This window comes from Rhea pennata, chromosome 10 (genome assembly GCF_028389875.1).
Source record: "Rhea pennata isolate bPtePen1 chromosome 10, bPtePen1.pri, whole genome shotgun sequence".
Classification (NCBI taxonomy): Eukaryota; Metazoa; Chordata; class Aves; order Rheiformes; family Rheidae; genus Rhea; species Rhea pennata.
Window position 1 is genome coordinate 1,599,868 of NC_084672.1, and position 129,396 is coordinate 1,729,263.

General features: G+C 46.9%; 4 protein-coding genes and 1 long non-coding RNA gene across 14 annotated transcripts; 1 reads left to right on the forward strand and 4 right to left on the reverse strand.

The window, feature by feature from the left end:
- Window positions 1-214: 214 nt before the first annotated feature.
- KIF23 (kinesin family member 23) lies at window positions 215-17,456 on the reverse strand. The gene is given in 24 exon segments (XM_062583732.1): window positions 215-654; window positions 2,358-2,428; window positions 2,545-2,626; window positions 2,930-3,012; window positions 4,017-4,295; window positions 6,310-6,615; window positions 6,973-7,152; window positions 7,869-8,042; window positions 8,305-8,462; window positions 8,687-8,845; window positions 9,432-9,591; window positions 10,127-10,246; window positions 10,328-10,407; window positions 10,747-10,849; window positions 11,426-11,547; window positions 11,693-11,805; window positions 12,239-12,280; window positions 13,244-13,414; window positions 13,971-14,080; window positions 14,661-14,797; window positions 15,551-15,656; window positions 17,047-17,175; window positions 17,267-17,336; window positions 17,446-17,456. Coding segments are annotated over 24 exon segments (2,982 nt in total). The 3' UTR covers window positions 215-638.
- A 2,664-nt stretch (window positions 17,457-20,120) lies between these two features.
- Window positions 20,121-30,130, reverse strand: PAQR5 (progestin and adipoQ receptor family member 5). Of its 3 annotated transcripts, XM_062583545.1 has the most exons (8): window positions 30,026-30,130; window positions 29,415-29,542; window positions 29,254-29,327; window positions 28,815-29,020; window positions 28,097-28,223; window positions 23,571-23,667; window positions 22,716-22,857; window positions 20,121-22,149 (listed from the first exon to the last, which is right to left on the reverse strand). In XM_062583545.1, the coding sequence occupies exons 4-8, from the start codon at window positions 28,879-28,881 to the stop codon at window positions 21,902-21,904; spliced, it is 681 nt and encodes a 226-aa protein (XP_062439529.1). In that variant the 5' UTR covers window positions 28,882-29,020; window positions 29,254-29,327; window positions 29,415-29,542; window positions 30,026-30,130; the 3' UTR covers window positions 20,121-21,901. The 3 variants fall into 3 exon arrangements, with proteins under 3 accessions (XP_062439529.1, XP_062439528.1, XP_062439527.1); XM_062583544.1 differs by lacking the exon at window positions 29,254-29,327 and having other exon boundaries at window positions 28,815-28,903; XM_062583543.1 differs by lacking the exon at window positions 29,254-29,327.
- Window positions 30,131-38,649: 8,519 nt separating this feature from the next.
- GLCE (glucuronic acid epimerase) lies at window positions 38,650-101,020 on the reverse strand. 8 transcript variants are annotated; one of them, XR_009959398.1, is made up of 5 exons: window positions 68,407-68,723; window positions 48,886-49,469; window positions 45,239-45,484; window positions 40,876-41,973; window positions 38,650-40,314 (listed from the first exon to the last, which is right to left on the reverse strand). XR_009959398.1 is itself a non-coding variant. In XM_062583462.1 (5 exons), exons 3-5 carry the CDS (start codon window positions 49,454-49,456, stop codon window positions 40,949-40,951), a joined length of 1,842 nt encoding a protein of 613 aa, XP_062439446.1. In that variant the 5' UTR covers window positions 49,457-49,469; window positions 80,145-80,244; window positions 100,934-101,020; the 3' UTR covers window positions 38,650-40,948. The 8 variants fall into 8 exon arrangements, 7 of the variants coding, with proteins under 7 accessions (XP_062439446.1, XP_062439443.1, XP_062439445.1 ...); XM_062583462.1 differs by lacking the exon at window positions 68,407-68,723 and adding exons at window positions 80,145-80,244; window positions 100,934-101,020 and having other exon boundaries at window positions 38,650-41,973; XM_062583459.1 differs by lacking the exon at window positions 68,407-68,723 and adding exons at window positions 80,145-80,244; window positions 99,549-99,611 and having other exon boundaries at window positions 38,650-41,973.
- On the forward strand, window positions 94,558-103,575 carry LOC134144501 (uncharacterized). The gene is made up of 2 exons (XR_009959399.1): window positions 94,558-98,579; window positions 103,260-103,575. It is a non-coding gene; the product is annotated as an uncharacterized LOC134144501 (long non-coding RNA).
- A 3,828-nt stretch (window positions 103,576-107,403) lies between these two features.
- Window positions 107,404-112,378, reverse strand: NOX5 (NADPH oxidase 5). Its single transcript, XM_062583997.1, has 15 exons — window positions 112,358-112,378; window positions 112,017-112,238; window positions 111,791-111,941; window positions 111,425-111,576; window positions 111,148-111,301; window positions 110,233-110,351; window positions 109,860-110,042; window positions 109,375-109,504; window positions 109,078-109,199; window positions 108,699-108,798; window positions 108,633-108,646; window positions 108,160-108,451; window positions 108,014-108,128; window positions 107,775-107,937; window positions 107,404-107,669 (listed from the first exon to the last, which is right to left on the reverse strand). The coding sequence occupies exons 1-15, from the start codon at window positions 112,376-112,378 to the stop codon at window positions 107,538-107,540; spliced, it is 2,070 nt and encodes a 689-aa protein (XP_062439981.1). The 3' UTR covers window positions 107,404-107,537.
- Between the last annotated feature and the right edge of the window lie 17,018 nt (window positions 112,379-129,396).

The following is a 129,396-nucleotide window of genomic DNA, read 5'->3' on the forward strand; positions in this document are numbered from 1 at the left end:
CTTATCATCTCTGTATTCTTGCTTTGTTACTATGAACATATGAAAATTGAAATTGTTTTCACAAGCTGATTTGCACGTTAAATAACACTGTCAGTTCAACAGTCATGACTAGGCAATTATTCCAAAATAATTCATATTACTGAGCAGTTGCTAGTTATAATAAAATTTGAAATGGCACAGAAACATTCCTAAAGTGCATTACTGCAACTAAATAAATAGCAGCATTTATGACTTTTCAAAACAAAAGACCTGAAAAAGAAGGGTTTGCGACCAGAATAGAAATATTTCGCACTTTAAAAAGAAAAAGCTGAAAAATACACAAAGCAGAAGCCTTGTATTATCAGCCTATAGAGATACAACTTAATAACAAGGGATTCATACCTATAAGACAGAAGGTGCTCTTCAGAAGTCCAAAGCACACAGTGGCAGAACCTCCCCAAGTCTATTGAAACTACACACACACATACTTTTTTGGGTTTGCAAGAACCGTCTCCCATTTAACCACTGCCTAGTATAGTCATTATAAGAATACAAGCCTGTAGTGATAACAAAGCAGTTACTTTATCAAGTTATTACTGGCAGTAGGTTACATCCCTTTGATACGATCAACAGGATTCCAATGCAGTATTACATTAAGCTCATGGTTTTCTTCGCCTAAAAGGAGAAAAAACAAAAAGAGTAGTCACAAACTGCTTCCAGTTTTTATACAGCAGCAATTTTCCATAACACCAGTCAATAGCCTTTTTTTTCTTAAAAAAAAGAAAAAACTATTCTGATGTATGCAAAGTTTCACATACTTCCTAAGCTAGAAAAGTATTGACATCAGCAAACTAGAGGTTATTCATCAAGAAACAGTTGGGTTTTGCCTAAAAAAAAAAAAAAAAAAAAAAAGCTATGAACTAAAACCGAAGTTTTATTTCAATTATTTAATAAGCTTGAATAAATACAAGCTCCACTTCAACACAAAAAGTAAAAGATTTTGTACTGTATTACAAGGCTGTAGCAAAGCTGCCAAGTAACAGTAGCAGCCATAAGCAGGTCCCAGGTTCTAGTGAGAGATGTAATAAAGCGTATGCTAAGTTGATGACAAACACACGTTTGCGACAGTGTGAAGCAGGGGTTATCCATTTCAAATACCCCTTGAAATACCTTTCCACTACAGCTGTCTACATGAGATCAAAGACAATAGCTATGGTACAAAAGTATGGTAGAAACTATTAGTTTCACTATTTGGATGCCAAATGCAATCAGTGAGATTGATTTTGGCTTCATAGAAGTCTCTTTACCTCTCCAGCCCTCTCCTGCCTGTAAACACGTCTTGTAAAACTGCAAATTTTCTTCCCTGAGTTGAATAGGTCACCTCCAGAGCACTGCCAGCACCTATCTGCAAGAGGCCAAATCTGGATATTGAATTCTGTTCTCCAACACTTAAGTTACCAAAGCTATCTTATCTGAAATATTTGTCAGCAAAGTGTTTCATCAGACACAGGGCTCAAATGTTGGGCACTGACTTTACAAACTGCAAGGTCATTTCGATATCCTTCTAGGAACTGTGACTTCTGACTTGATACGTTTAAATCTATGGGTGCAACCAACATTTTCATCTCATCAAGATAAAGAATGATAAGACAGACCTGAGAATTCAGGTTGCTGAATATTTGAACAAAAGGAAGGTTTTTCCAAACATGATGAGAGCCAATGCTTCCTTAACAAAGGCCTTTGGCAATTGCACAGCTGATAGCAGTTAGAATATTAGCTACATTCAAATTTACCATTAGGCATTATCCACCGTTGCCTCAGTTTACATCCCAATATTGTAAATAAGGGTATTTGAGACCTTATTTAATCTAAAGGTATATATGTATAAAAAAAGAATATTTCCTACTATATCAGCATCTGCTAAAGGCTAGGGGAGGGGAAGGAGCGCAATGCAGTTCATCAGTTTTAGCAGTTCAACCTACTACTTTTACCATCCCTAACTATTCCACTTTTAACATGCCAGGCATGTCATGGCTCCAGCCCACTTTTTACAGTCCATTTAGTCCACTCTGAATTGCTTTTAAAGGGTAAGAAGCTTGACATTCTGCTCACTGCACTGCAGGCCAGAATTTAAGTAGAACTATTAACATGTCTTCTGGGCAAAAATCTCCTACAAATGTATCATCAGCTCATTTCCAGCACTAATACTCTGGGATAGAATTGTTTAAAGGGTTATGCACCACAAACCTAAAGCTGTAAAGGCATTGTAGTCAAGTGGAGAAAAAAAGAAAAACATCTCATTTCGTGTCATCAGGCTTCATCCTGAAATATTAGAGCAAGAACCTAACAGCCCAGCTACAGATGAGAGATGCACTTACTTGGGCTGAGCATGATGCTGATATCCAGGTCCAAGAGTAGATCCTGCCCTCATCTCCACTGCCACAGAACACTGAGAAAACACAAAGTCAGTCTCTAGCACCCCAAAACCCTGCCAGCCTTACTCCACATTTTCATCCCAATCAAGCATGAGATGTCGTTCCCCCCCTCCCCCCCTTGGTAGCTTACTCTAGTTTCTACATCAGTCCATTCAGAGTCTGCAGCATCTTCTGGTGGGTTAGGATTAGAAGGTGACGATCTTCGCTTTCGACTGAAAAGGGAGGAGGGAGAAAAGTGTTACAGGAATGCCATGTACTTTGACAGATTCTTGAATACAACCAAATACATTTAAAGTAATTCTTTAGACAATATAAAAGAGCTTTGTTCCTAGTAGCAGAGCAGCCTTACCAGCAACTCCAACATCTATAAGAAGCTTTCCAGAAGTTACTTCTATACAATTTCAATTCAGGTACAAAAACTTTCTGTTCAATCACTTGAACCAAAATTAGTTACACATGTACTACTGGAAAAACAGGAGTCCCTGTCAGAATCTAAAATTAAGAACACAACTCACCCAGTTGGAGATTCTTGCTTTAGAGTCTCTATCTCTGTGAACTGGACAGCCTGTCCACCGCCTCTGGTTTTGAAAACATCACCCTGGAAGCCAAAAATCGGTTACCAAGTTGCAGTCATTAGGTCAGTATGATTGCTACCAGCACAAGTTTTCACATGAAAACTTAAGTGCTTACAGCCTTCCTTGCAGACTGGTAACCAGCAAAGATATGTGCCTGAATACATTTTCCCCCAGCCTCCTTGATTACACACAGGGAAATAAAGATGGATCATCACCTACTGTGACAATCATGCAAAATACCCAGGGAGCAGTCACTATTTTGACAAATTTCTGCACAATAGCAATGCCTAAGTATAACACAGACACAAACAATATCATTGACTCAGTGAAACTTCCATTCCACGGCATGAACAAGCGTATGGTCATCTAAAGCTTCACTTCTGGAAACATAGCTGAGACCTCTAAGGTTAGCTTAGTGAGGGTTGTTCGTTTTTTCAAAGTCTAAAGAAAATACTGGAAGGCCCATAACTACACAACAAGTGAACTCAAGTTCCAGAAACCAAGAGCTCCCAATTTGCCTTAAGTAATTATAGTCAGTATTTTGAGACACAAACATTTCAAGTGTTCAAAGCCTAGGTTATTGCAACAATTTGCTTGTCAGTTTAATCCTGGAAATTGTGTTCTGGAACATTCGGGTATCCATCACTGCAGCAAGCCTATGCATGCTGCTGCAGAAATCAAGTATCACTCCAGTAAGACTGATTCCATAAAAACATCAGCTGCAAACAGAAGCCCAAGCCCATTTGGGCTGCACTGGAGAGGGGGGTGAGGGGGGCACACAACACTTAATTGCTTTCAAGATAAATAAGCTTGGAATAATTTATAGAAAGTAGCGACAACGTTCAAGAAAAGCATTTTCAGACTTCAAAGCTCAAAATCAACTTTGCAAAATTTCCAAATCAAACCTCTAGGTACATTTAGTCAAATGTACCTTTTTGCAAGCCGGTAAGACTGTAGCACAAATACATTGTCAGAAATAGGAGTTGACAGGGTTATCACACATTTACCGTGAGGGTGTTTTCTTTACCTTAATTAGTTTTGTTTCAATCTCCCCATCAGAGGCTAGCTCCTGGTGCGTCAGCATATATTTGTCACACTTAGCTAGTGCTTTTTCACTTGCAGCCGCTACTGTGATGGCATGAGGGACATGCGGCTGCATGACTGTTTCAGTGGGCAGATTAGAAGGTGGCTTATGATCTACCCATCTCTCCCCAGCTGAGCGTGACCGTCTGTGTCTGAGACGAACTGGAGGTGCATTCTGATCAAAGTAGAAGAGAATCAGAAGAAATCAGCACACGGTAAATTTCTCAAAGGGTATCATTAGCAAAAGTGAGCTTTTCAGGTCTGGTTAAAACATATCTGTATGAAGATCAAAGACTTATGAATAAAGTACTTTCAGAATCCATCCTTGAAAGGCACCACTACTGAGCACCTTGCTTAAGATTATTAATGGATTTTTCTGTGCCAGTTTCTATTGTTTGTCAATTTTAGTTAAGCATTATTTAATCAGTTGCATTCCATATGCAATAAAGTTTTCTCAGGGAGGACATCTGTATCTTTTGAAGTGCTCCTCCAAATTTCCAAATCAGGATCGATTCCTATAGATGTATTAACCCACCTGAAAAGACAGATTTTGAAATGTTTCCAAGGGTGCATTCCTTGATCAAGTAAGTAGTTTTTGTGGTAGTAAAGGAAGCAGAGTAAGTATGGATTTTTAAACATCTTTAAAGGATGATGCGAGGCCTCATAGTACTTTTCAGTAAAAGGAGCAGAGCTAGAGAGAGTATCTCCTGTGCTAGTGCTACTGCTTCTCAATTCAGCTGTTGAGAATCCATAGGAGTGACTGAAGTTCATTTATTTTTATTGTGTTAATAAATATTGCTGTCAGATGCTTAGCAAAAATAGAAGACCCATAACCAGGAATAACTTGCTTAAAAAAAATGGATCCCTTTCAGTACTTTCCAAAGATCTGTAATACTGTTATACCAAGGATCAGTTCTACTCCCTTGCTTGAGACTTGTGGCCTTTTTGTCCATAAACAAGCAGAACTAGTAAGGCCATTGAAAGGCCCTTGAAGCATTATTGAGCTTTAGAAAGAATATTTGCAGGCTCTCTCCATTCCATTTACACACTAATTTTACAGACCTCTGAATCATAGTGAAGTTACGTAATTCAAATCTGTAAGTCCAAATCTATCTACTGTATTTTTAGGTGAGGAGCAATTATGATTTTTGGTAATAGATATACCCCTTACAAGTCTAAAGCATCTCTAAATAAAAGAGACCCCACAATAGAGACACACTGCTTTCAGCAAAAGTTTTCCATAAAAGAAAGATTTCCTCAATACTTCCCCCTGCACCCCCTTTTAGTGAGCAAGTACTGGTTTCTGTTGATGCTTTTTGAAAACAGCTTTGCCAAGCTGCCTTAGAAGTTATGCCCTAAGGGCATGCTACTACTGGTTACATTTTACTGTAAGAGAGACCACATCTTTCTTTGCTAAGAGTGGCTTATGTGTTAGTTAATTAGAATAGCACTAGCTTGAAAGCACATCCCTACTTCAAAGGGCTAGCAATTAGGAATTTTGGAAATATTACTAAAAATGAATCATACCATGAGAAAACTTGTCAAGAGAGCTTCTCAAGAGGAGAAAAGACTGATTTAGTTTCTTTTGTACAATTATTTAGATTTTCCTGAGCCACTATGACAGAGCTATAATGTGACACAGACAAGCTTCATGGATACAAACATCTGCATGCATCAATTTAATGGAGGAAGGAAGAGGAGGAGGAGAAGTGTCCCAACCGTAAACAAAGTCCCCCCGCTTTAACATACACGTGAAAATTTGGGAGGATTACTCTAAGAGCAAACTTAACATTCATACAAGTAAGATGCTTGTCCAAGCACTATTTCCAATAAACATTTGCACAAATGGCTCATAAGACCACCTTTTAAGCTGCCCAAACAGACTATGGTAAATTGCAGACTGCAAGATAGATCTGAGGAGACAGACAAATTGAAAAACAAGGAGATTCATAGACAGAGAAAAGGTCTAGCTAGTTCAGAATTCCTTACAAGAGCTATCTACATCCAAGCAGGAGACAGGTATACAGTTTTTAAAGAATTTTCAATTGTCAAATTAAGAAGTCAAATAGAATAAATAATGAAACTCAGCTTGGAAATAGTACTGTCCTATGAAAAATACATTATGGAATGAGCTCCGATCTGTTTTAGGTGTGCTCTATGTAAAATAGCAGTTAAAATGAGCTTCTGAGACAGACTAAGCAACACTATGTTTAGTTTTTGACAGGAGCAGCACTAACCCTGCAGCACTGGTCCTCTTCTATTTCTAGCTCATCTCTACGCCTGGGAACCTCAATGACTCCAGTCCAGCACATCCCTCGCCTTCTCTCTGAAGCATTATAGTTTCTACTTTGTTCTGGTTCTTGTAGTCTACTCCTTGCATTAGAAGTGCCACTGGTATGCTTGTGTGAAGGGATTTTCTGCTCCCATTCCGTAATACAGGATGCCACAGAAATGCTGCTACAAGAATTAGAACGTCTGTGCACCTGTGGGTTGCTCACAAGTCGCTGGCTGTTAGGGACCTGAGTAATGCAGTTACTAGAAGTCTAGAGAGAATAGGAAAGAAGTTAGTGAACATGCAGAACTGTCAACTTAAGCCAATAAAATGGTATCACACTGCACATTGTATTCAATTCAGATATTCAGCTTATGGTTTTGGACAGTTAGTGTGTTTCAGTGACAGCATTAAGAATCAGGTATTCTTCCAATACTAGGAGCACTAGAAGATAGCAGCACGAATAAAGAATACTGATAAATACAATTGGAGAAAAAGAACTCAGAGGTTAGTCATTCAAATTCTGTGCTTGAGGACCTTTTCTAGGCACTAAGACAAGTGACCTGCATTTTAGTTCATTCTTACAAAAATACTTGTTTCCATGTCAAGTGTTTCATAGGCAACTTACAGGTACTGGTGAAGGAGACACTGATCTCTGAACAGGCTTCTCTCTGTCTCTCTCCCGTGAAGGCCTCTCAGGTTTCTCATTCTTTGGTTCAGTAACAATGGCCTTTAGTTGCTTCAGTTTTTCATCTTTGACCCAAAGTTTGTTCTGCATTTCCAGCTGCTTTGCTGCTACACGACGTTCCTGGAAAGACAAGTGAGAAAGTGCAAAGTACGCTACACAAAAGCGTAAGCAAGTAATTGTACTGAAAATCAAAAGACAATCATATATTCCAGATTGAATGAAAGTTTTCCCTGTTAAGACATAAGGTATTGAAAATAACAGCAAATCAAGTAAAAAATAGACTTGCCAAATTCCAGAACAATACCATATTCAATGCCATAAATAATTTGCCTTTTGAATTAAGGCAAATGGGAGTGTGTTTAACAACAGTTCTATCAATGGTCCTGAAGCATGAACTTGCAGTATTAATCCCTCATATTTCCTTTCCTTATTGCATGTCAAGCACGAGTTGAGCAAGAGCGTATGCAACGAGAAAGAAGAAACTGATAGCAGGCTCCTGTTGGCAGCTGACAGAACAACGCGAGAATCACTCCTGAAATCAGAGAGCCAGAAATTCAGAAAACAAATTCTAGATATTGGAGTGAAATGAGGAATTGCTTGACCGCTGTTGTAGCTGCATCAAAAGTTCGAGAAGTATATCCAAACAGATCGTACTTAAAAGAGATTAAGCTGAAAATTTTTAAACTCCATATTTAAAGCCAAACATCTTTAATCTTAATACTACTTTAACTGTAAAGAAAAAAGAAAAAAATCCACAACCAAAACCACAATCCATCACACACACAACATAGAAAGGCATAAGGGAGCAATGTTAATAGATACAGCAGCATACTTACACACTCCTTTTCCCATTTCATGGTCGTTTCCGCCACCATGCCTTGCAACCGTGCCTCCAGTCTACGCTTGTCAGAAGCTTGACGCTGCAATTTCTGACTCTTGCTTTCTAGTTCTTGCTGGAGATTACGTTTATCTTCCTCATAAATTGTAGCAGTTTTCTCCAAAATCTCAATCTAGAGGAAGAAGAGAAGGACTCGGCTAGGCGTCTTACAAGAACAACCATCTAAGCTCAAGACTGCTAGTCATATTTCATTAAGTTAACAAGAGCAAGAATACATTAGCAGTTCATACACACACACACAAATTCCAGAAAGTTTTGGATATTTTGCAACTTTAAGTTGCACATCTCAAAGTATTGAGATGTGCCTCACCTAATAAAAAAGCCAAAAAGCTAAAAACTTTCAGTTGAAGTTTTCCCCAGAAAATACTCTATACCTTATATTCCAGAGTTTTAGTTTTCTTCTCCAGGCGTTCTAACTCCATTTTCTGTCCTGCTATTATTTTCTCTTTTTCAGACAGTTTTCCTTGAATATAGTTTTCCTTCGATACAACGCTGGAATCAAATTCTTGCAGCATAGTTTTAAACGCAAGCACTGCAAGAGAATCAACATATTTTAATCCTCTCACTCTATCCTCCAGATAGAGGACAGTTCTTCCACTCCCACCAGTTTAATGCTACCAGCTATTTCATTCCTCCAAGCAAAGAATTTCTAAACTATCAATTGAGACAAGGTATTTACTCTGTGGTGGTACAGAGGACGTCCCTGAAGAGTAGTGAGACAAAAGTCCAGTTCAACACTGATGTTCAAATTCTTACCATTCTTGGCAAATTCCTCTGACAACATTTGTCGTAGCTTATGGCGTTTTTCCAGGACTTCAATAAGCTTTGGAAGTGTTTGATCATCATTAACATCCAATAGTTCACAGGAAGGCAATGGAGGAAAGCTCTGCAAAAGCATTTCTGAAACAGATTGCTCTTCTGTTTCTGTAAGATTTAAAGCCAAGAAAGTCTGTCAACAATCTACAGATTGGAAAAAGTCCGTTTGACAATGCATAGCCATAGATCATTCATTCCATAATATTATGAAGTAGACAGAATAATTACTAAGAACTAGGAGTTTTCAGAAGAGTTGACAGTATTGAAGAAAGATTAAATGTGACATTTTTGATTCATTACTTTAGAATACCTCCAGGCAACTCCTGCTTTCTACAGTAAGCCTTAAGCATACAAAAACATCAAAGTATCAGCATCAGTATAACTATTTCCTTTCAGGAGCTGCAGTAACAGAACCATGAATTCAGCTCATCACCAATTACAAAGAACTACTCTGATGCTGTAGTATAAGCCCAGTTACTGTAAAAGTAGTACTGCAGTATAAAAAAAGCAACTCAAATATATATAATACAGAATAAGCTCACAACTAATGCATAAATGAAGTTTCTTTTGCACTTTCAATGTCTGGATCTTTAAGGACTTTTAAGGTCTTTGTTTTTTTAAATAGCATTCATCTGCAACAAACAGAAAAGCCTGTGCTGTAATCACCTAGCATTTTAGCATTTACCTCCATTTATTGGGCCACCTCGCATCTCCAATTTCCGTGAAAGTTCTTCTCTAAAGGCCTGATTCCTAAAGCGCCGCCCTGGTGTTAAGCCACAGAGTGGTTTATCAACAGGTCTTGCAACTTCAACTTCCTGTGTCATTTCTGCAAATCGCATCACTTGCTACAAAAGAACAAAAGCAAGCTTAACAATGAATCTAAATAGAGCAAGTCCAAAATGAATTGGGAAGTAATATTTTAGGCCAATAAGAGCTTTAGAGGAGACATTATCAAGCTGTAATATCAGGTAGCTCCCAGCAACACAGCTTGCAATTTTAAAGTGGAGCATCTGAAAAATCTTTCTAGTAACATTCTCCCCACCCCCAACCTCCACCCCAAAAGAGCCAGGGAACTGACTGTGCAAACACCCGACTGAAGTTCTTGCAGGTACTTCCACAGTGGAAATTAAGCACTTGCACATTGCAGTGGGTTTGGACTTTTGTAAATAAGATGACTTCTCCTAATTTGCGTACAATGTAGTTGTAATTTTTAAGAAAAATGAGACTTAAAGGGCACATCTACCTAATGGTAGCATATTTGATTACATGAGGAGTCCAAGCAAAGATTACCATTCCTATACCCTGCTAAACAAGTGCAGTAATTTGATGATAAACATGAACGAGGGAAAGAGGAGAAGAGAGGGAAGATCTACAAGTTACCAAGCTTTCCTCGTAGTCTTCAGCTTTGGGATTAACGCACACAATCATACGCACTTTTCCTTCTCCATCAAAATAGTTCTTGAAAAGATGAGTCAGTTTGGAATCTCTGTATGGAACCATCTTAGAACACACACAAAGATCTAGTAAGCTTTCATTAAACCAGATCTTCATCAAAAGATAATTAGATGATCAGTTGCATACCTTATTTGTTCCATACATCTGGTTTTCCCGTAAAACTTCAATACATGTTCTTAATGTCATTAGTGACTGATTAATATTACCTAAAAATAAATAAAAAAAATGCTCCTTAAGCAGCCATTTAGATCATGTTCCCAAATTATTTAGTAGTTTACTTAAGAATAAACTGCCTGGACTCTTAAGTAAGATGCATCACAGATAACTGCTCTAATTAGTCTGAAGTATCCATGAATTTAGTACTACAAAAGAAAACTTCTAATTTCTAAACTTGAGGATTTAAGACCATCAGATCAGATAACTGGACATCAGAACAGTACACTCCCCCCCACCCCCGCTTTTTTCCTCCTTTTTGCTAGGAGGCAGACTAGTACTTGAATATGAGCATATATACAACAAATGAACTGTCTAAATATGGTGCATACCTGCTTCACGCAACCTGTTCCCTTCAGCTTTTGTTCTGTTAGTTCTTTCACTTCCAGCTAGATCAACCAAAGACAGCTGGCTTAAAGTGATCTGTTCTTTCTCCTATTACAGGAAAGAAAATTATGTTAGGCTAATGATTAGCACTGTGTTGCCTCCTGTCTAAGTGTGGGGTTAAAGGGGGGGACACCCTCAAAATCCAGAGCCAACATACAAACTTAAAAGATCCCATGTTGCAACTTTAGGAAGAGTCTGAGAGAGTTATTATAATCCTTAATGCAAGAAAGTGTCCACCACCAGCTTTCTAGTATATAATTTTTCAAATATGTTCTGGTTTGGACCACAAGATAGATGCAGCAAGTGCACTCATTCAAAGCCTCTCAGTTTTATACTCTTAACAGTTTTAGCTTAAGAGGAACAGAGGTAAATAATAATAATAATAAAATAAAGGAACGAGCAGTTTTATTCCCCATTTTAATGCTCTACTTTTATTATAGAGAGGAGATTCATTCTGACAGAGATCTCAGAAATTTAAAAAGTCTGATTTGCTTCACAATGAAATTGCTAACTAGCAAATGCATATGTTCAAGACAAGTTCACTATTTAGGTAGATCATGCTGCAAGGTTCTCTACTTCTTCCAACACACACAGAGTTTTTTAATAGTCTACTCATGAATTCACCTGTAGCACATTATCACCATCTGCATCCAGGGGTGCCTGAGCCAATTTTATTATAAAAACACTGTGAGAGCGACTAGATTCTCTATTCAGCTGAGTATTTGCAATACGCCTTTTCTTTTGACCTGTTTAAAGCAAAAAACAAAAAAGTAGCTGTGTTTTATTTAACAAACTTGTCACTTAGCAAAGTGAATTCTGTTTCCACCACGAGAGTGAGAAAGATTACATGTCTATACTGAATTTTAAAAGTTATATTTTAATATAATTTACCTCTCCAAAACACTTCAAAAGCTTCTTCTGTAGATTTCACCTCTACTTCGGTGCATCCTGTGACATACATGTTGTGATTCTGGTCCTCACGCAGTATTTTAGATTGTGGAGGTCTTAAGGAGGAAGACAAAAGAAAAAACCCAAAACTGAAGGGAGTTTTATATACGACTGTACATTTTATGTCATGCAAATTTGTTTGTTTAAATATAAAGTTAAGACTGAACGTGTCAATTATCCATACAGTAGATGGAAGAAGTACAAATACACGGACACACACTCAGCCAGGATTAGTTACACTTCAGCTACTGCTTTAATTTAGAAGCTACATTTAATTGCAATTCTTACTGGAAATCACAAGTTTAGATGGCAGCTATTATTTTTTTTTCTACATGCATATGCTCATACAGAAGCAAGATTGCTTCAGAAGTATTCTGCATTTGCTAGTAAAGCAAGAAAAGGTAGGGAGTCAGTCTGAGTTCATTTTCTGCTTCTACTACAAAGAAATTTCACTTTTCTATATGGTGAATAATATGCTTATGCACATACATAAAGTCACCGTTTCGCACAGGAGTGTTGCAATTGTTCCACCTACCAAAAAAACAGGGTTAAAAAAATATTAAATCATTCAGCTTTCGTCAAAAATGATTTTATATTTAATACACTGCAGTTTCCATAAAGGGAAATACTTTAAGATCCTTCCTAGGCTGACTTGGGGGTGATGAGCAAGATACTAAACCAAATACTTTAATCCTTCCTTAAAAAGCTTACAAAGCTTACATACACATTCAAACTCGTTTCAAAGCAGTACCCTAGAGCTAGCGCTTGATGCCTGAGTGCAATGTGCAATGAGTTGTTTTGCTCTAGTTAATCTTTACAAATTGGCCAACTCTAACTAGGATGTATGCCAATACATACGTACGGGGGGGGGGGAGGGTTAATGGGTTTAGAGTTAAAAATATATATTCAAAGTGTAACTTTCAGACTGTGCTTTTTCCAAAGATCTCAATATTCACCAGTTTTGGACATCAACCAGATACATGTCTTTCCACACAATAGCCAAAATTTCACTTAAGACACCATTCATCTCTTTCTATAGAGATGGTCAGCATCAAGAGAAATAATATGCAAGCTTGCATTAACAGTAATTAAGAACCAGAAGTGGCTTTTCCCCAATACACTTTGTTTCCAGGCGGAAAAAAAGCAGCTCTGAAACTGCTTACTCTAATTGCCATCATCTGCTACAAATACTACTTGCAGAATAGCATGAACATCCTTAGAATCTCAGTGGAATACAATAAGTTTTCCAACAAATCCCATATTTACTTATTGATCTGCCATTATACTAACGAAGAGAGTACTAAGTCTTAGAAGCAGCAACAGAAAGACCATCAGTACCTGACACACTTAAATGCTTTTGCCTAGACTCCTTGACCATCACCCTTCTCACATTATGGAGTTGAGCCAGACTTGCCAAAATTTCAGCTGAAGACATATCACAGCCCCCATAAAAGTGTAACTGAAGCCATCAACAAAGGTATTCATAAAACTTACTTTGGTTTTATGGGATCAAAGGGAGCTTCTTCTAACAGGTCATAAATGTAGTTATTGTAGATCTCAATATAAGAGACAAAGACACTATACACATTATCTTCATCAACTTCTTCCACTTTGCAGTGATCTTGGACATTGATCATATCAGCAAATTCTGGATCTATTTGTCGCCTGTTGAACACACAGAACAAGAAATTGTAATGGAGTATCCACAGCCAGCTAACATCTTATAGATAGTGACTGTAAAATTCAGAAGTCTATTGACAGATAGCATGATTCTTGCACTAAAAACTACAAACAAAACATCCAGTTTTTCAGAGTGCTTTTTAAAATTTTATTTGATTTAAAGGTTTAAATATATTAAGTTTTCAGCTGTCACTGCTGTACAGTTACAGTAAGAATTGCAGAATTCCTGGATAGTTTGCATTTGTATCATCTTCCATTCAGCAGTCTCACTTGTTTGGCCTCACAGTATCACTACTAAGTGAAATCATCACATTTTACTCATGGGAAGGTACAGCTACAAAGACAGAATTAAGTTGCCTGATTCTGTATCTTCTAATCTAAATTACACTTAATTACACAATTCCTCAAACCACAAGAAAGTTTATATATAAACTTTCACTAATACTTTTTTCTTCTTTAAGAGAGGAGTCAAGAGACAGTTAAGATCAGAATTTCAGAATAGTGACATTAATTCATTCTGCACGCTACAATAGTTACTTACTTTCCAGATGGAGTTTTTGGAACAGGCATGGCATCTCTTTTCTGTCGCTCTAATAGAGCATCTACTTCACACTGAACATCCACACCATTCTTGTCATCAAGCTTAAAAACCTGAGTACAGTGAATATACAACATTTAGCCAATATAACGACAAATAATAGAGAATACAAGGCTTTGGCCAGCAAAACACAAGTTATGTGATTAAGCTCTGGTAAAAAGCAAATACTGTGCCCCGTCCTAACACTCAATCTGCTGGCTTGGTTCAACAGAAGACAGATATTCCAGGATAAATATTTCACAAAAGCTTCCAAGTTAGCATTCTACTAAGGAAAAGACTTTAGCATTATTTCCAATATTTTCAGACATCAGAAAATCCAGAGACGTTTGACAACAAGGAAAGTTTCAAATCGTTTCCTACGTTAGTAGATACAGAATCAGATCAAGCCAGAGGAGGCCAATGCTCAGAAAGCTTTTCTTTTGTTTCTCATTCTTTAACTATCTTTTAAAAAACAATTACAAGGATAACCAGACCAGAGTATTTATTTTTACAAAGTGTCCCTCCTAGCTACTACATCTGCCTCCTTTGCCCTACGCTTCCAATTCTGTTGTTTAAACATTTCAAACAGTAATTTTTCTAGTATTTTAGGCTGCTGCAAGCAACAACTAAAGAATTTAGTGCAAAACTACACACAAATCGCTTGGCCTGGAACAGTCCTATGCTGTTGAAGATCATATCCAAGCACCGAGGAAGAAGTCCTCCATCACCAGGAGATCCTGTCATGGTATGTGTTTTTCCACTGCCCGTTACACCATATGTAAAAAGCAGGCCTAGGAGAGACAGAAAGGTAATGAAATGGCGCTGTCTGTCTTTAAAAAGCTCAGTTACAATCTCACTCATCATCTTTCTCAAGTCTTCCCAAGTATTTGGGAAAGCCAACGACTCCTTCTGAACAGTTAATAGTAAATTATTCCAGCCCCTCACAAAGCCGCTATTAATCAGTCAATACCAGTATTTGCATTGATACATACTGCAACTAGTAATGCTTATAATCCTGTTTTCAAAGGGTATATTTAGAAGGCAAAATGGAATAAATTTTTCCCAAGTCCGAGTTGCAGAGGACTGGTTTATCTTGACAGTTACTGGGGAGTCTGACATTAGCCAGATACTTCAAGGACCAACATAGTGATATCAAACTGTGCCCAGGACATCAAATCCTAGAAAGACATATTGATTTATTTTAAAAATCAGTCTTTAGGTAGTAAAGTCATCCCCTTCTGCAAGAGAGAAAAAAAAAAGAGTTTCTCTGGTTAATAATATACAAAAAACCTAGACCTTGACACAAGTAACATGCATGCCACAACACAGCTGACTAAGTTTAGAAGTAAGGAAAAGCAGGAAGAGCTTCCAAGAATGCTATATAAGAGACGAACCACAAATATTTTCATTGAAGTAGGAAAGTATTTATGATTTCTTCTTAGACAAACTAAAAAACCTTGACACAAGTGAAGTCACAGCAATAAGAAAAAAAAAAAATGGACAATAGGCATACAAAAAGTGGCAAAAACCAAGTCCCTGCTTACCATTTTTCCCACGAATGAGGTCTTCCACAAGAGGTTTAGCCACCACATCAAAAAGCTCCTTCTGAGCAACTAGGGTGCCAAATACTTCTTTAAATGAATACTGTGTCTGAAGAAAGAAAATATACTTCCGTAAACATTAAGTTCCTAGAAGTCTGTTGCTTCAAAATGTGTCATACCTTAGAACTGTTTTTCACCAGCTTACCAAAGAGATATAGATTCTATTTTAAGATCATACCAACATTAGAATACATAGTTGCTTCAGTGTAAGTATGCTGAGAATGAGCTCAGATCTGCATAATGAACAGCAATTTTTTCATCTTCATAGAACTTAAGTCCTATGAATAATAAATAAAGAAAATCATCACAAAGCCTGATGTCCTAGCAACCAGAGAATCTCACCATTTTCAGCTTCAAGCCCAAAACTTCTGCTCAAGCCCAACTATCCCAGCACTCAGCAATTAAATACCCACAATGGCTAGAGACAAGTTGTTCCAGCATTTAACCAACCTTAAGTTTGTGTCTTTTTCTAGACTAGTCCCAATTTCCAGTCCTAAAATTTCAACATACATACAAACATCTTTTTTTGAGTTTGAGTATGCACGTATGTTTGAGTTTTGATCACTCTTCATTAAGGCACTTGCCCATGTAAATATTTGCACTTTTAAGTTTTCCAACAAAGGTCTGGTTACCAAACTTCTATTTAACCTTTGGCTCTTTTTTAAGCCTTTAATAGTTGCTTTACATATCCTTAAGAATTTCCTATATTGAAATCAGTAACAGGTATTCCATATCTCAACTGGCATTCACTATTTTTCTTCTCAGCAACCTAAAGAACATGTCTTCTGAGTTACACTGCTGCACTGGGAACTTGCAGGCAACTGTTTTACTACCAAATTACGTTCAGTGCCACAGCCGTCCAGCTCCTTGTTCTGTACCTAAATCCTCCCTTCCTAGTCAATACACCTGCTAGGTTAAACACACATACTGGTCAAGTAGCAACATGAGCTGCTGGCTGTGAGTGACCTACTACTTGCTTTTCTTCATTTCATAACATTTCATCGCTTCCAAATAAGCAACAAGTTTTTCTGTCACAGAAAATGTAAAGAAGGGAACTTTGATTTTTGCCCAGTGTGAAGTTTGAGATAAAGCAACTCTTAATTCATTTAACACTGGTTTTGCCGTTTGTTTTCTTTTAAGTAGTCTTACATGGCAGAATCCTTAAATCTAAATATTAGTCAGCTCTATTTTTTCTTTTAATACTTTTAGTCCTTTCCTGGCTCCCCACAAATAAGCCTTAAGACCTGGAGGCTTTATCTGACGCCTTAGGAAAGCCTGCATTTTTGCTCTGGATGGTTTTTCCGAAAATTCACCTTTCTGAGAGCACCAACCGCATAGGCGCTGCTGACTTGCGCCACCACATGAGGATACCGGCAGCCAGCAGAAAATAAGGCCACCAGAGGCAGAGACCCCCGCCTGCAGCGCCGCGCGGCCATTACCTCCCGGTACTCCCCGTTGCGGGACACGCGGTAGCCGTCGGGCGGGTGGATCTGCACCGTGGTCTCGTTGATCACCTCGATGCAGCACTCCTGGTCCGGGCGGCTGAGCGGCCGCACCCTGCAGTACACCTGCGGGCACACAGCCCCGTTGTGGCGGCGGCGGCGGCGGCCCGAGCCCCCCCCCGACACCGCCGCCACCCCGCGGCGGCCCCGCACTCACCCCCACCGGATCCTTCAGGCTGGGGTTGGACGGCTTCTTCGGCGCCGGCCTCCGCGGCGTCTTGACCCTACTGGGAGAAGAAGCGAGGCGTCAGCGCGGGGGCGCCGGGCCGGGCCGGGCCCCGGGGCCCCCCGCGCCCCCTCCCCCCCGCGCCCCCTCCCCCCCCAGCCGCCACTTACGCCGCCTTCATGGCGCGGGCGGCGGACGGTGGCCGGGCGGCGGCGGACGGTGGCCGGGCGGGGCCGCGCGCCGGGGGTCCCGCGCGAGGCGGGCGCTGCCGGCGAGACCACTCGCGCTTTGAACTTCCCTCCGGCCCGCGCGCCCGCTGTTATTCAAATCTGGCCAATCGGCGCGCGCGGCGGCGTGCGCGTCACCGCGCAGCGCGTTGTTACGTATGGGGCGGGGCGCGGCGCCGAGCGCGTTGCCAGGGCGACGACCGCGGGCCGCAGGGGCCGGAGCGAGGCCCGAGGCCCCGGGCCGCGGCCTGCAGCCCCCCGAGGGGCCTCCTGTCCCGGCCGGCGGCCCCGGTGCCCTCCTCTCCCGGCCGGCGGCCCGTTGCCCTTGAGCGAGGAGCGAAAACAACGCGCCGCCGCCGGTGGGAGCGCGGGAGACCCCTGGGCAGCCGCCCGCGCTCGTCCTGGTCTCCTGTTTCCCTCTTCCTCTGCTTGGTTCAAACAAAGATTCAGGCCCGTGGAGACGGGTGTAGTCCAACGGGGTTGGTCTGCCAGCGCCTCTGCACCGTGCCGGCAGCCGAGCAGCTACCTGCCCCGAGGTAAATGGGTTAATTCCCAGCCCTTCAGGAAACGGCTAATGGCAGAAACCAAAACCTAAAGCGTGGAACTGAGACGCTGAGTGAGGGCGTGTTGAAATACCTGCATCCTGCAAAGGAACTGTGCTTTTAAATCTAACGGACAGACTGGGGTCAAGGCAATGGCGAGGGTGAAATAATTTGTTTTTTAATCGTGGTTAGCAGCTCAGAAAGCCTTCAGGGGGGTGAACTCCATCTCACCTAAACCACAGACTCTTGCCAGTTGTCAGCTTTGGTGCCAATTAACTAAATCAAGTTAGCCAATCCCATTTAAAAAACAGCAAAGGAAAAACAAAGAAACTCCACCAACCTGTCAGTTTTCTTCTGTGACAGACCACTATTGGAGCGACCCATTTAGTGCTCTGGGCAACCTTCGCTTCTTAGTGACTCTTTTAAAGTATATTGAAACAGACACATTTCTTCACACCCCTGCTCATAACACCCATCAACAGCACAAGCAAAATTAAACCTACACAGAAGTAGAACCAGAGCCCAAAGTGCATTTTTACCATCACAGTGTGCCTCACAAGGCAAGATGGGTCTTACACAGTACTGTAAAAACAGATGAGATGGGGTTGTTACCCTCAAAAGCAAACTAAATTGCAAAAGCCCTGGGAACTAACAGAGAAAGGTGCCTGAGGCTGCGCTCCTGACTCATAACAAAAACTTAGCTCTCACTCCTGCTGACTGCTGTTGCAGTGTCTCATGGTACTGCTTTGTACTGCTTCTTGTAGATCCCAGACTGTTTAGGACTTTGTAAGTTTAAACCAGTATATTTACTTCTGTCTGGGAAATGATACATGCATCATGGATGAGAGCACAATTTAAACTGATCACAGAGAGAAAGGTTGCTTAACGAACAAGCTAACAATTCATGTACCCGCTGCCATTTCCAATAGATTGAAGATACAGCCCCAATGGAATGTCAAATGCCAAGGTGATAAAGACATGCAAGGCAGTTAGAAGGTCTGTAACCGAGTATGTATTTGTTTTCAGTTAGGCACAAGCTCCTATCTCTCTGGAGATGGAAAAAAGGCCAAAATAGCTCTGTACTAGTTACCTGATCTAACAGCAGGAGCCAGGATTCTAATCAGCTGTACAGATCGTAAACCTCAGCAAGTAAAGGGAGCAACATAACCTCAGTCGCTAGGGAAGAAATAACTCCCCCACCACGCATGGTCATCTCAGCATCCCGAGAGCGCATTCCCAGGCAGCAGGTCCACATCCACGCCTTTATCCTCACCGGTGCTACAGGCTCTGTACTACCTCACACGGAGAGGTATTCCCGAAGATGTTCCCAATTCCCTCTGCAAATACACTTATACCCTGATTGCAAATTACTTGAATCTATTTTGTGCATTATACTGTTTTGGAAAAAAGACATGCATCTTTTGGATTAGGAGTTATTCAGAAACATTCAGATTCATGATTTACCTTAATCCAAAGGAACCTTTGTGTCCTGGTAAAACCAAAGAATCAGCCAACTGCCCTACCGTATAGGAAAGTCACAACTTCCAGTAACTTTTACCTGAGATGTAGAAGTTAGATCAGTGGCCTATGAGTATGATGCAGCCTATTTAGGCTACTATGGAATTACAGTGGTTGGTATAGAAGACTTTAGTTCAAGATAAATTAATGCTAAATTTAAGAGATCATGTTGTGTTACATAGCAAAGAGGCTCCAGATCTAGAAATGGAAGCAGCAAGACCCAGACAGGGATTCCAGACAAAATTCCATGCAAAACTTTACCCTGGGAGAGTTGCACCTTGTCCTTTGCACACCTACCTGGTTTGACCCTTCTCACGTTCCTGCCGTACCTGCCTAGTTCACCAGTGCAGTCAAATCCCACTGGCTGAAGAACAGAATAATGATACTTTTCTAGATTTGATCGTAAAGTTAATAGTTTTATCTGTAATTTGCTTTGGATTGGGATGAGATGACCAGATTATAATCTGCATAAGGGCCCTGTTGAGATGGTCTTCCTGGGTTAGAGGAAAGGGCACGGATACAATGAAACAACATGTTCAAACAAACAAATATCTTGCATTATTTACATGTAACAGTTTGACACAGAGGTTTTATTTCTTTATATGTGCATAAAACTTAGTACATAAAATAGCTTTTGGAAGGCATAGCTCCAACTGAAAAAGAAATCTGGCTTACTTATGGTGCTTCAAGATCAAACAACATTCAGTCATTTAGTCTGTAAGGTATCTATTAGAAAAAGTTCAATGCATAGCATTGCAGGATCTGTACGGATTGTAGCAGTGTATAAAATAGTGCTGTATGTTTTAGTGTAGTTTTCCTAAAAATAATGACATATTTAATAGATGTTGCAAATGGAGAAGACAAAAGGACTTCCCATATTCAAAAGTTAAACTACCAATAAAAATTATAATAAATTAATGTAAATTTTAGAAAATCTTAAATCATTTCTTGCACACAAAAGACAAATTCCTTTCCAGTTACACATGTACACAAGGCAAATAATTTGCAAGTATTAGCACTTATCTTAGAAGCAGTTGTTTTCACAGACAATATTCTTATAAATCATCCAAATCAGGTTAGCATATATCAGTGCCATAGTTATATTAGTTTTCCCTTTTAATGAAATAAAACTGTTGAATAAATAATTATGTTCCAGTGCTTACAAAGATTTATACAAATCTTGGTCAGCTTTCAAAAGAAAGCTTGTTTTCAAAAGAGTTGTTTGTCCTGTAATATATTTAAAGAGCTGTTGTATTGTCACTCAAAAGTGCATCTATTATACCTTAGTAGAGGTAATTATATAGAAAACAAATTATACACCTGTATGATTATCAAGAAGCTTGATAACATTCCACAGCAGTAATTTTTGCATTATATGTTGATGTGCCTACTACGTGTTATTAGGTAAGTCCAGTGTGACAATCTCATTGCAGGCATCCTCAAAGTCAAGGCTACACAAACAAATTCAGTGAAATTTGAAACATAGGCAAGCTCTAGTCTCTCTCAGTAACATATCTGTTAGGCACTTTGGTTTAATGTAAGGCTGTGGAAGACAAATATTTGAGTTTTTAATCTTCTAGATGATACTGCTGTTCAGGTTAAAACGTTAGTTAGGGGGCCCCTTAGGAGAGCTCTTTCTCATACTCTTTTGCAAAGGAGCCAGATCCGCTGACCTGACTAGCATCACACTGTTACATCCTGGCTAATGATCCAGCTAGCTGATGTCAAGTGATGCAGGGAATGGATCTAAAATTGCTCCACGCCACAGAAGTGTGCCCCTGCCTTAGCAAGCTGGGGCTCACACCCTCAATGAAAGCAGAATCTTTCAGAGGAAACCTGGAAAAGCATTGCAAGAGCTGGCTGCAGAGCAGCCTCCTCGGAGCTCACCCGTCAGGACTCGCCAGCCCTGTCTGCACTGAAGTCAGTAAAACAATTCACATTGATTTCCATACAGCTGAGTTTTTGCTTCCAGTCTAAATTAATAACAAGCACATTCATGTCATCCGATGATCACCAATTCTTCCATAAGGCAGAACCGATGAATGCCTATTGCTTTGGAAAATAATAGCATTTATCTCCCTTTTACATAAAAATCTAAGATTATTATAAACATTTTTTGTGGTAAACTATCAACTTGATTAAAAGCATTTCAGAATCTGTTTCAATCTTTAAAGCTATGTAAAGAAAAGTGCAATATAAAAATATTTCATTCTTGAGAAATTTTAAATAAACCTTTTCTTAAAGGGTGTACGTGAATAAATTCATCTTCATTCATACCATAGACACATGGTTTAGTTTCTCTCCCATGAAGCCATATAAATAGTATCTAAAACCGAAGCCTAATGCCCATGCAACTTCTCTGTCTGCAAAGGCTCAGGCATGAAGCTAAGAGACACTGAGCAGAGCCCAATGACAGCCAGGGAAATAGCTATGCAGATGCCCATCAGACCGAGAGTCTGAAGGGCCGAGGGAAGCGTCGAAGTGGCCAGGAGCCAGTCGTGGCGCTCAGTCATATCCATCCTGATGGCTTCCATCTGGAAGTGCGTGCCAATGATCCCGCACACGTGGAAAACCTGGTGGCTGTGCCCTGCAACAAAATCAAAAGCATTCAGTGCAAAATGCCCTGGGTTTCATTAAATTGTGTCATTTATTGTTGTGCCGCTAGATCCTCCTTTCCAAAACACGTTGAACCTCAGCCAGTTACAATTGACAGGAGAGACAGGCAGCGCTTTGCTGCAACCTGGCACGTGGCAGGTGAGCAGAGCTGCGCTTCTGCACGGCTGCGATGAGAGACCAAGGAAAACCCTTGGTGTTGTCAGGAGAAGGACTCTAATCCAGTCTCTCCTTGGTGACTGCTCTTGCAGTGCCCTGATGTGGCACTCTGAAGTGTCAGTGTGATAAATGTGATGTCTTTTGCATGAGAAATTAGTGCTTTTTGATCACAAAATGCCCTGTGAGACATTTTTGGTACAACAGGTTTCAGGAGCTGTTTCTGCTTTACTTAGGCAGAACTACTGTGTCTTGTATGTAAAACTGCACCTCGAATTGCCAGCAGGGACTGGATTATAACCTTGGAGAATCACTCCGGCATTAGTGTTCTTCCTCCCTGAAAACAGTGTGAAAATAACGCAAACTCACCCTTTGGGCACTTACCAATGTAGTCAAAGTGTCCTGGTGCAAGTCTCTCTGGCAGATGGCTAGCAAAAACGAAGCACGTGAGGAAGGCAAGCGCTGTGTGTTTGTAGTGGACCACGATCACGGCCTCTGTGCAGCTCTCCACCGCACACAGGTAGAACTGCAGAAGTAAAGAAATGGCCGCGTGAGGGAACCATGCAACGGAGAGAGAGGGAACAACCAAAGGTATCTTCCAGCCTCTGTGCTCCAAGGGTCACCTTAGGGCCTACGGGAGTCCCAGCCCAGCCCTCCACGGCCTGCGCCAGCCCCGCTTGGCTCCGGGACGAGGATGGGGCTTGGCAGGCCCTGCATGTGTCAAGGCTTTCCCCGAGGCTGGTTTCTGAAGGAGCATGCAATCTCCTGAGCGCCTCCATCACCTCTGACTGCTCCTCGTCTAGGAACAGGGCACGTGGGAGGCTGGCAGCGGCAGGCGGGAGCTGGAGCTCTGCTTGCAGGACCCACGACTCGCTACGAGAGCAAGAGCTGTTGCCTCTGTTTTATGCAAATCTCAGACTTCAACCTCTTGTCCTTAGATCTCACCACAGGAAAATTCCCACCCAGCTCATGTTTAGGAACGAAGCACAGCTTCCAAAGACAGCAAGTTTCCAGCAAGGTCTGAATGCCCTGCTTTGAAGTGAGAACAATCTGTGTATCAATAGGCACAGGAAAAAATAACCAAATCTCTTTTCCTGCTGGAGTTAGTTTTCTATTAAAAAAATAAAAGTGGATATATTTTCCAAAGTATTTTTCAGACTGAGATTAAGCAGCTGATATTTCCAACCCTGCAGGAAGCGAATGTCTTGGTGCTGTGAATACTGGCTCTTCAAGGCATACCCTGTAGAAGAGAGGAATGCTATCAAACAGGTATGGGTACGCAAAGGCCAGGGTGCGGGAAGCTTTGCTGAGCCGGGGCCGCTCCACCTCCAGAAACCTGGATGAAGACAGAGAAAGTATTTCACGTTACAGAGGCATGGCTGAGGAGGCTGATTGAAGTGTTGGATTCTGTTTTTCATCAGTTTTCTGGGCTGTGCCTTGCAACATGCAGACTGGGCATACTCTTTCCCACGGAGATCCACGAATTTCAGCCGGTACAGCGCTGTATCCTGACAATATTAAAGCTGCCAGTTCAGGCGGCTGATCCTTTCCTGGCCGAATCCCGAGGTGGGGAGGCAGGGTGAGAGGGGCACCCCTCTTCGTATTACCTGCAGAAGAGCCTCACGCTGAATCTGGGCAAAGCACCTTCTCCGCCAGCCGTGCAGGCGTGGGAATAGAGCCGCCCCGAGGAGCCCCCCAGGACTCAGCCAGAGCAAATTTGACCGCAAGCTGTGCTGAAAACGCCCCCATTTAATCCAACAGCATGCTGCTCTTTGCTCTCTCTTTACCTCTTCTCCTATTTCCTCCGCCTCCCTCACATCCTTCTCCCACCCCTTTGCTTTCCAGTTTGCCGACTGCTTTTAAATCAAATCTGCCTCCATAGCCCCTGCCCCTTCCCCTCCAGGCCAGCTCTGTGCGACGCCTCCGAGCCCCGCGGGTGCCCTTTCCTGCCGCACACCCGCGAGCCGTGCCCAAGCACGACGCCGTCTCGCGGGCGCGACGCCGTCCACCCCCGGACCGACCCAGCAGCCAGGTCTGCGCTGCTCCCTCCGCCGTCCTCCCTGCCCCAGGGCGGATGTGCCGGCGCAGCGAGGGCCCTCTAGCTATTTCCCTGGTTAGTGAATCACACCTGATTTATGGCTCAGTTCACGATGCTCTTATCCTTATTAAAAAAAAAAAAAAAAAAAAAAAAAAAAAAAAAAAAACACAGCCCAGAAGGAAATCAGATACTAAAAGCAGCTTTGAAAATGTGCAGTCTTTTTTACTCCATCTTGGCATGGCTGATTTTGCTTTTTTGTACCATTGCTCATTAACGATTACATACCAGCAGCTGGGAGCAGAGCTAGTCTTTAAACAGCTGCTGCCCCTGCAGTTGTTTTTCACTGAGTTTTTACTCTCATAGTTTCGAATTCAAGCTTTCTGAGCGCAGCAATCCCAAGGAGAGTACATCTGCGTTCCTTTAGAAGGCTTGGTAGGGAATACAACATGCAGGCTGCAATTGTCAATGTTTGTTAATTAAGCTGTATTGCAGCTTGTGTTCAAAATGCAAGAAATGTCCCCGCATACTTCTCTTTTACAGCCTGCCAAGACTCTGCAGTTGCCAGTGTAGAGAATGCAGGGAGACAGACACTAAAATCAAAAAATAAATTAGTTTGACGAGTTACCTTTTCATGACGTCACCAGTGTAACGACACCAAGCCCATTGGCTCTAACGATACCGCGTACGAGGAGGAAAGTGTATGTCTGGGTGGGGAGCAGTAGTTTGTGTTTCCCCCGACGCGGACGGCCGAGCTGCCGCAGAGGAGCCGGGTGCTTTCTCCCGCGCGCCGGCCAGAAGCGCAGCGTCCGGCTGGGCGGTCGGTCCAGCTGGGAGGACCCCACCCCACCCCACCTCCGGGCTCACCGCACGGGACTCCAGGGCCGGAGTGAAGCAGAGAGCAAACCAAAGACCTCTCCCTTTGACATCTCCTCTTCGGGGTGAGGCAGAACAAGACCGAGCTTAATAGTTTTTCAGCCCAGCGAGGAAACAAGGAGATTAACCGAACTTGAACAGAATTACAACAGATCTGCTTGCAAAGCAGAAGGGCTCCACTAATGAGATAACACCAAATACGTGTTGAAAACACAAAGAGAAGTTATGCTCAAGAGTTACACCTGCCTAAGGAGCTTCACCTTGTTCCTGCTCAGTTTGGCCCTTTCCATCAGCTCTTTCAGGAGACCTTGCTGTGAAACACCACGGTGACGGTGAATGTGCCTCCTTCTGCATTTTTTCCTGTCTTTCTACAGTATTCCCACAGTAGAAATCTGGTATTTCTACTGTATGTCCCTACTGTGGTGTCCCCTGCCAGGTGCTGCACCCCACTTCTGCGCGCAGATCGCTCAGCCGTTGCTACGTGGTGCTGTGCTAACCCTTGCCTTGCATCTTCCCACTCCCACGGCCAAGTGCAAATCTAACCTGAACACTTCTGTTTCCAAAATTTTGCCACAATATTGTAGCGTGGGCCTATGGCCAGGCACACAGCAACCCCTGGGACAGTGCCCTATTCACAGGGGACTGCGTGAGACTTCACAGAGTTCAAGCATGCTCTGCTCTCGCCGTGAAAAGCTCATACAGGTTTTTCTACTTTCAGGTAGAAGTCCGCAGGGAGTTGCCAAATTCTCAAGCATGAAAGAACATCTTTGTTCAACTGCTCATCCTGCGGGTGGGGAACACGGTCAGACGCCCTCCGCAACAACGCTGCAGGGCTACATAGCACAGCAGAAAAGATAAACACGCTTATTTACATCTATCTGCATACGCTTCCCTGCCTGGCAATTCGATCTTCCTAGGGCAAAGCATGTAAAACACACAAAAAAAGAAAAAAAAAACCTTCTGATGGAATAACTCCTAATTAACCAGCTATACAGGATTGGAAATTTTTCCTGAGAAGTTGAAAAAATTTGGTGCAGTAGGCTTAGCAAAAGCCTTTGCATGTGCTTCAGGTGCCCCGCCGAAAGCGAGTAGCTGTATCTTCAACAGCACCGAAGCGCAATCCCACCGAGCGCGGCGCGGGCCGGGGGCTGGACGGGGCGGGTCTGCCCGGCGGGACGCCCCGCGCGGGGGGACGGGGCAGCGCGGGGCCCTGCGCTGGGCACTTCTGCTCACCCGGGGACCTTCTGTCGGCTTTTCTAAGGTGACGCTCGGTGGGTTTGCCGCCTGCGCGCTTTGCAACGAGAAATGCAGAAACAAAGCGATTGTTGCTCTCTCTCGCAGGGATAGCCGCGTAGTTACGTGTTTTTTTTCACATAACTGCACATACAGTTGTGTAGCAGAAACGCTGACATTTAGATAGGCAGATCAAGAATTTAGAAGGTTCCCAGTTAATCCTGAACTGATCGCAAGCCAGTGAAATGGCTCAAGTGCTGTCTTCAGGCAGTGAGTACTAGGGCTGACGCACGGTCAGGGAGCCTCGCTTGCTAGCCCATCTAGCAAGACAACAGAGCGACGCAGAAGACAAAAGTAAGAGGGAGAAAGAAGGAAAAAGAAATGAGGAGTATAAGGAAAAAATGCCAAATCCTTACTGGCATCATTTGCAAAGACGATCTAGGAGCGATCCTGGATGCTGCAACCCCATACAGTAATACTAACGATGGGTCCAGATCTTCTGCCCCGGGGACTCTACTCCGGTCAGTAATCCTCAGTCCAAAAGACAAGTAAATCTCTTCATTTTCAACAGATACTAGAATAAGCCAAAATTTCAGGATCCATCAAAAAATATCAAGAGCTTTGTACCCTCCCTCTCTGTAAAACGCCGACGCTCAACCGCATCTCGCCCTGAGCAGCCGGTCTCCTGCGGCGAAACCGGCCGAGGAGCTTTGTTTCGGGGGCTGTCGCTGCTGAGCTCATTTCTCGCTGTCGAGGCGGCAGCAGTCGAAACACAGCGAGGTGCTGGCGACGGCACCGGGGCAGAAGCGCCCCCGGGCCGGGGCGGCGGGGGCGATGGGGCCCCCAGCGCGGAGCCGGGCGAAGAGCCCGAAACGAAAGGACCGAAGAGCGCCAAACTGGTCACCCACCTTCAGAGCACAGACGTCGCGTTTTCTGCAGAGCAAACTGCGTGATACCCTAACGGCAGATACAGCCTTGGAGAAAGTATCCACCATGAATTAGATTAAAAAAAAAAATCCTGCTAGAGTTCTGGCAAAGAACATATAGCTAGAAAGCAGCTAAGTACTTTAGACATTTTTAAGAGAGTTATTCAAAACCAACAGGCTAATTCCATTTGGGAACACAACGCCACACATCATGCTATTTATGCTTTAAAAATAATGCAATCAGCTGTGGGAATATTAGGGTTTCTCCTCTGCAGATCTGTAACACACACACGCACATAGAGCTTAGGCTGGTAAGTACTTTTTGCAGTTAAAATTGAGCACATGCTTAAATGTTTGCGGCATAGGAGCCTGCAGTCTTTACGGGGTATTAGAAACACTACGGACGGAACAAGGCGCTTGAGGCGACCGTCTTCCCCACAGCCACTCGATACAAAATTACCTTTTGAATTTTCCAAAATTAAAACTTCTCCAACTGCTTTGCAGTTTTGTTTGTCAGGCTATCCTAGTATCAGCGTGCAGCACGTTTCTCAAACTAAAACATCCTCTTCCTCCCCTTCCTGCCCATAAGGCACAAACTGTTACAAAACAGTCTGCAGTTATGAAATTTTATTAGTGGCAATAATTAATGATTATACTTTATCAGTGACAGCAGATAAAGCAAAAGGTAACTATACCTGGAATAGCAGGAGAGGCTGATGCTAACAACAGCGTTAAACACAGCGACGGGAACATAACAACAGTGGAAAGTGCCGTTGACCCATTCTTTGGGGAAAATGTACGCTGAATACGCCAGCGCAGAGCCTGGAGGTGAGGAAGGGCCGCGGTTAGTCACAGCCGCTGTTGGCATCCTCGGCAGCCTCGCGGGCACGGCCGCGGCCTCCACGGTCTCAACGTGAGTCCGTTTCTCCCGGGGCTGCTCCGGCAGACAGGTCAGGGACGGGAGCCGCTCGGGGCCGGAGCCGCTCGCCGGGGCCGGGGCGGCTGGACGGCCGGGGGCTGCGGCGCGGCTCGGCCGCCCGGGGCCGCCCGGGGCCGGAGCCGCTCGCCGGGGCCGGGGCGGCTGGACGGCCGGGGGCTGCGGCGCGGCTCGGCCGCCCGGGGCCGGAGCCGCTCACCGGGGGCCGGGGCGGCTGGACGGCCGGGGGCTGCGGCGCGGCTCGGCCGCCCGGGGCCGCCCGGGGCCGGAGCCGCTCGCCGGGGCCGGGGCGGCTGGACGGCCGGGGGCTGCGGCGCGGCTCGGCCGCCCGGGGCCGCTCGGGGCCGGAGCCGCTCGCCGGGGGCCGGGGCGGCTGGACGGCCGGGGGCTGCGGCGCGTCCGCCAGCTCCAGGTCCGGCGGCGGGCAGCAGCCCGCGCGGCACCGTTTCACCCGGGCGCCCTTCGCGCGTCCTTACCTAAGCTGTACGTGCCGAGGGCGGCGTAGTCGAAGAAGTAGCAGATGTGCCGGGCCCGGCTGGACATGGTGCTGAAGGTGTGGGCGCAGCTGGAGGCGAAGGGGTAGAGGCAGCAGGAGAGCAGGTAGGCGAGGAAGGGCCAGGCCCGGGCGCCCGCCTGGCCGTCGCGCGGGTGCAGCGAGCCCAGCAGGTGCCACAAGAAGTACCTGCAAGGCACGGGCGCGCTCGCGACACCCCGCCGGGCTGCCGGCCGGCCGCCTCCCCGCGGCAGCCCCCGGCCGGCCGCGCCGCGCCGAGCCCCCCATCCTTTGAGAGCTACTTTATTTTTCGACGGCTGCAAACGAGGGCTGGATTGCAGCCTCATTAATCCCGTAAATTGTCTGAAGAGTCAATGCTTCAGCTCGTGCTGCATAAATTCTTACTTATCTTTTGCTTGTACCTCTTTGCCGTTGGTGCTGCCAGACGGATTCGCCAGAAACCAAACCCTTCTCCTCCTGCCTTTGCAAAGACCCTCTGCAAAAACCCAGCCGTGTACCCCTGCGGATTTGCAACCTCTCAAATGCACAATATTAGATTAAAAAGGCAAAATAGGTTCTGTACCAGGTAGGCACAAAGTGCGTCCAGATATTGAGGGTTTCGTTGGTCATCTGGAAGACGCTGAGCAGACAGTCCGTTGCAGAGCTCCTCGGGTGGCGATACCCAAACAGGATTCCCAGCTCCTGGTACCCCTGCAAAGACAGGAGGGGAAAGAGCTGCCCGGCAAGCTTTGGCCCTGGCGTCGTGCCCGGGACTGCGTGCGGCGGGCCAGCCGCCCAGTCCCGCAAGAGGCACCAGCTGCAAATCATCGGAGAAGGGTAAGCAGCTCCCAAGGAGAGGAGAAGGACACGCGCTTCGGGGTGCAGGAACCTGCTGCGGAAGAACCTTCTCCCGTGACACATTCGGGGCGTTTGGTTAGCTAAATAAGAAACTTTTCTTGGTAGCATGAAAACATTCCTTTCAAGCTTGCTTTTGACGAAAAGCAAACAAGAACAAAGTCCGAGGTATTTCCACCTCCCTTTTTAAACCTTGGCACGTTACAGGCAGAGCAGACCACCGCAAAGCTCATCCCCGCTCTCAGAGCCCCTCGCCCTAGCCGGAAGCCTGAGAGTCGCGTTAGGACGCTCTCTCCGGGCGCTCGGGACAGGGCCGGCGCCGGGCAGCTCCGCACTCACCTGGGGCACCTGGCTGCTGCTGAGCAGCCGGGGCAGCTTGAGGCTCAGCATCGCGCGGCCGCCGGCGCTGCGGCTCCGCAGGGCGCCTCGCGGCTCGGCCGCCGCCGCGGCTCACGCGCCGCCCGGCCGCATCTCCGCCGCGCGCCTCGGGGCGCCGCGCTGCCTCCCTCTTATCTGCAAAGCGAAGGTGAAAGGAAGGAGTTTGCGCCAGGAGCCGGGCCGGGAGCGATCAGCTATAAATAAACGATCGCAAAGTTATTCCTCATATAAATAAACTCGCTAAAACAAGCATCCCGTCACCCGCGTGCCAGCAAAACGAGATATTACAACGCGGCGCGGTGTTTTGGGAGCCTCAGCCGTCGCACAGCTTCGCACCCTGCCCCGGGGGCCAGGCTCCTCCGGAGTGACCCGTTCGCGCCTGCTTGGCAGCCGTCCCGCGCCGGCCGGCAGGTTATCCGCCGCCACCGCGGCCCCGCGAGGCCGTTTTAACCCGGAGGAGAAAAATTAACGAGGCGAAAGAAAGCGATAAAGCCGGCGCAGAGCGGAGCCGGGAGCGCCTTCGGCAGCGGGGCGCGCTCAACCCGGGCAGCCGCCCCGGCCCCGCTTGCTCCGGCGGGCGGGAGAGCCGGGTCTCGCCCCGCTCGCTGCACCCCCCCGGGAGGACGGAGCGGCCGGCGCGGAGGGCGGCCTCCTTCCCCATCGCAGGGCCCGCCCGCTCCGAGCGCCGGCGAGGGCGAGCGAAATTAATTCCCCCCGCGCCGGCGGGGGCGAAGGGGCCGTGCGGGGGCTCCGGCGCCTGCCGCTCGCCTCTGCCGCGCCGGCGTCGCGGCCGGAGCCGGAGCCCGGCGGTGCCTTTCTGCAGAAGGAGCAGAGTCGAGCTGTTAATTATTGACTTTTACGGCTTGCTCATGGCGGTGCAGCGGAGAGGCCGGTTAAACCTCCAAGCTGGGGCTCCGTGGAGTAACCGTCCCCCGAGCTGGCAGCACAGGACGCGGTGCCGAGCCGCTCCGGCAGGCACGTGCGGAGCAGCGTCGTTATTTATCACAGCAGCTATTAGTTGCTCCAGCGCCGGGACGAGCAGGCAATTTCCAGCACGCGTGCATGTCTAAAGCTTTCCAAAATCAGGGCATCTCCAGCACGTGCCGGAGCGCTTTGCCAGATCCGGCCCGTTGAGCTGTCCTGCTCCGGGGGCGGCCGCGCGCCGGTCCTGCCTCTTTCTGCTTTTAAAACACCTCGGCTCGTAGACGCCCCGGGAGGGAAAGGTTACTGCAGCCACGCGGCGCCGCGGAAAACCCACCTCACCGCCGCTGTCGAAGCGACGTCCCTGCCGCCGCGACTCCCGCTCGCGCTCAGCCCTGCCCGCGCCGGGGCGGCGCGAGCCCCCGGCCGCCCCGTGCAGCGCGGCCCCTCCGCCCCAGCGCCCCTCGGGCCGGCGCCCGGCCGCGCCGGCGTCCGCCCGGCCCGCTGCTCGCCGGGGCTCGGAGCAAGGCGAAACGCTGGGTCGTGCTTCAGCGAAACGGGGAAAAAAAACCCAAAGCAAGCAAACCCGGAAACACCAAAGCACGTGTGACTACGTTCCGCCCGGAGCTCAGCGAGGCTTTAAGGAAGCAGGAAAAAATATTAACTCGCAGACTCCTCTGTGCAGCTCCGAGCGCCAGAGAGCACCGCGGACCCGCCTGACCGCCGGCACGGAGGCTGCAGAGCCGAAGGAGGAGCCGGCCGGAGGGGACCCGGGCCCTTCTCAGCGACCCGCGAGGCTCCGCGGAGCAGAGGACCCCGAGCGGGAGGGTGGCCCCGCGCAGAGCCCAGCGCAGAGCCCAGCGCCGTGCCCCGCGGTAAAGCCCCTGTTTTCGCTGCAGCTCCGGCAGCCGTCAGCAACGCATTTCACAATGTTTGAGTACAGCATCAGATTAACAACCTTGAATCATTGGGGAGTGGTGCAAGGTCATTACTCCCCTATCACCAAGCGCTTAAAAAACCCGCTGAATCTGGGCACAACGCGTTATTCGCAAATCAGGGGGAGAAGAAATAATGGTCACTTTAAATCAGGGCTCATGAATATGCAACAGCATCCCAGACCTTAATCACAAGGGAAAATATCTTGACATAAGTCTAAGCGTAAGCTCGTTAACCCTCCGCTGCCAGCACGGCTTCCCCTCGGGCGACAAACTCCCAGAACCCGCGTTGCCACTTTTTCACCCTTAAACCTCGGGCAAGGACCCACTAGCCCGTGGCGCCGCCGGGATTTCCCTCCTCGGCGCCGTTTCCACCGCCGGGACGCCGGTGGTGGCCAGCCCCCGGCGCGGGTCCAGCCCCGCGCCCGTCCGTCCGTCCGTCCGTCCTCAGGGCTGGACAAGCCCGGCGCAAAGCTGCCCCTGGGCCGATAAATCGCGCTGCTGAGTCACGCGGAAAAAATGCGGCCGCGCGGCAGGGGCAGCCGTCACCGGGTCTCGCCGCAGATGCGGAGCTGGACCGCGGCTCACGCGACGCCCGCGACTCGCTTCAGGCGCCCGCCACGCTTTCCCCCTCTGCCGGCAAACTGGCCCCAGAGCAGGGCGGCTCTGCACGCACGCATGGGGCGGGGGACGGGGGGCGAGGGCAGGCCGGGACCCCCGCGCACATCTGCGCCCAGCCGCGCTCCGGGGGGAAACGGTCCGGGGAGCAGGGCCTGGCCCCGCTCTGGGGCGCAGATCCCACGGATCCCAGCCCCGGGGCACAGATCCCAGCCCTGCTCTGGGGCACAGATCCCGTGAATCCTCGTCCTGGGGTGCAGACCCACAGATCCCGGTCCCAGGGTGCAGATCCCGCAGATCCTGGTTCTGGGGCACAGATCCCGCTGGTCCCGGACCTGCTCTGGGGCACAGATCCTGCAGGTCCCGGCCCCCCCCCCCGGGGTGCAGATCCCACAAATCCCGGTCCTGGGGCACAGGTCCCGCAGATCACAGTCCCAGGAAGCAGATCCCCCAGATCCCAGCTCCGGGGCGCAGCTCCCGTCCCGGCCAGGCGCACAGCAAACAGCAGGAAGACGCTGGCTCCCCGCCCGCTGCTGGCATTTTAAAGCACTTCCCGCGCTCCCGTCTGCATCCGGCCCCTTCCCGCTCCGGACGACCCCCGGGACGCCCCGGCACCCGTCCTGCCCCGCGCCACGTCCCGCCAGGCATCGCCCTCCGCCGGGATCCGAGCGCGGGTTTTCCCGCGGGTTCTCCGGGGTGGCGTCGCCTCCCCGCGACGGCCGACACGCAGGTCCAGTCCCCCCCCCCCGCCCGCCCGGGGCCCGAGCCTGCTGCCGCGCCGTAACAAACCGTCGGAAAACTTGCAGGTGACTCCGGTTATTTTTCCACGGGCGCTGGCACAAACCCGTCAAGGCGCCGAGCCCAGCGCCCCGCGCTCGTCCGCGCCGGCGGCAGCGGAGCCGCCGCTGTCCGAGCGCTCCCGCCGCGCCGAGGCCTCGGAGCCGCTCCCGGCTTCGGGACTTGATTTCTACCGAGCCTGCAGAAGTCTGCACGTAGCTGACCGCGATGCTCCGCGTTTGCAACCCGCCGTTTCCAGGAGCTCCAAGGCGCGCGGGAGCTCGGCGGAGCCGTGCCGGCCCGGGGAGCCTCCGGGGCCAGCAACCGGCACGACGAGTTTCCAACCGGCACGAACTCCGCGGCGCGGCGGCCCGGGGCGTCTGCGGAAGAGCAGCAAGCGCAAAGCCGCCACGAGCGGCTGCTGGCGCCGGTCCCCGGGGTGAAACCACTGGAAAACGGCGTTTCCACTGGGAATGCTGCGGCTTGCAGAGGCCGGGCGTCTCCCGGGAGCGCTGCCCTCGGGTCGGAGGCCCTTCGGCCACACACGGAGCGGCTCTGGGAACGGCCGCGTCGCTGAGCCGAGGGATCCCGGGGGCCGCAACTGCCCCCGCAGCGGGACCGCGAGCCCCGGCCGGGCGCAGGGGCGCGATCCGACGCGGTGCCCGGTGGCTCAGCGCGGGCAGCGCCGGGGGGACGCCCTCACCCCGCACCGGAGCCGCTGCATCCGGCTCTTGCTGAGGTCAGCGAAAAGCTGGAGAGGAGGAAAAATGAAAAATCAGTATCGAAGCACCGGCCGGGTGCTGCTCCCCTCGTCTGCCTTTGCTAGAGTAACGCACGCAAGGCCGGTGCGGGGATTCGGTGCAGCGAGTGCGTTGGGTCTCTGGAGGTCACCGCGACTTGCGACGCGCGGCCCCGTGCACGCTGCTGCACGCTCACGCGCACCGCTGGTGCCATCCCTGCAGATGTGCACCCCCCGCTCCCAGATGTGCACGGCCACCCCCAGACGGGCAGGCGCACAGCCCTGGGGACGCACGCAGCCCCCTCTGACGTGCGCGCTCCTCCCCTCGGGCTGTGCGCGTCCGCTCCTGGATGTGCATGTAAACAAACCCCTGCAGATGTTCGCATCCAGCCCCAGATGTGCACGCAAACAGCTCCCGGCAGATGTGCCCAGCCCGCAGGCCCTGGGCGGAGGCGAACGCCCACCGCTCGGCTGTGCTCCAGCACCCCCGGCCAGCGCACGCGTCGCCTCCCAGCTGTGCACGTAAGCAAAGCCTGCACGCGCGCACATCTGCACGCAGCTGCGCCCCAGCCCCGGGCTGCTCCGTCTCCCCTCTGCTCCTTCCCTCCATCCCACACCTTGTCCGCCTCGTATTTGCCAGCACAAGAGAGCCTGGTTTTATCGCTTTCTGTATTTTGCTTTACTTACCCCAGGATAGCGAAAGCATAAAGCGGGTTTCTACCTGCTGGTGGTAGCCCAGAAAAACATGTCATCAAAAAATGACTCAGACAGGAGACGCCAGGGCTCAGCCCAACGTCAGATGCGGACCGGGACGTAAACACCGACGAGCGTGGGTTAAAACCAGGCGAGGCTGCTTAAACGCAACCGCCGCAGCAAGCCTCGAGCGCCGGCAGCGGCGCGCAGCCGTCCGGGCAGCTCGGGGACAGAGCGCTCGGAGCGGGCAGAGCTGTCCTTAAATTTCACATTTGCAATTCGTGCCTGTAGCAGCAGGTACCGACTCCTGCAAACCACCCAGAGCGACCTAACCGGATTTTAAAGGAACCTACAGAAACAAGGTCACCCGAGACACTCTTTTCTTGCCTTTTCCTCGCAGTACTCTTTCCCTTGCCTCCCTTTTGCCTCAGGGCGCCTGAAAAGGTGAGAAAAAGAGTAACAAAAATTAAATGTTTATGGGCAAAGCCCTCAAGGAAGAGCGCGGGCAGCCGCGCTTGCAGGGGAGCGGCGGCTCCGGCCGGAGCTGCGCGTGGAGCCCCCGGAGCCGGACGCAGGCGCCGCACAGCCCGCGCGATGATCGCCGGCTCCGACCCACCTCGATTCGAACTTTCAGTTACAAAAGAAACAGGCGACAAGTCCTGCTTAGGGGACACCTGAGGCTGAGGAAGGGCCGGGGCAGGTGCTGCCGCCAGGTTTACGGAGGGGCGAGGGGGCCGCAGCCGCAAGCGCGGGCGGTGGTGCGGCTTCACCCGTGCTGGCTGCGGCAGCGCAGGGAGGGCGCGCGCCTCGCCGCGGGGCGACAAACCGCCCCGGCGCCCCGCGGGACGACAAACCGCCCCGGCCCCACGGGGCGACAAACCGCCCCGGCGCCTCCCGCTCCCTCTGCGCCCCGGCGCTCCCGCGGCTGCCCCCGCGGCCGGGGCCGGGCGCGCGGCGCTCCCGCGAGGCGCCGAGGCACAGCTGCCTCCTCGCTTGCGCTACGTAAATAAGGTTTAGTGCATTGAAGAGACCAATACAGAGTATTAATATTTAATCCGCCCTAAGCAGCTCCTCTCCCGACGAGGCGCAAGGCAGCCCGTGCCGAGGCCCCTGCGCGGCGGAAGGCGGCCGTTTACCACCAGCTGCCTCTGCTGACATTTGAGTGTTCAAACAAGGGTTTGCGGGGCCGGGCTGCTCGCGGCGATGCTCCCGCAGCCCCTGCGAACCGAAGAGGGCAGCGAGAACAGGCACTGCCACGGATCCTAGAGGAAGCAGGAGCGCTTGCTTCCCTGCACCCTTTGCGCTGCCCCAGCCGCGGGGCTCGCGCCCTGGGAGCGGGGCCGCGGCCGTCCCGGTCGCGCCGCGCTCCGCGCAGCTTCTGCTTTGCACGTCTCTGCGCAGACGTCTGCGTTTCGGGATGCGTTTTTCGTCGCGCTGAGCAGCCAGCCCTCCCGAAAAGCGCCGCTGGGACCCACGGCGGCCCCGAGCTCGCGGCTGCCCCATGGCGCGGGCGCTCGCTCCGCGGCCGCCCCGCGAGGGCTCCCGCTCTCCTGCGGGAGCGGCGCCTCCCCAAAGCTCCTCGCGAGGGTCGCGTCTCTCCTCTGCCTGGATTTAGCCCTCCCCGTGCTGCATACAGGCCCTTCACACATTTCCAATTTCCTGTTTGCAAAGATCTCCAACGATACCTTACCTTTTCGTGAAGGCCGGGGCGCTCTGTAAAAAGCCGAGCATGCAATAACACTGCAAATCGAATCCAAATCTCCAGGGACTTGAAGGGCGCCGCCGACTTCTGAGGGAACCGCTCGGCTAGGGCTTGTGCTGGGCCCGAGCGGCCTCAAAGCCTCTTTTCACACCCAAAATCATTTTGCTGAGATTTACTGGAAAGCACCATCACCGCCAGCCGCGGCGCGGGGTCCGCGCGCCGGTCCGCGGCCGGGACGCCGGACACCCGCCCGCGTCCCGCGCGCGAGAGCCGTTTCCTCAGCACGGAGGCGGAAAGCTACAAGCGACGAAGCCCCCGCGACGGCATCGGTCAGGCTCAGCCCGGCCGAGCCCAGGGACGGGCAGAAGCCCCCAGGACGGCGCTAGCGCCGGGAGCGGCCGCAGCCCCCCCGGGAGCCGCTGCGACGCTCTCACCGCTCTCGCCCGGCGTCCTGCTCGCCGGCACGGACACGGCTGCCGATCTTCGGTTAGCCGCGCCGAACGAGAGCAGTTCAGCAGGTTGCTTAGAGATACAACTTTAACAAGATGAGCTATTAAAATATTTACTGTCCTGAAGATTCAAGATTGCGAGCGCCAGGATGTTTTTCACATTTGCACTTCACCATAGCAAAACTCAATCTTGTTTAATATGCTAAAATGCTGAGCACTTGGCATTTAAATAGCTCCTTCCATTTTTGGAAAAAGATTAGTAAATTATAGAAGCAGCTATTTAACATTCAGGAAGGGTGCTGCATGCATGGGAGTTATCAATCACTCCAGGCAGATGGTAAATGTATCTCCTTTCACCACAAACTGAGCAGCAAACATTCAAATTCATCACCAAGACAACATAGTTAAATCCACTGCTATTTTCAATTCATACATTTTTAACAAACTGCTAAGTAATGAAAATCAATATTTTCATCCAAGGAGAAAGCACTGCGAGCTCTGCCCAGCGGTGGGAACATCTTCTACATACCTCAGTCGCACAAAGACCGGTCAGAAGTGACACGCTGTGCGCAGGTCATGGTTACAACTTTCCACGGACCAGGAAAGCATCTTCAGTGCAATTATTGCACTTATGTACCGAGGTGTGAAGTACCAGTCCAGCTCTGGGACAGAGAGGACCAAGGTGGCCTTACTTCCGTTTCTGTTGGAATTTGGCTAGGGAGAGTAGGACCAGCTTATTTTCAGCTGAAAATAGGAGTTAAGCGACTAATGCACTTCCTGCATGGATCACTACAGGCTCAACCGACTATCTGCGTTAGGATACTCATCTAGTGACTGATCAAGATCATTACTTCACAAAAACGATATAGACTCAAAATTAGATAGATTCCACAGAAATAACATTTGCAATACACTGCATGAATTTTACTTGAGAAGACAGAGAATATACATCCATGAAAACACAGGCATAAGATATCCAAAATCACCAAAGAAATATAATTTTTTACCTTATTTTGAAGCAACAATCTTCTACAGTTCTCTAAAAGGAGGTATTCCAAAAACCGTTAAGAGGAGCCCCAACCAGCTTGCACTTATCTGCAACCACATGTAGGCGAGAAGCTATCAACCAATATAATGAACACACCCCACACTGGTCTTAAGATAAAAAAAAATTTTTATTTTACAACTTTATAAAGCAGCTTTACATTAAGCACAAATGTTGATCCATTTACTTTGTATATAAACATAGTAGAACCTCTCCCTCTGCAAAAAGTCATGTCTTGCTGTATATAAAACTAACGTGCACATTGTGCTTAACTGCAAAGTCTGTACAGCTTTACAAAGGACTACCCTTTACAAGGGCATCCTGTAAACAATTTATTGCATATTTAACACATGGTGTATATCCCACATGTGAAAATGTAGAAAAAATAAAGTACAATTACACGGTGAATGAAAATAGCAGCTTTCAGTGAATGTCTTGCACAATGGCCAAGAAAAACAGCACTGCCACACTTTTACAGTTGTGCTTGTGTGTCACTGGTTTGCATATACCCATGCGCACTACGGTTCCCATGAATTCTATATGTACAGTAAAAGCCTCATGGAAAGATTACATGGATCTTAGTTGCCAAGATCTTTGTCAGTTTGAAGACTGAATAGCAAAGGAATAAAAAGATCAGTGAATTCAATGAAGTTATGGGCACCAATGTCCCCAAATCCTCTTCCACTGTACAATTCTTAAAAAAAAAAAAAAAAAAAAAAAAAAAAAAAAAAAAAAAAAAAAAAAAAAAAAAAAAAAAAAAAAAAAAAAAGAACACCACAACAGGAGAAAATCCACAAACTAATTCTCCTCATTTCCACAACCTCTGATGGTAGGTTGGTCTAATTTACGCATGTGCAAACAAAAATGCAAACAAGATATTAAGGATAAGATGGTCTGACATGAAATTCTCTGCTGGCGTTGCCAACTTCTGCTTCTGAACCAAGCTATCCACCAGCTATTGGGTTGACTCTAATGAAATACTGAAAGATCACTGTCGTTTCCAAGCTATTCTTAAAACAAGAGGAAATTGTGGCCTCACTAAGGCACTGATACTGTTTCTTAAGCAATACCAAAATATTTGCTGAATCAAAAACGGGCAAAAGATGGAGGAAACATGCAGAAGAAAAATATTTCTCTGATTGCAATAAGGACCAGTCATTTGTAAAGGAAGTACATGTGTGCGTGCATGTGTATTTAAAAAATAATAATAAAAAAAAAACTGCTAACTTTGGTATTGAAATTTCTCCTGTGGCATCCAGTTTTCATATGAATCGATACGATCATTTTGTGTGTTTGCAAAGATCAAGTAATTACAAAGCTTTTTCATGTATCTGTGAGGAAAAAAAAATGCAGTTAAAAAGAAAATCAAGATCTGCATTGTCCATGTGCCCAGTTTTTCTGTGGTTTGAACAGACTTTGTCCTCAGTATGAACATCTTAAGCTTAAACCATACCTAGAACATACAACATGTAATAGGATTAATGGGGGGAAAAAAGCTAATACACCTCCTTCCCACGTTGGTGAACGTTTGGAGCTGTAGAGTCTAGGACTCGGAGAACAAAGCTCAGCAGGCATCTACAGAGCTGCTAACCCAGTATTCCCTATGCTACCAGATTAAACAATACTGGTCTAATGACACAACTGATTGGTTTTATTTTTCTGGATCAACCAGGAATCTAAACGTTGAAAAGGCAGATTAATGCTTGGTGTAAAGAGTTTAGAGATATAGGGAAGAAACCTCGTGGTTTCTTTCACATTGCACCCTTACAGCGCAAGTGTCCGGGGTCGGAGGTGTTCGTTATTGCACAGATACCCTTGCTCGCCCGCCAGAGCCACGGGGACAAAACACACCGAGAAAACCAGCGTCGCGGGCAGAACAACCCTTAAGCAATGAGTCAGACTTCAGTCAGAGGCAAAACTTAATATTACAACATAAGCGGAGCTAGAAAGCCCTATGGGGTCATTTTAATTTTCAAAACGCTTGATATTTGTAAAGCAGGTTAAAAATGAAAATCACCATAGGAAAACATTAATTAACTTGAACGACATTTTCTATGCGCTACTCAGACTTAGCTCCGCGCCACATTCAGGATTTAATACAAGTCTCTGGGGGAACGAAGTTGCCAATGCTTGCAGAAACGTCTCCGATGCAACTGAAAATACAGCACAGAACACCCGGTTCCACACCTAGAGACTGCAGCGACGGGGGAGGCGGTGACACTAGCAAACCTCAGACAGGATTGGAAATTTGGCTTTCTAGACGGCGTGGCACGTTTGCAGGCTTTGTGCAGCCAGCGAGCCTCGCGGCGTTGTGCTTACCTAACATGACCGAGAAGCCTCCACGCTGACTATGTGGTTTCCGTTTACACAGCTTTAAAGAAAACATACAGTTTAAGTATCTCAATATATAGAATTAAAAAAATTGTGTATTTTTCACCTCGAGAAAAGAATCCATATAAAAAGAAACACCTTTAAAAAGATACACTGTCTACTATCCAGGCTACAAGTAAATACACATTTACTGCATTACACCACATGATTTGTTACGCTGTTCCCAACATATACACACACGTAACTCCATTTTAAAAGAGGCCACATACTAACTTTTCAGGCAAGTGCCAGACTTTAAAGACCTGTATGGCTTCTGTAAATATTTTCCTACAAAAGAGAAAAATAAAAACGTCCCCAGACTCAGGAGCACAAGCAGACGTTGCCTCGTGCGGCTCATTTCACTGTGGAACACACTAGGGGCGGGTGAGCAAGGGGAAGATACTAGCTTGTATTGGGTCTTGGATGGGACCCTGTTCCAAATCCCACCCAGCAGACCCAAATATTTCCGCTCTGGAATGCAATTGTTTCAGGAGATCAGTTTTAAGGATCACTTCATTGAAACAGTCCATAAAAATTTAGTATGCAACCTTTTAAAATGTACCTTTGTTTAGCTCTACGGAGTCCAATCCAATCCTTCCCGCAGACAGCAGAAACAGCGGTTTTGGTTGTAAGCTCTAGTTGTGCTTTGCCCTGCCGCCTCTCAGGTAGCTCTTCCACCTCTTGACGAACTCTTTGAAAATGGGGGACTCGTCTATGGTGCTGAGCAGCTGGAGCTGGTTTATGTGGGTGGTGTGATAGTCCCAGCGGGCCAAGTTGGGAGCGGTGCCGAGCATGAAGTGCCGAAGGTCGTAGATGGTTCCTGAGCCGGTGTCGTAGAGGGGGAGCATGGCCTTCAGCGACTCCATGCCCCGCTCGTAGAGAAGTCTTGCCTCCTTCCCCAGCTTCTCCCCTGCCGTTTCCTTCAAGTCGTAGAGCCCAATTAAAGAGTACATGAAGCCATTGAGAACGAAGGAGCTGGGAGAGGTGGGGTACTCCTCGTACCAGTCGTGCTTGTTCATGAACACTGCCTTCACCCCGTGCTGCTCCGACGGGAGCTTGTAAGGTGCTGTTGCCCGTAAAGCTGAACTGAGGAATACGTGGTCCTTCGTCAGCAGGTAAGCCCTGACGAGTGTGGAGATGGCTTGCCCTTGGGCCATGGCAGAATACCAGCCCGGGTCCAGCGATTTAAAGCCTTCCCCTAGTTTCCGTGTCACCATGATGGGCCAGCCCCCCTTCTCATCCTGGTTCCTCACCAGCCAACCGCTTGCAGCAAAAAAGGCTGCCATGTGGGCAGTGGCCGAGATAGTGACGTTGTCGATGAAGCCTTTCCCCTTCGCTACCAGCCTAACCACTTTCTTGGGCATTATTTTTGTCTGCTTTACAGCTTTTGTGTTTGAGAGACCAACACCCTTCCGCAGGTCAGTCACCAGGTCTCTTGTGACCGTACTCCAACTAGTCCTAGGCCCAATGCCATAGTAGACATCTCTGTCCTTAAAAGCTATCAGCTGAGTGTTTGAGACGTAGTGTACTGTGAAGAGCTGGTTTTTCTCTGTTGTCTCAAGAACCACAGAAATGCTTCCATTTGTTATGAATTTGAGATCAAAAGAAATAATAAAATCTCTGGTGTTCCCAAGCTGCAGAGATACTCCTTCAGTATTTTCTGGAAAACAAACAAACAAAAAACACCTTATAAAGTGGTAAAGCACTTGTTTTTTAAAAAAATGTGTTTAAGATACAGAGCATAGCTTCCAGAGCTATGGTAACCATGTCACCAGACAAAATCCAAGTCCTTCTAGGTTAGCCAGTCAAAAATTCAAACATCCTTTCTTTCCTCCATGCACTATTATATATTATCTAGCCATAAAACCAGATCGGTGAGTGAAGGCTGGCTCTTGTGGCACCAGAGGAATCCTTCTACACCTTGCACGGACACGCTGCTGCGCTTGCCTCGGGAGAGGACTCGCCGGGCATTTGGTGGAAGTGCTTTAGCAGAAACTTCTGCCAATAGACAACAGAGCACAACAGCTACCGGAGGGATCTGAGGGAGAGGAAAGCTGGCATGAGACAACGGGACCAAGATGCAAAAGAGGACAAATGATGCGTCACCATGAGCTTTGCATGTCTTTGGAAGCACTGAGCTAATCACGGCAGAGAAGAACCGGAGAGGCTGAGAGTGCCGGGGGTGCCCAGCCCGGGGGACCTCGCTGCTGCCCTCGGCTGCCTCCTGGGACGCGCAGGCAGAGCCAGGCTCTTCTCTTGGGGCTGTGGGGCACAGCACGCAAATTGCAAGAACGAAAACCCCGATGAGATACTAGGGGGAAAAATTCACAATAAGGGTGGTCAAACGTGGTGGCATCTCCAGCCTCAGAGGTGCTCAAAATTCAGCCAAGCAGGGCCCTGAGCAGCCAGCAATGAAGCTGGCCCAGCCCTGGGTGGAGGTGGCCCAGCCCTGCGTGGAGGTGGCCCAGCCCTGCGTGGAGGTGGCCCTCACCCCCCGCAGGTCCCCTCCAGCTTAAGGATTCTGCAGTTCAGTGCCAGCTACTCCCCTTCAATACAAATTGTTTTAAACTGTTCAGCAATAAAACTATCAACTATCAAATATCACTATTTTTACTGATAAACATGGCTAGCTTGGGTAGTTTATAATCTTCAGAAATATGGTCAGAAAAACATCTTAACATTTTGCTTGAGCTTTCCACAGAAGGACCGCAGGCCTGCCGGGACCCACGTTTCCACCGGCGAGGCACACGAGGGCAACCTGCGCGGTTTTCTTTTTCTGCGGTTCAAAATAGAAAACCACCGTCACCCTTTTGCTCCAAATCGAAAATAAAACTTGACAGAAAAAAAAAAAACCAACCCAACACAGTGCCACTTTAGCAGTCGCATTTCTAAATAAAGCTGCACTTTAAGCAAAAGAGCTAGGAGTGCTAAGAAACAAGTATTTAGAAAACCACTGGGAATAATATTTAAAACTATTACTTTCTACTTCCCAACCTGAAAATTGTAAAAAAAAAAAAAAAAAAAAAAAAAAAAACAAAAAAAAAAAAAACAAAAAAACCAAAACAAAAAAACCCACAGTTCACTGATTAGCTTAATGGGGGGGGGGGGACACACAAAGACTAACAAGTTGAAGTACGTATTAACCTCTCCATGGGCAAAACTCAGTTTGTTTAATTAAAAATAAATAAATAAATAAAGCTCCTAGGCAATACCACATAATGAAATCCAGTGTTCTCTCTCAGGCTAGATTTTAAAATGCGAAATCTACTCCTCCCTAAAAAGCCCTATACTAGAAGATCAAAGGGCTAATTAGTTTGTAAGGCTGTGTGCAAATCCTGTAGCTCTGAAGGCACAGAGGGATGATAAACATTTAAAGATAGTCATTTTAAATTAACTGCTTTTCACAGAACAAAATTCTCCTGTGTGAGGCAATTGTTTCCTTGCTGCTAGTTCTTGATGTGTGAAAAATCCCATACATATTTCTATATGCAACAGAAAAGTTACGGTCAGCTTTCCCCAAAAAGCAGAGGCTTTTCCCCATCTCCCAAACTAATCTATTATATTTTGCCTCAAGACCATTTCCACATTTTGCATTGTAGAAGTCTATTCTACTGTACCTATTATTTTGACTGAATGCCACGTGCTCAAATCTTTTAAAATAAAAGCTTCGACTCCTCCGAGCTTTGGAGATCAGGATCTGCTTCTGGAGAAGCAGCAGCGTGTTCTGCCGCACGGCACTTGCTTCTGTGAAAAGAGCACGCTCAAAATTCCTGTCCAGTAAGTTTTACGCTTTCTTGTAAATAAATACTTATATGATAACAAAGTGAATTACATTAGAGAAAAAGCTTTAAGAATGAGAAGAAAAACTAACGGTTGCCTGTTGTTTGCACTGCCTTAGGCACCTACAAATCCATTACTTAAGGCCATCTGAGATGAGTGGATGCATACTGCGGCCTTCAAGCTCAGAAGATTACTCTGCCATCAATAAAGGATGAGGAGAGACTACATAACAGATCTTTTAGCCTTTTCTCTCCCTGTATTTGTCTACTGCAAAGACACAAACATGTTCGACAATTTTTTCCCTAGAGACTCAGGCCGAAGGTGCCAACTGAAAATTACTTCATTGTCTTTTTAAGTAATGGACTCATTAATTCTAATGGGTATTGATTGAGGAAAAATACATTACGTCCTTATTAATGAGCCTGTCTTAGCACAAAGGAAACTCTTGCATGAAATAATGAATTTCTCAAAATAAACCTCTGGTAAGTATGAAACACAATATGGTAAATTAGAGACAGCAACAAAGCGTAGCTAACATCTCTACAAACGACGGGATGCAAGAGACAGCCCTCAGCCTTCAGCAGTACACTTGCAGTTGCTCCATGTTTAAGACAACCTGGGTTAACCAAAACTGAGATCTGCATAATTTGCAAAAATAGTTTCTTCCCAATAAAAAGAGACTGGGGGTCCAACCTAATAGTCATACATTTGCTCAAGGCTGGAAATGGCACTTACACATCATTTCTCAACACAGGCTTTTACCACATCAGTGGTATTTTCTAGACTTCAGAACTAGTTACCAATTTCTTTTTTTGCTTCTATTTTGAGATAAATGCTAAAAGGCTCAAGAAACACAACTGTAGCATCTCTGCTGAATTGCACTGTCCTCCACACATCTCTACATACATCTGCCTTTTCCATTCATGTAGTGATGTTTTAAAAACATAGTGATTGAGAGGAAACAGAAGGAAAGGAAAACTTCACAAGGATAGCAATTAGATGACATTCTCAGGTGAGATTCCAAGGATGAAAAGTCACTCAGGATAAATAAACACACATTCATCCCAGGAAGTTAAAGCTCCGCTGGTACCATCTGTACAAATTAACAAAAATGGCTTAGTGGCTGTGTATTTACAAAAACCCACCTGGAGCGACAAACTGTTTAACACTAGTGAACTTGGATTTATCATATACTGTTGCAACAGAACAGCCTTTTGGTACAGTCCAGTCCACGGACCTGCTGGTTTTGTCCTTGTCTTCAGCTGTTTCGTACACCTCTATGTGAGGCGGTTTTTCGGTCAGGTTTTTACTGTAGTGACTTAACCCATACTGTGCAATCTGGATTGGGTAGAAATAGCCTTGAGGTCCCCACTGTGTGGATAAAGGTACACCTATAAGAGAGGGGAGAGAGAAAAAAATAGTATTTCATCAGAACACTTAAAAAAAATTATATATATATGTGTATATACAGTGTTTGCAGCGCTTCCTCTTCTATACTCCAATCTCTGCTTTACTTCTGGCAAACTGCATTTATGTAGGCTTCACCATTAGTTAAACTCAAAGAAAGCCCTGTTCAAAGTGCGAATTGCTCCCATTTACTCTAAGATCTCTGACTAACCAAAAACTGAGCAGATGTGAATGGCAGACAGGTCCCTATCATGGTCTTCCATCCATACCCATTCAATTGTTTGCTGAAGCATCATACTTATTTTCAAATACATTTTAAATGCCTTAATCGATTTCCACCCCCTACCCTGGAGACCACTAAATCTCCAAATGATGTTACAGCTAACGCAATCCCCTTAACGCCACATAAATCTTTGCAAATTAAGTGTATATGTTATTACTAGATTTTGGCTAGAGTTATTTGATGCTAAAGCAGCAATTTGCTCAGGATCCACAAGTCTGCTCCAACTGCCCTGGTTCCCTAAGAGCACGACAAGCGCATGCTGCAACGATGCCTGCGCGGATAAGCCAGGAGCTCCACCAATGCTGCAAATGTGCATCAACTCCTCACCTACAGCTCGCAGGGGTCCTCGGAGCTGCTGCTTGAGGCCAACAGTCCCTAGGATTAATCCTCTGCAGAGGACTCCCTGTCCCAGAAGCTACTAGCCTCTGAGAAAAGCACACCATCCTACCCTCGTTTTAGGCTTGGGGTTTTTTGAAGCCTGCACCACCAAAAGAAGCCTCTGGAGCTCCATTCTTACAAAGGATTCAAACTAGGAAGGTCACAGTGTTTTCTGTAGCCTGATGCATTTCACATGCAAAACTCGTAGTATGAGCTCAGATAACGTCACATAGCTGTACTCAACATAAAGCTCCCAACTTTCATTAAGATAAATAGGAAAGATGCACCCAAAGAAAATCTTCCCAAGTTCCAGCAGGTTCCTGCCTTCTTCTCAAGATCTCCCAGCAGGTACAACCTCAGTTTGAGTTCTAAACCTAGCAAACTGCATATTGCATCAATGGCTGTATGTGAAAGGAATACAAATGATATGGAAGAGAATTCTTCATACATACACCTCAAAAAATGAGCAAATGCATGATAATACAAATACAAGATAAGGATAAAAATAGGATTCTCTCCACGTCCTAGATTTTATTTGGAACAAATTCCCAATCTCTAAGTATGAATCCAAATTGAAAATACATCCTCATGACCCTCTTGCAGGAAACCAAGGCTATTTTGTACTGTAAACCTTTGCATAAGGAAAGAAAAACGAGTATGAAAATAAACAAGTTGGCACTTGCACCACTTTCCCGCCTTGGCGATGTCAAGCTCAGAAAACAATTTTGCCTGAAACCTGGTGTAATGAAAAATTAAACTAAATGAGAAAAATGAGAAAATATAAGTTTTCATACATATTTCGGTACTTCACGTTATTAATAAATATTACTGATGTAAACGTGACAGTTTTCTGAAGAAACAACCATCACGTGAAATATTTAAGTATCATGTATTATCTCAACTCCTGGAAGCCATCCCTCTCTTTAACACTAAGCGGTCTCAGTTAAGAGTGCGCACATTGAGACTGAAAGATGCAAAAAAGAAATCTGCTTTAAGAGCTTTACTTAAAAGGTACACAAGATGAGGAGAGTCAATTCTCCAGGTCATTAAGACATAACACAATACATTAACCTTGCAGAAAGAGAAGTGAAAATATAACAAGAAGTTTTTCATCATGTTCCAAAACAAGAATCTCTAGGACTGGAATGATACAAGGGAGGAGGTGTAAAGTTTCTGAGAATGCTTTTTAGTATCAAAACCCCTCCCCCTCCCACAAACTAAAACTATCTCACTTCTCAAATCTGTTTAAGAGATGCCAATAATTCTATTGCCTTTACAATACCTAGGCTCTGGCACCACATTTCACAATGCCAGCTCTTAAATCACTTGTTGCAAAAAAGCCAGGTTTACAGATACATAACGAAGTTATCAAGTGTTCAACTCTCTTCTTGAGGCTTAAGTACACAGCAGTTAAAGGCAGTACATACCAGTCAGCAGCCTGCACATTTTGCAAGACAAGAGACTGCAGAACGTTTTCTGATTCTGAATTATTTCATGCTGAACTTAGGTTTTTTGCTCAACAATGTCACAAGTAATGCAAAGAGTCCAGGTGCCAGGGACATTCCACATATCTTCCACCTTTAATGCAAAAACTCTTAGTGCTTCCAGACCTTGGTCCAAACTCCTCCTCCCTCCAGGTGGAAAAAAAAAATCCTACCTGGTAACAGCAGAAGAGGCACCCACAGCTATTTTAGACATTCTCAGGTCATACCTGATCAGCAATGACTCTAGCCATAAGACACAAAGCACCTGCTCAGCCCACACAGGTGAAGAGGATCCAGCCCTGAGCAAGACGCCACTCGCGCTTGGTGCTCCGCGGTCAGTAAGAGGCACCTGAGCCCTTGGCAGAGCCGCGAGTTTAAGAACTCGGTTCCCTCCTCTGAGGGACGTCACGCCACCAAGGTGACAGACATCTCACAAGGAAGGTGATTCTGAAGCAGTAACAAAAAAACGCTGAAAAACATACTACGGTGGAGCTTTTTGAAAACAAAGGTAGGTAAGCCTCAGAGCTTGAAGTAAGGAGTCAGCCACTTTAATACTCTAATTTAATCACCACCGTTATCCCATCCACCCCGATTACTAGTATCGGCAACTGGCGGAGTATCACCAATCACCAAGATGCATAAAGATTCATGTGTTTTATTCCTTAAATGAAAGTTACGCTCTAAGTCAGTGTCAAATTCTACAATAGTTGTATAAAGGCATTCATTTTTTATTATGAAGCCCAACAAGAATATTCTGCTTTTAAATCTCTGCTAAGAAGCTGAAAGACTTCCTGTACTAATTACTGATCGCACTGTTTAGCAGAAGTGCAAATCAGAAAGGTTTTACTCTATTTTCATTTTATTCAGGGCCTGATGAGGAGATGCTTTAATGGCTTCAGTGCTTTTGGACCCTTAAACAGCGCTCTGAAACCTCCTCACGTCGTACTGAGCGGCCCAACGTGGCACAGAACAGCGCGAGGAAGCAGAAGCAGTCTTGCATTTTGGCTCCTGTGCACAAGAGGGGCCGCCGGCACCGCCGGAGCGGCCTCCCGGCCCTGCTGCGGCCGGCACCACCGGCACGCAGGCAGCCGGCGGGCAGGAGAGCAAAGCACGCCACGCCGCCAACACTTGCTTCGGATTCCTCAGGCTATCGCAGCGAAATCAAAGTCACCTTGCATCCCAAGTGATGACAGCAAGTCTGAAGAAGCATTTCAGTTATGAAAAAAAAATTAACACAAACCTTCGACACCGCTTATGCATTTCACTCTGTCTCGAACTTCGACGTTGTAGCCTTCGAAGGACATGAACACCCCGTCTGGGTGGTAAGGTGCTCGCTGTGTGTATACTTTGGAGTAGCTGTGAGAGAATTCAAACCTGTCATAACCGTCGTACTGAGCAATTTTCCCGTAAACCTCGAAGTATTTCTCTACCCAGCTGAACGGCAGGAAGATCTCGCTGCCTTCCCTCCTCCCTTTAATCGTGTGTTCATCATTGATCAGACAGTCAATCTCCTCGTATTTCAAGCCCAGGGCTCTGTTGCCGTTGAAGCCTCCTGCCACCGGCGGAGCCTTCTGCTGCTCCTGCGGCGATGCCTCCTCGCTCTGCTGCCTGGCCGGCTCGTTGGCGTAGGGGTTGCTCTCGGACGCGGCAGCCCGCTTCTCCAGGCCGTCGCCGCGGCCGAAGGCGCCCCGCGCGGAGTGCCCCGCTCGCTCCGTGGAGCATTTATTCCACAGCAGCACCGTGACCAGCGTGAAGAGGGCGCAGATGACGATCAGAGTCTTGTAGTTGACCCGAGCTGCCAAGCAACGCATATTCACACCATACCTACAAAAGAAAGAGGGAAGGCATCTTCAAACAAGGGCACCGGGCGGCTTTGAGCAAGAACTGCCCATTCTGGTCATTAAAGCCACCAGGTCAGATGTGCCCCGATTTACGGTACTGCCAGGTGCACGTTACGGGGTACATTGTGGGAAGGGGTTGGGTGGAGGCACCAAAGGAGACTGCATTTCTTCTGCCAAACCTCCCTCTCCGTCCTTCCTCCTCCTCCAAAACGTGCAAGATCAAACACACCACGCAGCGACGCCGCTCCGAAACGCGAGGCTGCGACAACGCGGCCGCGCGCTGGGACCGTTCCGACGGTCGTCTAATTAACAAGTTCAAAGCTGAAAACCTGCTCGGGGGCTACCAGGGAACCGGCAAACGAGCTCTCACGGTAAGCGCCAGGCACGCAGCAGAGCGAGGACCAGACCCGCGGCCCGGCACCCAGCGCAGCGAAAGGAGCTCGTCCGCACGCAGCCCTGCGATCGGCGTCTCGCCTTTACGAATACTAGTAACTCAGGGCCAAAATACCCCCCTTCTCCTGCGGGTATCTATCTACCCATCTATTTGAAAGCCCAAGTGCAAGCTCTGAACTTTGCTGGGCAGGAAATTAACGCTCAAACCTGGATCAACCCGTGACGCTCCAACGCCTCAAGCGCGCTTCTGATAAATAACATTTCCGAACAGGAGGAAGGAGGACGGTAATGGAGGAACGGGCAGAGCTGCAGCTGAAAGCACGCTACGAGGCTGTCCTCACGCTGGGCCAAACGCCAGGGAAGTCTCGTGAAAGTCTCTTTAAAAAAATAAGGACAGACTGGGAAAATATGAGACTCTCCCAAGGGACAGGACTCCTCCTGAAGTGCTCCAGGGCTCAGACTCTTTGCTTCACAAGGAGAAGGCAGAAACCATGCAAATCTTTTTTTTTTTTTTTTTTTTGAAGATAAAACTCGAACAGCACTATGGCTGAGCAGCACACGACTAAATCGCTGAAGTGGGGGCGACGAAAGCACGCTGACCCAGGAGACCCTGCTCCTGCCGACAAACGAAGCCCTTCAAACATGCCATTCGCATTTTTCAAACACGCGGGAATACTTAAGCTGTTTTTCACAAAATCCATATTAAAAAGGAGCTTAATTTTTGTCTCCCTGCTAGGCTTAAGCCTCCATCCTGCCAGAGCTCCCGAGCAGCCCGTGGAACCGGCGGGTTAGTTTTAGCCGCCGGCGACTGCTGGCTGCGGCCGCGGGGGAGCCGGGCTCCGCGGGGAGCAGCGGCCGCCCCGGGACGCGCGGCACCGCGCAAAGCACCCGCCGCTCTTCGTGCTTCTTCTCCACGCTCGGGTTCAACCACCACCCGAGCACGACTCCTCCTTGAGACCACCGGCCGCCCCACCTGACCCACGCAAGGCCCGTCGGCTCTGCCGACGGCTCCGCGCGAGCCACTAATGAATGATCTCTCGCTAGTTTTATGCTTCCATACAGTAAGCACCATCTGGCCATTTAAAACTGGACTTTAAAAGATAAGTGTGCTATTTTCTAAAAGCGCAGTTTACTATAAGCTTTTAGAGAACATAAATTTATATATAATTGTATTTTTATGGAAATGCTAGCATAAGAATAAATCCAATTTTCTGCATCAGCAGATAATTTTTAGTGATGATGCTTTTGGGATGACCCCAACAAATATGCTCTGCCCTTTTTATACAAAGGGATAATTCACTTTTAAATGGAGAATAACATTTCTGACACACTTCACCCTTACCTATAAAACTCACTTAAAATTAATTAAACCGTCTGGATTATCAGGGGATGGGGAGAGAGAAGGGGGAAGGACTTCAGCACGCTTTCTACAGATCTGTTACCCTGTGCCCATTCCTCCACGTTTTTCAAATAGATGCGTGCATTACTACGTAGCTGTGAAAAGGTCCGGGCCACTCCCCAATGACCCACCACTTTTATTTTATTTTGGTTTTCTGCTGCCTTAAAGGCAGAGAGGTTGGAGCAGTGCAAACTCTTGCGCTACCCAAGAAGAGAGCGGGGCTCGCTGCAAGCCCCGGGCAGCGCTGCCTGAGGCTCCCGGCCGGGCTGCTGCAGTGCTTGGCTTTTACTAGCTCTAAACGAACCAAAAAGGATTCACACAAGTGGGGTATTTTCTGAGAAGCATCCCATTAAGTCTCTCCAGTCACTGAAAAAAAATCTAGAAATAGATGCTTATCACATGTTAAATGGACATATGGATTTTTGTTCAACTGTAGAAAAAAGAATTCAGAATTTCAACAGTAGAAAGAGGTAATTTAAACCTGTAAAGGGATTGTGTTAAATTGGTTTATTCCTCTGCTACTGCTATAAAAAAAGGATTTTTACTACACTACTTAGATTTATAGACTGCAAGATCAAAAAGTATTTTAAGGTATGAAGTAATAGATCCCTGATATCCATGCTTGTTTTTTCCCTCTGTTTTGCTGGAAGAGAGACTATTTATAAGGCTGTGCACTGGGAGATCTCAAATCCAAATAAAAGTTGATCCTCATCCCTGAAGTAATATTGGAATTACAGCTTTTAAAGTGTAAAGACTTCTCAGAAGTCAGGAATTAAAGGGATTTTTGCTGATGTTAAATTACTGTTTTGGGCTACAGAAATCACTAACCAAGTGATGCCTTGTTTTTGTTTGCAGCTGTGACCAATTCTCCCTCACTGGCCTTTTACCAACTTGTTAAGCTGTTTAAATCTTATAATTCCGTAGTTCCCAAACTAAAGGTCACCAGCCTGACAGTGTGAAAGCGAGCGTGGCTGCCAGCGGAAAGCTGAGCCCCCGGCCGGGTCATTTCTGTTGTGATAAGAGATTGCTACGCCAGGGACACAACGTGCAGCAGCGAACACGAACAGGACGCCTAAGCATTTCATTTTACCAGCACACAGAGTCGCAGTTCAAATGTCTCCTAGAACAATGGCAATGCAAAGAATCTATAAATTAACGCTTAGCTACGTATCACTTTATCATATTCTAATTAAAATGCAGTAAAAGAACATTTCTTACAGAGTGAACAACTAGTATCATATGCACCCCAAAAAGGGATGCAATTACAGAAACTTGTTTTGCCAAATAAGTGAGGTGACAGTTTCTAAAACACTGGTTTTAATAAAAAGAACAACTGGGTTAAGTAAAATATTGTTGCTGCTGCTACAGGCATTAATTATGCCTGGAAATGAGGACAACTCTTGGTATGCCACACTATGAATTATGAATCAACCGTCACAACTGCATATCTGAGAATGTCAGAATTAGTTCTGGTACTCCTTAAATAAAACTAAATTATCTGCTGATATTTGTTACACTCAAAAAAAAAAAAAAAAAAAAAAAAAAAAAGAAGAAAGAAAAAGAAAAAGAAAAGAAAAAGAAAACCCAAAACCAAACCTAAGTCCTTTATAAGACAGGCTTTTTGAGCTGCAAGAGTGCTGAATACCTTAAAAGTAAGAATTTTTAAGTCCAGGCCACTGTCAGGCTTCTGTATACTCAAGCGGGAAAAAAAAAGTAACATACAAGTTACTAAAAGCTTTTACTGATTCCAGCAACAGCCCATTTGAAACAGCCATCCAAGACCAACCTCTTCTCCTCTTGATTTTCTCTAAAAAGCCAGGGAGGTGACCAGGCACTAAGGGGAGCCCCAAGAAGAGCCACTTGCTTTGTAGACAAATCTAAGCAACTTCTGAAGCTCATTTCTCATGGAGTCACACGAGCTGCAGATGACACTGACCGGTTTGGCCTCTCCAGCCGGGCAGGACCGCAGCCCGCTGCCGACCCTGCACGTCGGCCTCCTGCAGCCCTCGGTGCAAGTTCGCTGCCAAGCTGAGAACATATTCCTAGATAACCCTGCACAAAACAACGGGTTGGCCAGAAACAAAATTAAGCATCTGAGCAACAGCTGAAAAGAGTTATCATGAAAGATGACTGCTGCTGTGCTCTAGCTGTCCCAGTTGGATGGAATGAGATTAATAAGTACTACCACCACAGAGAAAATGGAAATAGCCAAATCACCCAGTAAGCACGGATCCTCCTTTTCAGGACGTCTTGACAGGGTGTCCCATGCTGCCCAAGTAAAAGCTGAAAACCGCACAAGCTGCAGACACCAGTCTCCAGGTAAAGAGATCACCTAGACCTAGAGCGTCTCCGAAGGACACTCACTGCACAGCTCACGCAGAGGGCCGCGTGTCCAGCCCGTTTGCAGAGGTGTGCCCATGGGGTCATCCATCAACCAGACTACAAGACTTCTCATAGAGCCAAGAGCAATAAACTCCAAACAGAGCTCGGAACCTGATGGGGCCAAGGCACAAGATACCCGCTTGCTTCACCAACAAAACCCAGGCACCTAAGAGGAAGTTTCTCGGCACACGGTACCGGCACACAAGACACCTAACAGGGAGTTCGGGTATGCAGCAGCCCCTTCCGCTCTGTCCTCAAACGAAGAAAAGTCTGTGCAGGTCTCTGAGTACGAGACCTGGTCAACAGCATCTTCTCTGAAAGATGAGAAATTCAAGCCGTCTGTACCAAAACAGTTTCCCTATTAATCTCTCTAGTCTTCTGTAAGCTCCCCTCTGGCTCTCCAGAAATAGAAAAGAAAAAATAAAGAAAGATATATGTGCTTGACTTGTTTTTCTTTAAACCTTGCTGGCTAACAACACCTTTCAGTACTCGCTCTTCGCTGACGCTCTCAAGCATTTCCTTTTGACCAAACCCGTCCAGCTCTCCGGTTCGCTGCTTCAGCTCCTCCTCGGCACTGGAAGCAACTGGGCAATTGCCATTACAGCTAGCATTTCTCAGGTCCTCCAAGAACTATTAAACTACAATTGTTTCAGTAAACTGAAATAGTTTAAGATCTCTCTCTCAGTGGGAGCCATATAGGCGTTCTGATCTGCAAATGTTAAATTACAGCAAATGCTGTATCACAGCCTCCTCTGTTCGAGACAAATTTTCCATTTTAGCAAATTATAAGCTTGATGCCCTTCTCTACGTATGAAGTGTCCAGTGACTGACTAATAACATATATATATACACACCCACTCACACACGTCTATATATATACACACACACACGCGCACACTACCTATAGCTATCAAAAATCTTAAGCCAAACCTCTTTTTTCCCCTCAACTGACCATATAAGCCTCCTCTTGAAATCATTTGACCACTGACCTTTCAGAGACTTATCCTTCCTTGAGAATTTTATTTCTTATAAACTCTAAATTAGCAACATTAAGTTATCCTTTATATATAAAATGCAGTATTTTATAGTGCTGCTGTAACAGCTATTATATTTTACTGTCAAAAATAACAGGATTCTTTCCTTCTGCAAATTCTGAGACTATAGCACAAAATTTTAAATACAAGAATTAAAATGTCTTCTCAACCTTCATTATGCTATATATAAAACACCAAACATTCTGTAAATACGACAGATTACTCTTTTCATTCTAGTCTGAACAGCCCGGGGGGGAGGGGGTAGGGGGAGAAGTCAAACAGAAGAATAAAAATCTAGAAATAGAGGAAGAAAATCTGACACACACTACAGTTTAATTCTTAGCAGAATCTACATTTTGTTGAAGGATCATTTTGTTTAATCCCTCTTAAGAAATTTCAGTATCCAGTAAATTCAGCGCACACAAATCCTGAAAAATGCTGACCAAAATCCTTAGTCTGTATTTCTGGCATACCCTCAACACAGAACCTAGTTATTACCTCATAAATTCAATGTGCTTTGATATATGCTACCAAGGGCAATTTTGGAGTTTGGTTCCTCCCGCGAGCTACTGTATTCACTAGTTTGAAGCGTTAATATAATTCCGACAGCTTCCCCGTACAAGCTATTTCCAGTCATATTTGCCATTAAAGATGCAAGGTTACAAACCTATTCCTTTCTTTACTGAACTTGAAAAATTCATGACAAAGAGGCAGATGCAGAGGAGAGTAGAAAGGTTTCACTAATGGATACATAATAGCGTCAAACTCTCCTTCCAAGGTTGCAGCTATTGTAGAGTCTGATGGACGGTCTGATAAGAAATTCTCTATCAAACCCTACAGAAAGGTGAATCAAAGGAGGTTTTCTTTTTTTCCTTTTTTTTTTAAAAAGGAGCATCCCTTCCATTTCTAGGTAAATTCTAAATTCTAGGTAGGGAATTTTATTAGGGAAGTCTCTTCTGAAAGATGAACCGTTCCTAATTTCAGACCTGCTTTAACAGGTCTTTCCCCACCCGAAGCGCTGCTGCCGTTTGCCGCTCCTGCTCCGCGGCGAGCAGGAACGCCTGTACTCCACCGCGCTCCTGCGCTGCACGCTCCTTGGCACGTCTGAGACGAAACCACTCATTTCCGTAACTCGTTCCCAAAACGGACACCAAATAATAAATGCATAACTGTCCGTTAGGTAGCCTGCTTTTTCGCTGCTCTTATATATCAGCTAAATGCAGTTTATTTCCCTGTTGAAAGTTCATGAGAAACAGCAACACAAATACCGGGCACGCTTTGTCTTACCACCGAAGGAGAACAGCGCGAAAGGCAGACGGGGAGGAGGAAAGGCGCCCAGGCACAAGCGCTCGGCGCCAGAGCGAGACACACCGTTAACGCCCGAGCTCTCATCGGTAAGCTGCAGGAACTCCAGCACGAGCGTGCGACGTTGCCACCTTGGTTATAACAGTTGATTTAGGCCATTTGTTAGCTTCAGCAGGCAACACTGCAATCATTTCGCAGGCAGTTGCGTTTTTAACGGGTTTTCCTCGGAACAAGAAGCCCTAGATATTTTTTTAGGCACTGGAACAGGCAATTCCCCTGCCACAGAAGGCAAGACCGCACAACCCACCATCTGCAAAGCACTTGGAGAGGGATAAGAGGTAGGATGCGCTCCAAAAAGCACTTCTGCCTTCCCAGGCTTCATCTACAGGACTTGGCGAATTAACTTCAAATCAAGCAGCAAGGAAGTGGGTAACTCTCGGCAACGCTCCGACTACACCGCCCCAGAAACATTTCAAGCGTCGCTTGTTTTTGGTGGAGAAACACAGCTAAGGTGGGACAGCGGCGGCTGGACGCCGGCGCAGAGCGCCTTGGCGGCCCCGCGCCAGCACCCGCGCGGCCCGGGAGACACGGGGCGGCCCGGGAGGACGCCGAAGCCGCCAGCTCCATCCTCCGGCTCCCCAGGGCTTCTCAAGGACCCTTCCAACAAAATCACCCCACGCTCACTGTTGGCGATTATATCACCCGAGTGACCAGCCCGAACGGTATTTTGTTATGCGTACTAAACAGTGAGGAAGTAGGAAAACATTTCCTGCTCGAGATTTGTGTGTAGCCTCGTGTAACTTCTCGATAACAATAAATATTAAAGCCTCAATATAGCTCACTGGCACACAGAGGCAAAAATTGGAAGGCTGTATTAGACCAGTGGCATATGCTGATCCGGACGCAGTATTTGGCAGAAGGCTGATGCATTTTATCCACCGTACAGGCAAAAAATGATTTGAACTTTCTCTCTAGCTCCCAAAGGTCGCCGGGGCCTGCCGCAGGAGCGACAGCAGGTCGCCGCACGGGCGTGAGCTCTCCCCGACGTGTAACCGGCCCGGCCACTCCGCCGGGGCCGCGCTGCCCACCGCCTTCGCTCGCGCGGCGCGGAGCGAGGCACCGCGGGCGCCGGCACCGCCGCTTCGGCGGGCGCCACTTGCAGAAGCGATTGGCTCTGCGTGTCTTAAGCTGCTCAAAAATACCGGTTATTACCCCAGAAAGACATCCAAGACAGACCAAAAATAAATAAATAAACCCAAAGAAACCCCCCAAACCACGCACAAAGTACCTGTCCCATGAACAAGTCAGCTGGCAACACGTTCACGTATCCGTATTGAAATTCTGTGCATTTAAACAAGCAAAAATAAGCTGCCCACTGAGATTTTAGAGGTCTTGGAACAGTCTAACACACCAGCACCATGTTTGCTCTGTAGGAGGAGAGACAGTATTTTAAGTTAAGACCAGGGATTTCTGCCGAATAGTGATAAGCCACCTATTTGCTTTGAAGCCTCTACGCCAAGCTAAGGTATTTAGTACAGAGGGAAAAACAGAATAGTGCCTGGCAATCTGAGATGCACTAAACTCAATACTTAAGGAAAGATGCACTGTATAATCTAACAACAAAATAAAGCAAGAAGACCAGAACTTCAAAATACACGCTGTTCAAAAAGCCGTACTGAGTTACACACACACATAAACCTCAGCAGAAAAGGTTTCCTATTTCCTATTCATTTCACATAACAAAATACTATTTAGCTTAGTTATTCATACTGTACAATAGGAAGAGCATTCGAAAGAACTCCAGAACTATTTTTAATAGCATGAAAAATTAAAATTCTTTTGATAATTGTACTAGAAATGCCATCAAAACTTCTGATGCTTTGCCAATGCTTACTTATGCTTTAAAATGAGATATTTATGAGTTATTAAAGCTTCCTGACAGTTCTGCATTTCCCAGACATGTTTCACCTGCATCCTAAATCTGCCCAGGTTGGCTCCTTGATTTCCTATAATCTGCCTCATTATGCATTTGCTTCCCCCAAACGCATACCAACTACCACTGTTATTTTGCAAGGCGCTAGACTTAGAGATGCTACATATTGAGGAAAATGCTAAAAATATCCTGGTAATAAATACAGTTTACTAGAAGATCAACCTGTGAAAACTGCCCCAACTAGACAATCCTAGTTTCTAATATTTTATTGATAATTAATTTGTATAGTGCCTGTGTTCAGTTAGTATTTTAATATAAAGTGATCTTGATAGTGCACTATAAAGTCACTAGTTTTCCTTTTGTGCTGGGAAATCATAATACTGCACCAGTAGAGACGAATATATCTGTGGTAATAGAATCTAGATGACCAGTCTTGACCATGGTTCTTTAAGACAGATTTACTATTTAGATCTGGCCGCTTCCTGCGTTTCATCCATGCATTTTAGATAAGAAGGATCTAAAATACACAGTGAAGAAACAGGAAAATATTAAGTGAAGGAACAGGGTCCAGTAGTTTATCCTGCAGTTCTGCAGGGCAATTAAAGCCTAACACAGGTTTTGTTTGTATCAACACATCTATCGGTATCAGAAAAATCTGTCATGACACAAGTTAATTCAAAAAAGTCAAAATACTTTTCTATGGAAACCTATATAACCATTTCTTATTAGAAACTAAAATTTGCATCTCATTTTAGTGTCAGATATTCAGTATATCACCCATGCAACTATACAGCTTGCAAGATTTCCCAGGCAGGTTGAGCTGCTGCCCAGAGACAGCTGTGCCTGGACCATATACCCCCTGCTCCCCGCACTGAAGGGCCGTCTTGTGTTTCAGTCTGGGCAGAAAACACGTCGCTCTGCATGCAGGACAGTTAATACAAGAGAGAGTGAACTATTTCCTCAGGTAAAAGCGGGATTTTATGACACACAGGCCTTTGACTCTCACACGATCAGGGATGTATCGTGAACTAAAATTACCAAGAAGTCAACGTTGTCTCTAGGCAGTGCAATAAAGTCTTTTTCTTTTTTTCGGGTTTTGATTTCACATCAGTGCTGATTCTTCAAAGATAAGAGAAAAATTGTAATTTCAGGTTCACCCTGTGTGTTGTGTGTGAGCAAACAGTTAACCGGTCCAAGCACTAAACCCAAAGCATCACTTTTTTTGGATGCGAAGAAGCACACGTTGCTTCTGAGGAAGCAGCATTTGGTTGCAAGAAAGGAAGTTCATTACGAGAACCATTAAAGGTTGCCTTGGGTTGCTCACAGAAGTGGTAGAACCTTCTTCACCGGAAATAGTCAATACTTGGTCCCTTCCAACCTAGGCTTTTCTGTGAGACTATAGTAAGATGCACGACTTTAAGGCGGCAAACTGATGAAGTTAACAGAAAATGGAAGATCTTTTTACGCTGGTCTTCTGAAGCAAGTATTGGTCTTCTTTCTCAACTCCTGCACACACTGTGTATTTTAATAAGCTTTCATCAGGCTGTATTAATTTATGGGGAAAAAAAAATCCAGTGTAGCTGAAAGCATTATTGTAATCTAAACAAGAGAGAAATTAATTTTTAAAGATGTGAGGCAGCCATTCACTTGAATTGCACTGCAAGTGATGAGTTAGCAGTGTTTCCTTGCACAGTTACTCAGTTTTTTATGCGTTCACACTAACTGGACAGCCCCATCCACTAAGAGGGCCTTCAGTCACCAAAAACAGGGGTGGCTGTGCTCTTCTACTAAATGTAGCACAGCATTTTCTTACAAAACTTTGAAGATTAAGTTACTTGTATATACTTGCCATATCAGGAAAAACAGTTAGTAGGAACTGCTGCTGTAATTATGAGTCCATTTACTGTACAGTCTAATAAATCTACTTGCTTTCCAGATGGATTAAGCTATTAAACCCCTCACTAAAGGCACAAACAATAACTCCAAAATGGAGCAGCTGCTTACGAATGCATTACAATGCCTCCTCCCAAGCTATCAAGTATTATATTGTTACTACACAGATTAACGAAGCAAAAGATGAAACAGTTTCATCAGTCTCCCTTATATTTAGGCTTTGCAACTAATGCTGTAAATACCCTAACAAGTCTCAAGACAGTGGCAATAACTGCTGTAAGAAGACTCTCAGGAGAAGCCTTGCAAGTACTATTTCAGGAGTTGGGTTCTTTCCTTGGACAGGAAAATAAAGCACGTGGATATTGCTAGTTTTAGAGCATCTTCGCAGCAGGTATGGTACGTTGTATTCCGGATAGTGCTGGCTTGACTGTCTCGGATGCCTCTGCTACCACACTGCAACTGCTTTTCAAGGAGTGTAAGCAGACACTTTTTCTTTCTTAGTTCTCCCTCTCCATCCTAGCTTGAGGAAATGCCATTACACAGTGAAAATTGGTGCACCGTACAGAGCCCTCACCTCAAAGCTCTGCCTTGGACCACGTAGGTATTTGCAAGAGCTGCTACAGAACTACCTCAGTGACCTAGGGAAGTTTAAGCAATTTTTGTTTGACAGTAACTAAAGCATCAATCTCTTTTACAGAAATCCTAGGTACCTGCAAGAAAAAATAACTGCAGCTGCTAACTGTGTTTGACTGACAAAAGCCAGCAGAGGTACGTGCTCGGATTGTACTGCAAGGCACGGGGGGTAGTGCTGCACCTTCCCCCATCCCCACGCAGCAACACCTTATTGGCTTCTCAGGATTACTGAAAATGTGGCATTCCAACCATTTGTCTCCATAAGCTAGGAAAAAAAAAACAAAAAAGAAAAAAAGTGAAGCTTCTTATTTATACCTTTTTCCTTATAGTGCTGTTCTGAGGGGAACTTCAGGAAATTCCTTTGCGTGACTACGTTAATCATTCTGAGCAAGCAGAAAAACTACCTCAATAAAACCACTGAAGATGGAGGACAGAAGTAGCTGCTTTGTAGCCATTTGCACAGCATCCACTCCATCACGTAGCGCAGGCTGGCTGGGGAGAACAAACAACAGGACCATTTTGTTCCTATGAATCATTAGTAACTTGTCATAATGAGCCATCTGATTCACAGCCCTAAAAAGAGAGAGCCTTTACGTCAAGAAAACATCAAGCACCCTTTCTTCCTCACTCCTCATCGTGCCCTCACCAAAACTCGTATTTCTGCAGTGGTCCCATCAGCTCACCAGTCCCTGGCAAGGGTGTGCTGAGATGAGGAAGCACAGTGCAGCGGGCACCACCAAGGAGGATGGAGCCCACCAAGCAGGGATTTGGAAAGCACCACCAGCACCAGTGGCCTTATGAAAAAATTAGTGACTCGTCTTGAATACACGAGCCTTGGCCACACACACGTCTAAGGCAGTTAGGGGGCTGGAGGACAACACAGGGAGAGTCAGAACCAAGCTTTAGTCTGGAGAAGAGATGGCTGAAGGCAGAATCCAACTTAAGGCTTCGTGCTCCTAAAAGGAGATTACAGAGAAAACGGAGACTGATTCTGCTTGGAGGTGCACAGCAAAAGAACAAGTGTCAACAATCACAAGCTGCTGCAAAGCAAATCTCAGCTGGATACAAGGAGAGAAAAGTGCCAGGATGAGAGCAGCTGAGCAGACAGGCTGCCCAGGGAGGCGACGCACTTTCCATCCTCGGAGGCTTTCTGAGCTCGGCTGGATGAGGCCCCGAGCAACCCCTTCGGACTTTGATGTTGGCTCTGCTCTGCGCTGGAGATAGCTGGGAGACCTCCTGAGGTCCCTTCCGACCTCTGCTGCTCCATCTCTGCGATATCTCCCTCCTGCCAAAGGCCTCCCAAACAAGTTCAATTCTCAACTGCAATTAGCCCGAGTAATCTGAAAGGCTCATAAGAGTGTAATTTGACCGACTATTTACATTAATAAGCCACATGTTTTTGTGTGATTGCAAAGTCTGCAATGCTTGTTTGATTAACGCACTTAATTTTTGTCCTTAAAAACAACAGTCTCCTCAGTATCCACGTTACAGCTCCTCCAGCTCTGCCACCGTTCTGCTCCTGCAGTCTCGGAGCAGGTCACCTTTAATCATGTATGCTGGCAACCATTACACTATCCTGTCAGCTCCTATTTGTTACTGCCTTACTAAAAGGGAGAAGCATTTTATAGCGAAGACAGAGACCAGCGAAATTCGGAACGAGTGCAAATCCCGATCTCCGCTCTGCTCTTGCAGCGGTTCCCCTCGGTATATACGTTATAGAAGTGCTGGTGACCGCTGTAACTGAACCACGGTAGCATTTCCTCTGCAACTATTTGCCTTCTCCAAAAAAGCATTTTAGTTGAGTGATTTTTGTCAAAAATTGTTATTTTTTAAACAGCTTATTGGAATTAGTGTCACACAGAATGCTTAACAGCTACAAATACAGCTGCAACCTCACAAGACAACACATCCCCAACCACCCACAAACAAGCTCTATTACACAGAGTAAGTGTTAAAGTGTGTTAACATATACAAAGTATATACGTTTTTGGTAACAATACCTCTAACCGGCTGATATGCTGATTTACATCTATGCTGATGGAAAGCATGCAGTATTTGCTTGCCAATTAAATCCTTATATCCCTTATCTTAAAGGTGGGAAGGTATTTTACAATTAAGCCAAAGTCAAGAAGCACCCAAAGAAAAGGAAGGATAACACTTAAATTATAACAGTACAGCAACCACTTTCTAGATAACAGATGGATAACATCCAGCTGTGCGTTGCATTGAGTGCATGGACGTCGCAGTGCACATGCAACGGGGGACAGGGCAGCTAGGAGCGTCCAGCCGAAGCCTCTGCCACTCGGCTGCACGGCGCTCTGATGAACGGAAAACTCATTACTTCGATCTGAACTTCCCGCTGAAGGCTAGAAATCCTGTAACCTCATTTCCCGACAGCGAGTATACAAGGCCAAATTCCTTTAGTACAAAGCTGATCCAGTACAGCAGCAGCAATTTACATTTTGATCATCCCATTGGAGAAAGGATGAACCACATAACTCACGGTCTACTTAGCCATAGGACGTCAGAACGTATCTATTTCTGAAATCTCTTTCTGAATAATCACTTCTGCAGCTCAACATTAGGCATGTACATCTTTATGTTAATAAGACAAAAAAAGAGCTTTCCCCTCCTGCTTCCCTTTCCATGGCACGACAAACTGCTGTCAAACCTATACACCTACAGAAAAGTTTGGGGAGAAGGAAAGAGGGTGGATACGCAATGCTTAGAAAATTAAGGATCAATCAACATCAGCAGAGTCAAGACTATTATTTTTACAGCCCCCTGTCTTGTGAACATCTGAAAATCATCAGCTCATCTGAAAAACGATCCATCTGAAGAACACCTGACATACAACCTTTTAAACCATCTGGAGCTAAGGTTAACCAATGAAAACGTACTTGAAAGTGCATTATGAAGAGGCAAACAAAAAGACTTACCACCACTAAATTTGGAATTAATGCTCTTTATGAGAGAAGAAATGAGAGAAGATGCTTTTCAAGCCACAAATACAGAACTTTCCAATATAATTCTAGACCAGATTCAGGAAGCATATTAAAAAATGGCATTTAAGGTGGGCAAACTACAACAGCACAAGCCAAACCTTCCAGTCATAGGTGATGAGGTTGTGTTTCTCAGCATACCTATGGTTTATAGCAAGGCAACTTTAAAATCATAAAGCATAATCCCTTCGCTCAGCAAAGTAGCTGTAACAAAGCAAAAAGCCTCTTCTCCTCTTAGTCACATCTAATGCTATCATCTGTTTCAAGACAAGTTTTGCATTCACACTTAGCTGCCCCAGATTTGGTTGCAGGACGTCATCTGGATCTCCTCTTTGCCCACCCTGACTCTATTGAAAACATACATTGCATGAACTAAAACACAAAGCTTGAAGCTTTGCTTTCCTCATTTTTGAAGAAAGAGGGCAACATCAGAATAAAAATCCTTACCGACAGTCCTATAAGCCGCTGGGGGAGAGGATCGTGTTTGCTGGTTTTGTAAGTGGATACATCTTCCCTGAAAATTAGTGTAAAGTGAGCAAGTGACAGGATCAAAATGGTATTTTTCACTATCACTTTCTATTTTACTGGCTTATCAGAGACATTTAAAAATTGTCTCATGACTTGTACATCAGCAAATACATTCTGTGACAAATAGAGTATTTTGTACCAAGTGACACAGTAAAGCCACCCGCATATGATACTGCGCTAGCAGACAGTTAAGCTTGCTTTCTCCTCCTTTGCTTTCCTAATGAATTGAGAAAAGACAGCTTTACGTATCCAGCAGCCAGAGAAGCACAAGTTTCCTTCACTCTGAAAGAACATATTGATATGTTTTGCTCTAAGCATATGGTCCAACTTTTACTTGAACAGAAAATCTTTTACCTCTATGGCAATTTTCACTGAACTGCATTGTACCTTTTGGCTCTTTTTACCACCAGAAAGCCTCAGGTTCGCTTTGTGCCTTCATTTGTTCCCTCTCAGGTTCCCTTTAAGAGCTTCCACCAAAAAATCCTGCCGATCTAGAACACGATAGTTTCCTTCCTGCCGTTAGGAAGCCCAATACGCAACGTGCGCTTCCGTGGGAAGCACAGACCTGTGCTGGCGCTGCCGACAAGGCTTCCCCGACAGCAGCAGAGCCGAAGTAGAGAGGGGCACGGGGCACTCGGCTGCCAACGCGGCCCAGTGCCTAGGAGGCTTCAATACCAAGCGTGCTCCAGACTACAGCCTCGGACATCTGGCCAGTACGGGGCATGCCTACTCGTGCAGCCTTCAAATAGAAACGGGAGAACTCTTTCAGTGTGAACACTGTCACCGTTTAAAAAGGAGTGCACACGAGAAGCTCGCCGCAAAAATCATACACAACTCACACGGAACAGATGAACTTTGAAAACTCACTCCAACACCTTAATGACAGCCTCTATGTTTTTGTGCTAATCTCTGGCAACCCTGACATGATTTCTTCAGTTAATCATGCTTATAGAAAATGAAGGATACACAAACATTGTAAACTGCAAGAACCATTTCAGAGCAGTAAATGAACCTGCAGTTTCCTCTTTTGCTATCGTAATGCACTATGCTGAAAGCTCAGATACATGAAGTGCAAAATCCCAGAGCCTTGCTTTGCTGATTTCACAGTTTACCATTATTGGAATAAACTATTTACAATCATATTCTTACATATTTTCAAGTTATAGTTTCACTGGCATTTTCTTTCACAATGCAAAAAGCAGAAGTTAAGGCAGCAACAGTGTTACTGGGGGGGGGGGGGATGTTGGGGGGAAACAGGGAGGAACCCACCACCCAAACCAGACTGTCATAAGCCAGAGTAACTGGCTGAATACGCCTCGTTTTTATTTCTTAGCCAACTCTGGCACTGCACACAGACAGCTCTGCATGATGGAGTTACTGACGGCAGCTACTCAACAGCAGAATTATGGGCTGCAGTGAAGTTTTGCTGCTGCTCCAACAAAACAATTCTAAAGAGAATGAATTGCACAACAATAAGAAAGGCCAATTAAAGTTTGCTAAAGTGACTTTTTTCAAGAAGTTTAAGGTTTAATTACTGTTATTTCCACTGGTATTTTCTCATAGTGCTCACTTAGAAAAAACAATTGAAAATGTTTTTCCTCAAAGTACATAATGTAAAATATGACCAATGGCTGAACCTCAATATTGATAAATACAAGCTAAGCACTAACAGCAAGTTTTCCATATGTGCTGTTTTGAACAACAAATATAAAGGGTAGAAAAATCCACATGGTCAGCAAGAACCATCATCCCTCTCCTGACCAAAGGGTAAGTATTCCTTTTGATCAGTTGTAAAGCTTGGATTAGTTACAAACCAAATTGCATGCACCAACATGTACTGACACCAGAAGTATGGCAGTGACGCTGCAATAAAGCGGCGCACGTGCCTGTGTCCCCATACAAAAAGGTATAAAAGGAAAAACAAAACAGAACAACCCCCCCAAACACGTACCTACCATTTAGCAATGCCCAAGCCGTGGATAACGGGGAACGGGACTGAGGCACAACAGCAAATGCTCCGTAACGGGGTCTGCCATCCAGGGGTTGTCTGCATCTGGGAGAGAGGCATTTCTTCCCCTTAATCCTTCAAATCAAGCTGTCTGGCACTTCACTCTCCAAATAACAATCTGTCCCAGCAGAGTTTGTGTTTAGACTCTGGCATTAACCCTGGCAAATGTGTTTGGAAACCTTCTGTCTCTGTTTTTACATTCAGCAAGCCAGAGATTACTAGGAGGCAGCAGTGCTGGACAGGGAAGAGATGCAGATGATGTACAAAGCCTACCGCTATTGAAAATTCACCACAAATGCAGGTCTAACTTTCATAAAATGCATGACAGCAACTAATTCTGAGGTTTTAGAATATAACCCATGAATGTACATACGCGTGTAATAAGGTGTAAGATGCATCTTTGTAATCCTTTGTATTTCAACTCTTCAGAAGAGCTGATCAAAAAAAAAAAAAAAAGCAGAATACAATTAGAGCCTACATAGAAGCATGCTGAAAGCTAGTTGATAGCAAACTGTTTTGAATAGGAATTATTTCGTATAGCTACGACAGTGAACATTATATTTTATATGGGAGGTGATTACTGTTAAACATCCAACAGACCAAAAAAAAATTAATAGTCAAAGGAAAGGTCAGTGTTTTCAGAGAAAGCATCTCTCTTCAGGAAGAGACATAGTCCAGCACAGAGAAGAGAACCGGTGCCTGGGGAGAGAGGCAATACTTGTGTCCATTCCTGCCAGCTCTTCTGCTTTGCAAGACTCCTTCCCACCCCTCACTTCCAGCAAAACAGGAACGTACACCTACTGCAATTTTAGGCTGGATACTTTGACTGTATTCACAGGGTTTCTAACTTTCAGATTGTATTTTGTTTGCTATAATTTTTTAATTGGTTAGTCAAGATTAAAAAAAACCCAACCAAACAAAAAAATCCTCCCGGAATTCCAGACTTCAGGCTGCTTGTTCCAGGGACCAGGGCCGCACTGCAGGGTCACAGATCAAAAGCAGCAGCAGGATGTGGCTCACAAACCATGTGCCTACCTGTACTCCTCTAGCTCTGTCTGGAAGGAACATTTAAGTTTAAATAGTGTTGTTAATTACAGCAAACTATTATAGTCTTTATTCTTACAGGCAGCAGCAAACATCAGACAGTAACATTCTACTGCAGTTCCAAATTTCTCTTTTTTGTGATTTTTGCATATCTGTCTCAGCTAGAAAAATAAATATTGCATTTTATAAGCATTAATCCTGACACTAAACGAATCAGGCTACCTCAGCTATTCTAACGTTTACAGGCAGCAGTATTTTATCCATGATTCAACATATCCTTTTCACCACGCACTAACAACCTGAATAAGTCACTTCATCCCACCACACATGGATTTAGATTCTACACGTTATTTAACCAAGAGCAGCAACACTGCGTTGCACCAACGCAGACTAACACGCAGCAAATCTGCAGGCAGGGGAGCGCTGAGCCACCCGGTGCTCGCTTGCTCCTGCCCCGGGAGACGGGTCCCGCGGGAACCTGCCGCCAGCGCGCTTGCACCCCGCGAGCCACGGCCGGGTCCTCAGGTGCCAGTCGGCGACCGCCTACCGCAGCGCAGCGCAGGGACGCGCAATAGCAGATGCTACTGCCTGTTTTCCACTAACAACGATCGTCCTCGCCACCGTCCAGTAAACCTGCCAAGCTAAGCATTACAAGAACAGTGCAAAACAGAATGGCTAATCAACAACAACAATCTGTTTTCTGAAAAAAAGAAAAAAAAATCATTAAACACCAGTTACTCTATTTAGACAGGTCTAACCAACCATGGAGCTGCAAAATGGCAACGGTCCTATTAAACAGGAGGGTGTTTTAGAAGCAGCTAGAGGTTATACTGCATTGCAAATTAAACTTCACCAGGCTACTGCGACCAAAAAAATCATGCTGGGGAGGCCATCCGCATGAAAACGGCTTACAAACCACGCGACGCAATCGCGCTGCTCTGCGCGGCACTACCGAAGGCGCAGGCAGGGCCCTGGCCAGCCTGGGGTATCGCTTCGAGAGACGCGGCTGCGTGCAGCCGCTCAGGAGCGGAGCGGCAGGGAAGCGCAGGACGAAGAGTCACAGAGCCAGAGGCACTGCCGGGACCGAGGAGGAGAACTGCAAATACCCCAGCGCGTACAAACCCGCTGCAAGCGGAAAGCAACGGCTAGGGCAAGCGATAAAAATCTCGCTGCAAAGCGGATTTAAACCAAGTGCTAGGGAACAGCTTGGGAACGCGCTGTGCAGATCGCTGGAGCCTCGGTGCCGGAGGGCCCCGGGGCGGTTCGGCACCGGCGCTCCCTGCCCATCCTCGGTCGCTGCTTCCAGGCCTTGATGTTGTACACCAGTTGTTATGGCTAGGCAAACTTTTTTAAACAGAATATTTACCGCATTTCCTGGGCAGTCGATTTAATTTCATCCCAGCCTGACGGGACGTCAGCAAGCGGAAGCGGCTTGTCCCCGGGCGAGGCAGCGTTACAAAGCGCGTCCACGCCTCCCCTACTGAAACGCCCCTTTTCATGGCTTTCACTAGTAGGAAAGAGGTAATAATTGTGCTGAAATAAGAACAAACGTTATTTCTCTGTGCTTTTATAACTTTCAGCAACAGTTACTGGAGCCTAGATCGAGACGCGCTGCATAGAGCCACCGGTGCAGCGGCTTGAAGCTGAAGCTGGGAAAGCTGCGTTCTGCGCGCGCGCAGGCTGTGCTTTGCCCGAGCGCTTGTGACTACATCTTTCCCACTCGTATTTTAGAACTGCATTTAACTCGTACCTTATACTCCCCCCCAAAAAAGCCCTAAATAATTTATTTGAATTCTCAGACTAGTGGAAAAGCCGGCGGGAAGAGGGCAGCCTCTGCAGAGGGTAAGCGCACGCGGGGCACGGCACAGCCGCGCTGCCGGACGAGAAAGCCTAGCTGCAGCCTCCGGTTGCTGAGGACCGGCAGCGCAGGGAGAAGCCGTCCTGTAGCCCACGCCACCCTCCATCGAATTACACCCGGCCTCTCCGCCCTCGCTCCCCCCTGCTGCCTGCTCCCCGGCGGGAAGCGGGCAGGTCCCGCTGCTGCCCGTGCCGGCCGCGCCGCGCCGTGCCGTGCCGTGCCGTGCCGGCGTGGGGCCGGCGCTCCGCAGGGAATTCCCAGGCGCTCGGGCAGGAAGCCACGTGTCCTCCCACGCGCTGGATTTCGATCCCGCTGCGGGCGCCGGGCACGCAGCTGCACGATTACTTCTCAGAGGCTAGGAAAGAAAAAAAGATGAAATCATTCCAAACTTCTCAGCTGCACAACAGATTCATTGCGTGATTTCCATCCAGATAGAAAAAGCGTTTGATAAAATTACTGTATTTATAACGAATATCCCTTCCACCTCCGTAATTAGGGACCAAAGACAATTGCAATCTCCTATACTTAGGAGAGGAGAGAATTTACAAAGAGGCAATATTCTGCTCCAAATGGGGATCTGCAGTCCACCTTAATCTAGAGGGAATTGCTGAACATCTCTGGCACCAAAACAGATTTTAGCTGTTTTTTCCTGTTGTAATACAGCCAATTTTAATCTTACAACCAGATACTGAATATTTCTCTAATAGCAACGACACTCTCCTTTCTTCAACATCTAAACACCAAACAACCCACAGAACAGAAAGCTGCAACCCCAGCTTATTGCCCTTGGTGAAATTATCTTTCTGCTTTTCTGCCTGGCATCAATCTCATGCAAAACAGCTACGGTAACCACGCCTGGCAATACCATTAAACAAAAGACAGGAACAACAGATACTCCACACGTTTCAAGGGAAATAACTGGCAGCAGAATAACCTCTGCCCTAGCACTTGAAGACAGATTTTAGTCTGTGGCTGCACGACGGTTTCCACTTCCTCCACGGGCTCTGAGTTGGAGCGGATTAACTTCAGCCCCGGCGCCGCAGCCCCTCTAGCAATGCTCCCAGCTGGATTTTTTGCAGGAGCGCTGGATCCAGCTGTCTGAGCTGCGGCTCGGCTGCAATCGTGCGGTTTAACAACAACTTCGGTGCAACTGGAACAGACTAAGTGTTCTGCACCCAGGAGGGCTGGCGCGCTCCAGGATGCTGTGGCAGGGCTGCAGCAGCGACAGCAGCTTTAAACTATTTCGGCATACAAGCAGCTGCTGCCAATAAATTCTCTTAACTCACTCTCCTCCCTAAATGCTTCTGAATAGCCCAGATTAACTGAACTCGGGAACAAGCTGTCAGGCATACTAGCACGTAATGCCTGTGGATCATGCTTGGGCTCATCCAGACCTATCAGATGAATACCATCTGGCACGCATATCACCGCAGAGCTGCTTACCTGGTCTTGAAACTCCTCTGCTTTTTAAAATACCACCGGTTTTAAGAGGAGAAGTAGCGGGGAAGAGAACGATCTGCTCCTTCGGCTAAGGAAACGATTTTCCCTGGAGCACGATCCCTGAGCGGTGCTCTGCCCTCTCCCTGGACAAGCGGGTAGCTTGTGCGAGGAACAGCTACATTAGAGAACAAACCCTCCAGAAAAACCAGCACTCGCTTTTAAATCTAACTCTTTACCTCCATTTATTGTAGACTTGTTATTGACTTGCAACTTGCCATGCAAGTTAATCAAAACATGGTGGGGTTTTGGTGGAGACAAGGCTGATGGAACAGACCAATTCCACCAGTGCAGACTGCAAACGTGCAGAACTTCAGCTCAGCGTTTTTGCTTCCTGACTCTTCCTTCCACCAGTTCCTCGCCCCCAATATTTTTCTTTTACTCTCTTCTTGCATTCTCTTCTACATGAAGAAACCAGTGGGAGTTGTGCTACTGAGCCAAGAACACCGCGATTTCATTTCTGGAGTGCAGATCTTTACCATGGGTCTGTGCAACACTCCCTGACAGAAGCATGTGAGCAATTCCCTTTCCCTGCAAACCTTACAGCAACCGCGACAGCCGCTGGCCCGGAGATGTTGGCACCGGGACCCTCCCGGCTCCCCTGCCATTAGGGCACAAGAGGTAAATCCGATCTGGAGATTCACACTTCAGCAGGAGCCATCAAATCAACAGAGATGCACGCAATGGCCTCAGGAGACAGCACATGTTCACATAAGATCCTCAAAGATTTACCTGCTACTTTTATATAAAATTCCACTTACGAAAAAAAAATATTAACAGGAAACAAGCAGAATAAAGATATTTTGCATATTCAGTTGTTTTTCTGCAAAAAGAGGCCACACAATTCCATCTGTCTTCCCCATCACTTAAGGTAAAAAGGAAAAAAAGATTTGCAATAGATGCATGTTCTTTGATCACTGCACAGAGATTGAATCTAATGGACTATAAACTAGCAACCTTTCCTGTGTCAATAAATTATGTATGAATAGGTATTCATTCAACAAACACAGAAAGCATTGGGATAGTGAGTCAGAACTGCTAGAAAAATTTCCCTTCTTTTCCAAAATCATTACCATTTCATGCATTCATTTCTGTTGCTAAAGAAATGAGGTTCTGTGGTTTACCTGTTTTTCTAATGCAAATTCTACTTTGTAGAAGTTGATGTTTCTATTTTAAATAAACTGCTGTGAAAAATCAATGAGCCCAATTCTTCTTCTCCCCCGCAAAGGTAGGTATTATCTCTACCACGTGCTTAATAGCAAAGACGACTTCTTTTCAAACTAAAAAGTATGAACAGGAAGGATGCAATCAAGTTAACTATTTTGAGGAGAAGCAAAGCCAAATTAAAAAAGCTTTAATGAAAAAGCTTTATAAAGCTCATATTAAGCAGTTTAACTCAGAAATCTTTCATTAAAAAAATAAAAAGCATCTCTCCCAAATTATCATCATATGCAAAATTTCCACTTGCAGGGAACAGTTTTCATAACCATTTTGAATACAATCCTAATTCCACAGACAGGCATACGCTGAACTCCAGAGCAGCATGCTCCTCCTTCCAGGCGTGACCAACAGCAGCCTCCATGGTCATGACTAAATGGATACTTCCTCTTTCCAAAAACACAAGTTTTCCAATGGCAAAACACAATGTTCTAGGCACTGCAGAAGAAACTAAAAGCCACTCTGAGAATATTCTTCGTATTCTCTCAGCAGCTCTTACCCACTTGCTTCTGTAGTGAAAACACAAATTCTTTCTTCACTATTTTCTGTTCAGTTCAAGTAGGTTACTCAACAATTTGGTTACACAACAAACAGTTGCCCTCCCTTTTCTTCCCCCCCCCCCTTTTTCTTTTTTCTTCTTTTCTTTTTCTAAATCATGAAACATGCAAGTCCTTGAGGGAGGAAGTAGGAGAGAAGCAACTCATTAAACATTACTTTTTGATCTGAAATACTTTGATTTAGGTTTCTTAGAAGACCTTTCATTGTTATAGCAAGAATGAGCATATTTTGCAGCAGTAACTCTTAAAGAGCTCTTCTAAATACAAACTACCTTATTTTTACCAATTTCTACATTAGCATAAATATCTGCTTTTGCTGTGCAGATTTCAGACAAAAATTACAGTGCTCCCAGTTTTAAACTAGCAGTAGAAAGCATGCATGCCTTAAATCCACTCTTTGCTTATCTAGCATGTCATGTCAACTCATGCGGATTCACAGTGAATAACCAGCACTGCTTGTTATATCCTAGAAAACACACACACACACACACACACACAACAAACAAACAAAAAAAACCCACGGGATTTCAAGATATTCTGGAGACCAGAAGCATCTCTCTAACTGTTCCACAAATCGTTAGGCTGAACTAAGTGTTTTAAGATTCAAACTGCTTTGTCTCATTGGAGGAAGAACCTCTATCACAAGGAAAATATCTTTACCAAAAATCAACAAAATAAAATTGTTTAGTTCAACTAAGTATATTCAGAATGAAGCTTTCTACATTAAACAAGCTTAAAGAAATTTTCACTTGATAAAGATTTAACAGGTTCACTTTTGAAAACAGGAATATACAGTGAACCCCTGCTATGTGAACCCCTGGTAAGAGTTGTAGCATTTGTGTAGCTTGAGCACTCTCATTGGGCTATCATCAGATCTGAACAGTTAAAATGCATTTTTAAACAAATATATTTAGCCTTGGGCTTTTTAAAAAAGTGGGATGTTAATAGAGAATAGTGGAAAACTATTCATCTATCTACACACAAACACACAACACTTGCTTTATAGACAAGCTATGTTTATCCTACAATAAGATCATTAATCTATTGAAAATATATTTAAAAAAAAAGTGTTGAGACTGACAACGATACTACACTTTAATGATTAATCTTGACCATGTAACATCACCATGGGCAAAAGAGCTATTAACGTAAGTCAGTTAAATCACTCTGCAGATGGAACCCATCAAGCCACCCTAAGATAGTTTATTAACAAAATACTTTAAAGCATTTCTGAAATATTACAAGTTTAAAGTATGTATTTAACATTTGCTGTGATTTTAGTGCCAAATTAAATATATATAAAAATAAAGGAGTTTGTGCTATTCATGATAGGTCTACCACTGACAAAAGTAGCACTTCAAGCATAACTGTATTAGAAGCAGAGTTTTGGTTTTGTTGCTCATTTTTAAGTGAGCAATTGGCAGTGGAATTGCCAAAAACAATCTGCAAACATGCAAAGATTCAGTTATGCAATTGAACACTAACAATAGTTTGGCTGATTATACTTTTTGTGCTGACCACATTCAGCAACGGGCATTGCAGTGAAAGACTGCTCATACAGACAAGATAAAAGGATTCATCCCATCTCTGTGCTAGCATCTTTACTACAAATTTAAATAAAAATAAGATTTTTTTAAAAGCAAACATTTTAAGTTAACACATAAGCATTTACTATTCTTCCAGATGTTTAAGGAGCAAATGCAAATAGAGTGTTTTTGGCTCCTTTCCTAGCATCACTGATAACATTCAGAAAAGATGGTGCATGGAAGATACCAAGTAAGGGCGCTAAAGACCAAAATTACCGGCTGCTTCTCTCTTTTGCATTACTGGCTCCACTGGCTGCTGGGCATGAAGCAAAGCAAGGGGCTCCTGGCATTTCAGCAGAGAAGACAGCACGGGTGCCTTTTCCCCACCGGGTCGTACAGCTCGAGGCAGACAGGACTGAGCGGGCTGCTGGGCCACCAGCATGCCATTTAAAAACACATCTGTGCAGGACGCACTGCAGCGTTCACCCCGCGCCAGGCTCCCAGAGGCGTCTGGTCTGCCTGCAAGTGGTCAAGTTTTGTGATGGTCCTTTCTGAGCATCCTGAGTCCATTTTGTGGCAGCTTGCAAAAGCCATACTTCTATTAAATACACTTTTACTGTCAAAAATATTTTTCATTGAACATGCCACTTTCATGAGCCAGCTTGTTGTAAACTTACCACTTGCAAAACTCAAAGCCAGGTAAACACGTGGATTGATACAAGATTCATTAACTACAACCATCAAGATGTGTAAGCAGACTACCCATGTTAACATAAGCTTCCACATAAAACCCGAATAACAGAACTGCAGACCAATGAGTCTGACCTGAAAGCATTTTTGTTTTAGCTGAAGTTAGCACTGTGTTACAGGAAATGTGCTTATAGGGCTTAACACTGTTAGATGGATGCAGAGACAAGTATTCGCTTGTGAGCGAAATACACAAAATGCAATTAGCCAAGCTGCCAAAGAGAATGCTAATACCATATTCATTTTACAAAGAAATTGTTAGCGGTGTATCTTCATATTTGACTTGTTTCTAGTTCTAGTTATCTGCAGAAAAAAAGGAGAAACAATTGCAGAAGAATAGCAACATCTTTGCCAAAAAACAGCAAGCAATTAAATCTCCTCTACACATGGAAACATGCATTAAAGCTAATCATTGCATATCAGTCAATGTAATTACAACTCAAACCCAACACAGTCCACGTAATTAATTAGAACCAGCAGAAACCTTATAATGCAACTTAAACACTGTATCAAGAATATTTCCTTGCAGTACCAGGAAGTCATAGCACTTCCCTTGTCTGATTTAAGGAGCACTTGGCCAAAGAGAAGACAGACGGATTTTTTTTCCCCTCGACATCAACATTTGGAGTGATATTAAGCTCCTCATTCAGACACCGTCTGTAGTCCGATTATAATCTAGGTAAGCCCAGTCAGGACAAAGCAATTCAGCTCACTCCAGAATTCCCCATAATCAGCTGCTAATGGCTGCAGTAAAAAACATCTGATCTGGGTTACAGATTCTCAGCTTTGATAGGCTTGTTAATGCACAGAGCTGGGGGGGGGGGGGAGTATCTTTCCCTTTTGCAATTCTTATTAGTTTAGCTTTCTTTTGTTCCCCTAGACATTGCCCTTGCCAGAGAAAAACTGTTTACAGAACTCCAACTGAAAGATAATCCCAGAGAGGGCATGGCAATATTTTCCAGCCTTCACTCGACCATTATGCTAGTTCCACTCGGATTTGAACGGCTTGGCGTTTTTCAGAGACTTTCTGCCAGAGCAGGAACAATAGAAAGACAATTTGTAGCTGCAGCAAGTGCAGTTGCTCCACCCTTTGCGATACAAAGAGCATTAACGCTTACCCTAAATGAGTAAATAGTGACAGAGCTTAAACCTACCTCCTGCAACTGACAAAATACATGCACACGTACATATATATACACACACACACACGCATATAGAGATATACACAGAAAACAAAAGAGAGCGCACAAGAGCATGTGAGCGACTGAGAAATACCATTCTGTTGCAAATTTTGCAAGAACTAGTGGTATTTAAATATCAAGTGCTTTCATCCTTCTTCCACGCTCTGAAAGAAGTTTCATCTTCGGCAAAGACCACAGCCGACAGACCGGGTTTGAGCGCTCTGCAGGCATTTTCCCCACGCAAGCAGAACAGGGCCAGGCTGGCTACAGCATGTGCTCATGCCCAAGCGGGCAAATAGAGGCCAGGATGCATCTTGCAGCACTTCTGTGACTGTTAGATGTACATTACTCCACAAGCCAAGTGTGCAAGAGATTTTGCCCAACAGAGATTTTGCAGGAGAAATGCTGGATTTACTAGCTAATAATTCTTTATGAGGCAAATTATCCAGGGAGCAAATGGCCATCACTTTCCTTTTGGTGCTTTCCAATTTCACACAATCTGTAAACATTGATTGCTTCAGGCTCTAACAGCTATAGAGCATTTCAGCTTCTAGTCCATTTTTGTTTCAGTTTCAGATACCTGTCCGGGTCCTCAGTGTTTCTAGGTTTGCAATCTAACATCACCACTTATATACCACTAATATGCTCTGGCCTCACAAATCAGTGGCTTAACACATATTTAGTTACTTATTTCAAGTAGGCACAAATTAACCAAACCACCTTTTTGCCATCTGCTTAGAGAAACTAATTCCCACTTAGGGTAATAACGTGATGTGACATTTCCACACTAGCTACAGAAATGCATGCTTGGACACAGCTCCGGAAACACCGCCAGGCTCAGCTCCACAGGGAGACAGTTGAACACAGGACACAAAAATGCAGTGAACTTGTGGAAATTTCCAAAAACAAGCTGGTCCTTCAGAAAAACAGCCTGCTGGAATGTCAGTTCGGGACATGCCAATCCCGACTCCGCCATGACCATAAAACAAGCGGGGGAAGGGAAGGCTTAGCCATATATTTCCAGCACGGGAAGTAGGTCACTCAAGAAACTCTTAATGGACTTACTGTCACGATCTCCTCCCACTCAGCCAAGACACAGCAAATTCCACGAGCGAATTCGGAGCTGCACGGTGGCTGCGCAGAAGAGTCTGCATCACAGCGGTCACAGAAATGATACTCTTCCTTGATTCAAATCTTCTTAAGGATCTTCCAGACTGACCTTTTTTCAAATGTTGCTAGTTAAAAATTAGATGAAGTCCTAATTAACCCAAAGCAGAAATACAAACAAAAGCCACCTCCGTGCTCTAGAGGCCATCCAGCTGCATCTTACTGAGGCACCGATGGAGCTGAGTTCAAACAACGTCAGTAGGTGTGTTACAGATGCACAGACTCGGATATTTAAAATATATGATGAATCAAACAACTTGCAAAGACTTCAATCTAATTATCACAGCTGAACTGTTACCATTGAAGCATAAGCAGAATAAGAGATCATCACAGAATTATTACAGAAAAAGCTTATTAAATAAAGTAGCTCGGGAAACATTAATTGAGGCCATCCAAAAAGGATAAAAAGACTTCACTGAAAGGCATCGGCCTGAAAAAGTCATCTAGAACCTCTCTGCTGCTTTGAACGGACCATAATTACCTGGAGATGTTTCAGGAAGGAAAGACAAACACAGAAAAGCAGAGACATGACCTGGTATCCACAGGTACATTCAACGTGAAGGTGTAAACAGCATGTTTCTCCCTGTAGTCTTGTTTATTGCCAAAGGTCTAGCAAGGTTACTAGCAAGCACTCAGGCAAAACATCCCATTCTTTCACAAATATTTTAAAAGTTTCTTTAAAGAAAGTTGCACCCTCACACACACACACCTTATCATCAAGAACAGAACTTTCTCCCAAAATTTCAGTCCACCAACTGTTCAATATTCAAGCCTAAAAGAGTTAATAGACCTATAACACTAATCTACTTTCTTCTAAATGCTATAGGGCTCTTTTTCATTTAGAAATTCGATGCAATCACTCTTAATTCACTCTCAACCCCACTGAGAGCCCATAAATTAGTATTTTATGTAGCAGTGCATCTGAAGGCTCCAGCCAGGGTCAAGGCACTGCACTAGAACAGAGGCACTGGCTCCAGAAAGCTTCTCCGTCCTGGTCTATCACAACCCCCTTTTAGCAGATGCCAAAATGCTCCATGTGTGTTCACAACAAACAAGTAAAAACATCATACAACTGCTCAGTCTGTGCCAACAGATTATTTTCTGCTCTTTCCTGGTAGACAAATTAGCAGTCCACCCAGGTCTTTTCCTTTATCATATTAACAGTCAGTATTGTCTAAAACATATTAAATGCAACAATATAGCAGACTTGAAAAACTGAATAATTCACAAAGGTGAAAAGGGTCTGCACAAAGCTAAGACATTTTGCAAACATCATTCTTTCATCTATCACCCTCCCCAGTATTTTTCTTAAACCAGTACTGAACTCGGGGACAATCAATACCTGATGCAATTCTAGCAAAAGCAAAGCAATTTTTAATGTCTCCCTCGTACCCCTGTTCCATACCATCCATCACTCTGAGAAACACGATCAAGACACAAGCCTATGAATAAATGCTTTTTCTCCAGGATTAAATCTAGACTGCTTCTAAATACACAGAGTCTCTAGACTACACGGACACATTAAAGCTTTGGGGATTGTCAGTGCTTCTGCTGCTTCATTTCGCCTATTCCTCACAGCTCAGATCTTGAACTGCTTTCATCAAAACAAGACAAAAAACCCACTTTTTTACACAAAACCTCATGATGCTCACACAAGCAGATTGCTAGGCTTGTTCAAGAAGAAGATACATACGTAAAAACCTGGCAGCAAAACTTGATTCCCCTACTAAATAGGATATTCTCTCAAATTTTACTGCCTAGGTGTTAATAAAAAGCATCCTTTACGATCGGTTAAGCTGGAAAAGGTCTGGGAAGTACGATGAGTTTGACAAGCCAAACAATTCAGGAGCAGGCTTTGAGACCACACTGCGTGCCGGAAGCCCGAGCACTTTCAGCAGCTGATAAAAACACCCCACCAGGGACTCGGTGCCTTTGGTCTCTACTTCAGCTGCCCAGAGGGTAAAAAGGCCCAGTGCGGTAACACAAAATGGATGCTTTTGCAAACAAGTTTCGCTCTCCAGTTAAACATTCATTTGCTACTTTTGACTGAAGATTTTAACTGCTAAAATGGATGCTGTTTTCTGCTTATGTAAAAGTAACGAGAGAATTTAAACCTTTCTGTGCCTTGGACAATCCTGCAGCATGAAGTAATGCGAAATGACAGCTCACGTAGACCAGAGCAGGCTATAAAAATGAACTTCGGAGATTAACCTGGACAGGTCCAGGGGGAGCACTTACCTAAACCGAATGAATTCGGTAGTAACACGCTGAAAAATAAAACTTACTAAGTTTACATTACACACAGCAGAACAGCATGTGTTTAATTATTGGACAGAAGTTTAAAGTTCCCTTTACTCATTTTGAAATGCTTTGAAATCACTTTTCTGGTGCAGCAGCCCCAAAACAGCTATTATCTTTCTACTGTCACGCAAGAGGCATGCTGGAAATCCTAGGCAAAATTTGCTCGTGTCCAATTTTGGCTTCTCTCCCTTTGAATTAGGTTTCCTGAAGTTTTGTGCAGGATATGCCGCACTAGAAAAGAAACTCTTTTAAGTACAAAAATCACTAAATTACTTAGTTAAGACAAACTTATGTCTTGAAAATTAGCAAGTCACGGAGAGCCAAGCTGTAGTTTGTTAACATATGTATTTTTTACAGCCTCCCCAAACCTCGGCATAGTTACAACAGGTTAAAAATCCTGCCTCTTCCTGCTGCAGAAATCACGCTTACAGCATGGGTAATTACCCTCAACATGCAAGAGATGGCAATTAACCTGTTTCTTACACAAAAACAAACCACGGGGCTAACAGCATGCAGACCTATTGCAGACCTATTCTCACGCACCATCGGGTCGGGACGACTCACCGGCGGTCGCGCTGGAGTCGCCGCGGGAGCTTTCCCGGGCTCAGCCTCCAGCAAGCACACGCAGCTCCCGCGTCTCGCGGGCGAGACCTCCCGCCGCCTCCGCCCCGTCCTCCCCGACCCGACGGCCTTCAGAGCTCACCAAGCTCGCTTACCGTCCGCGGGAGGAAAATAAAACCCTTGCAGATCAGGTTTCTTGCAGGACAGATCTTCCGCTACGCGTGTAAACACCAAGCAGCTCCGTGCCGGCGATGGGCAGCCCGCTCGCGGCTCCTCCGGGCGGACAGGAGCTGCCAGCACCACCACCCCTCCTGCAAGCACCGAGCCTCGCGCAGCTGCAAGTTATTAAACTGCACGGATGTTAACCGTTTAGGCATCGAGAGGACGCTGTGCACTCAGTGCACCGCGGTCTCCAGAAGCTCAAGCCCGAGAGATAACCGAACGCGTGCGCGGAGTAAGCGGGAGACGGGAAGAATCCGCTCCGTTCTTACCTTAAGCAAAAGGAGGTCTCTGAAGTCTAATGCATCGCAGCTTTGTCAGCTTCAGAAATATACTGGTTGGTGATTTAATGCGGTTTCCCCTTCTGATCTCCTAGAGGGGAGAGGTGGAAAAAAAAATTTTTTTTTTTTTTTTAAGTACTTAAGGACCTGCTACAGCAACTGGAGTTGAGTTTCTCCCCCTCTATCTGTACAAATCCTCTTACGCAGCCCTGCCGGCTCCTAAGACAGCACTGCTGACGAATTTCAAGGCTCAGCTCTTGACATGCAGAATCACTGAAGGATCAAGAGCATAAATGTCACTTCCTCCAGGCAGCACATCAGCTGCAAAGGAGTCTAATCTGCTCTCCCCTCCGCAAGCCGACCCAATTGAAGAGCAAACGCTGACATCTGCCTCACGTCAGGCTTTCATTAAACGTTTCTGAAGAATTCCAATTTAAACCCCATAGTCAAAGGATCCCACTTTTAGTTAAACTATTATGTAGTTCCACTTGAGAAGCTGCACAAGTGGAAGAATACAAACTGCAAAGCTAATAACACACAAGTCCAAGACCAACCGTGAAACAAATTGCAGCTGCCTACATCTGAGCAGGAGCAGAAGCTCTGCAATTATTCAATGAGGTCCACAAAAGATTTAACTAGCCAAATTCCACTGCAACGCTTTCTTTATGGTATCTGTGCTGGTCCCAAACTATTTGCTAAGGTTTCTCCCATCTCCTTTATTACTTGTGCATATTTCTTAATCAGATCCAACAGGCAAAAAGTCTATTGAGACTAGAAGATTTTGTGGCAGTTTTTTGTAATGTAGTGGCCTAAAGTTCCTTAAAAAAGAAATTATATGTCTTGAACATGAGATTTGAAATGCATGCTACATGCAGATTAAACAAAAATCAGGACACCAGACTTGACTTGAAACACCACATAATTAACTCTGAAAATGGCATTTTAATGGTCTCTGCCCTTCCTCAGCTTGGCAATGGCTTGTATAATTACACTCTTATTAGCTCTCTGCCTCTTTCCCTTGCATTCCCAATTTAAAATTAAACAAAAAGTCTTCTGTTGGAGTTCGCCTTCAAGTGGTCTTGTTTTAAAAGGATTACCCTTCAGTAAAAGCAAACCAGATTCCACAAAAGGAGGCTTATTTAGCCATGTGAAGTCTTTCTTTAGGTATCTACTACACACCTGGCCTTTTTTTTTTTTTTTAATCTATTTGTATTTTATTACTGAATTAGCTCAATAAAGTAAATTTAGTTTTATCACCCATTAAAATTTATGCCAATGCAACTTGAGCCTGCATGGTATTTCTCCATATAATCCTCTCACTGGAGGCTCAATTTAATAAACAAAGGCAGCTCTAATAATTCAAATCTTACTTTCAAAGATGTGATGTGCCTGTCAGAAGCTTTCTGCAACATAGTCAGTACATTTCTTCACTCTCTCTCCAAGGCTTTGCATATATTTAAGCCTGTGTCTTGCTTTTTGAATGCTGATAACTACTGTGTTTCTTTTCTCTCCTTTAAAGGATTAAACACAAGCACACAGACATTTTTATTAGTGCATCATGCACCATTAAATTGTCAGCTTTTCTTCTATGATTCTCTAAAAAAATAAAAAATAAGAAACCCATGGCCTTGAAAACATCTTTACAACAAAATACTCATTTTCTTAGCACTTATTTATAAAGTGAAGCAAACAAAGCTAAAATCCAACCAAGTACTTCTTTTTTTTTTTTTCTTACAGCCAGGTTAGGGAAGACTAACCACAGGGAACATGCATTTTTAAATACAATAGCGTACATTCACATGACATCTGTCAGAAAGCCCTTCACTTTGTTTCCCCAAGAGAATTATTTTTATTATTTAATAGTTCACCCTATTGCCTTCAAGTAGCAAGGCAAGAACTCCAAGGATTTGCATTCTTGACATGCAGAAACAACAACTCCTAGAGAAGAAAAATTAAGGTTTTAGCAAAAGAAAGCAGAGATATTTTTGTCCAACATGGTCGTCTGCACAATAAGAATATGTTTAAACAAAAGTTCTATTTTTTTCCACGTTGAGGAGATGCAAGTGTTAGGATTCCCTTCAGAGGGAGTGCTGCTTCTTTATTACCTTCTCCATCCTAGGCTACTGCTTCATCCCATGATGAATCACGATTCCCTTAATATTTCATGGGTGCTAAACCTGATCACATTACCAGAAGTCAGTATGGAAAAACTGACTGCTACTCATTACAGACAAAATTTAGCAAATAACAATAAAATAAGAATAGTGCAATTTGCTTGAATCAGCTTAATGACTGAACAGCTTTAGGATGCAAGCTAATACGCTTTGCTAACTGACCATTTTTAGCTTTGGAAGCTGCCTTCTAAAGCCAGCCCCCTCCACCTTCTCCGTCAATGTTTCAATCTGTGAGCGAAATCTCCCAGTATTTACGTGCCATTTCATAGACCACAACTTCCTTCTCAAATTCTAATCTACTGGAAAAAGAGCCAAACACTTCCAAAAGGGCCACACCTTGGCATGATTTTGAATATTGGATTCTTTTTTTTTAAATTAAATTTCCTTAGATGAAAATTTCCTTAAAATAGGTAGAACAGCACTTCAAAACATAGCATAGAGTATCACCTTTGATGGTGGTAGCTCTGTGGCCACAATTTGAGGGGCAAAAAAAGGACTAGAACTGCAAAAGTTGGTTTTCCTACAAAATAATATCAGTCTAATAAAGATTCTCTCCATAAAAGTCTTTTACCTGATGCATCCCTACAAAGTTTTAAAGTAATTGACATATCTGAGAGGTTTAACTTTGAATGCAGAAGATCCACAAACAAATGGCGACTTAAATTTGTGCTTTTCTTGTATTTTTCCTACATACACAGCTGAAGCACCTCCATAGCTATTCAAGGACAAGAATTCATCTTTAAAATATTGGTAAAAGTCCAGCAACTGTCATAGTCTCGTTTAACGTAGACTTAGGGGATCGGTGCTGGGCAGAGACACTTCCCCCTTCTTCCAGACTGTCCCCATATGGGCAGCACTGTGCTCATCCATTACAACAGGTCAACAGGGACCAAGCAGAAAGCAGCCCCATAGCAGCTTGGATGCAGCTGGAGTAAAGCTGGCCAAGTCGTGCTTCTCTCTGGTCCCGGTGCTCCGGAAGAGCAGCTGCGGAGCCTGGAAGTAACCCCAGGAGATCGCCCGAAGGCTGCGCACGGAGCGGCCAAGCAGGTGCCCGGCCCCAGCGATCCCGCAGGAGAGCACGGCCGGTCTGCCAAAAGGAGATGCACGCAAACAGCTTGCACCAGGAGCTAGGGGAGGGCACCACTCCGAGAGCGGAGAAACCCCCCCCCCAGCACCTTCAGAAGAGCGATCGAGGTCTTTGCACGGTAAAACATTAGCTAATTCCGCAGGGACTGCGGGAGCTGGAGGATAAAGCAAGAGGAAAATAGGAGGAGAATTCACAAGCGACCAGCCTTCGGCACGCGGCTTCGCGCGGCCCCGAGGGGCTGCTCCCATCCGCGTGCCCTGTGGAAAACGGTCCTTTTCTGTTCAGCATGCGCACTGAGTATCAAGAACCTTTACCAACACACAGATAGAAGGAAAGATTTTTAACCATCAGTAAGGACAACTTTTTGCTATCTGGCCTCAGCTGTTTGGTTCATTTTCAGTCTTGCTCCCCCCCCCCCCCCCCGCTTTGTTTTTGCAATGTAGAGACTGCAAACTATGCAGGCCAGGACCCACAGTCTAATCACTAGTCAACACGCACTTACTGCGCCACAAGAGCTATTAGCAGAACTGACTCTGTTACTCAGAAGTAACTAAAATTAGCACCTAACGCACAGACTTGGGAGAGTCCTTGGTCAGCTAATCCCGCTCATTCTGCTCCTTCTGCATTCCCAACAGCCGGCAGCGGGAACAGGCGGGCGCTGACTGCACCCCTGCACCCTAACTGAACTAACTGTTTGCATCTGATTGTTGAATTTCTGAGACTACAGTCATTCCAATCTGATACTCCAGGGCACGGTTTGGTAAGCCATTAATACATGCAACGGGTGATAAAAGGCCTTGGCTTGCAACCTGCAATTGCAGCACATCCAAAGCAGTGCTATCAGATAACGTGTTAATAACCTCCTGCGTCTAAATACTGCGTCTTCACAACAGCTACATGCTCGTTTCAGAACTAGCAAACAAAGAGCCAAACAGGCAACCGCAAACTCCTGGCTGGAATTAAAACTACGTTTCTAAATACAGGCTTTGCAAAACACCGTGGGAACGTAACACCTTCAAACAAGGTAAGCAAGGACCTCCTATGCTTTTTTTGTCCAAAAGGCTACCCACAACCTCCCGCAGCTTGCCTCGGGAGGTACAGCGCTGGCGACAGCTCGGCAAGGCTGCACAGCAGCCTCACGCCGCCTTTCTGCACCAAGTTTTAAGCTGCTCCCTGAAGGGAGCCTCACGCAGAAGAACACCACTTTTCCATCTTCGATAACAGAGGTTTAGGCCGCCAGCAGTCTAGAGCTAGTCAAAAACCTAACATTTCAGCTCATTTTGTTCGTATCACCTTCAGGAATTCATAAGCAATAGTGTTTACTTTTCCACGCGCAGTCAGGAGGATTTTATCCCATTTCTATTAAAATACAAAGTCATGTTGTTTTATTTAAACTTCGGTGATCAATAAAACAGAGTTTTGCCGGTTGTTTATGGAGCCCGAGATCGACGACAGACGGAACCTGCCCCAGCTCCCGCCGCGCTGCAGGTCTGCCGCCGAGCCGCGCGCACGCGTCCCTTCTCCACGCCGCCTTTCAGCGTAATTTCCAGGGTCAGTCAAGAAACGAGCAAGTTCAAGTTGCACATTCCAAATTAGCTATTTGAAACAGCCATAAAATCCAAATTTCTCATTTCTGTTCTCATACTGCGCCTGTTACCAACGTTGCCCCTCCTCTAAACGTGCTTCTGCCCACCTACCGAGACGGGTCTGTCTGGGAGCTGAAAATTTCGACCGCCTCCCAGGCGCACAGGCCGACCAGCAAAGCACTGTGAAAGCAGCCACCCCAGAGTGGAAAACATGATCTAAAAGGCTACCGGGGAACACAAAAGACTCCTGGGTTTAAGGTTACTTATCGGGCTGCTGGGAGAGCGAAGAGGAGAAAAGGCGCAGGGGCAGGCAGCAGGCTGCTCCTGGCGCACGGAGAGCACGTGGGACTTCACACCGACATCCGTCATGTTTTAACGGCACTTTTCAACTGAAATGAGGTGGCTGAAATGAAAGAACCCAATTAACTGCTCAGGATGGGGACCGTATTGATATTCATGAAACATTCAAGCAGACAGGAAAATTGTAATTGCCCTAACTCATAAGCAACAAAGCTACCCTGACGCTGCACCCCAAAAAACTAATACTCGTTTCAGTAGCTGATACAGGCTCCACTCGGACTTCTCCCCGTTTTAAATATTAGTGTTTAAGCTCTTCTTCCCAATTCCACTCATCCTGACAAGGGAATTCTCAGTTCCATAAATAAAAGAGGAAACAGCTTGACTCAAACCCTCCTAGTTAAATCCACGTAACCCAAGAAGTTGGTTATGGCAGAAAATCCATGAACTGGAACCTTCTAGGTAGCAAAACAGTTACTCACTATTGAACGCTGGCACTTCAGTGCTTAATCCCAACGCATGTGTTTGAGTGCAATACAGTGCAAAGTGGTCACTTACAGCAAAAACCAAAGAGTGCCCACCTAAGATCTAACTCCTTGTCCTGCACAGTGCACACTCAATGGGGCTACAAGAAATGGGGTCAAATTACATTATTCTGGAGACATTTCTCCAGTTTGCAGGCTAAACAAAAGGATCTGCCCGCCTCTGGTCGGAGACGTTCAGCAGGAGCTCCCTCGGCTCCATGAGCAGAGAAAATATCCACGGAACAACAGCGGCTTTGTAACTTCTCAGCCTTGCAGCTGTGCTGCGTTTATTGGCATTTAGTTATCGCATTCGCTCCAAATTCACAGGCCTCCCCCCCGCCGCACTGAAAGGAATCGCTACCTGCCTTCTTTGTGGCATGCCCAGCCTTCGGCACAGACCATTATCCTTCATTTCTACAAATATTAAGCTTTCAGCTTTCAATGCAAAACAATGCAACGAGCCTTTTCAAAGCAAGTCCGAAGAGAAAGGCTTACAAACAGCAGGAGGCTAAGTTGTACTTGGATACGGAGGGATCTCTTGTGATAAATGCAAAGCAACACACAAGCTGTATTATTAAACACTGGGCGGTACATGCTCTAATCGATAGGCCAAACTTACTCACTGGAAAGAGGAATGAGTTCCAGTAGAGGGCACTACGATACCAAGAGAGAACCACGAACGCCCTGCCGCTGCAAACAGTGAGCATCGGCCCGGGTTAAATAATACCTTAACGGATGTTAAGGACAAAGTTGGCACCCAATTTCAAGGGTGAAATGCTAAATACTTGCTAATATAACAAATATATCTTGTATTGCAAACTGGCAGCTTGCTAAAAAGTAGCATCTTTATAGCAACCAAAAAGTAATGTTTTAATGACAGGAACTACTTTTGTATGAATTACTGCACTAGGTACTACTACAGTACCAATTTTGCTAATGTAGTACTTGACTTACGACATCCTAAGCCATACTTAGTCATACTAGGCATAAGTACGGACTTCTACTCAGTCCACAGAAGTCTACCATCTAAACTTACAGCTCTCCGACGCCAGGGCAGCTCGTGGCTGATGACAGCAGCGATGACTGCTGGGCTATTACTGACCCCGCAGAGCGCGCTCGCTTAGACAGCTAAAAGCTAAGAAAAAATTCAGGAAAAGAGAACCAGTCATTCACGCCGGTGCAACATCCCGGCGCACGAGCAGGTACATCTAAGCAGAGACGACTTCCCCACCTTCCACGCTACTGCAGACCTTTCACAGCCGAAAGCCTGCCTGCCTCGGGAAAGCCAGCACAGCTCTGTAAAGGTACATCCTTGCACATGTCATAAAATATTAGACAACTGATGGTTAAAACAGTATCGTTTATCCTAGCACCAGGTAAAATTGTGGGTAGTCTATACGCTGAAGGTCTAATTCCAGGCTCTCTTCCAACCCTAGCAAAATGCCTCTGCAGGTAACTCCCATTTTGACCACTCTCTACAGTCCTGCACACTAAATTCAAGTTTGCTTGCTTTTGAAGCAAAGACTACAGAATAAAGGACCCACTACTGTCTGAGGCGGCAGTCCTTCCACTTCAGGAAAATTTCAGGGGGAAATGTGCACTCCTGTCAGTCAAAGCAGCTGTTAAAACAAGGAGAAAGCAATGTCGGAAGTCACGTCAAGCCAAGTGTCACGTTAGATATTTTTTATAGGGCAACACTTTGCAATAAAAACCTAAGATCTTATTAGATAAGTGGATAATTTTAATGGAAGTAAAACTTGAAATTCGCTGTCAAGCAGTCAGGGAACCTGATAACAATTCTGTGACTCCTAAAAAGTCACATATTAGAAAGCCTATCTCAGTAAGATCAACACTTCCATTTACTCTACCAGAAGTGGAATGTAAAAGCCAGAACCAGTGGGAGCAAATTCAGTTGCAGAAACTTGGAAAAGAAGAGTTTTATTCATCAGTGGTCCATTTGAAGTAAGAAACATTTCATCATAAAATATTAAGGGTGGTCATCCTTAAGTAGCTGTCACAGTAAGAAGTCAGCTAACAGTTACAGCATGCATCTCCATGCAAATGTAATGAGTCGTGCACTTTGGATTGTGCATAGTATAAAATATTTGGGCTAAGAACTTCATGCTATACAGCCTACGTCAGGGAAAATGCAAATATTTACAAACATGATAAAAAAAGGGGGGAGGGGGAGAAAGACTATTGACAGTCCCAATTTTTATATTTGCCAAAGTTCAAAAATTTAACATGTTCAGTTATTAGGATCATACACTAGTGGGATTTAAGGCAAAAGTCACAGTGCATGGTTGACAGAGTCCATAAAACCAAAATTCCAGAGTCCTGGTCAACAATTCTGGAAAATACACGTTGGTGGCAGACACTAAGACAGCGACCCTCATCGCGCTGGGGCTCTCCACGCACCGAGCAGATCAGCCTCTGATGTCCTGATCCTGTGCTCTTTTTATAATCACGTACGTCAGTGGACAAAGCAATTTGGTTGCAAATTGGGGTTGCAAGAGGGAAAGGCAGCATCACCTTAAGTCTTCTGAAAATTAAAAATGCCCGTCAGATTTTGGTGGTTCTGTGAACGACCTGCAAGCTAACCCTGAGGTACCTCCTCTAGTTTCTCACCATTTCTTTCCAACGCTGCTTTCCAGCTTTCATTTTCCCAAACCACCAATACACAAAATGTAAAAAAAAAAAAATTAGAATTTAGATAAGAGACTTGAGAATTACATCTTCAAAAAGGTGAGAACTTGATAAATCTGGCTCTTGCAACAAAGTCAATTTTTGCAAATAGCTAAAAATGTGTCACAATTATGAAGTATTACACAGCTTTCAGTCTTTTGGCAGCATATTTGCATACCTATCACACCATAAATTTTACAGTTCATAAATACCAAGAATATTTTACAGTTACTGAATGCAGATGTCAAGAGTTGGCTTTCTAAAAAAAAAAAAAAAAAATCAGTACTGTACAAAGTCCTTTATAGCACAACACTTAGTACCCCTGCTTGCCATAACTCTCAGCTACTGTGACCCAACAGCCGATCTGTAAGCATAAAGGAATGTTTCATATGAGGCTAATTAATTAAGGAAATTGTGACTAAAGGTACCTGGAATATGAACACATGACAATGCCATCATAAACCTTGCAAAAATGACTGCATGCAAGTCACTCAGCTTAGAAGCTTAAGTACAAATTCACCTTCAATATAAGAATGACTTCCCTAAGTAAGTAAATATTTGGGGCCCTATATCTCATCCAGAGCGGTCAAAGATCATGTGAATTTAGGGACTAAATGTTTACTGCGACCAACTCCATTTGCATTATACCAAGAGAGATATATCAGCTTCCTCCCAGAGCAGTAATAAACTATGCATTCAATATTAAAATCAAACACACCCCCTCCAAAAAGAAGAAAAAAAAAACTTGAGAAATCTAGCAGAAATAAAACTCATGAATATGAAAAAAAGCAGCTGACAGCCATTAAATACAAAGTGTGTGCTTTCTAGCAGCCGTCCATTCTCACCTCTCAGCAAGGTGTTGATTCTCTTTCTACCACTAACTCGTCAAGTTTTAAGATACCACATGGCAAGTGTGTTTGTGCATGCGCAAGGCTTATTCTCATGAGGCCAATTTCCCTCCTAGGGATAATCAAAGAGCCTCTACTCCTTTCAGCCACTACGGAGGGTTACACCCCAGGGCACAAGCGTACTTTCCTTTCCTTTCTCCAGTGTGACATTATTTTGTGCTTTACGCAAAGGAGTTCAAGTATTGCATTAATTTGTCCTTAATTCTTTGCCTTTCATGATAATGTGAAGATGCGGTTCTTTAAAAGTCTAATTCTGGACAGACTTAATATGAGCATCCTCTGACAGTGCTGTCATGCTTAAAAATACAGCATTAAAACAGCTAAAACATTTGATGTTTGGAAACAAAGTTACCCATCTGCCAAGGGTTTTGGAAGCATTACATACCAGGAAAGATTTTCTGTTCTAAAACTATTTAATGTTCAAGAAAAAATCTCCAGACATGCAAAGCTTTAAGCTTTAAAATAATCCTTTCTACTTACTCTAGATCATCCTTGCAAAAACATTTGTTCACTCTCCAGCACCAGTTTTCTATTGCAGACAGCCATTCCCTGCGTAAGATTGAACATTTACATCTACCTCCATAAAATAATGGCATTTATAAATTAATCACAACACCTAAAAATAACCGACCTACTTTATTCGGCCACCTAGGACTCAGCGTGCGCAAGCATCCAAGCTACAAATTATCATCGTGCCAACCCAAGTGTTAAGGTGCTCCACGTGGAGCTGAAATTTCACGGCAGGTTGTTGCATAAACCGCGCCGCGTACCGGGTAAGAGACGTCAGCTGCCACTAAAACGCCCCTGCGGAGGTGTGCAGGGTCCTAAAACATACAGCTCCAGTTAGCTCAGGCGGCCGACCCGAGCACTCGGGTTTTCCGCATTAAAAAGCACTTTTGCGAGCTTGCGGATGCTGGCAGGCACCCGTGACAACACGGCACCAGAGCCGCGGCAAAATCCTTCCTGGCAGTTTGGCCAGGTCGCAGGGTTGGCTGAATTCCTGCTTCTAAGCCTAAAACCCTGCTGGCTGTCAGCTACCACCACCATATGGCTGAGCGGAGCAAAGCTCTTCCTCCCACATACCAAAAAGCGAGTAGCTTTTTGTGATAACTTAACTTGCTGGGAAATCCAGATTTTTCTGGAAGAATACTTCCCGTATCAAAATAGAGCTGCTAATGTGTAGAGCACCGTGGCACTTGTCACGAAAGCTGAACGTATGGATCTGTGACACCCAAGTTCTGGAGCTGGCAATCAACGTTTTACCCAAATTCACCTTCTTTACTGCAGCTTTGGTAAAAATTCATCGTGTGGGCAAGGTAAAAACCCACCCAAATCCAGTTACAGAAATAATTTGAAGAGAGTTACACAACTGTATTAATAATTGGATTAAAAAAAAAGTTATACTCGGTATCTTCCCTGTTCTTCCAGGCATCTCCTTCACCTTCGTCGCCTGTAGAAGGACCGCAGCGCCGCTTGCGCTGCCCATCGCACGTTTTATTATCCACCAGCAGCAAACCTCCCAAGACGAGGGAAAGTGATTTTCCGCACTTCTGTGGCTGTGTTTGCTGCGGTAAGGCACCTGCCAGCGGCACCAGAAGGAATCCCGAAGTACAGGCAGAGAGTGAAGATCCCCCCCGCGCACATCCCTCCCTGCTCGCACACGGCTTTCCGCCTTCAAGCCCAGCCACACGCTCCGCTCCCGCAGCCAGCGGAGCTCAGCCACGGCCGCGCATCACCGCGGCGTTCGCCTCCTCTGCCGTTTGAAGTGTGTGACCTATTTTGAGCGCCTCCGAGAAACACTGCATCAAAAAAACACACTGGGAAAATTACTGCTCCCTTACCGTAGCAGAAGATGTTCGGATTTCATTTGTTGACATTTATTATTAGGAAGAGAGACATCTGAAAGCCCTACAAAGATAGTAAAGCTTCTTCGGATTTTAAAGAAAGCCTACATTAAACAGCAGGGATGGCAAGAGCTGATTAGTCCTACAGCTTGAGACACACAGTACAGTTCTTTTTTTCAAAGAATTGAGCAAAATTAGCTAAGACAATTCAACAAGCAGCCTTCTGTACTCAGATACCTGTTTACCAAGAGAGTTTGGACTCTGACTTCAAGAAACATCAGTTTGATGGCTTCCCAAAAATCAAAATCAACATTAAAAAAAAAATTATAAAGATTTTTTTTCTGCTTTTTAAAAAAGAACAGAATTGCAGATCAAACTAGTATAGACAAAAGGAAAAAAGCATTTGCAGAAGTCCTTTCATTTCAAACCACAAGCTAGAGTCTTATTTTCAGAAACAGTAAATTCTTTTGACAGAGGCTTCCATTATAGATGTATGATATCTACTGTCTTTAAAGTTTTGGAACATGTGATAATTAGAAAACATTCGGTTCAGTTCACCAACTGCACATTGGCCATTTGTTTATTACAATCTGCTATAAATGCAAACCCTGTTTTGACTACTTTCTTACAAATTCAGCTCAATAAACAATTTTTTAAAACTCTTACATCTATCTAAAACCAAAACAAGTGATTAGAAAAAAAATAAGCCAACAAATATCCATTATATCTACTCATTCAAAACAATGCTTACCCAGCTAGTATAATATCAAGCTATACAAAGCAATACAACAGCTTTTCAGGGAAAATACAATTGCCAAGAAATTAAACATTAAATGAAGATTATTTGATTGGATATCGGAGTCACCGTCAAGTGCATTTGAACAGCTCCAGTCCACCTAAAGCTGAGGAAAGTACCATAAGCACTCACAAACTAAGATACCAACCATTTCAGCTAGGAAGCCGATCGAACTGAAAAATTCAGCTACTTCATGGAAATCCGTCACCTAAGTAACAAGTCACAAGGCACGACTTTTAAAGATGGTTTTCTTGCCTTAATCACCTCTGCAGCCTTAAGATTACAGTATTATGTCTGTATCCGAGCTAATGTGCTATTAGCAAACGTGATTTTGAACGTCGCATAGAGATTACCTTGCATTTGCCCATTTAGACTGACCAGTGGGAACATTTTTTTTATTTCTTCAGGTGGCTCTTTCGCAGGAACTAATTGAATACACCTTTCAGTATTGCTCCACTGTATTGTCGAGAGGACCTGCACATGCAATTCAAACATTCATTAAATACAACAACAGGTAAAATAAGCTAATTCTGTTCCTATTTAGATTTCCTTTTCTGCATCTAAAACCCTTCAGATTCCTCAATGAAATAATGGCAATGGGAAATAACATCGTGGATTGCCTACATAACGCCGCCTCGCTATTACACTGATCAGTCTTGCACTGGTGCTCCCACCCACGACAAACATCCTGCTTTGAAATAATCTGCTGCTCTCTTTGTACGAAAGGAGGCATTACGCCCTTAGAAATGGGCTTTTTGCTTGTCACCTTGAATTGAGACCCACCTTTATCACCGTAAGTAGGACAGAGCAAAGAACAAGTAATTAACCGGTCTCACGGCAACTGAAACAATAGGATATATTTGGGACTACTTTGAAGATCTCCATCTAAACCAGATGAGGTCAGAGAAGGAAAAAAGCCAAAATACAGCTTCAGGAAAAACACACCCAGCATAAGACTGAGAAATCATTTCACTTTAAGCACAGAAATTAGAATTTAAAAGGAACACACACCCGTTTCCAGGCACCAGAAATACCTGCTGAAGGTGGAGAAGTTACCCTCCAGCATGCCTACAAAGACCAAGAAGTGGGAATGAAAATCCTGAGTTTTCACCTCTGATCGAGATTCCTTTGCCTCCCTGGCGCTCAGAGTTTCCAGTAAGGCCATTCTTTTGTCTCAAGACTTCCCAGAATTTTCTGCATACCTTAATGCAATTAAAAAGGCAAAAAGAAACAAGGCAAAAGCCACATTTCCCGTATGAGAACAGTTCAGGGACATTCCTAGCGAAGCAGCATTTCCACAAGCAGACTTCTCATTGCAGCACACAACATAAAGTGAACAACCCACGAGCACCCTGGAAGGGACACGAAAAAGCTCTAATTTTCTGTAATATACTTCATTCTTGAAGGCAATAAGCAGGACAGAAAACATCAAGTTTGAATAAAGCTACTTGGAAAGCTAAACCAGGTATCAACCTTCCTGGTTCACACCACAAACGAGAAGACCACCAAGTGCTCTACTAACAGGTCGAGCTCACTTTTTCCTCAAGGATTCAAGCTCACCTTAGCTCTCTTATTACTCTACCCTTTCCTGTGTATACACCCTTGTTCCAAAATAACTACACAGGAAAATCACATCCAACCAGCACCCAGCCCTGCCTTTCAACACGGAAACAGCAACGCATCCGGCTTTTGGTGGGAGCAGCAGCACAACTCACCATTGCATCTATGCAAAACAGGCAAACTGATTAAAATGAAACATGGGGGAAAATAAGCTTGCAGCAGGGAGGAGGGAGCACTGCTTATTCCAAGCCATCACTTTCCTACACACGTGATTTTCCATGCTTCAGTCTCATCCTCCATGATGGATACGTTGCACAATCATCGTTAATTCAAATCGTTTGACCCAACCCAACAGCTTATTTCTCCAAACCAAGGAAAGTTACACTTGAACCAAAAATTAAACAGAGACACAGACAAAACAGCTTCACTTACAGTACAGACTTTTCTTAAAGCTTCCCAAGAAAAATCCTTCATACAGAAATATAATTAGGTTTCTCTGCAATTTCACCTATTGCAAAGGTATGAAAAGCTCTCCAGTACCAAAGGAGGATCTCTTTAAGGTACAACTTGACTCTATCATGATACTTTAAAAAAGAAAATGTGGAGAAATTTGGCTTTCTTTACTCTGCCTTAACCAATACCTTCCAAACTATTAAGGAAGAAATCTGATGAAGTCTCACATTCACTATAAAAGTTTACCTGCAATCAGAGACAAATTGAAAGAAACCATGTACACAAAGGCACCTTTGTGCATCCATGATATTTTTCATATTAAAAACTGCCAAGTTTTTTTTAAAAAAAACTCTTTTTGGAGTGGCTAATCTTACTGTTTGGTATTGATAGTTATTTTTTTTAACATTTACAGGTTTCCGTGTTTACATTTTTACTACACTAAAATGGCAAACATATCCATCTAGAAAAATTAAAGATTGAGTTTTGCAAAACTTAATCTATAAGCGAGATGTTGCATGGGTTAGTAGCATGAATATTCCTTGAACATCTTAACTTCCACAGAACAGTCTAACTTTAGACAACAGTAAATTCCAAATCCTGATAATATGGCCAAACCAAATAAGTTTGTGCTCAACAAGCTACATATAATCGAGAGACTGTAAATCAGAATTTATAAAAATGACATTGGCCAATTGGTTCCATATCAGGGGACACCAGCCAATCTTTAACACTAATCATACTAGCGGCATAAATGAGGAAAAAAGAAAAGGTGGCATACTTGAGATAAGACATTAATTAAAAGCTCATTTCCTTTGGAGTTGGAAGTGAGCTTGCTTTTGAAGGATCTCATTACCATGCATTTTATCTATCACCTCCAACATTTCAAATCCAATATTAAAACTTAAAACATAGCTTAGAAGCTATGCATAGTTTCCAGGTAAACTTTGTTAAATATTAGCTAGATGGTTACCAAGCAGGAATTTCTACCCTGCCTCAAGCTTGCACACTGTTAAATTAAAAATTGCTGAGATTAAAAGCAACTGCAGAGAGATTATCCCACACCCAGAAGTTACCAGCAAGCACAACACAAAGTCAGAAGGTCAAGAAGGCAAGGAAGGATTAAAACAAACACAGCCACGCCGTCACGTAAAGAGGACATTTTATACTCCCGTGCCACCGGGACACAGCGAAGGGCAGGATGCCGAGAGAAGGTGGAAAACAGAAGCGAAAGCAGAACCAGGGGGCTTGGAAGGAAAGGTTTGAAGACTGGGCTCTCGGGACGCGGTGGGAAAGAAGATCTCGTGTTCGGCTCACGGAGAGCAGAATGAAGCTGAACGATAAGAAACACCAACACGGCAAAGAGGCTGGATGAAGCCAGAGCTACACAACACCTTGCCCAACGCTAACTATGAAATACAGAGCGGAAAGTCAAGAAACTTGAGAAAGGCGGCGACATGAAAGCAAGAGAAAATGTTAAGTGAAATTCAAGCATGCTATAGAAAAGTTAAAGCTATACTAGGCTTATTTGCAAGAGGAGAACATTTATTTCTTTATTTAAGTGCAAAAGGATGTTGGAATTGTGCATATTTTTATTTAGGTGCATAAGGATGTAAGGATTTTAGTGTTGGGGGGAAGAAAAAAAATCACTAAATGCTAATATAGCAGAAAGAATAGCATCTTCCGACATTTTAGGTCTGCAGTACAAGACTAAACTGATGAGTCAACTTGCTTTGAAAAACAGTAGAAATTATATCTTAAAATTTCTGAATGCTACTCAGACATGAAAGTTACTTCATTAAAAACACACCCAAGTAGTAAAGCAACTACTTTGAAAAATACCATAAATAGCTACCTTTTAATCATACAGCTCAATTTAATGCTCAGAGAAAGAGAGCTACTTCAACTCCTTCAACTCCAGTGAAATTCAGCCTTTCATTTTACTTGTCTTATCAAAGGATCAGAGATCCTGAAAAGAAAGAAGAAACACCAAAAGCCTTCAGGCAGAGAGTCCACTAAAACAGCAACAGAGGCTTTGAGCAAAATATTTTTGAGTATCACCTGTCTATATTACAACAGCACCAGCTTAGGTGACCATTGCAACTGCAGATGAATACTACACATTTTTTGTGTTTAAGAAAACTAGTCTAAAACTAAACTAGTCATGCAAAACCTCTTGTTTACTGCAGCATGTGACTAGCTAGTGACTAGATCATCTCATATTTCTGCTTCCGGAATAACACTATAGATTGAGCATTACAAACCAGAGTGCTATTGCCTAAGAATCAACTGGACAGTGAAAGAGCTAAAAACACTCTTCTTACAGAAAATTACTGTCAAACGCTGCCAGACCCAGCTTTCCCTCTTTCTGGGCCACCAGCCAGATTCTAATCATTTCAGGTCTCTGCTAATTTTTAGCTGTGCAACACTCTAACACAACAGAGGCAGCTGCGTGCAGGCGGCGTTTTAGGATACTTTTGAGTAATAATAATAATAAAAAAAAATTACTACTTTACTACCACCCTGAATGTAACATTATGACAAGCTGAAAAGTTAAAGAACTTCCCAAGGTACCACTTGAAGGGGCACATGCTAGTATTTCTTTAATAAAAGGCCGTCTTCCTACAACAGCAGAGCACAACATTAAAACCCCTTCGTAAGCGAGGACGGCAAAGCCGAGTGAAGATGGCTTCGACAGCAATCTGGTGGCACTGCAAACCAGTTTGGTGAGTTTAGGATTAACCATTCTCACTTTGAACTTCTTTATTGGAACAGGAAATGTTTGTCACAGATGCTGCTACAGAACACAGTCGCGTTGCCCAGATTCATGCAACATACCTGAAAAGTGCAGACATGAAGTAATTGTACAAGTTTCACCTTATCTTGATAAGGAAAGATTCACTTCTTAAAGTTAAGAATAATGTCAGGATAATCAAGATGCCTTCCAGAATTATTTGCAAACTGATTTTGACCTCACTTCTATTACGTATTGATCACCAGCTGTATCAGAAGGCTTAGCAGTTCCCTGAAGCGAAAACAATGACTTTTAATAAACAGCAAGTGCAATATTTCACCCAGATTTCACAACCGTGCCAAAGAACATATTAGTAGGGCAAAAGGCTTCTAAAGAGAAGCTGAAATGTTAAGGCATGTTACAACTGGCCAAGTTTAGAAGTACATCACGTCTGTAAAATTCATTCTTGCTTGGCCAGCTCTAACTGGAAGAACTATTAACTACTGGCAATTCTTGCATCTGACGCAACAAGCCAAATTGCTCAGGTTCCTACTAGCTTTAAAACATAAATAAAATACATACTGGGGGTCTAGGGTGCTGCACTCTCCTGAAGCCAACAAGCATTGCATGGAAAAACTGGAGGATCACGCTCCTGTATGTATGCTAATCCTCTTCTAGAGCCCAGGAAGCTGCAAGGAATTTGCGCTTGCAACATTAAAATCTTGCTTAAAGGCAGAATATATTAGCTAAATCTCTGCATCACAATAATACTGTCATGCATATCTTTTTATGATTCTCAAAAACAGCAGAACCAGAACAGCCCAAGGACACTCAAACCTATCTGCAATTATAGCAAAAGCACATCCTATTTGTGTTTTCATGAATTTGAAACCGTCTTGCAATAAAGTGCAGGAAATCTCTTTCATTATGAGAGCTCTTCCACAAACTAATGCCAATCTGCACTTTGCATTTTGAAAGAACGCACAGGATATAAGCTACTGGAAAGTCCTGCTTTCATTATCCATGCACTCACCTGCACTGGACATTCTTGCTCTTACAGCAGCAAAACAACGGATTTTATGATTTTAATTTTCCCTTTCCCAGAGAGTGTTTTGATGCAGTTATCTCCTCTTCACACTGTTCCAGAGGGTATTAGTTCCAGAAGGCAAAAATGAAAACTGCATGCAGACCACGCCTGTTTGAATTAAATTCAGCTAAGCAGGAGGACTGTTCCGGTATTAACGTATCTACGACACAAAAATCCCGTAGCAGCAGGCTTACTAAAAAAGCTAATTTCAACTTGTTAGGTCTACTACAGCACTTGCTTGATGTAAGCAGTGACCCTTCACGTAAACAGGTTTACAGGTGGCTGCTAACTTTCCAGATTCCATGAATTTTGGGAAGTCTGTTGCACTCGTCATTTCAGAGGCAATTTTAGGGCATGTTTTGACAGAGTTGAACGTACCTTAAGCTCACAGCGGGGGACAAGAAGCGTAAGGAAGTATTCCTAGTTGAGTTTGGCTATACAGATGCTTGATGAAGCGTCTCAGCGTCATTGCAAGCGCCTTGATGTCGTTTTTCTCCCACCCCGAGATCTCAGGCGGCACGCGTGCAAAGCGCCTCTGATGCGAGGGCAGAGCATCTGCGCCGGGGCAGGGACAGAAGGTCCCCGACACGCGAACCGCGCGCCAAGCGCGGACGTAAAGCTCGCTCCCGAGCGGTATCTCCCATTTTGTGCACGAGACACTGACCTCTTCTAAAAACACTTACGCTGCTCTGAGGTAACGAAAGCTGCTTTACGTAAAATAATTACACAGGAGACGCGCGGGGCTTCACCAGGGGAGCCCAGGGCGGCCTCCGCCTCACCCCGAGCGGGGCGAACCCGGGCGCCCGCGGGGCCCCGGGCCGGGGGCCGCCCCGGGGGAGGCCTGGGCGCGAGCGGGGCGCTTTTTTCCCCCCAAAAAAAGGTGTGGGGAGGAGGCTTGGGGGGGGGGGGGAGAGGCTCCCCTTGTGGATGTGGGGGGTTGGAGGGGGGGCCCGGGGCTCCCCCCTCAGGCCAAGGCGGGGGGGGGAAGGGGGGGGTCCCCCGGGGCTCCCCCTCCCCCAGGGATGTGGGGTGGGGAAGGGGGACCTGGGGGGCTCCTCGGGGAGGGGGGTATGAAGGGGGGGTCCGGGGCTCCCCTCGGGGGGAACCTGCAGGGGGTAAGAGGGGCGTCGGGGGGTCGGGGCCCCCCCTCGAGGGGGGCTGGGGGGGGTGAAGGGGGGCGGCCGCGGCGGAACCCCAGCGCGCGGGGTGGGGGTGCGGGGGGGAGGGTGCGCCCGAAGGGCCGGGCCACGCCCCCCGGCCAATAGGAGCGCGGCGGGCGGGGCGCGAGCGGCGGCGGTGGCCAATAAGGGCGCGCGGCGGAGGGGGGCGGGCCCCACGGCGACCAATGGGGGCGCGCGGCGCGCCGTGACAGCCGCGCCGGCGGCGGCGGGGGGAAGGGGGGAGAGGGCGCGGGGGGCGGATTGCGGGGGGGAGGGGGGGAGGGACCGGCGCGGCCTCGCCCGGGGACACCCGGCGGCGGGGCGGCCCCTCCCGCCGCGGCCCGGCCCGGCCGGGGGCAGCGCCGCGCCACACCCTGGGCCTTCCCCCCCCGCCCCAGCACACACGCACCCTTCCGCCTTCCCCTGCAGCGCCCCGGCCCCGCCCGCCCCGGTGCTGCGTCCCTGGCGGGTGCCCCCCCCCCCCCCCGCCCGCTGGGGCCTACCTGCGCGGCGGCGGCGGCGGGAGGGAGCGGCGGCGGCGGCGGGCTCGGGCGGCGGCGGAACCCCAGCGCCGGGGGAGGCGGGGGCGCACGGAGCGGGGTGGGGGGAGCCCCGCGCCCCGCCCCCCCACTTCCCGCGAGAACCGCGGGCGGGGGCGGAGCCTGGCGCCGGCCAATGGGAGCGCGGGGCGCCGGGCGCAGCTCGGGGGCGGAGCCTGCCGGCGCGGGGGCGGTGCCCATTGGTTGCGCATAGCCACGCCCACCCCCCTCGTTGCCACGCCCCCTCTGCCCGCGCCCACGTGGCGGCGGCGCGGGGAGCCGGGACCGGCCCGGGCGTCCCGGTGCGGCGACCCCCGGGCGGGAGGGAGGACGGGCGCCTTCCTCCCGGCTGGCTCGCCGGTTGCCGTTTTGGGGTAGCGCTCGGGGAAAGGCGCCAAAAAGGGAAAAAAGCCAGAAAAGCAAAAAGTAAGGCAAAAAGGCAAAAAAAGGGGGGGGGAGAATCAAAAAAAAGGTCATAAAAGCAAAAACGAAAAAAAGAAAAAAGTGCAAAAGAAAACAAGAAAACAGAAATAAAAAGAAATATATACTTTATATACATACTGCCCGCGGGAGTCTGGGTTCCTGCACGCCGCCCTTCCCTCGCAGGTGTCGCACGTGTCTCCCAGCCCACCGGCACGTTCCTGCCGCTGGAGCCTGCAGGGGTGTTTCGGAGCTAACGATTGCATCGTGCTGTTAAAAGCGGGGAAAACTAACAGCCGCGGGGAGGAGAACGCGGGTCTCGGGCCTGTCGCCGGCTGACACAGACAGTAGCACTTTCCACGCGGCGCGGTTTGCAGCCAGCATGTCCCAGCCCTTTGGAAAGTCCTTCACGCTCCCCGCCTTCCTTCGGGGGGGAAAGCGCAAAGGATGGATAACCAAAAACGTACGCTGCATTGCGGGCCCTGCCTTGCTCCTCTTTGCTGGCCCCTCCCTGCAGCACTGCCGTTGGGTTGACCTGCATTTCCCACCCATGTTCCCTCTTAGCAAGAACTACAAGGAATTTCTCTTTGTTCCTTTCCTAGAAAAAAAAAAACTAACGGTACTGTCGTGTTTCTCCGTCAGCCTCTGGACGGCGTGGCAGGAGCGAGGGGCTAATGCGCGGCGGCCCCGCGTGCCCCCCCGTTTCCCCGCCTCAGCCGACCTGCCCCGACGCTGCTCCGCGTTCTCCGCCCCGCCGTCCCGGCGCGAATTCCCCGCGGGCCGCTATTGCGCGCCGGCCGGACACGCCGTCCCCGCTGCACGCCGTGCCGGAGCGGGGCCGCCTCCGGGGAGCTGCTTGGCCAGGCGCTGACCGCGCTGGGCTCGCACTCCTGCCTTTTTAAAGCAGCCTTTAGCTAGTTTTGACCTACCCTCTGCGCAGCCGTCGGGGCGGCTGCTGGGCCTGAGCTTCACGCCGTACGTCTGCAGACCTAAGCGCTCTGCCGCGCTCGCTTCCCATGCTCCGCGCCTAACGGGCGCCAGATCCGTCCGCGCGGCGCCGTGATCAGCCCTTCCGCTTCCCACCCGCTCTTTCTGCCTAACGGGAGCAAGATCCGAGGCTTTTCCGGCGTTAACACGTCTGTGCCACATTTCGACTGCAAACCAGCGGCTTCTTGCCGCGTGTTTACGATCACAAGGACAGGCTGGACTTCGCTTCTCGTTTGACACGCTTTGGGGGTTAAAACATCACAGTCTGCACGTTTTTTAACAATGCTAAGGAAAAAAACGTTTATATTTAGCAAAGCATTGATTTTCGCACTAAGGAACTGACGCTTTTTTTTCCCGTGTTTTGCTTTGACGTGGTTGCTGTTTCCTACCGTCGGAGGCTGGTGTCTTTTTACAATATAAACTCCCCCATTAAGACCTTGATACGTGGCATGTTTGCAGCTATGGGATAGTCTCCATTTCCCAAACAAGCTTAATCTTTTACAAATTTTATTGCACTTCTTAAAATCTGGTTCTCTCTTGAAATGAAAATAATTATTTACTGCAAAATCAATATTTTACCTGTTTCTCTTCAGCATGCCGAAGTCTCCGCTTTACCTTTTTGCTGTAACTTGAGCTCCGGCCTGAGCTCGTGCACCACGGTCCTGCGTCAAGGCTCTGTTTCTGTGCTCGGAGGTGCTCGAGCCGCGGTGCGCAGCTCTCTCTAGAGATAAAATTCCTCCTGCCCGAGCAGGGGACAGGTGCTGGCTTTCTCTTGAGCAGCTTTTAGCTTTTGTCAGCAACTTTTGCAAACCATTTTGCTGAGCGCCAGCAGCACTTGGCTGCCCGACAGATCCCACCTAGATCTGGTACGTTGACCTTTTGCTGATTTTAAGTGAACTGAGGAGGAAAGCGCCTGGTGAGGATCTTAATTAAAGCGTTATCGTCATTACTCCTTAGCAGAGCAGGGCAGGTATTTAACCGTGAGCTAGAGCTCGGGGTTGCCCCAAAACCTTTCCCGCTTGGCGCCGCGGCTGCAAAGCGCATTCCTGGACTCTCCCTTCTGCAGCCGAGGCGCCAGGCGGCCCCCGGACTCGAGCGGCAAGGGCCGAGCTGGGAGCCGAGCTGCGCCGCTGCACCTCCGATCCGGCGACTCTGGCGGCTTCTCAGAGCACAAATGCTCTTAACGGGACTGTCCTTCCTGCTTGGCCCGAAGAGGGTTTCTGTGGCGATCCACACACGCGCGTGCACACGCATGCACATGCATGCACACACGCACACCCTTCGCCTGAGTTTTTCATTAGTCCCGTTTGTCACACACTGCAAAAAGAAAATTACAGGGTAAATACAAAGAGATCTTAAGATAATGAAAGGTTATTGCTGCTCTTTTCTTTTTCTTTCTTTTTTTTGTGCACGAAGAGTACTCATAACTTGAGCTGTCGCAGCAACACTCTGGGGGAAATCTCAATTGCAAATGAATTCCAGATCGCACCAGTGCTCTCCAGTGCTTTGCCAGATGTAACGGGTCATACAGGACACGGCTTTGTATTTAGCAGCCTTCACACAAGGAGCTTTTGAAGCGCTAAGTGGGGAGGTGCCGTTATATAAAAAACACTGGTGTCTTTCATTAAAATGCACCAGTAAAAGTAAGGTGTCAGTATGTGGGTTAGGGCCCACTGGAAACGTCCGTGCAAGCGCCCAGCCCTGGAGGGAGCCCCGTGCGCTGGGCCGCTCGGACGTGGCTCCAGCGTCTGCCCTTCTCCAGACAGAGAAGGAGCTATAAAAATACCGGAGCATCGTCCCGCGGCTGTGGGAAGGCGGCGAGAGCAAAGGCAATCCCAGAGCGTTTCGCATCCACGACTCCTCTGCCTTGCAGGAGAGGCCAGAGCCGGGGCGGCGCGGAGCCAGCGCCGCCCATCGCGGCCGGGGCTCGGACAGCACGACGCGGAGGGAAACGCGTTGCTCTCGGTCTTAGCTTCTTTCCAAAACTCTCCCTGACTGCTTAGGAGCCTGCCTGGAAGTAAGCAGGTGTTTTCCAAGTGTGCTGGAAGGAAGCACTGGGATGCTCTCGCTCCAGCACAGCATAAGGATTTCGGCAGAGAGCTCATACACTGCAATGCATTTAAATAGAGCTTAAAAGCTGCAGTTCTGGCGCGAGTGTAAGAATTTGCATTGCAATTATTATCTCGCTCCTGATTAGCTGCCGCACTTTCTCCGTGAAATCCTTCATTGCAGACAGCACAATATCGAGCTTCGTTATTCTCCTTTCAGGCTCCTCCTGCACCGGCTTTAAGCTGATGATTCATGTATTAATATGTGGTTATTAGACGACTCCTCTACCTCAGCTGCTGCTATCTGTCTTTGGCAATGGAAGAAGGAAATGAATTCTTAAAACCTCAGGAACAAGCGGTACACGCATGGAGATCAATCCTGCCGCCGCTGACGTCAACGGAAAAATTTCCATCGACTTCAACAGGGGCAGAATTAGGCCTCTCTATCAGATATTCACTTGATTTATAACCTTGCGAAAATCTGTAGAGCTGAAGGGGAAAAGTTGTATCTGTTAAAAATAACTCGTGGGAATTAAGCGGCTGTCAGTGATATTTCTCGCTCGTTGGAAAGACAAGTATTGGTGCTGGGGGAGGTGAACCCTCATTGCACCTCGCCGATGGGTGTTTTGGGGCTCTGTGGGGCGCTGGGGTCGTGCAGCCAAGCCGTGGGCACCGGGATGGCGATAGGGATGGAGATGGGGGTGAGGATGGGGATGGGGACAGGACGGGCACGGGGTCGTGGATGGGGATGGGCACGAGGACGGGGACGGAGATGGAGATGGGGGTGAGAATGGGGACAGGGACAGGGACGGGGACAGGAGCAGCCCCGCAGCATCACGAGCCCTGCACGACCCCGGCGCGGCGGTGCGGTGCAGGACGAGGGCCCGCGCGGAGCGTCATGTCCGTGTTCGAGCCCATCTGAACTACCGCAGCCGTGGAGCCCCGGGGACGGCCGCCTCGTCGTGGTGCGTTAGCGTACTGCGTATGGGCTCTAGCTCTCCAGCAGGCTGGAAACCCTTGGAAACAGCGTCAGTGAGCGGCGCCGCACCTACGGACGGGGCTCGCGCGGCCGAGCGCGCCTGAGCAAACGCATCGCCGAGCCTCCCGGGCAGCTGCCTCCCTCACAAAACACTGAGCACAGAACGTTTTCGCGGGTAATTCCTCTGAATGAACATTTGCAGTGAATCACGACTGCCCTTGTTGCATCCCTGCGGCTGCACGTGTGCGGAGGTGGAAACCCCACCGGGACTGGTGCAAATAGCCCCTTCCCACGCGACGCTCCTCTGATAGTATCTGTTTGCATCTGCACACATCTGTTCTGCTCCTTTACAGGACGGCCCAACTGCTGGTATTAAAAATCTTATCTTGCAAGAGATCCTGGGCATATCTGAGCCCTCGAGGAATGGGGGTGATGAAAAACATTGAAGCAGGGCATGTCACAGGTAGGGCTTAAGAAGCCAGAGCGAGCATCCAAGAAAATAAGAGATATTTGCATTTCTTCCAAGGGAGGTAACAGCAACTAGCACCTTTTGGAATATGCATGGGGCCAGCACAAATCCCAAGAAACACCCAGAAAGGCCTTGTTTTGCTAATTGGAAGCCACCAAACTAATGAGATGTCATCCAGGCAAAATGTTAGGAGTCACATAATAACTATATCAATGGAATCAACAGCATTTTAACAGCAAAGGTTAATTACATTTATATAGAAATCTGATAGACAAAAAGATGCTCAAACAGTCGGGCAGACTAATTGAAAGCTAACGTTGCTCCTAAATTGAATTTCAAATGAATTTTACATCCATAGTTCATTTTGCTAATTCCATTCCCTGTATCCTGTAATTTGTTGGCAGTGATCGATCACTTAAGTGAATAATATCTATGCACCAGGATCGTTTAGTGACAGGATACGCCAAGTGTGATCGCGCTGTTAGTAACCGCAGTCCCTTCGAGGTCTCTCTAAAGCCCGGCCGCGGCTTCGGGGCTGCCGGGCTCCGGCGCAGCACGGCGGCGCCCGCCCGAGCCGCTCGCTCCGGTAGTGACCTCCCCCCCCCCTTCCCAAACTCCTGCCTCGGAGCCTCCCGCTGCCCCGACGCGACAGACCGCCGCGGGCCGGGAGCACCCGCCGCCGCCGCCGCCTGCTCCGCGCCCCGGGGCGGCCCCGGCTGCGCGGAGCGGCGGGAGATCGCGCCGCGCTCCTTCCTCCCGCCCCCCCGAGGGCTGCCTCGACGGCCAGCCGAGGCGAGGCAGCGCGGGGGCCGTGCGGAGCGACCCGGCCCGCTCAGGCTGCCGGCGGCACCGCGCCCCCCCCCTCCCCACGCCCCGCCGCCGCCACGCACCCGCGCGGGCGGCTTGCGCGGCTGCCCGCGGCCCGCGGCCGCCCTCTCCGCTCCGGGCGCTCGGCGGCCACGGTTCTCAAAGCTCAGGCTCCTTTCCGAGAAGCTTGACGCTTCCGAGCGTTTTGCGGGATGCGCTTCAGTGCCCTGCAGTTCCGCGGGGACAGCAGATGAAAGCGGTATCAGCACATGCCTAATGACTCATTCTGTTTATAATCGCTTCAATACAGAAGGAGAACAGGGAGATGTAATTAACTCTTCTCTATGATTGAGATGAGTGTGTTTTCCTTAGCCACGTGGCGCCGCCACATTCAGCCACGCTCCTTCCCCGGCAGCCCTGGAAAGGCGCGGGTGGGAGCGCGGATACACGCACACGGGTGGGGCCGAGCTGGGAGAGCAGCCGAGAGCCGCCCCTGACAGCCCGCGGCTCCGCGTGCGGAGGGATTGGGGCGTGGTTTTTTTCTTTTTTTTCCTTTTTTTTTTTCCTTGCAAGCCCCAGGAGGCTGCAGCTGCCCTAATTTTCCCGCGGGCGCTGCGCGCAGAGGCTGACCACCCCCCCCCCCCCGGGTGCAAACAGCCCCTTTAACTGCGGCGCACGGGCTGCAACTGCAGCGGGGCCGGGAAACACCAGCCCGGGGCTCCGCGCCCGGCTGCGGGGCCAGACCCGGGGCTCCACCGCTCCGGCGAAACGGGGCGCTCGACAAGCGCCAACGGCCCGGGCGACACGGGCCGCGCCGGGCTGGCGGCTCCGCAGCGCCGCGCTGCGCGGGGCTGGGGCGGCGCGTCCCGGGGCCGCGGCGGCCCGAGGGCCCCTCCCGCCCGGGGCGCCCCCCACCTCCCGCTTAGGCGTTGTTTTCCTCAGGGGTGACTTTCGCCATTCGGCGAGTGTCTCATGCAAATTAATCTTTTTTTTTTAAAAAAAAAAAAAAAAAAAAAGAAAGCAAAACAAATCAGAAAGCGTCAGCATGTTGCGGAGTCATAAAAGGCGGCACCGATCTGCCCGGCGCTTGCTCAGCCCGGCGGGGGAGGCCGGGGCGCAGCGGGGTGCAGCAAGGGGTGCAGCTGGGAGCGCGGGGTACCCCGGAGCAAAGGGCCCCCCCGCGGGAAGGGGGGGGCCGGGGCCGCGCGGGAGCCTCCGGGGAGCCGCCGCCGAGTGCCCGCAGCGCCCCGGCGCCGGGGGGCCCGGCCCCGCGCGTCCCGTCGGCGAGGCTGCAGTGCCCTCCTGTGGGCACAGCTCCTCCGGCTGAACCCACCTCCAGGCTCCGGGGCGCCCACGGCCACCCGTCCCCTCCACGCCAAGGTGCTCCCGGACACCCGTCCCTTGCATCCCCAAATCCGTGCGAGGGTGCTCCAGGACATCCATCCCCTCCACCCCAAGGTGCTCCCAGACACCCATCCCTTCCGTCCCCAAATCCGTGCAAGGGTGCTCCAGGACACCCACTTCCTGCACCCCGAAGTTCTCCAGGACTCCACCCTTTCCACGTCAAAATGCCCAGGGACCCCCGTCCCTTCCACCCCACAGGGTTCAGGCCACCCGTCCCCTCCATCCCAAAGCACCCAGGGACCCCCATGCCCTCAACCCCAAAGCCCTGCGAGGGCGCTCCAGGCCACCCATCCCCTCCACCCCAAAGCACACTGGGCCCCCCATCCCCTCCACCCCAAAGGGCTCTGGGACACCTTTTCCTTTCACCCAAATCTGTGCAAGGGTGCTCCAAGACATCCATCTCCTGCACCTCAAAGTGCTCCAGGACACCCGTCCCCTCCACCCTGCAGGGTCCAGGACACCCATCCCAGGGCACCCTTTACCCCGAGGGCTCCCCGGGCGGAGGCGAGGACGGGCACCTCTCCTCTGCGGTGGGTGCAGCTTCCCGGGATGCTCGTTCCCCCCCCCTTGCTGTGCCGCAGGGGCAGCTGGGCACCTTCGCCCCAGGGCCTCCGCTGGGCACTGGGCACTGCCAGCCACCCCGGGACATTCCCCGCACCCCGGGGCGCAGGAGGCGCCCTGCTCCGGCGGCCGGTCCCGAGGGACGATGCTCCATCCTGGACGTTTCCCCGTGCTCGAGCTGCAACTACGGGAGGAGGAGCGAGCGCGGATACCCCGCCGGGCGCTCGGGGGACACGGGGCCACTTTCCTCGGCCATGGTGGGCGGCACCATCCCCGGGCTAGAAGTTTTCCTCGAAGAAGCGGAAGCTGAAGCGCTTGCAGAGAGCTTTGACGACTTTCGCCAGCGCTGGCGAGCCGCAGAAGAAGACTTGGACTTTCCCTTTCTTCTCCTCAGCCACCTTGCGAAACACCTGGGGGTGCCCGAGGGAGGAGAGGACCTCGCACGGGCCACCCCGGCGCTGGGGACCGTTGGAAACGGGGCTCGCACCCCCCAGCACGCATCCGCCCGGCCCCACCTGGCCCCAGTCGGGGTGGCCGAGCTGGGTCCTGGTCCGCAGCCCCGTGATCGAGTCCTTCTGCTCCTTGGCCGCCAGCAGGTCCAGGGCCATCTGCAGCCCGACGGCCCTCACGTCGTTCCCGCCCGGGGCCGACGTCATGTACAGGTGCATCTCCAGGAAGGGCCCCGGGCGTCGGGGGCGGTCAGCGGGGGTGGCCGGCCGGCCACCCCGCGGCTCCCGCGGCCGCCCGCCGCTGCCGACCTCCCGGCTCCCCCTCGCCCTGCTCCTTCTCCAGCTTGGCCAGGAGGCTGAGGAACCACTCGAGGTGCTTCTGGTCCCGGTTTATCCAGAAGTCCACGTGCGAGGGCGCAGCTGTGGCTCGGACGCGTGGCCAGAAGAGCACGGAGGACGCAGCGGAGCCGCCCCGCCGCGGCCCCGAGCCGGCGCTCTCCGAGGCCGGGACGGCTCCAAGAAGCTCCAGGTCGCGCTGGAGCGGCCGGGACGCCGCAGAGCGCCGGAGGACGCGTCCGCCCGGGCACCGCGTCTCGCCCGTCCCGGGGCGGCACCAACCTGTACATGATGCTCTGCAAAATGGAGGCGAAGGGGGTGACGCCGATGCCGGCGGCGATGAGCACCGCGTGCTCCGAGGCGAAGATCCGCCGCGTCGGGGTCCCGTAGGGGCCGTCGACGTAGCACTGGGAGAGGCGAGCGGGAGCGCGGGGAGGAAGCCGCGCGCGTCAGGGCGCCCGCGCCCGCGCGCCGGAGCAGACGCTCGGCCGTCTGCAGCGGAAAGCGACGGCGCTCCTCCTCGTCCCCGGCGGAGCAGGACCCGCGGGGGCCGGCCCCGAGCGCGCCGGGGGCCGGGAGCCCCCTCACCTGGACGTCGCAGAGCCGGCGGCCGCCCGGCGCGCCGCACGCCTGGCGGGCGGAGGGCATGGCGTTACCGGCGCCGCTCCCCCGCGAGCAGCCTGCTTCCTGAGCTTGTTTTTTTTTTTTTTTTCCTTTTTTTTCTTTTTTTGGCGTGTGTGTTTCGCCCCCTCAGCTTTGCAGATCTGCCTCGCCCGAGATGTGCGCCAGCCCGTCCCCCCCCCCCCGGCTCCCGCCCAAGGGCCCCGCTCGAGCCAGCCGCAGCTTCGGGGACCGCTGGGACAGCGAACCCGCGGCCAACGCGCCTAGAAACATCATTTGCACGATAAAAGAAAAAAAGAAAAGCAAGAAGGAGGTTTGACCGCCCCGCTGCGGGGGGGCCCAGGTGCAGGCTGCCGGACCGGGGGTGCGAGGGACGCGCGTCCCGTCCGCGGCTCAAGCCCATCGCGCTTACGTCTGCCGGCGGCGCGTCCTCGCCGGCGCGCTCCCCGGCGGCTCGGTACGCCGTCAGCTCCACCCCGCCGTCCGCGCCGGCGGCCACGGGCCCCCGGAGCCGGGCGCGCTGGGAACGCCTTCCTGAAGCGGCCCCGGGGAGCGCTCGGCGTGCGGGCAGCAGCCGCGGCGCAGGGCTCGCCGGCGACGCGGGTGGCCGGGGCCGAGCGCCACGACGCAGCCCGAGCCGAAACGGCAGCATCGGCGTGCCCGACTGGCCCCTTCCCGCCCCGCCGGCGAGCAGAGCCGCCGCGCGAACCGGGCTGCTCGGGCGCGCTGCTGATGCTGAACGGGTGCCACTCGTCCGCGACGGCCGGGACGTTCAGGTAGACGTAGTCCCCGGGCTGGCGGCGGAAAGACGGCGGCCTCTCGATCACCAAGTGGGTCACCTGGATTAAACAGGGAGGCCGGGAGCACCGCGGCGCGCGAGCGAGCGTGCCGCGTCTGCAGCCCCCCCGCAGCACGGCCCGGGGCCGACCTCCGGGCGAAGGCGCCGGGATCATCCGCCAAACGCCCGCTCTTCTTCTCCCGGCAGATTGCACAAAGCACAATTGCAGATTGCACCCCGGGCGGCTTCGCCAGCAGACGAGCCAAGACGCGGCGCTCGGTTTGCAAAGTAGCAAACGTGGCTGACGGGCACTGGTTGCATTTTTCGTATTGGTTTGTGCTACTCCGTCCCCCGGAACGGGAAAGGGCTTTGGCAGCGGGCGGGCGCGGGCGCCGCGGGAGCCGGCCGCGCCGCACCTCGGCCGGCAGCAGGTCGACCTCCACGATGCGCAGCCCGCCGGCGCGCCGCGCGGCCAGGCCGGCCGCCGTCTCCAGCCCGAAGAGGCAGCCGGGCACCGCGAACCACTTCCAGAAGCTGGGGCCGCGCAGGAGCAGCAGGGCCCGGACGAAGACGTAGGAGAGGTGGGTCCAGTAGAAGAGCTGCGGGGAGGGGGGCGGGTTGGGGGTCGAGGCGAGGGGGTTCGCGGCGGGCGGGAGGGACCGGTGCCGCGCCGGGAGCAGCACCGCGGGCTGCCAGCGCCTCCCTGCATGCGACGGGCGACGGGCGGGCGCGGGGATGCGGCTGCACACGGCGGGACGGGAGGGCGGCGGAGCCGGCCGGCGCGGGTACCTCGAAGCGGCCGCTCCTGCAGCCGCGGGGGGTGGAGAAGGCCAGCACGGTGGCGAGGAGCAGCAGGAGGGCCGGTCCCGTGGGCCCCGCTGCGCCGCCGGCCCCGCCGCCGCCGCCGCCACGCCGTCAGCGGGTGCTCCCAGAGCGCGGGCCGCCGCTCGCCCCGCGCCAGCCGGCCTGCGCGGAGGCGCCGTCGGACGGGCCCGGCCCCGCATCTCCCCCCCGCCCCGGCCGCGTTCCCAGATTGCTGCAGAATTCACTGAATTCCTGATCTCTCTTTTTTTTTTCCTCCTTTTTTCCAAGCCGGGGAGAGCCCAGCGGCTCCCTTCGTGCATTTTCGCGAAGGGGAGCCCCGCGCCCCGGCGCTGCGCCGGCACGGCCGAGCCCGGCTGCGAGAGCCGCTAGAGGCGGGCAGCAGACAGCGCACGGGGCGCGCGGCGCTGCACGCGCCGGCCTCCCGGGACCCCTGCACCCACCAGGGACCCTGCATCCCCCCCCAGGGCATGTGCAACCCTCCGGGGACCCCTGCACCCCCCAGGGACCCTGCATCCCCCCCCCCAGGGCATGTGCAACCCTCCCGGGACCCCTGCACCCCCCAGGGACCCTGCATCCCCCCCCCCCCGGGGCATGTGCAACCCTCCTGGGACCCCTGCACCCACCAGGGACCCTGCATCCCCTGCGTGGCATGTGCAACCCTCCGGGGACCCTGCACCCCCCTGGGGACCCTGCAGCCCTCCCGGGGGCACATGCAACCCTGCTGGGGCCCCTGCATCCGTCCCGGGGCCCCTGCATCCCCTCCCCGCACCTCTGCCAGCCCACGTCCCCCAGGACCGACGGGTGGCCCGGGGAGGGGCGATGCCCAGCCCTGACCCGCCGCGGACAGAAGCCCCTCGCCGCGGGGGAGCTGCTGCTTACTGAAGTTGGCCACGTGCGCGGCCGCGTGGACCGCGGCCAGCGCCGCCACCACGTAGCCCACGAGCTGGTGGAAATCCACGGCGGGGTCCAGCGGCAAGGCTCTGGCGACCCAGGTGGCCCGCGGCCGGGTCAGGCAGCGCCGCAGCTCGAGCACCTCCGGGACGGGGAGAGGGCGATGCGGGAACGGCCGAGCCCCCCTCCCTCCGCCCGGGGCTCCGGCGACCGCCTCGGCCCGGGGGGGCTCCCGGGCGCCCCGGCCCCCCGCGCCCGCACTCACGGCGACGAAGGCACAGTTGAAGTTCAGGCACTGGCTGCAGGCACGGGCCAGCGGCACCCCGGCGCCGCGGCCGGCGTGGCCCAGGGCGGCCAGGGCGAAGAGCAGCAGGTTGAGGCCGGCGTCGGCGCTCCGTTCTCGTTTTACCCCCCCCCCTCCCGGCACGTAAAACAACGCGCCAAGTCGGGAAGAGCCTTTTGCTGCGGCTTGCAGCTCCCGCGGGGCAGCAGGACCCTCTTGCAGCGAGGGCCGGCTCCGAGCTGCCCCCTCCTTGGTTCGCGCAACGCAAGAGGGGGGTTGACACGAGCTGCCTCGGAAATCGCAGCGGCTGCGCGGAAGCAGGAATTAACCGATTTCTCGTCTGCTTACTGTCCACGTCGTAAACCTGGAAGAGGAACCTCAGCTTGTCCATCTTGTCCCCGTGCGCGAGCGTGCTCAGGGCTTTCAGCAGCTCCTCCAGGCTGACGGTCCCGCTCCCGTCGGAGTCGAACAGCGCGAAGAACCGCTCGGCAAAGAAGGACTGCGGGAAGGGGGCCGGGCGCGCTCGGAGGGCTGCGGGCGCTCCCGCCGCCGCGGCCGCGAGCCAGCCCCTCGCCTCCTTCACCTCCAGAGCCGCCTTGAACCCCTCCAGGCCAATCTCCTCGTCGTCCCCCGCGATGCTCGCCAACTGCCTCGCCACCCTCGCCAGCCACCGGGCATCGGCGCCCACGGCGCCGGCGGGAGGGACGGGGCGGGACGGGACGGACGGACGGACGGCGCCGGAGCCTTCCCCGTGCGGGACGGGGCTGCCCGCGGCGCCGACGGCAGAGCCGCTCCGCTAAAAGCCGGGCGCAAACTTTCAGCGTCGCTTTATGTATCCGCTCCTATAGAGGCAGGTGGTTTCCGAGCCCCGCGCTGCCTCACGCTGGTTTCAGTTTACTCTTTCTCGTGTCTTACAATCGCATCCGGTTTTGTCATCGGGTCGGCACCTGCAGCCCGGCTGCCGCGTGACGTTTAAAACGCGGCTGACGGCAGCTGCTGTACGTTGTTACCTTGATTCCCTTCATTTCGCGCTGCTCGCCCCGTTAAGCCCTCTAACCTCGGGAAGCGCGCGCCGTGCCAGATTCAGGACGGAGCTCGCACCCACGCCGCGCTTCGGTCCTTTTTTACCAGCCGTCAGGAACACCCGGGGAAGTGTCTTTTTCATACCGCAACCTTTATGCGTTTCTGAACAAATCCTACTCGTAAGGCGATAAAGTGTGACCAAGCCGGGGAGCAGGTTGCCGTGGGGATGCCAGGACCAGAGACCAGGCAGTAACGCGTTTGCGCTTTCCCGCTGCAGCCCGCGCGGGAGGCACCCGGGCGGCAGACGGCTCGAGGAAGCGGAGCGGGCCGGCTCGCCGAGCCCGTCTCGGGGCTTAGCACGTGCCCCGGGAGGCCGGCGTATGCTCTGCGCTGCTCGTAGGTTGCGTTTGACCGCGCCAGGCTGCCCCCAGCTTCTGCAAACTGGTTTTCTGAAACTTTTCTGCCTCGTTCTTCGCAGCTTCGTCAGGCAAGCGTCCGCAGAGCTCGCTTTGCTGCGGACGGACCCGCAGCTCCAGAATCCTCCGCTGGCTTTCGCGAGCCCCCCGAGGGCCGTCGCGTCGGCAGCGACGGCTCTGCCCTGCCCGAAGGCGCCGTCCCGCCCGCGGAAAGCGCCACGACGCCCAACCTGCCGGCATCTCTCTGGCTTGTGGTGGAATCGTTCTTCACGCAAGAACTTATTTCCCCAGCTCTGAGCGAGCTTTAATTTGAAATGATGCTGGAACATTGTTGTCGTATGATTTTAAAGCAGTGCACATAAAACCAGATATAACTGTTTTAATAAATAAAAGCTAAGAAATAGGTGCTGTAGACACCACATATAGCTGAGCTTCAGTGCCAAGTAATTCAGTTTCAAAGGGTTTATTCTTCATATTTCCCAGTACAGAAGTATTTCTTCTAAATTGTGTGTATTTTACATTAACTTGCAGCACTCCCTATTGGGATTCCAGCAGGAATCAAACGCAAATTCTAAACGGAGCTAAAAATACTAATTTGCAGACCAGCTAAATTCATTTTAAAACTTTGGTGATCCAAGGTCATGAAACCATTTAGTGGGCAAGGGGGAGAGTAAAATATAAATCATCTTTAAGTACATTCTGGATCTCTCCGACACAAGCCCCCTTTATTCTCAGCAAATTTCTACTGCACAAACATACTGTAGATATCTAAAATAGGAAAGAAGAGACCTTAAGTTTGCTAACATGACTTGTGAAGCGTGGTCAGGCTGCTACAAAAAGAACACGATATATTATATTTGGGCATCTGACATTGCACAAAGTGGGCTCCTGAGTTATTTACTCCCTTGCAGACTGACGGATGTACCAGCACAAGTCTGTTTTATTTCAGTTCTTGCGTTAAGTACAGATTTATGAAAATAAGCCTGACAAGTCAATCTCTCAAGAAAAGCACTTGTGTTTTCTCTGCTTGCAGAGATTCCCCTCTCACGCTTTCTAAACATGACCACCAACCCGGGACTTTCACACCGCGCTGGAATGCACGAGTGCAAATCAAGCCGTACAAGCTGGCTTGCAAACAGAGGGGCCAATTCTAGGACACGCAGAGGGGAGAGCAATGCAAGCAGTTCCCTTCAGATTGCTACTCATCGAGACTGCTTTCCGGAGTCAAACTCTACATCGGTAAATCTTTACAGGACAGCACCTCAAAACACTTTCAATTTTGCTGCTAGGTTCTTGCCCCATGACCACACCGAAGTGCTGCAACTGTCTCTTTTGCAAAAGTCCCCCCTATGTATACGCGAACATATGAAATCTTCACTCCTTCCCCAGGCGTTTGAGACTGGCAGGCAGCTGCTGCCACGCAAGCGGCTGAGCACCCAACCATACACCAGGTAGGACATCAAGTTGTGGAGGAGACTCGATTTCAGCTAGACGTGAGCTGAATCGCGTCAGGCAAGGCTCCTACAGGCTAATAAAATATTTAGTCCAAATGAGGAATGAATACAAGCTAAGATTCAGGACTTGGCCAGCTTTTATTCCGACTTGCACGTACTAAATCATTTGCTATTGATGTATTTCACCTGAAATGCTACCAAAAAACAGATATGAACAAACCTAAGTTACCTCTTCAGAAGAGAGAGTATGAGAACTGATCGCAGCCAAGAGATTTTCAGTTTCTAGTGCAGAGTTACTGAGACTCCGACTCCAGAGATACAGCTTTGACATGTTAAACTACCTGATGTGGGTACGCACACATCTAAATGTCTTTAGAATCAGCAAGACACTCAAATATGAAAAGTAGATACCTAAGATACAGCACAAGGGTGGATTAAGTGTGCTTAAAAGAGGCTGTAATTAATACAGAAGTGCATCACTATAATATTGCTAAGCAATAATAAAAGCAGCTTCTGAGCAGGCTTCTTGCAGCTCAGCAGTGGAGAAGCAGGCAGCAGCTTTGGAAGGTTCACCAGCCTTCCTGGGGACCGCCGCGAGGGCCGTGCCCGACGGACAGCACAGCAGCTGGGAACCGGAGATGTTTATACATGTAGGAGCATAAACCTTGCGTTTGGTGGAGGACCGTAAAGACGGCGTCCCACTGCTGGAAGGAGGGACAAGAGTTAAAGTCACCGCTGAGCGCTATAGGAAGAAACCTCGCTGTACCTCGCTCATCATAGAGCCTTAAGAGAGTCATGAGCCACGACTAAGCCATTTCACCGTCTCCTTTATTAGCAACTTAAGTTTTGATGCACTTCGATGTCTACAGCCCTCTTCCCTGAAGCCCGGGAGAGCCGCCCCGGCGCGGTGGGCGAAGCCCGGCAGCGCGCGTTAACAGCAGCGCTGCCGTTCCTTGCACCGTCTTTCTGAAGTTGGGACATTCGATGGTTTTTTCTGAAAGCTTCAGCACTTGGAGTCACGTCGTGAAGTCTGACTCTCAGCTTTTTACCGAGAGCAGCTGGGTTCCCAGCTTTCAGAACAGGAACGGCTCAGGCTCAGAAGCTGACGAAAACGGGGCTCGCGTTTATTGTCTTTCACGAGTCTCATGATTTCTAAGCTGATACAAGTTTTACAGAATTTGGCTTGTGACTTCAGGCTGTTTGATGCTGCTAATTCTGAGTGAATTATTTTGCCACACTTCTGATGACTTCTCGCTTTAAGTGTTCCCAGATAGACTGAGGTAATGTACTTGGAGAAGTTTCAGGTGTTTTACACCAGTGAAAATATCATCTGTTCTGAAAATACCCTGAAATATTAAAAGTGTTTTCAAGTTTAAAATAATGAGCACAGATGTGATTATAGTTAAATAAAGCTTAATTTGGCAGCAGCTATCAAAAGAAGAGTGGAGATACTATAATTTGTCAGTGTATTTACTCAGTGATGAGTTTCAAGTAAAGTAAGTCAAAAAAGGAAAAATAAAAAAGTGTCGTCTTACATAGAAAATAATTAAAAAAAAAAATCTACTACCATTTCCTGAAACTGATATGAGAAAGATGTACACATACAGAAGAAACAAAGTGTTTACAAATTTAAGAATGCAATCTGGTAAATTAATATCCTTGAAATAAGCTAGCTGAGAATATTTTTAGAAAAAAGTCTGTGATTACAATTTATTTAAATATTATTCTTCAGAACTCTTCAGAACTTTTTAGGTACAACAGTACACTTTTGCCTCTCTTGCCAGAAATAAGCATTATGACTTAAAAACTGTGCACATTTCCGCTTCTGAAAATTAAGTTAAACATGATTTTTCACTGTAATTTCACAAACTGTAAACTACAATGCATACTTTAAATATTTGAACTAAGCAGATTATGAGTGGCCAAAATATAGCAATTTAAAGAATTTTCCTCAAAATATCTAATTTCTTTTAAGAAAAATACAATCAATTTCATGTTTACCAACTATCAGAATATTTGTATGAAGGCAAGAATTAATGCCTATATTAATAAATTATGCAATTTGGATCTTCAGATATATTTATAATAAATCTATTCAGGTTTTACATAAATATTCCTATACCACATAAATGTTAAAGACGTTTAAATTATATGAGATATGGTTAAAAAAAATAAACAAACTCCTCCTCTGAAGAACAGTGTACTTTAACATTCTTAATTCTTAAACTCACCTTAAAATCAAATGTTTGATACAGCTTTCATTCTTCAGCATTCTTGTTTATTCCAAGTTCCAGGGCAAAACACCGTTAATACATTTTTCAGTTAGGTGCAAATTCAAGTCCAAGTGATTTCCCACGAATTACAGATATCTAGCCTTTTAAAGGTTTAAGTTAATTCTGCCCTAGTAAAGCTTTCCTCGTTTTGCTTTTTTCCACCCCCCTTTTCTTTTCTTTTTTTTAATCAAATAATAAAAGGATTTCAATGGAACCGTTAGGCAACATCTGGTTGTGACATTTTAATAATTATCAAGGTATTTTATAACTATTTTGAAAGTGGTTTATGAGTACTCATCTAAATACTTTTAAAAATAAAAGAGAACATTTGGTTCCTCAAATGCACGTGATCAAGTTATTCACTCAAAATATCAGAGTATCAGGTGAGCGCTAGTGAAATATTCAACTTACCAGCAAGCCTGGTATTCGTGCACAGAGTTTTGTACATCAGTGTTCTCCAGAGATGTATTCCACATGCAGCAGTGTATACAATAAAGACAGCAGAATTCATTCATGCTTACATTTTTTTTTTAATTTTATTTTTTTTTTAGGGATGTGTTAACTCATTTATAACTCAATTTTTAACCCCACAGTAAGACGTATTTCAACGGACTCTGCTAAAAACAGCCCACGGAAAAGCTGAGTACAAACAACCCGGGGCGTTGCGGGCTTGACCGCGGGAGGTGCGGAGCGCCCAGACCCCTGCCTGGCACGATCCGCAAAGCTCGTGAGAGCGCTGCAAGCGCTTGGTTGCACTTTGCAGCAACACTTGCTAATGTTGTGGAAGTTCTGTTTTGTATCCAAACCAGGAAAACTCAGAAATGAATCTTTCCTCTCTGTTGCAGAACGACCTACCAGCAGTCTATTCAACAGGCATGCTAGGTCCAACAGTCTACGAAAAACTGTTGAACTGTTGAAAATAAGGAATCTTTTCTGAAAGTTGTGTTTGACTCTCCAAAATCCTGCGCTCAAAATTACCTGAAGTCTTAATCTTTGTCCATAGTGCCTGCTTATTAAGTAAAAAATTCAAAAGTCACAAGCAGCAGAAAAATCCTCTTATTATGACCTGTAAAGTTATATTGGCTTAGTGATACCTATTCGGACTGGAGCCTACAGTTTTGCCGTACGAAATAACCCTCCTTTCCTGAACGGATAAGTAAGGCAGTGAGTTCTCCGGGTCGCTCGACTTCTGCAGCGGAGCGGAGTTCTGCCACACCGCTCCTCAAAGGCGCAGCTTTTACTCTTCAAAGCTGCGGCTTGGTTCACAGATTTCGAAGTACGAGCCTGGGAAGCCTTCCCTAAAGAGTTACTTGCTTTGAAAGGGGTCCTACCCTTTGGCATCTGGATGAATTGCACGGCCCTGCAGCGCACGTCCACAGAATCATTGCCGTGAGACGGAGAAGTCCTTACCGCGGGCTGCAAGACCGCCTCTCCTGCAGCAGAAATCTCGGTAAATGAGAGCAGATGCACCATCATCTGTCATACACAGTTAACGTGAATCACAGAAGGACTTTCAGTTCATTAAAGTGGTAACATTCATCTACATATTATCCCACTTTCTCTTTCAAGCCCAAATGAAGACAAGCTACTGGAAAAAATGGTGGGTGGGTGGCAGTGAGTGTGGGGGTCTTTAAGCAAAACATTATGCCCAGGGAAGCCTGGAAATACAAGGATACCATTTTTAGGGAAAAAGCAATCAAATCATGTCAAGGAAAAAAACCTTACATTAGTGAATATATTCTTTACAATGCTCACAACTCAAAGCATCAAAACAGTGAGTAATTAATCAGAAAAACTTTCAGCTTTAAGTCCGGGGGGAGGGGGGGGGCGGGAAGAGAGACAGAGGATACGAAGGACACCAAACGCTAACTGAATCCATCTGGGACAAGGAAGATCCTTCTGGTGAGAGAATCTCTGACTTTCTGTGGTCACACGTATAAATCAATATACATGTTTCAAAATCTCCTCATTAAATTAAACTTACCTTTATGCATTTAGCATTCTTGAAATTATACTGCAGTGGTAAAAAAAAAAAAAAAAAGAAAAAAGAAAAAGTTTTTTTGTTAAGAAACAATTGGTGCAACACATAAGCAACAATGGGATCTTGATTTGATACATAGGCTTGAATTTGCTGTTTTCTTTATAATCTTCTCCTTTGAAAAAAAAAGTTGTTATGTCATGACAGCTCTGGTAAAGGAAAAATGTGAAGCTAAATTGTGAAAGAACAAAGGAGACTGTTTCTTTTTTATAGATGTATTTCTTTTATGTTTTGTAGATAGGTCCACTGGAACTTCTACAGAAATTTTTCTTTTCTGAAATTATAATTTACTTCAGAAGACCAGATCCTCCAAAAACAAAGGGATAACGAAGGAATGATTTTCCCAATGTAGCATCTTAATAAAGATATTACATTAAAGCAGCCTATCTAGTGACTCAAGACAGTGCAAGCACTTCCAATGGAATCCCCAAAAGCCTTATTGACCTTCCAGACAACGGGACACACCTGCTTTTCCAGTGCCATACTGCCCTCCTAACCTCCCACGTACGTATTTGGAAGTGTTTACAAGTCTGCAAAGGTTTAGAAGTTTGTTTTGGGGGACTGACTTCAGTCTTAAATAATCTTTTCATTCCTACAATTTCAGAGTGAATTTGGAAATAAAGCTGGTTGCAGCTTGCCTATCTGAAACTATGTGACTTCAGAAAGTCTTACTAATCCCTCCTGAGCAATACAAAAGAGCAGCTTGGGGGAAAAAAAATGTGTAAAATGAAATACAGAAGTAAGATCTTATCTTCTACTTCTAGACGAAAGCGCTGTGCAAGTTTCCATCTCGGCTATTAGGTAACTTGCACACCAGACCACCACCAGAGGAATATCAGTATGCACTCTTATAACTGCTTTTATGCCATCAATTACATCATCTATTTTGTTATTTAGATCACTTTAAAATTTCCCTTCAATAAGGCTCAAAAACTAAGACGACACACCAAAGGGAAAAAGGTCAAAGACAATATTAAACCTTGAAGCTTAATATTAGCATTGTGTTACAGTAACTGCTCAACCTGAAAAACTTCAAATTATTTCCTAATTCTCTAGTTTTCTGAGATACATACAATCTAAAATAGCAAGAATCCCACAGTTAAAGCCTTCACAGTTAATCAGGAACCAAAAGCTAGAAATACAGTTGCAAACACAATTAACTACTACAAAATCAAATTTCAATTTTATACAAACAGGTATTTGTTAAGTGTGTATGTAATTTTTTTTGGAAAAGAAAACAAGTGAGCTTCTGGCTTTCTCCTGTCTTTCATGAGGTTTCATAATACCTCCACATGTATGGAATAAATGAGATTCTGTAACTTCTTCAGCTAAAATCTTATTTATAGAACAGCAACCACACAAGAAATTACATCCGGAACTGAGACCACAAAAGAAAATAAGTTCGACCTTTGATATTAAAGAACTTTCCTCACATGATCTATTCTCTAATAAGTGACATTTTACAGAGGCTTTCATGCCGTGCTTTCAACGGCATAGAATTTTCTAACTAATTTCATAGTTTAGATGAACAATCTTAATGACGAAAAATTAATCTGAGAAGAGGGAAAAAAATTACAGCTATCTCCCTACTCGAGGAATGGGAGAATTTGAAATCCTAAGGAACCTCACAGGGGTTACGATGGAGAAAGTACACCAATTAATTCGTTTTTGTCTGTGGAATTACCAACAAAACAAAACACCCCAGGCGTAACCCAGAAGATGGAAAGCCTCTCTGGTGACTACACGGATTCCTCACCTCTGGAGGACAGATGTAAATTGGAAAGAGAGACGAACGACCGAGGCTGTCAAGAAAAATATTGATTTCTGCTCAGCTGTCTTCTTTAAGATTTCCTCCGGGCTCCCCAGAACAGCAGGACGCGGAGCCCCTCGGGACGCGCTTTGGGGCGCGTCTCCCGCTCCTCGGCCCCGCGTGCTCTCGGGCACCCGACGGCAGAAGCCTGAGCAACGCGTGGGATATCGCTCGTGACACGTTACTGATTGCTACGAGCGGAGTCTTCACGGAAGTTGTTATTTTGACCAACAGAAGACTGTAACGCTATTACTGAGCAAATACTTGTAATACAGCAAAATACTTTAGCTGGAAGAAGCGAGAAGCTTTAAAATAACCTGGGAGCGCTGCTTTAGATTGTTCCTAATATACATTTCTACCAATGTTATTTCTATGCCAATCACAGTAAATTTACAATGAGACTAAATAATATATAAATAATAAAAAAATTATAATGGAATAATTAAAAATACATTTAACATTTTTAGTTTTGTCTTCATATTAGCTCTGTGATCCTCACCTGTGATTGGTAATTCTGTGAAATACATTTAGATAATATTCTGTGAAACCCGCGAGAAGACACGGGAAGAGCACGCCTGACGTCAGCCGGGGAGGGGAACGGCAAAGCTCGGATCTGCTCAGCGCGTGGTAGCAAGAGCCAGTAATTCAGGCCTTGCCTTTTTAACCCAGTAACTCACACGTGCATTTTCCACGCGCAGAACTCAGAAAAAACACGGGCGAGCGCAACACAGTGCAAATGCAAAATCGTATCTACAAAATTCAGTCCTACCCGAGCATGAATCTTTGGGTTGAGTCCTGTGGTCTGGCATAGGAGAGCACGCTGAATGTGTCCCATAAGGCCTAAATATAGCATGCATACGTTTTAGCCATACACTGAAAAAATTAAGTACATTTAAATTTTGGTGCTCTTGCGATTCTCTAATATCACATGTAATCAGAGAAACTGAAGCATTTTTAGGATGCAGAATCCAAACTTGAAACTACCGCAATCAGAATTCACTGCAATTAAGATCAAGAAATAAACTAGCTGAAGTTAGATGAAAGACTAGTCATACCTGCTTCAAGGGTAACACCGCGGCGGTGGCCTACCGTCCTCGACTAAGCCCGTGTCCCTCAGAGACGCTTCAGGGAAGTGCCCTAGCCCTGAGGTACTGTTCATCGACACCACGCTTCCGCGGAGAACCGCCGAGGGATCAGAAAGCCGCCCCGGCCCGCACGCAGACGGCGCGTCTCAACAAAACGCAGTTAGCGCCTGCAGAGCTTCATGCCAGAGTACAAAGTTCAAAGGCAAGCAGTCTCAACTCCAGCACCGCCTGCAGCCGACGTCACTTTGGAAGATAGGGAGAACGTAGCCAGAAGAGCAACCGAGACACGGCACGGCTTGAACTCATCAGCTGTGCTACAGCTGCGTGAATTCAGAGCAGACCAGCTACCAGGTAACTTCGAAGGCACGTCTCACCGCCCCGCCTGCGCTCGACGCTGCCGTGCTCCTCGGCGGCTCGGCCGCCGCGTCCCCCTCGCTCGGCTCCCGGTTCCAGCCGCGGGCCGGCGCCTCGCTGCGCGCACGTGCCGCGCGCGCCGGGAGCCTGGCGGCGAGGGAGGAGACCCAGCATCAGCGCTCTGCTGCAGCCTCTACCGCAGGACGCATCCATCCGAGAAGTCCTGGCTCTCCAACCAAATCAGATGAGTTGGGATACAGGATGAACGAGGGACTTGGGAAGAAAGGACAAGTCCACACACCCACCCCTACGTCTGACCCTCGTCCAAAGCATTAATAGTACCAAGTTAGTTGGTTGTACTGCGATTTACTTCTAAGTATGCTAAAAGAATCACATAATATTGCCCATCCCTAGCTACTGATTATAAAATGATTGTTCTTGTTAAAATACATCTTAGGAAACAGAAGATGAATGAGAGATGGTTACAACCTATTTTAAATTGATAATGATTTAGTGCAGCAGTAATTCAGCTATTAGTCAATATTCAGGGCAGTTTGTTAAAATCCTGAAAGAATTTTTTGCAAAAAAGTGGTAGTAACAAGAGTCTAGGATCGCTTGTTTTTACCATAGCTAATAATATTCTCGTAACAAATTTTTTGGCAAGTGATGGCTACTGAACAGTTAAATAGGATAACGTAACTGAAATATGAGGACTTATTTTCTTATTTAAATGTATATTGGATAAACACACTTCTCTCAGACTGCCTTGGAATACATTTCATTATAGGGTATGGACACAACATTAGCACCTTTCTAAGATGAATTGCATTTGGTATTTTATATTAAAAAGTTGCCACTCTCTTTACAACCTCCGCAAAGAAGCCACAGCAGCCTGTAAAAATTTAATAGCATTTTTTCATCAGTTGTGGCATTATATGATGTGCAGCAGTAGAAAAGGACTGCTGCTGAAATACAAGCCACTCATGTGCACCCTTTAAAATGAGGGAATGGTACTATCAGGAAAATAAGTTGCTATTCACAACTTCCATTAAAATTTAACTATTGCAATGGGACAGAAGGCATCAAAATGATGTTCAAAATAAGCTCTCTACTTGATGGATGGTCCCAGAAAGTTTGATCAAGAGGAATTAGTACATCACAGTAATGGACATTCTCTGGGCAGTGATGCTTGCAGCGGGGTATTCAGTTTGGCAGAGAAAGCAGCGCTGATGTTGCCTGAGGAAAAATGGACTACAAGCATTTATATTTAAAGAACAGTGGGAATAGAAGCAAGGAGACATTAGCAGGAACTGACAGGAAAAAAGTAAATCTGCAGATACAGAAAAAGATATAATCTACCCTGAAACCTGGCTGCGCAGACACAGTGACTAAATGCTATTTCTTGCACTATGGAGCTATTTCTAGGCTGTGAAAGAAATCCTCTAGAGGGAGTCAGAAAATTGTTTAAAAGATTTTTCCCTTTCAGCCTGATAATACCAAAAGTCTGAGGGATCACGAGCCATTCTACAGAGAAAAATGGTAATTAAAGAACTCCCCTTCATGGAAGGAGGAATATTCAGAGCACAGTAGAGACAAAAAGGTGCCCAAACCAAGCAAACATTTTACGCACAGAAAGGGCAGGTGCTGGTACAGCAAACTGCAGACCACAGGGAAACCTGCCTCTCTAGAGGGCTTCAGAGACGACGTTTTCACCTGTCAAAAGGTTTTTTTTGGAAATAAAACCCGTGCAAGCCAAAAGGGCGGCAGGGATGAAAGACTTGCCCGACCGAGCGCTGCAGAGCAAAGCGGGGGAGCGCGAGGCGCAGCTCAGCCCGCCAAGGTCAGCGCCGTCGCCCGCAGAAACGCCAGATACGCCGTTTTAGAGCTGCCTGCCTCAGCGTTTCCAGGCTCCTGCTTCAGCCAGCCGATATCTAAGTATAGTAAATATTTAATTAGAAAGAAGTATGGTCAACATAACATCACTGCTTGTTTATGGAAGCATTTTAAATGATTTTAAATTGAAAAGGGAATTTAGCCCCTCCTTAAAAATTATAGCCATAGTAAATAGCTTGGAAAAAAATGCAGTCTCTTTTTTTTTTCTGATAAAAGTTATGAAGAATTTCATTATAACCAGAATTTATTATCCACATTTTGACAAGACACTTTTAACCTATTGCAAAATTTATGTCTGTGATTTCACTAACACTTCTTCAGCTATTTAACTTTGTGTATGTGTGATATCCCACAAAAATCAGTGGAAACAGATGTGTGTTAAAACGGATGCATGTTTCTGTTCCAGGAGAAATACTAAATATTTCTTTCTCTCTCTCTTTTTAATCTGAATCATGTTGAAAACTTGATATTGCAAAACTAACAAAATAGAAAACAGATGGGAAAATGAAAGTTTCATTTTAGATTCTTAAAAATGAATCTAAAACATTTTCTAAAAATGCTTTCCTTCACTTCGATGCCTATCTTTCAAAACGGAGCAGAAAGCAGACTGATGGGACCACTAGTCCGCGGCATCGCTAGGGCAGTCTCACGTTAGAGCGGGGGGCCAGGGGAGATGACTGTTACTGGCAGCACATTTGACAACAGTTGTCAACCCCCCCCTGCAAATACCCAGGCAATAACTCCTGCAATCCAGCGCTGCACCCACACGGAAGGAAACTCTTCAGAATAGCTGCGACCAAACGGCAGTTCCCTACGTGGCTGACAGTTGTTCCAAATGCGGCACCTGGCTGGAAATACTGAAAAAAGAACCACTCCAAAACATTGAAAATAACAGTAATGTCAGAAGTTTGGAAGTCAAAGAAAACCTTTTAGTTTGTCAAACAAAAATGAAAACAAAACATGGTTTCAATTTTTGAAGATTTTATATTTTTCCCCAAACTTTACTGAAAAATCGACATTTTCATCTTAAAAAGCAGATTCCTTGATGGGAAATTTCTATACAAGAATATTTTGACAAGAGTAGGTCAGTTTTGTATAGAAATTATTTTTATTTTTGACATATATTATGTATTTATTTTATTCCTAAAATAAATCAGTGAGAACTTGGATCCTCAGAGGTTCTTGCCACCAGAAAAACAGGCAGAGTAAATATGGTATCCTCTCCAGAAAAAAGATTTTGAAATTTTTACTGCTTTCCTCCAGCAGTAAGAAGTCTCTGAATTGAGAGAAGAGAGTTGGCAGTTCGGCTCTGCCCTTCCTATCCTTCGGTTCAGTTAAAATACAGCTAATTTTTAAAGGAATGTAAGGACATCCCTTTAACCCAGGTATCATTCTGGAGATGAACCGGGTTCGATACCACCAGGCGCCTCTCAGGAAGCGGAGGGCTTCCCGGGCTGCTCCAGGGACTAGGTGGCAGCACTTACGCAGGTTTTAGAGCTGAAAGAACAAATCCAGAAGGCTAATTCGGATGTGTAATGCTGAGTGCGCCCCAGCAGGGCTGCTGCGGGCAGGTTTCATGTGCTGATAGATGCAAGCGTAGGGACTAGCCTATTGCAATAGGTGTCACATCCTCTTCCCCTCCTCTAAGCACCCAGGGAACTCACTAATAAGGCAGAGCTCTGTTCCCTCTATCGGTTATGCATCTGCTCACGAAGCACTGCATGAAATACCTCCAAAAGCGCACGCTTCTTGTACTGTTCGAGAGAGGAATCTGATTCAGAGAAAACTCTCCTAAAACAACCCATACATCTCTCTCCATTGCTTTTTCACTTTTACCTGGGGAATGCTCAGCTACTAAAAGTGACAAGCAAGACGTAAGAATGGTCAAGTTCTTCTCCAAGACACCTCCGCGCAGACGCCTCCACTGCCAGCGCAGCGCAGGCTGGGAGGAGCAGGCTAGAGCTCTGCCTGCAAAGCCTTAGTCAAGAGCACATTCAAATGAACCCATCAGAGATCTCATATGTAAACTAAGAATCTGAGATAAGAGAAACTCAGACACAGCGTTAATTCCAGCAAACACGTTCAGGCCTCAAACCCTAGCAATTTGCCTATACTTTAAATTTCTTGCAGGTCAGCTTGCTATTTTGTGTTAGGAAGTATTCTGCATCGATAAACAATTTGTTAGGAAACAACTGGTATTTAGAAGCTCTCAGGAAACAAGTTTACTGAGACACAGAGGGAGTTTACCAGCAGTCACCCTCAATAGTTGCTGCACCTCTGCCAAATTCTCCACTGTATGTTTGACTTAATAATTAGAATTACTTTTCTCTTCTCTGTCCTTGCTATTTGATTACATTGGTGATAAGGCTGCTACTGTCTCTAAACTCCTGGCCTGACCAAAGGAAGAGGTACAAAACACACTCTCTCAGAGCTTGCTTCGACCAAAACAGAGGTCAGAAGTGGAGGAACGGAGGGAAGGCTCCATAAAGCGCAACAGAAGAGAGGACAGAAATGGTCAGTACCTAGCAGGGCTGAAAGAGATGCAAGACTTTCCTGAATACCATGTTTGTTCTGCACTCAGGAAGCATGCTATAGTTTCTATGCATCCTGGGGCCCTTTTCCTCTCAGAAAGAGGACTTTGTGTGTTCCTGGAGTTAGGAACCCTGCCAGTCTACTAACAGTGGTTGGACAGCCTGTGCAGAACGCTGGATGAGATACCCCCTCTTGTAAATGAGCTTTAAGACCTATCGTGGAAAGCAAAAGGCCAGGAACACGGGTCTCAGCAGCAACCCTTGTGCAATTCAGGAACTTCACTGAAAGCAAACCAACAAACCCTCAAACTATTCTCAAGTTCCTGTGCATTACTCAGGCAAAAATAACCCAAGAAGGGGAACAAACACCTTCTGGTCAGCAGTGCTGGGACCATTATAAAGAGCTCTAGTGATTCATCTGCCAGTACCAAACTGGCTAGCTATGGACTTGCAGCTGGAGGGGAGGCATGTAGTAAATATATGTAAATGTTGCGAAGCCACAAAGCAAGATCTGCACAGATTTATGCAAAAGACATTCTTGAGAACCTGAATTTCTTTTACCATTGCTTATCTTCAGCACTGTCATGACCGTTTTGTCCCCAAGCTAGCATTCATCGCATGAATTTTCTCAAACAAAAGATCACAAAAACACATACTTCACATCAGCCTCTTTTCTCAGGTGTCACAGGGTGAGAACCTATTGCCTAACTCTACATAAGCCTGCAGCAGTCTTCTTGAACTTACCAGTGTTAGGAAGGCAGTGTAGACTCGCATTTCTTTCTCACTGTTTACTACGACTTGCCTCTACCTTGCAAAAATCGTAAAACCTGATAGCATGAAAAACGAGGCACTGCAGGGACTGTTGTTCAGTTTGACTTCAAGCCCCAGATTTCAATCTCCCCTCCCCTCAGACAACCTGTACAATACGAATCACCGTAATCATCACATCACACATACCACCACCACAGTGAACCATGAGATGGTTCACCAGAATGATGAGCTTTTGTTTCAAAATGACATTAGGCTGATGTGGCTATACCATCACCTAAAAATAGCTTAATCATAAGGTATCTCATCTATGTACCACAGACACTCTGCTCTCAATAATGCTGAGAATTAATCCAAACACTGAGACCTGTAATAAATGTGAAATGTGGATGTACTCTAGAAACTTCTGAATGGAGCTTCAGATGCATGATACTTTCAAGAATAAGGCCCTTAAATATCTTGAAGTCTTTGGACAGCACAAACGGCCTATAGGAACAGAGAACTGGCATGCAAAGCTAAAGGGAGTTGGTCTGCTCAGACAGAAAAAAACATTTCAAATCAATTTATTTGGGGGGAAAAATTAGGTTTTTTAAAAAGGCTGTGAATCCTCCTTTTGTTTTTAGGGTATATAAAGGAAGTGTAACACGGTACATTTTTTCATTTAATGTTCTTTACAAACATTTCTGTCCTGCCTGCTGAGATCTTACTTCAGACCCTAAGCTTTCCTCTCCCGTGGGGTACACGCAGCGAGAATCAGAAAGAGACGGTAATAAAATTTGGTCTGCAAAGGAAATTGTTTTACTGTATGTGGTTTTAAATTAAATGGGATCTATTTGTGTTTATTAACAGAAATACTTTGGGGGAAGCAGCGCTGGCTGAGACTTCAAATCCTTGCCCCTTCAAGTAAAAGCTTGCAAAACTCATAGCCCCTACTCCTGGGTTATCCATGGTCTCCCACAGTAAAAATTAGTCATATTTCTGGAAAAATAATGAAGATTTCTTTTATATCTTGTTTTTCAGGCATCATAGAAAATATTAAAAAAATAAAATAAAATAAAATATTACAAACCACTTCTTCCCATTCTGTTACAGGTCACAACCAGGAACAGCAGCTTTCTGAGAAATATTCACAGAAATGATAGATCACAAAGGAATGAGAAGGAAAAAGACTTTAAAAGGAATTAAGAATTATTCTAGAAGTTTTCTACTTACATATTTTCCCACAAGTCATCCCCCCCCCCTTAAAAAAAAAATAAAAAGTTATGGTCTGCATCTTAACCAACTTTAGCACTACTAAATAGTCAAAGAATTAGCTTTGGATCCATGTGTATATTTAAAACACCTGAAGGAAAATTAGGCAAATAGCAAGCAGCTTTTTATTCAGAAGCCTCACTCAATTTTAATAGTAGAACAGTGCCATTTCCTTCCAGTCCCACCTGTTTTCCTAGGATCTCCACCCCATTAAACTTGCTTGGCAAGACACTGTACAACAACATGTTTCCCCAGTGAAAGACAAGCTAAAAAATCACTTCATCATCAGAACATTCATTGGCAGGATGTTCCTGAGAGTATTTCACAGCCTACAGAGGAGTCTAAGAGCTGATTAATGCTTCCATGAGTATTACATGCACCTGATCTGTACTTGTGTCCCTTTCTGGGGACATGAGGCCACAAGTCACATCTGGAGATATCTTAATGCTCATCACTCAGATAGCTCATTCACTCTGTTCCTTCTTTTCACTCTTATTTGAGTGCTACGGCTAGTTACTCGTCATTCTTAAATCCTTATACTTCTAGAGTCTGCCAATGATCAGTATCAGTGGAATGCTACACTTCGTAGAAGGTGATTATAAACCATATCACATTTCCTAACAATAACATCATGAAATAGTCAACTCAATTATTCCTGCTCAGAAACAATGCACTTTCAAATCATATAGCACTGGTAAAAAGAAACTTCAATACAAAAAAAAACTTAGGAACATATTTATGTAAAATAAAATTAATGGTATAGTTTATAAACAGTTGGAATGGGGAGGGGGGGACCAGAATTCATAGCATACGAATCCCACCTGGTCCCAACTTGTACACACTAATAATTTTAGCTTAATCACTTAAATTTCTTAAGATCATGAATAGCTAGCAACACTTATCCAGTGTTCCATGCCCAATTTCCCTAAGAAAAAGACAAAATAACATCTGCTTTGGGTTATATGTTTACTAAATGCATGACAGATTAACAAACCCAGTTTCTGGAAATTCAGAGATGGAGAATTCCAAAGCCAGAAACATAAGATAAGATTCTGGAA

Coding starts and splice junctions, on each gene's coding strand:
- GLCE (XM_062583457.1), bottom strand. Junction 45,485..48,885: donor ATGCATAAGCGGTGTCGAAG/GTTTGTGTTAAT, acceptor CCTCTCTTATAG/GTGTACCTTTATCCACACAG. Junction 41,974..45,238: donor TAAACAGTTTGTCGCTCCAG/GTGGGTTTTTGT, acceptor TTTGTTTTCCAG/AAAATACTGAAGGAGTATCT.
- NOX5 (XM_062583997.1), bottom strand. CDS start 112,378: ATGACAAAACCGGATGCGATT. Junction 111,302..111,424: donor TCAACTGTGCCTTCGTCGCC/GTGAGTGCGGGC, acceptor CCCGTCCCGGAG/GTGCTCGAGCTGCGGCGCTG. Junction 110,352..111,147: donor CGCGCACGTGGCCAACTTCA/GTAAGCAGCAGC, acceptor GCTGACGGCGTG/GCGGCGGCGGCGGCGGGGCC.
- PAQR5 (XM_062583543.1), bottom strand. CDS start 30,076: ATGCTGAGCCTCAAGCTGCCCCGGCTGCTCAGCAGCAGCCAGGTGCCC. Junction 28,224..28,814: donor CCTCGGCACGTACAGCTTAG/GTAAGGACGCGC, acceptor CCTCACCTCCAG/GCTCTGCGCTGGCGTATTCA. Junction 23,668..28,096: donor AGCCTCTCCTGCTATTCCAG/GTATAGTTACCT, acceptor GTCTTCATCCAG/GTTTCTGGAGGTGGAGCGGC.